The sequence below is a fragment of the Cetorhinus maximus genome, chromosome 7 (assembly GCF_964194155.1).
Source record: "Cetorhinus maximus chromosome 7, sCetMax3.hap1.1, whole genome shotgun sequence".
Classification (NCBI taxonomy): Eukaryota; Metazoa; Chordata; class Chondrichthyes; order Lamniformes; family Cetorhinidae; genus Cetorhinus; species Cetorhinus maximus.
This window is the reverse complement of record NC_135885.1, coordinates 145,269,857-145,414,035: the sequence shown is the minus strand read 5'-3', so window position 1 is coordinate 145,414,035 and position 144,179 is coordinate 145,269,857. Positions and strand designations below refer to the sequence as shown.

Here is a 144,179-nt window from a genome sequence, read left to right as displayed (position 1 = left end):
GTTACTGGGATTCTTCCTTCATTTTCAAAATACAAAAAAAAATGTTATGATCAATAAGATAAGTTTCCCTCTGGGATTCGGCCTGCTCAGCAAATAACATCAGCTGTGGTCATAACAATATGAAGGCATTAGAGAGAGTGTAGAAAAGATTCATGAGAATGGTTCCAGGGATGAGGAACTTCAGTTATGAAGATAGATTGGGGAAATTGGGACTGTTCAGGACCGTTTTCCTTGGAGAAGTGAAGTGAAGGTCAAGAGATTTGCCATGAAAATATAATTTTCATAATATTATTGTAATTTAATGTAAAGATAGTTTAATGGTGGGGTTTGGATTAGTTTCTGTGTATAGGTGTGTGTGTGGGTTTTAATTGAACTGCAAACAGCTAGTCTGAGTGTTTTGGTGTATCAGAAGGGAAACTGGGTTTGAAATGCTAAATACATAAACATGGCTGAAGTTTTAGAATGGGAGGTGTGAAGAACATTTACATTTTTAGAGAAACCAGAGTTGTGGATTTCAAATAGATGGTAAGGTGTTACACCTAGCCAACAGAGGCCAAGCCAAATAGTGTGTTTATTTTTCCCAAAGCTTACTGATAATGAGTACCATGAAAGATTCATATTATGGGAAAAGTAAAGTTGCAAAGACAGATTGAAACAATGGGATTTACATTAAAAAGTGAGAAATATGTATAAAGGATTGAGGTTATGTGTGAGAAAGAAGGCATTTTAAGATCTAACAAGTGTGAAAAGCCTCCAGCCTCTATGTACCAAGCTGCTGTCTCCAGGAACCGAAGCTAAGAGAATTCATTTTAAATATCTCTGTCCAGGGGATTGTGTGCTTTGCCTGGGTCTGTTGAAATCTATTTTGTTTTACTGTTGCCTTAACAGAGGTGTAACTGGGAGCTAGATTAATAAGGGGATTTAGGAGTTACCATAGTAATAATTTGTAGACCTAAATTTGTGCTTAAAATCATTTATTTTATTAATAATGTTCAATTTAATTTTGTAAAAAACCTCTGAAGACTCGGTGTACTTATTACTATTGAATTCAAGGCACACATCTCGAATTAAACTACAAATTGCAAAAACAGTTGTGGCAGCTGTTTCAAGTTTCCCTCTGGGATTTGAGCAGCTCAGCATTTACCATCCACTGTGCCATAATAGATTTGATAGTGGTGTTCAAAATCGTGAGGAGTCTGGCCAGAGTAGATAGGGAGAAACTGTTCCCATTAGTGGAAGGATCCAGAGGGCACTGATTTAAGGTAATTGGCAAAAGAAGCAATGGGGATGTGAGGAGAAACTTTTTCACACAGCTAAGAGTGAGGTGAAGGCAGGGTCAATTGAGGCATTCAGAATAAATTGAATTATTATCTGCAAAGGAAGAACATGCTGGGCTACAGAGAGAAAGTCCTAATGCCCACCAATTTGAAACCACCATGAACCCGCCACAATTTGCTCCCAGAATCTCATTAGCTAAGCGGAACAACTTGGAAACCAGGGCATAGATTTTCAAGTCTCAAAAAAAGTCAGGAACAGGCCTGGGTTTGACAAAAAAAAATTGCTGGTCCACCATTTTCAATTTCCCATTGGAGAAGTAGCCCACACAAACTTTCCATAGGCAAGAAGAGGTTCAGGTCGTGACCCTGTATGCACATCCTCTGACATCAGGGGTTGCCACTGACAGCCCTAGGGAAACTTTGTTTTCTCTATTCTCCAGTATTTATCAGGTCGGGCAGGTTTTGGGAGACTTCCAAAAACCCGCCTTGAGCGGGTGAACCTTGGGAGGAAGCCTGCTGAGGTGCTGGAAACATTCAGAAGGGTTAAGTGTTAAATAGTTTGAAATGTCACTATTATATGCTACATTATAAGTTAGATGTGTTTTTACTGCAGTGATCATAGGGCTCTGTCTCACATTGACCAGTATTATGTAACCCTGAGATGCAACAGAGTACTCTGGGCTATGTCTTCAAAAGAGAAATAATTCATGAGCTTCAATCTCACATGCAAGCAGTGAAGATTGGCTTCTGGACATATGGTCGAGATGATGGGTAAGCAAAAAGGAGTTCACTACCTGGATCTGTAGAACATCCTGAAAACAGTCTCAGCTGAGAGACTAATGCAACATTAAGACACCACACCCTGCTACTTTTATTTATTTTTTCATGGACGTAGGTGTGGCTGGCAAGGCCAGAATTTGTTGTCCATCCCTAATTGAATATCTTGGAAAATTCCTTGTCCATGGTCATATTGTGCAGAATATCATTATAATTCTGCTCAGCTAAATATGGGAAGACTGCAAAAAGGCTTCATAGAATCTCTAGTTTTGCCTTCTCTGTTGAGTTTGTCAGTCAGTGAACTAAACCTCCCAAGCTCCCTATCTTTGATAGTTGATAGTATGTTTTTACCTTTGGGGTTAGGCAGTAGTTGATCAGAGCATAAACTGTAGACTGGGCTGAGAGTCTAAATAAACTTGGAGTTGGCTGGTATAATTTGTTGAGGACCTTAATGTATGTTCTTGCTTTATTTGTTTGTTATCTGTATGCTTTTTGTTCCACTAGCTAAGGACACTATGGTTGAACAGTATCATAGGTTCAATTTTCTCAGCATTGTTAATTATTCAAATACTTACACTTCCTAATTTAAAAAAAATTAATTGGTCAACAAGATATGGCAAAAAACCACTGGGAAAAATACACAATGACCCTGTGGGTTTCTGGTGACTGTTCTCCCCTATTTTCCACTTTGCAATTTAGTTCCTTTTAACGTACCTGGAGGATAACTTATTTCAGTTTGTTGTCTTTATAGCCTAACTGTAGGTAGATGTAAACATTTTGAGTGATGGAGTGAGTCATTTACAAGTTAGCAACTGGCAGATGAAAAAAGTTAGAAGATAAAAAACTAACTAGAGGACGAGAATACTGGAAGAGAAAAACAATCCTACCATTATGGGTGCATTATCCTGGATAACAGTCAAAGGATTTATAAGTGAAGTGTCTCCAAACTGAAGTGGTGTACTTGTGTCTTGAGCACGTGCATCGGTGCAAATTGTTTTGGACGCATTTGGTTGATCTCCTTTATCATTATAGTCATTGCATGTGTTTCTCCCCACAATTCTAGACACAAGAACATTAAAGACATTCATAAGAAAGTTCTGCTTATCCAAGCTCATCTTTCTATTTCACTAACTTTGTTCCCTTAGCATCTAACTGTATTTTGAATGACCCTGATGTTTTTGTCTCAATCGCCATGTCTTGGAGTTAATCAGTTACAGTAATTCCTCGCTTAATGTTGTAGTTGCGTTCCTGAAAAGTGCAATTTTAAATGAAACAATATTAAGCGAATCAGATTTTCCCATTACAACAAATGTAAAAGCTATAGTTAGGCTCTTTGCACCTTTATGATCAGAAAATAAAACAAACATTAAAACATTATACCATGCAAACTGAAATACTATACATTCCTAAATTTCTATATTCATAGTTGAATTAACTCAAAATAAAATGTTTAAAAATAGAGAAGAAATATACCAATTCTTTCTACTAACCACCTGCTTGCCATCTCTCCTGCTCACTGCTCCCGACCCTCCGGCATGCCACTTCCCTCTCCTGCTCCCTCTCACTTGCCACTTCCCTCACTGTGAATGAAGGCGGCGAGAGGAAGGAAATGAGCAAGAGAGTGAGAAGGGTTTCAGTGGGTGGATCACGGAGGGAAGCAGTGAGTGGGAGAGGTAACGAGTGGGAGTTTTTGGGAGAGGCAGCAAGTAGGGGGGTGACCAGCACGCAAGAGGTGGCGAGGGAGAGGTGGAAAGTGGGAGGGTTGGGGTGCAGGAGTGGCAAGAAGAAGGGGAGGTGGGCGGGAGGGGCAGTGAGCAGGAGGGGCAGCTCCAAAATGGTGCCATTCGGGTCATGCTATGTTGGCCCCAGCACGAAACTAAGCTAAAAATAGAAATCCCAATTCTAAGTGCGCATACCAGACCCATTATATACATGATGTTAAGGCAGAAAGAGTTAAAACAGGGCAACTTAAAATGGGGACTTACTGTACATTATTCACTATTCAACATTTTACTTTTGTTTAAACAAATAAAACTCAGTGGCATTTTAACATCGTTCTTTCCTTTATATGATTCAACTGTAACAGAGATATTTCATTCAGTATCTTAGCTGTCCAAATTTAAATAGTTAGATGTCTGTCTGTAGTCTGATGGGACTAATAGCCTTCTAGTAATTCACTGTAAAAACGCTTCAGTTCATTACAGTTGAACAGCTAGTTACAAGTGGCTAAACCTGAACAGAAAGCCTCACAGTTCTTGAGACAAGCTCTGTAAAATGAAGGCTAAATAAGCACACAATGAATAAAAATTATAGTATGAATTTTGGCTTTACAAAAATTCTTATCTTCAATAATATTACCATCATCTCCCTACCACAGAGTCCAATGTACCAATTAAAACTAAAAACATTAAAGACACATGTAATTAACCTGGAGTTTGTGAAATGTCAGAATTAAACTGATGACAGCTATAAACCTGGTGATTATCTGGGTAATCGGTTTATAATGCAGACATTTCCTTACCCTCCGGAATGGGCATCATTGGAAAATTGCATATTATCCATTTCCTCCCTTTTCAATCCCAGGTTTGTTTCATAATTCTGCTGTACCATGCTAAGCAGCTCCGAAATACTCAAATGCTAGAAACACAAGAGAAAAAAATGGTGAAAATGGAAATGAAACAAAAGAAACGATAATTACTTAGAATTTTCAATATTCTTTGATCATGAAGCATTCTCCAGACTGGAGTGGTGGGGAGCTGAACATTCAACTGTTGTGAAGAAATCATGCATTTGGTGGCATTCTTTTAGGTATCGATTCTTGTGGGCAACTGGTAATGTTGGTCATGTAGACTCAGGCGTTTACAGCACAGAAGGAGGCCATTCTGCCCATTGTGTCCATGCCAGTCAACAAAGATCCAACTACACTAATCCCATTTTCCTGCACTTGGCCCATAGCCCTGGAGGCTATGGCAACGCAAGTGAATATCTAAATACTTCTTAAATGTTTGACTCAACCATCCTTTCAGGCAGTGAGTTCCAGACTATCACCACCCTCTGGGTGAAAACGTTTCTCCTCAATTCCCCTCTTAGCCTTCTACCTCTTACCTTTCTTGACCAGTCTGCCATGAGGGACCTTATCAAAAGCCTCGCTAACGTCCACATTGACCACATCAAGTGCATTATCCTCATCAACACTCCTGGTTACCTCCTCAAAAAATTCAATCAAATTTGTCAAACACAACCTTCCCTTAATTGCCCGATTAATCCGTGTCTCTCCAATTACAGAAATATTCTGTCCCTCAGAATTCTTTCTAATAACTTCCCCACCACCGAGGTTAGACTGACTGGCCTGGAATTTCCTGGTCTATCCCTTTCTCTTTTTTTTAAAATAATGGGACAACGTTAGCAGTCCTCCAGTCCTCTGGCACCTCACCTGTGGCCAGAGAGGATTTTAAAATTACTGCCAGGGCTCCTGATATCTCTTCCCTTGCCTCCCTCAACAGCCTGGGATACATTTCATCAGGGCCTGTGAATTTATCCACTTTTAAGGCCACTAAACCCACTAGAATATCCTCTCTCTCGATTAATTTCCTCTAATATTTCAGAGTCCTCCACCCTGATGTCTTTACCTGCATTGTCCTTTTCCATTGTGAAGACCGACGCAAAGTATTCATTGAGGACATCTTCTGGGTCCACACACAGATTATCTCTATGGTCCCAAATTGGTCCTACTCTTTCCCTAGTTATTCTCCTGCTCTTTATATACTTAAAAAAAACCTTTTGGGTTTTCCTTTATTCTACCCACCAATGCTTTCTCATGCACTCTCTTAGCTTTCCTAATTTTCTTATTAATATCCCCCCCTATGCTTTTTACACTCCTCTAGGGACTCTGCTGTATTGAGCTCTCAGTATCTGTCATAAGCTTCTCCTTTTTTCTTAATCCTAACCTTTATGTCCCTTGACATCCAGGGTTCTCCAGACTTGGTCCCCCACTTTGTCTTTACGGGAACATATTTGCTCTGTACTCTCGCTATTTCCTCCTTGAATGCCTCCCACTGCTCTGACACAGTTTTATCTGCAAGTAGCTGCTCCCACTCCACTTGGGCCAAATCGTATCTCATCTTAGTAAAATTAGCCTTTCCCCAGTTTAGAACTTTTATTCCCGGTCCAACCTTATCCTTTTCCATAACTATACTAAATCTAACTGAGTTATGATCACTATCTCCAAAACACTCCCCTACTGATACGCCATCCAGCTGCTTGGGCTCATTTCCGAATATTAGGTCCAGAACAGCCCCCTCCCTTGTTGGGCTTTCAACGTGCTTGCTAAAAAAGTTTCTCCTGGGTGCAACTTAAGAATTTTGCTCCCTCGCTACCTTGCACACTAAAACTATCCCAGTTAATATTTGGGTAGTTAAAATCCCCTACTATTACTGCCTTGCAATGAGCCACAGTCCACCACTAGCTAAAGTGTACACACCAAAACATAAAACTCAACAAAGAGGAGTCCTCTGCAAAGCCTGCTAGAACGATCACATAGGAGATCAACATCTGGGGAATGCTTCCTGCTCCAAGTATGAAGTTCCTACAATATTCTCCACACCTGGTGCACCTTAGCCTAGTCCCATCTGGTGCAGAAGGTTAACAAGGAACAAAGAAAAGTACAGCACAGGAACAGGCCCTTCGGCCCTCCAAGCCTGCGCCGATCATATTGCCCGTCAACTAAAACATTTTGCACTTCTGGGGTCCGTATCCCTCTATTCCCATCCTATTCATGTATTTGTCTAGCTGCCTTTTAAACACCACTATTGTACCTGCTTCCACCACCTCCTCTGGCAGCGAATTCCAGACACTCACTACCCTCTGTGTAAAAAACTTGCCCCGCACCTCCTCTTTAGTTTTCTCCTCTCACCTTAAATCTATGTCCCCTAGTAATTGACTCTTCCTACCTGGGAAAAAGCTTCTGACTATCTAAGGAGCGGTTGGGGGTAGATTAAGAGACCCCAGCCAGAACTGATCTACAAGAGCATGGGCACCCATACTGCAAACCTGAGTAGCAATGTTCAGTAGGTAAACAGCGTGTGGATTGCTCCACACTCCAAGTTTAAACACACTGTTCTTGCTAAAATAAGGATGCCCATGAAGTAGCTGAGGATCAAATGGAATAACTTTTCAGTGAATCACGGAGATTTCGGTGATTAGAACTAGCCATGTTGCTGGTTTCCGGTTGAAAACAACACATCCTTGACTTTGGCACCATATACAACAATCGGTTGGTGTGTCTGGGTGAATTAATGTTAACAAGTTCAACATAAAAACAGACCTTATGAACATTCACAAAGTGTAAACAGTATTTTTGCTCAGGTTTACTGAAAGATGGATAAAAAGAAAGCATTACGTTTTCTTAGCCTAAACAATCAACAAGTAGCTAAGTCAGAAAGCTCTCATGTCATTCTTGGAATCAAATTCAGTCGAGCTGCAGCAGATCAGTGATCAATACCTTGAATAACAACTAATGTCTAAACCCTGAAATACTATACGTTGTAATTCAGGACTCAATCTGATTTTGCAAAAGTTAATGTGCCTTATTTTTATGCCTCTTAACCTAAAGCTCCTGCTGTGAAAGATTGCACCATTGGTGGCTCCAGTTTCAGTTTTCAGGATTAGTGAGATCAAAGCAACTAATATTTAGATTTCATTAACCCTGAAGGTTGAACCTGCACACTCTGCGAGGAATGGCTCACATCCTGATCCCTCAAATCCACTGCATCATCTACAAGGCTCAAATCAGGAGCGAGATGGAACACTTACCCCTCACCAGGGTGAGACACAATAACAAACCAATAAGCTTGACCGTACCCAGGTAAAAGCAGTTTGGTTGATCTACGCCCCTGTTACAGTCACTGACAAATGTACTAACTATGGGCTGCAGCATGGCAACTCGACATGATTACTTCACTAGCACCTCCCTTCCTGTGACATCTATCAACATCATCAAAAAGGAGTGATGCAGTTTAGGAATGTGGATCATCATCATCCTTTTACATCAATTAAGAGTTGGGCATTAAATGCCACCTTACTAGCGGCACTTAAATCGTGAGAAGACATTTAAGAGAGAATAGGCAACTCTTGTGGTGTCCATTGTCCACCCTATCCGAGATCCTTTCGTATGAAAAGAAACATGGTTTGGGAGCCGGTTTTACACATTTTTCATTTTCAAATCATGAAAGTGTTTACCAGAAAGAGTAGGTTTTGTTACCGGAAGCAATTTTGTTTTAAAGAATCTCATAACATGTACCCTGCTGGGGTTTGAAGAACTGTACTGGACTACTATTGAGTCACCAAATTTCACATAAGCACAAGAAAAGCATGTTTGGCCAGTTAAGGTTGCCTGGATTCTAGAGATTACAGGTGCATACTAAAGAACAGAATTCAGGTTGAGAATTCTGCCTGAGTGCTTCACATGCCAATTCAGCTTCATTGCTGGCAGTTGCGTTTTGTAGCAACCTTTCAGATTGATAGAAAATATTGAGGGGAAACTAAACGAGAGTTGAATGTCTTGAAGAAGCAGGGCGATCTGGCTTGCATGCTAAAGACATTTGTATTGTTATACAAGACTGATAGTCTTGTTAAGTCCAGTCTCTATTCCCATTTTTAAAAAAATACTCGGTGGTCAAGAAATTGGATCACAGTGTGCCCATTCAGTGGGCATAAAACGAGCACCTAAAGTCCAATATGATGGGCAATGAACGTGTGAAAGCTCATTCTGCACCACCAGTGCTGTGTGCTGTGCTGGTTAAATGTTCCACCATAGGCATTCAGGGCTTGTAACTGAAACAGGCGTTAGTCATTTGTGTATGCAAAGGACCAGTCAGAAACTCCCTTTACAAGATTCAATTATGACTGACCACAGCATATGCCATGAATGCTGTGGTCTGTTTCTTCAGGCGCTTAGTAGCCAAACAAGCAGAGGGTTGCTGAAGGCTGCCATGAGAAATGCAAGTTGCAACTTTTAAAAGCTAGATTTATCGTGAAGTCGAGCAGAAGCATGGTCCTCCCGTCCCACATTAAATCAGAGTGCAGTTGCCAGACATTGCTTTTCCTCCTTCCGATTGCTACCTCTGCCCAGGGCTTCGGCTGGCATCTTAGTCGGTTGATCTAGCTGCCACCCCTCCACCCCTGCCCTATGGCCGGCGAACCGGGTTCTCGCCCATTGGGAATATAAAAATGATGGCCTGTGCACCGATTTGTCTTAGTCCTACCACTGGCTTCAATCAGCACATGCAGGGTGCACTGCACTGGGATCGTGCATTCAGATTAGATTCAGCCAGAATCTAATTTCTGGGCCAGTTCTCTTTCAATGGTTGTGCCAGGTGATCCATGAGCATGCAGGGTTTTTTGTGATCAAGGAGTATACAAAAGGCACTTTAGTACCTAACATTTAGTGAAAGACACTGGAAACCAACATCCATGTACTGGCCCTTCTGCATTTACAAAGTCACCATTGGCAGCTAGTGGCACTAGCCAGAAAGTGTAATAATACACGTAACCTTTCATCTATACAATTAAAAGGAGTGGAGCAACCTACTTAGCCTTCTCACTTTAAAATGATAGTTTTCCCATTACTGCTAATATTTTATTACAATTATTACTATGTAGATTTGGAAGCTTCATTTTTCACAATTCACACTAATTTTGAAAAGGGGCAAGCAATATTTACAGTCATTTGGTAGTACAGAGCTTGAATATTGCTGAAAAAAGCATGCTGTTGAAGCTTTTTGTCTTGCACTCATCAGGACAATTTGCAAGAATACCAAGTGTTTTTTTTATTCATTCATGGGATGTGGGCGTCACTGCCTATGCCAGCATTTATTGCCCATCCCTGCATTGCTCTTGTTCAGAGGGCATTTAAGGGTCAACCACATTGCTGTGGGTCTGGAGTCACATGTAGGCCAGACCAGGTAAGGACAACAGATTCCCTTCCCTAAAGGACATTAGTGAACCGGATGAGTGATAAAAGGAACAACAATTTATACTTCATGGTCCGTGAGAGATCTTCAGAATTATGAAAGGATTCATTAGACGTGGAGATGTTTACACTTCTGGAGGGAGACCAGAACTAGGGGACATAAATATAAGACCGTCATTAAATTCAATGAGTAAAGAAGCTCCTCCTGAATAGCCTAGAGAGTGGCAAGAACGTGGAACACACTACCACCCGGAGTGAATAGCATAGATGCATTTAAGGAGAAATTAGATAAACACGAGGGAGAAAGGAACAGAAAGATATGCTGATAGCACGAGATGAAGTAGGGAGGGAGGAGGCTCGTGTGGAGCATAAACACGGTCACAAAGTAGTTGTGACAACTGGCCTCTATCTGTGCTAAAAAAATTCAATGCAATTACATTTTCGCCATCCACCTCTGAAGGGTATTTGTTCAATGCGATTGAAAAGTACTCTATTTGCCACATAGAAATAATTTTTACAGTTAGCAAAATGTCTCACAGCAGCAGGAAAATGCCCAATTGGAGTTGTCAAGCTCCCCCATCCCCACCCCATTAACCTGGCTAAATCATCCAGTCAGGGCTGCACACAGCTAAATTAAAGCTTATACATTATTTCCAAAACTTCTCCAAGATTTGGTTGTCATTACCCACTTTCCTCTTACCTCACTTTAACCTAGCACTCACCAGTTCCAGCTGCCGTGCTATTTCCTAATAACAGCCACAGTTAATGGCAGAAATCTTCTCCCATCCACCCATCCATTACAGCATGGCTTCCAGCTTCTCCATTCTTTCCCCCCCACCATCCCATGGGGATCCTATCCCTTCTTACTCCCTGTTGTTCTAAGGGATTGAACAACAGCTCACGCTTACTTTGGCTACAAATGCAGCCCAAAGAGCTGACTCTCCACCCAAAAACAGCCCACTACCCGAAGGGGTCAGAGAGGAATTTGAGCAATTTATCCCTCATTGACCCCAAGTTTATTTTCTTGCCTCCTTCAGACTGCGGGAGAAAGTGGAGCAGGGGAGTCTTCGGATGCTCTAGCCAACATGGCGTGGAGCAGAAACAGAAATTGCTGGAAAAACTCAGCAGGTCTAACAGCATCTGTGGAGAGAAAAACAAGAATTAACATTTCAAGTCCGTATGACCCTTCTTCAGTTAGATGCTGTTAGACCTGCTGGGTTTTTCCAGCATTTTCTGTTTTTGTTTAAGATTTCCAGCATCCGCAGGATTATCATGGTGTGGGGCAGGCTTGAGGGACCAACTGGTCTTTTCCTGCCTATCAATTTCATGCATGATATTATACTTGTTGATCTCCAGTTACCTCTCGATTCGAGGATGTTGCCTACTCAGGGTCACAAGTTTCTGCCATGGGTCTTCATGTGACTGAACAGGTTGATTCTCGACCCACAGATCTTTGGGCACATGGGACAGGATGTCCACGAGCTAGTCAGATCCAGAGTGTAGGATTTGAATCCTTTTCTTTCCTTCTCTGCCGCTGCCTCATCATTAAGACGTTGTTACTCAAAGCGTGATGTAGCCTGACGGACAAGTTGTCATAATTTTGAAAGATTGGTAGCAAGCTCCTCCCAGTCACTTAGTGTCAATGCTGCCACATTTCAATAACAGCTTCAGAATGTCTTTGAAGCATTTACTTTGTCTTCACCAGGGACGTTGGCCATTTGAGTTGAGAAAATATGACCTGGACGGGGAAATGCTTTTCAGCCATCTGGACACTGTGTCCAGTCCATTGAAGTTGATTTTGCAGGAGTTTTGCTTGGATGCTTGTAGAGCTGGCTTCAAAAAGCACACTAACATTTGTTCAAAGGCTCTCATATTGAATCCGGAGGATGTGGCGGAGGCGCTGCTGATTGCATCAGCAATATGTAGGAGCACTAGAAAAATTCAGAGTCCAGATCTCAATGCAATATCAGAGTGTGGTGATGACTGCTCTGTGCACCAGTATTTTTATTGACTTGTGGAGGTCTTTGTTGTCAAACACTCACTGCTGTAATTTGTAGAAATCTGAGCTAGGGTAGCTGATCCAGTTTTGGATCTCCTCGTCGATAGTGGCCTTTTCAGAGAGGTGGCTGCCAAAGCATGGGAAGTGTTCAACATACTCCAGAGTCTCTCCTTCAACATAAATAGGAGGTGGAATATTTAGCTGACCAGGTATGGGCCAAAGTATGAGTTTTGTTTTGGCAAAATTCAAGGACAGACCAAGTCTCTTGTATGCAGAACTGAAGAGATTAAGAGTGGCTTGCAAATCTGGTGTAGAGCGGGCAACAGCATTGCAGTCATCCGCAAACTGTAGATCAGGTCAGTTTAGTTTTGGCACGGAGGTGACTGAGGTTAAAGAGTTAACAATCTAGGTGGTATTTAAGATTTACAGCAGAGGGCACGATCTTTGTGAGGTAAATAGCCACTGTTAGGTAGAGTGTAAATAATATAGGGGCTATCACTCAGCCTGACTTGACCCCCGTCTGAATTTTGAAGACATCAATTTATTACAGTCATGTCATATGTCTGAACAACTTATTAGGAAGATGGACACATTTACTTTTTAAAGGAAGCATAAAATATGGACAACTTAGCTTGACAAATGGACTCCAGGGGATCAGGTGGCTTATTTTGTGGTTTCGATACAGACAAGAATGAACTCATAATATATAAAAGCAAAATACTGTGGATCCTGGAAATATGAAATAAAAACTGAAAATGCTGGAAAAACCCTGCAGGTCTGACAGCATCTGTGGAGAGAGAAACAGAGTTGACGTTTCGAGTCCATATGACCCTTCTTCAGTGCTTAACTCATGTCTGAACGTACCTCTGGAAACTCATTAAAATGTAAATGTCCTTGTGGAGGACCATCAATTGAAGACATATCAAGGTGCAAGTTCATTTGTGGAATTTACAGAAACACAAATACAATGGTTGCCCCAGACTTGGTGTATGCAAACTTGAAACCTAACGAAGAGGGGTCTAAAGAAACCATTTTATCACAGGCAGGTGCAAATTGTGGCATTCATTGCTCATTCTCTGGCAATTAATTCTGCCATCAAGCCATTGTCTGGACAATGGACAACATTGCTTCTGTTGTCACATGAAAACTGGCTTGAGATAGCAAATATCTTATCTTTTCTAAGAATAGCCCAGAGAGAGCTGGTCTGGGATATGAAGACCAGAGGGAAACCACCTTGTTGACCACAAGACAGGACCTTGCCTGAAAAATCCACCATAGCCCCAATTCTCTGCCTAATTCATTTTACCTGCAAGATTATATTTCTTCACTATAGATCAGGTTTGGCTAGAACTTTAACTGAAAAGCTATAAACCTGCTATTGATTGGCATACCATTGAGAGTTCATTACCAGAAACCTCCAAACTTCATTAATTCATTAAGGACGACCTTCTTGAAGCATAGCAATATTGACTTTTGGGAAGTAACCTAAGTGCATGTTGCATCATTAGAAATCATGTGTGTGTGTCGGTGTGTGTGTGTATTTTTCCAGTGTTGTGAGAAATAAACATTAATCCTTTGACTTAAAAGCTTACCAGAAAACCTATTATGTGCCTATTCTTAAAAGTCACTCAACATTTCTTCTTTAAAAGTCAAGAGAGGAGAAAAAGAGAGAAATTATCCCACATCTCTCCTCTGTTCATAACATGTTTCAAATCTCCTACTCAAGACAGTTGCAGTCGTATCACCATGAAGCGGTTGCAGGATTGTGAAGAAGTTTCTTGGACATCCAAATCTTTAGAGCACAATCCATAGAGCCTCACGATTTACTGAGTCAATGGCTTTGATCAGGTCGATGAACGCAGTGAAGAGTTCCTGATACTTGTTCTTGGACATTTTTCTTGGATTTGTTTAGCAACAAAGAACATGTAAAAGGTTCCTCTGGAAGGTCTAAAGCCACAGTATGTCTCTATGAAGATTTCCTGAGCCCACCGGCTTTGAAGACCTCAGCTGGAATACCATTGAGGCCATAGGTTTTGTTGTTTCTCATCCATTTGATTGCTTGTTGCAGCTCTCCCATCGATGGTGGTTCATCCATTAGATTCTGCAGGGTATTGGGCTATAGCATTTTAAAAAATGAGGGAGGAAAAAAAGAAAAAACAGGGAATTACAGACCGATTAGCCTAACATCAGTGGCAGGAAAAATGCTAGAGTCTATTATAAAGATGTGATAACAGGACAGTTAGAAAATATCAATGAGATTAGACAAAGTCAACATGGATTTATGAAAGGGAAATCAAGTTTAACAAGCCTACTGGAGTTTTTGAGGACCTAACCAGCAGAATAGATAATGGAGAACCAGTAGATGTGCTGTATTTGGAGCTTCAGAAAGCTTTTGATAAAGTTCTACATAAGAAGTTAGTGTGCAAAATTAAAGCACATGGGATTGGGTTAATATATTGGCATGGATTGAGAATTGAAGTTAGCAGACAGGAATAAATGGGTCTTTTTTGGAATGGTAGGTGGTGACTAGTGGGGTACCACAGGGATCAGTGCTTGGACCCCAGCTATTCACAATATATATATCAATGATTTGGATGAGGGAACCAAATGTAATATTTTCAAGTTTGCTGACAACACAAAACTAGGTGGGAATGTGAGTGGTGAGGAGGATGCTTAGAGACTTCAAGACGATTTCGACAAGTTGAATGAGTGGACAAATACATGGCAGATGCAGTATAATGTGGATAAGTGTGAAGTTGTCCGCTTTGGTAAGAAAAACAATATGGCAGAGTATTATTTAAATGATGATAGATTGGGAAATGTTGATGTACAAAGGGACCTGGGTGTCCTTGTACACCAGTCACTGAAAGCAAGCATGCAGGTGCAACAAGAAGTTAAGAAGGCAAATGGTATGCTGGCCTTCATTGCGAGGGAACTTGAGAACAAGAGCTGCAGTCTTATTGCAGCCATACAGGGGCTTGGTGAGACCACACCTGGAGTATTGTGTGCAGTTTTGGTCTCCTTACCTAAGAAAGGATTTACTTGCCATAGAGGGAATGCAGCAGAGGTTCACCAGACTGATTCCTGGGAATGGCAGGGTCGTCGTATGAGGAGAGATTGATCTGACTAGGCCTGTATTCACTGGAGTTTAGAAGAATGAGAGGGGATCTCATTGAAACTTATAAAATTCTGACAGGGATGGACAGACTGGATGCAGGGATGATGTTTCCTCTAGCTGGGGGGGGGGGGGGGGGGGGGTCTAGAACAAGGGGTCACAATCTTAGGATACATTTAGGACTGAGATGAGGAGAAACTTCTTCACTCAGAGGGTGGTGAACCTGCGGAATTCTCTACCATAGAGGGTTGTTGAGGCCAAGTCACTGAATATATTTAAGGAGGAAATAGATAGATTTCTAGACTGTAAAGGCCTCAAGGAGTATGGGGTGAGAGCAGGAGTATGGCATTGAGATAGAGGATCAGCTATGATTATATTGAAAAACGGAGCAGGCTCGAAGGACCAAATGACCTACTCCTGCTTCTATTTTTTCTGTTTCTAGCATCTGCTGCCATTGTGGATTCATGGTTCAGGAGTCGTTAAAAATGTTCTTTCCAGGATTTACGATTGGCATTGTCATCCTTAAGAAAATAAACCCCATCCATTGAGCAAAGGGGGATTTATCTATTTGACCGTGGGTCTTTAGATGGCCCTGGTGACTTCAAAAAAGCTTTGCATGTCATGATGGTCAGCATATTGTTGGTTCTCTAGGGCTCGCTCCTCCCATCACATGTTCTTTATCTTTTGGATTTATCTTCAGGTGTCAGCCTTGAGTTGTTGGAATGCTGCCTTCCTGACTTCCGAATATACGAAATAGGAGCAGTAGGGGCCGAATGGCCTACTCCGCCATTCAATAAGATCATGGCTGATCCGTTTGTTTTGAATTCCACATTCCCATCTATCCCCCGAATACCTTTGAATCCCTTGCCTAACAAGAATCTATCCAGCTTTGCCTTAAAAATATTCAATGATCCCACCCCACCACCTTCGGAGGCAGATAATTCCAAAGTCACACAACCCTCAGAAAAAATGTCTCATCTCTGTCCTAAAAGGGCAACCCCTAATTTTAAAACAGTGCCCCCTAGCTATGGACTCACCCACCAGAGGAAACATCCTTTCCACATCCACCTTATCAATACCATTCAGGATCTCATATACTTCAATCAAATCACCCTTCACTCTTCTGAACTCCAGTGGAAACAAGCCCAGTCTGTTTAAGCCTTCCTCATAAAAGAGACCGCTCATTCCAGGTATCAATCTAGTAAACCTCCTCTGAACCGCCTCCAAAGCATTTACATACTTCCTTAAATAAGGAGACCAAAACTGCACACAATATTCGAGATATGGTCTCACCAATGGCCTACATAACTGAAGCATAACATCCTTACTTTTATGTTCAATCCCTCTCGTAATAAAGGATAGCATTCCATTAGCCTTCTTAATTACTTGCTGTACCTGTATACTAACTTTTTGTGACTCATGCACTAGAACACCTAGGTCCCTCTGCATCTTGGAATTCTGCAATTGTTCTCCGTTTAAGTAATACTCTACTTTTTATTCTTCCTGCCAAAGTGAACAACTTCACATTTTCCTACATTACATTCTGTCTGCCAGATCTTTGCCCACTCACTCAACCCATCTATATCCATCTGCAACCTCCTTGTGTCCTCTTCACAACACACTTGTATAGAGTCAAAGAGGTCTACAGCACAGAAAAAGGCCCTTCGGCCCATCGAGTCTGCACCAGTCAAACAAGTACCTAACTATTCTAATCCCATTTTCCAGCACTTGGCCCATAGCCTTGTATGCCATGGCATCGCAAGTGCACATCCAAATACTTCTTAAATGTTATGAGGGTTTCTGCCTCTACCACCCTTTCAGGCACTGAGCTCCAGATTCCCACCACCCTCTAGGTGAAAAAATTCTTCCTCACATCCCCTCTAAACCTCCTGCCCCTTACCTTAAATCTATGTCCCCTGGTTAATGATCCCTCCACCAAGGGGAAAAGTTCCTTCCTGTCTACCCTATCTATACCCCCATAATTTTATACACCTCAATCATGTCCCCCCTCAATCTCCTCTGCTCCAGGGAAAATAACCCAAATGTATCCAATCTCTCCTCATAACTAAAACTCTCCAGCCCAGGCAACATCCTGGTAAATTTCCTCTGCACTCTGTGCAATCACATCCTTCCTATAATGCGGATTCCAGAACTGCATGCAATACTCCTAGCTGTGGCCTAACCAGCGTTTTATACAGTTCCAGCATAACCTCCCTCTTCTTATATACTATACCTCGGCTAATAAAGGCAAGTATCCCTTATGCCTTCTTAACCACCTTATCTACCTGTCCTGCTACCTTAAGGGACCGGTGGACATGCACATCAAGGTCCCTCTGATCCTCGGTACTTCCCAGGGTCTTACCATTCATCGTGCATTCCCGTGCCTTGTTTGTCCTGCCCAAGTGCATCACCTCACACTTATCTGGATTAAATTCCATTTGCCACTGATCAGCCCATCTGACCAGCTCGTCTATATCCTCATGCAATCTAAGGCTATCCTGCTCACTATTTACCACTCCACCAATTTTCGTGTCATTCGCAAACTTACTGATCAACCCTCCTACATTCAAGTCTAAATCGTTTATATGCACCACAAACAGCAAGAGACCCAACACCAATCCCTGTGAAACCCCACTGGACACAGGCATCCAGTCACAAAAACACCCCTCAATCATCACCCTCTGCTTCCTGCCACTCAGCCAATTCTGGATCCAATTTGCCAAATTGCCTTGGATCCCATGGGCTCTTACCTTTGATATCAGTCGCCCATGCAGGACATAATCAAAAGCCTTGCTGAAGTCCAAGTAGACTACGTCAAATGCATTGCCCTCATCTACACACCTGGTCACCTCTTCGACATATTCAATCAAATTGGTCAGACATGACTACTCCTTAACAAAACCATTCTGACTGCCCTTGATTAATCCCTGCCTCTCCAAGTGTAGATTAATTCTGTCCCTCAGAATTGCTTCCAATAGTTTCCCCACCACTGAGGTTAGACTGACTGGCCTGTTGTTCCCTGGTTTATCCCTTCCTCCCCTTTTGAATAACAGTACCACATTAACTGTCTTCCAGTCCTCTGGCACCTCTCCTGTGGCCAGAGAGGTATTGAAAATTATTGCCAGAACCCCTGCTATCTTCTCCCTTGCCTCACTCAACAGCTTGGGATACATTTCACCCGGGCCTGGAGATTTATCTACTTTTAAGCCTGCCAGACCAGTTAGAACCTCCTTCTTTTCTATGCTAATTTCTTTAATTATATCACAGTCCTTCTGCCTGATTTCTACCCACATCATCTCTCTCACTTGTGAACACCGACACAAAGTATTCACTTAGAACCCTACCTACGTCTTTTGGCTCCACACACAAATTACCACTATGGTCCTTAATGGGCCTTACTCTTTCCCTAGTTATCCTCTTACTCTTAATGTATTTGGAAAATAACTTTGGATTTCCCTTTATTTTACCTGCCAATGTTTTCTCATGCCCCCTTTTTGCTCTCCTAATTCCTTTTTTCAATTCTCCCCTACACATTCTATACTCCTCTAGGGCTTCCGCTGTTTTGAGTCCTCGGTATCTGCCATATGCCTCCCTTTTTCTCTTTATTCAATCCTGTATATCCCTCCACATCCAGGGTTCCCTGGATTTGTTGGTCCCACCCTTTGTCTTTACTGGAATATGTTGGCCCTGTATTCTCCCTATTTCCTTCTTGAATAAGTCCATCTGCTCTGACGCAGATTTACCTAAAAGTAGCTGCTCCCAGTCCACTCTGGCCAAATCATATCTGATCTTGTTAAAATCGGCCTTCCCCCAATTTAGAACTCTGATTTCTGGCCCATCCTTGTCCTTTTCCATAACAACCTTGAATCTAACGGAGTTATGATCACGATGTGCAAAATGCTCCCCCACTGATACCTCTAGCACTTGCCCAGCTTCATTCCCTAAAATTAAGTCCAGGACCGCCCCCTCTCTTGTAGGGCCTTCTACATACTGGCTTAAAAAGCTCTCCTGGATGCATTTTAAGAATTCCGCTTCCTCTAAACCTATCACACTATGACTAACCCAGTTAATGTTGGGGAAGTTGAAATCCCCCACTATTACTACTCCATTATTTTTACACTTCTCTGAAATTTGCCTACATATCTGCTCTTCTATTTCTCTGTGACTGTTTGGGGGCCTTTAGTACACTCCCAGCAATGTGATTGCTCCTTTTTTGTTTTTCAGTTCTACCCATATGGCTTCATTTGAGGAGCCTTCTAATATGTCATCCCTCCTTACTGCTGTAATTGATTCCTTGATCAATATTGCAATACCCCCTCCTCTTTTACCCCCTTCCTTGTCTTGACTGAAGGTCCTATATCCTTGAATATTGAGCTGCCAATCCTGCCCCTCTCTCAAACATGTCTCTGTGACAGCAATGACATCATACTTCCATGTGTTAATTTGTCCCCTCAACTCATCTGCCTTATTCGTCAGACTCCTTGCATTAAAATAAATACCATCCAACCTTGCCAAACTCCCTTGTGCCTTAACTGGCCCATAATTTCTATGCCTTCCAGACTCACTTGCTCTCTCTTCTAATTTTGGCTGTGCATCTCCCCCTGCTGAACCTCCTCTCAGGATCCCATCCCCCTGCCAAGTTAGCTTTCCTACCTTTGTGTCATCTGCAAATTTACCTACCATGCCTTCAATCCCCTCAACCTGCAACCTTCTACCAAACGGAGGTAGTTCATTCTTGTTCTAGGAGGTCACATATTTAAGCATTTTTTTTCAATCGAACCAGTCCTGGTGATGACGATGCTCGAACTCAATGGTCTGGGCACAGGAGTCTAGTACAGTTGACTTTATCTGATCTTGCTGTTCTGGAATTGAGTAAATTGTGTGAAGATTTTCCAGATTGATCCCGGGCTGCACTTAGAATTCCTCTCTTTTGTCGGGCTGCTTTAGGGCTGAAACATTGATCTTCTTCCTCTTAGGTTTTTGGGTCTTCCAAAGTCTTGGTGCTAGGTGGATGTCCATCACTGATTGATCAAGTCTGTGATCTATCCTGCAGGCACCAGTCCCCCATATGGATCAAGTGATAAACACATCAGTTAGATCTTTGATCCAAGAGATGCCAATGCTTTGATCTAGGTTGTCTCCATGTGGTTTTGTATTTGTCCTTCTGGCAGAAGAGAGCATTTATTATAATGAGGCCATGTTGAGCAGGCACACTGTCAGAAGGAAGAAGCTATTTGCATTGTCTATTCCCACCCGTTTGGAACAAACAGGGGATATACCTTCTACCAGAAAGGAAAGGCTGACGGCTGCCCTCATGTTCAAGGGATTAGTTTTGTCATGTGGAACAGGATGTACTGCCAGAATTCCCCAATTGTAAAAATGAAAGACTCATGACACTTTACCTACAGCTCAGCTGTAACCAATGTGGTACCATCATCAGTGCTTATGCCCTGACCCTTGACTCCAATGAAGATGTTTTGGAAAAGTTCTTTTCTGACCTTGAAGTCCTTACTGCCATCCCAAAAGAAAATACCATCCTCTGGGGAATTTTATTGTCAGGGTCGGTTGATGTCCGGAGTAGAGCCTTTGGGAAAAACTCGTTGATATCCTTCTAACATTAACATAAGCACCATAACAAAAGTACACTTGCAACTATGCAACATAAAAATTCAAAAACAGAAAATATTTTACAAGTTTGCAGCAACAAATGCATAATTTTTAATAAGCACATATAAAACCAAATCCCATGCATCGGTTGGCATAGGAAAGGATTCATATCTTAGGATCAGCATCTAAAATCATTGTTGTCTAGGTGCAAGCACAGTAGAAGCAAGGAATGTCATTTGCCATAAATTTCCAAATATAATATACATTTTCCCCTAAAATTGATCTAGAAGTTAGAGTACGTATTATACATGATAACAAATCAAAGTGGGTTTTTTTTGCAGCCAGTAAGTGGGTCGGATGGGGAATTCAGTCGATCCTGTTTGGGCTTGACTATCTTTCCCTAGCAAAGGTTGTATTATTTTATTAGGCTCATAGATGAACTCAGGGTAGATCTCAGTTTGCCTGCCTGGCACTATATAAGGGCAAAAGATTGGAAACTCTCACAGGGAAGCAGGTAGATTACAAAATTGCTGCCTGAAAGAGGTTTAAACAGTGCATCCTTTAGCATTTCTTTCAAGATTGGCTTTGTGACGGTTCTCCTCTGAGGCAATGCATCTGAGGATTGTAAGGCTTTACTTCACCAAAGGACTCAAATGGCATAATAAGGAGTGCAGGATGTCATCCAACATCCAAAACTTTTTATGGGATGACAGATACTCAGGGTCCAGATATGTTATATGTTATATCATATAAAACATGTGAGAGAGCAGGTAGTGCAGGAATCCTCAAAGTGAGGCGCTCATGAACAGACCTCCAAGCCTGTTACAGCTGGCGTCCATCACTTACAACTGGTCTGTCATGCCCCTGGAAATAATGACACTTTGACCAGAGTATTGCAAAAGTTTAGTTGCATATTATACACAGTGGTAAGAAAAAGTTGACTTTTAATTCACAAAAGTCAAGGCACATATTACTTTTGGAGACATATGATATTTGGAAAATTATGGTATTCAAACACACTCTCTGCCAAGCAGACTAGTGACTGAGAAAAACCTCAGTTTGAGTCAGATTGGTAGAGTCCTTAGATAGTAAAATCACAACAAAATAACCACAATAAAAATACACACACGATATATTTGCATTACACATTACAGAATGGCTTTTGATCTACCTACATACAAATCTATATATTAGTATTCAGATTGATTTTCAATTAAACAAAAGGAACCATTTATTTTCATCTACCTGCCAACAACTGCTCCCTTAGTGACCTCACTGCCACCTATAAAACATGAATATAAGATCTAAGTTAATTAATAAAAGGTATTCCCACAATCCAAGCTGCAAACAACTACAAAAGTAAGACATTCTAATTAATTGTCCCACCCCCACTTAAACTAGCTTATATTTCATCTCTCTTCTATTTTTACTTAGTTCTGTTGAAGGGTCATTCGGGCTTGAAACGTTAACTGTGCTCCTCTCCACAGATGCTGCCAGACCTGCTGAGTTTTTCCAGGTATTTTTGTTTTTGTTTAAGACATTCGAATTACTTGGCTGAGCATGCGAATATCACCTTCACCACTCAGCTATTTTGATGAATCTTACCTGAGGTTGATAATTGTTGAGACCAGTTATGACACAAACGTTTCAAACAGTCACCGGTAAGGATATTTAGACAAAGTGACCAGCACTCAGATTATTCAGTTCGTCCATTAGCTGCCTAGCTATCAGATTGATTACTGAAATCATTCTATTGACCCCTGACAGCTGAGCCCACCCACTAAGATCAGAGTCCCAGGTTTCTCATACCTTAAAGCAGACAGACCACTGTGGTTCAAGGTGGGGCAGCTCACCACCACAATCTCAAGGGCAATTAGGGATGGGTAATAAATACTGACCTTGCCAGCGACATCCAGATTCCATTTGAAGTGAGTTTTTTGTAGTCTAGCACAAGGCAAAGTACTTCACCACTTCAACATTGCAGAAGAAAAAAAATAAGTGGTTAATATGAGTCATCTTTCAAGCCAAAACAAAGAAAGATTTTGAACAAACTTAAAGCAGAAGCCAGTTTCATTTTTGCAAAGCCCTTCCTGCCTAATCTGGAAACATTACCTGTATTGTTCCACGCCCATGCTTGTGTGACACGCTGACATTTGTACACAAGCAGCAGACTCTGTAGAACCTGCTTAATATGGAAGCTACTCCAAATGCTGAAGGTTGAAGTGGGAGGTTTTAAAGGGTCAAAGTTCACATCAATGCTGCTGTTTCCTGTACAGGTTGATGATTTTAGGTGGATCAGGGTTCCTGGGTGTGACATAGATGATTCTTACTTTCAGCACAACCAGTAGAATGAAGAAATGTGGCTTTGCCAGTTCAAGAGAATGCATTTCTATTTAACTATTTGGTGTTGCTATACTTTAAATATTATTCAAACAATGGTATTCATTTTAATCAGTTCTCCATTTTAAATTGAAAACCCTTTCTCTAGCTTTTATAGTAACTAAATTTTTTAAACTGGCATTTAAATGCTGAAACATTTTAAGTAACAAAAGAACTTCTGTGAGGACTATAACTTTATGAGCTAGATGACTCATGATCAAGCAGATATTTATGTGCTACCTGTACAAAACACATTCAAGTGTGTTATTTTAGTACATTTATAAAATATCAGTTAGAAACATCAAGAAAATTCTAAAAGTGAGATTTTCAGTCACAAATCTGGCACTTCTAGTCACTAATTTTCTTTATTCAGTGTGTCACTGAATAATAACCCAGAGGCCTGGGCTAATGCACTGGGGACACAGGTTCAAATCCCATCATGGCAGCTGGTGGAATTTAAATTAATTAGTAAATCTGGGATATAAAGCTAATCTCAGTAACGGTGACAATTAAACTATCATTGATTGTCATAAAAACCCAACTGGTTCACTAATGTCCTTCAGGGAAGGAAATCTGCCAACTTTATCTGGTCTGGCCTACACGTGACTCCAGATCTATAGCAATGTGGGTGACTCTTAACTCCCCTCTGAAATGGCTTAGCAAGTCATGCAATTAGGGATGGGCAACAAATGCTGGCATTGCCAGCAATACCCACATCCCATGAAAGAATGAAGAATAAAGACTGGCTGGGAATGGTAAATACAGGAAGAACAGATTCTGACAGTGAGGATAATCAGATGCAAGCTGGGAGCTCTCTTTCATTGAGCTCCATAAACATAGCTTAATGTTGAACTGCATTCTTCAGCGCAAAATAAAACTGACATTCAGACTTTTTTTCATTGCCAAATTTCTGCATACCATCTTCTCCTAAAAGTGTTGACCTTTTCCCTGGAAATGGTGTTTCATGGGCACTCCAGTTCTAATCTCAAGTGATCACAATTCTGGTTTGAACCTTGATTATAATTGTTGACAAGCAATTTAACAATGGCGGTTGTCAGGGCCAAGTCCAATCTTATCCTCACCTGAGACACAAGCACACAATTATCAGAACAGCAAACAGGAGCAGGAAACTTAGTTGTTCCTTCCCTTTCCAAATACCAGAGATATTAAGATCAATTGTAACACTCCTCCCACTGAAATCAGGTAATTCAACATTGATTGGGTGTCAAAGCTGAGAACCTCCTGGTCTGTATGACTTTGGAGCACATTGGATATATTGGCTAACCAATCATGGGAGTGTCCTCTCTGTTAGTTTTTGCCAATTCCTCCCCCCAACTTACTTACTGAGTCTTCCAGGCAAACTGTCATTCTTCTAGCAATCTGGCTGGTTATAGATTCTTTGTGTGTAAGTTTAGAAGGTCAGGTTATTTGAATGTCGTCACCAAAAAGCTGGCATACTGATTCAGGAGCTAACAACAAGGGATTCAGTAGCTATAGAGAGAACAGACAGATCAATATTTAAGGCTGAGCTGTTCTTCAGAATTGAAAAATGAAAGTATATGGAAACACCTCCTTAAACCTATGTTCAGTTGGTGTATTTGGATATTGCAAAAGTTTCATGAGCCATAATTACTGGGATAACTTTAATCATGTACCTTTGTGGGTCAAATATCAGTGAGATGGTGGGTGGCCTTAAAATAAAGGTTTAGGAATTGATTGATGGCCTGTATAATGAGCTGGAAATTTATTCACGTAGATAGTGATGTTGTGTGAAGTGACGTATAGGGCCATACGGATATCATCTTTAATCCCCTGAACCAATGGGAATCCCGTACATTCCTCATGTGATTTCATCGGTTGTTTACTATAACTAAGTTATCAATGGTTGTGACCTTCACACATACTGGCAGTGTTGTGCCTGTGGAGGAGTTTCTACTCCAAAGGTCTTTTCCAGTCCTTTATTTCAAGTTTCATTCCAATATATAAACACCACCGCTTATTTCATGCCTCGTCCAGGAGTGTGTTTGGCCACATTCGAAAGATACTTGGATAAGCTTGCTCTCTTGTAGCAAGCGATGTAAAGTAAATCTAGAGATAGAATAACATTTAACTGCTGTATTAAAAGCTGGTGAAATCCAGTATTAACTATTTGTAAATAGAAACAACAGTTTCTCATTTTCTTTCCTACAAAAATATCTATGTTGTAGGATCTTTTCAAGGCTGGGTATTTCAGTATTGTTAGGTTCTAACAGTTGTGTGCTTGTACTTCTTACAGCTTCTACAGCATGATTCAAGTGATTTGCCTTGTAAATTTGGCATTATGCTACAGTAATACCAACTTTTTTTTCCAGGTAAATTGTTACCTTTTCAGTTGCAGTACAGATCTCAGTGGCATTGGGTATTAAACTTGCTGTTTTCTCTTTTGTCATGGAGGTGATCACCTTCAAAGAAATTGTAATCTGCAAAATGATTATTTAACAATGAATAAATGTACACATCGAATAACGGAGCCATTTTATTTTAATAATGATTATGAAATAGTAACTTTACGCAACACAAATATAGAATGACAACCACTCGTTAACATGTTTCAAAGCTCATGGGAAACGTAGAAAAGTTATACCATGATAAACAGTGAATTAAGATAATTCATGTGCATCAGTTTACTCTAACAGCGGCAGGTCACTTAGCTGATTGTTAATGAGTTAAAACTCTGCTTGATCACAGCACCAAACGTGCATCCAACTCATCCCTGTTGAAATAATCTTTTGCAATGAGGGTGTGTCAAAGTGTCCACCATGCTTTTTATAAGGGACACTTTAAAATATCTGTCACACTACCACCCAATTAGCTCAAAAATTATATTAATTTAACAGTTAATGACTGTATCCTAAGTGATGCAGATTGCCTCAGCATCATGAGGTCTTCCGAGGAGGGTGAAGGAATCCTCAGATTCAGCCCCTGTGACTTCCATCAGTCAGTTACTCCAAGATAGATGAGACAAACACTGATGGTTGTCCATTTTCTTGCTCCCAGTCCCAGTAAAGAGGCTTGAATGAGTGAGATGAATGACAGAAAGAAAAGTTTGCATTTATATAGTGTCTTTCATGACCGCTGGAGGTGTCAAAACACTTTATAGCCAGTGAAGTACTTTTGAAGTGTAGTCACTGTTGTAGTGTAGGAAGTGTGGCAGTCAATTTATGCACAAGATCCCACAAATAGCAATGTGATAATGACCAGATAATCTGCTTTAGTGATTTCGGTTGAGGGATAAATATTAGCCAAGGACATGGTAGAGAACTCCCCTGCTGTTCTTCAAAATAGTGCCAAGCAATCTTTTACATCCACCTGAGAGGGCAAATGGAGCCTTGGTTTGACACCTCATCCCAAAAACAGCAGCTCTAACAGTACAACATGAACACAGTGCTGTACTGGAATGGAGTCTCAGCCTGGTTTATGTGGTTATATTACCCACAGCCTCATGACTCAGTAGTGAAACTGCTACCACTGAGACACAACTGACACTGCCAATAATAACTGCTCATTGTTGGCTGAAACATCTTAACTGATAGTGGGTTGTGGGGGTTCATAAAATAATCAGAGACATCACTGTAAAATTTTTTCTGCTGAAGTGCAGTAGTATGGCCTTACGCAATAGACTGGCAGGTGCCTCCCACTCCTGGCAACACGGCGCTCTCCTTCCAGCTATGACCTGCAGGGTGGTAGATCCCTAAGGGAAGTTCCCATTGGAGAGAAACAACAGTCTGCAACACTCGGTCGGGGACAACTCTTTGCGCTGGAAGACCAACAAGTTTCGGGCAGACCAAAGAGCGTCTTTCACCGAGTTGATGATCCTCCAGCTGCAGTGGATGTTTGTCTCGGTGTGTGTCCCTGGGAACAGCCCATAAAGCACAGAGTCCTGTGTCACAGAACTGCTCGGGATAAACCTCGACAGAAACCCCTGCATCTCTCTCCAGACCTTGCTTGCAAAGGCACAATCCATGAGGAGGTGAACAACGGTCTCGTCCCCACCTCAGCCACCTTGAGTGCAACGTGCCGAGGGGGTGAGACTCCTGGCGTGTTGGAAGGATCTGACGGGGAGGGCCTTTCTCACCATCAGCCAAGCTACGTCTTGGTGCTTGTTGGAAAGTTCTAGCGATGAGGCATTCTGCAAATTGACTTTGACAGTCTGCTTGGGGAACCATCCCACAGGATCCACCCTTTCCTTTTCCCTCAGGGCCTCTAAGATGTTACGTGCCTGATGGACTTGTGGTCAAAGGTGTTTCTCTGCATAAATTTTTCCATGAGGGACAGGTGGTACGGCACGGTCCAACTACTTGGAGCGTTCCGCGGCAGCGTGGCCAGACCAATCCTTCGCAACACCGGGGACAAGTAGAACCTCAGCATGTAGTGACACTTGGTGTTTGCGTACCGAGGGTCTATGCACAGCTTGATGCAGCCGCACACAAAGCTGGCCATCAGTATGAGGGCAATGTTGGGCACGTTTTTTCCCCCTTTATCTAGAGTCTTGTACATCGCGTCCCTGCGGACATGATCCATTTTCGACCTCCAAATAAAGCGAAAGATGGCTCGGGTGATCGCCATCGCGCAGGAGTCTGGAATGGGCCAGACCTGTGCCACGTACAGCAACAGTGAGAGTGCCTCACACCTGATGACCAGGTTCTTACCCACAATGGAAAGGGACCGTCGCTCCCACATGCCCAGTTTTCTTTTCACCATAGACACTCGCTCCTTCCAGTTTCTAACACATGCCCCGGTCCCTCCGAACCATATCCCGAGCACCTTCAGGCTGTTAGCCCTGACGGTGAAGGGGACAAAGGATCGGTCAGCCCAGTTCCCAAAGAACATGGCCTCGCTCTTCCCACGATTTACCTTGGCTCCCGAGGCCAGTTCGAACTGGTCGCAGATGTGGATCAGTCTGCGCACCGACAGCGGATCCGAGCAGAAGATGGTGACATCGTCCATGTACAGGGAGGCTTTGACCTGAGTGTCTCCACTGCCTAGGATTGTCACTCCTCTTATGCCCGGATCGTTCCTGATGGACTCAGCAAAAGGTTCTATGCAACGCACAAAAAGGACAGGGGAGAGAGGGCATCCCTGCCTGACTCCAGATTTAATAGGAAAGGTATCTGATTCCCACCCATTGATTGAGACTGTGCTACTGATGTTAGTGTAGAGCAGTTGGATCCATTTGCGAATTCCCTCCCCAAACCCTATTTTGGAGAGCACATCCACCATGTAGGTGTGCGATATTCTGTCAAAGGCCTTCTCCTGATCCAGGCTGATGAGGCAGGTGTCCACACCCCTGTCCTGCACATAGGCAATCGTATCCCTGAGCAGCACGAGGCTGTCAGAGATCTTCCTGCCCGGCACAGAGCAGGTCTGGTCAGGGTGGATCACCAATTCCAGAGCGGACTTGACCCGATTGGCGATGACCTTGGACAGAATCTTATAGTCCATATTCAACAGTGAAATGGGTCGTCAATTTCTAATTTCCTCCCTTTCCCCCTTGTGCTTGTAGATGAGGGTGATGATGCCTTTCCTCATGGATTCTGACATGCTGCCGGCCAGAAGCATACTCTCGTACACTTCTAGCAGGTCTGGGCACATCCAGTCCCACAGAGCCAACTACAACTCCGCCGGCAAGCCATCGCTTCTGGGAGTTTTACTCTTCTCGAAGGACTCAAGGGCCTTAGTCAATTCGTCAGGAGTTAGCGGTTTGTCCAGGCTCTCCCGTGTACTGTTGTCTAAGACCTCCGTGATAGAGGACAGGAAGGACTGGGAGGCCGTGCTGTCTGTGGGCTTCACGTCATACACTCCAGCATAAAAGGATTTGCTGATCCTCAAAATGTCAGACTGCGATGACTTTACTGAGCCGTCTTCTTCCTTCAGGCTGCTGATCACAGAGCTCTCTCTGTGTACCTTTTGGAAGAAGAAACGTGAGCACATCTCATCCTGCTCCATGGAGCGGACTCTGGACTGGAAGATGATCTTGGAGGCCTCCGAGGCAAACAGCGAGGCTTGCTGGCTCTTCACCTCTTGGAGTTCCTCCTTGACATTGACCACCATCGACTGCAGCCGGAGCAGATGCTGCATATTTTTTTTGGAGTCGGGACATTTCCCTCTGTTCCTTTCTAGCTTTCTGGGTGCCTTTGAGGATGAAAAACCTCTTGATGTTTCCCTTGACCGCTTCCCACCAGTGTGTCAGGGACTCAAAGAGGGGTTTCACGGCTCGCCAACCTTTGTAATCCCTCTTGAGCTCCTCAATGTTCTCTGGGGTCAGCAGTTGCACGTTTAGCTTCCATGCACCCCCTGCCCACCCTCTGGTCTTCCTCTAAGTAACAGTCAGCCAGTAGGAGGCAGTGGTCAGAGAAGAACACCAGCTTGACGTCAGTGGATCTGACTGCGAACGCACGGGACACAAACAGGAAGTCCATCCTGGAACAGATGGACCCGTCTGGACATGACCAGGTGTATCTACGCTGCGCTCCGTTTGCAGGGTTGCTGAAGACATCGTGCAGCTTGGCATCCTTAACTGTTTCCATCAGGGATCTGGACGTAGCGTCCAATCTGCTGTCGGCCTTGCCGGATCGTCCAGCCGCATCGATGATGCAGTTGAAGTCACCGCCCAGGATGACCGACCTGGGGGTCGCCAGCAGCAGTGGGAGCTGCTGAAAAACCTCCAGCCGCTCGGCCTTTTGTGACGGGCCATACACGTTAATTAACCAGAGTGGAGCATTCTTGTACATTACGTCTGCTACGAGGAGGCGCCCGCCCACCACCTCCTTAACCTCGGAGACGGTGAAGTTGCCTCCCCACAGCAGAATACCCAGGCCGGAGGAACGAGAGTCGTTTCCTCCCGACCAGATCGATGGCCCATGGGACCACCATTGTGACCATTGCCTGTAGGAGCTGAGGTGCGGTATCGCACACTCCTGCAGAAACAATAGGTCAGCTTTGACCTTGGCAAGGTAGTCCAAGGTTGCAACACAACGCGTAGTAGATTTAATGCTACGCACATTTATGGATACAATCTTTACACCCATTTTAAAGCATTTAGTCTCTTACCAAACCTGTTGTCTCTGAGAGTCCCAAATGTTTGGTCTGCTCCTGCATATCCATAGTATTCACAAATTGCCTCACTTTGGATGGGCTGAGGAAACTGTCCTGAACCTCCCCATTGGCAAAATTCCGCTCAGGTGGCATCTGGGGGTTCGTGCAGAGAACGGGATTTGAAATGTCCTCTGTTGGAGAAGTCTCTCCAATCCTCTCCCCTTCTGGGGCGTTGCTGCTCCCGGCTTCCTGGAGCTGGGGTGCGCAGAGCGCTTCACTGCTCCCAGATTCCTGGGGCTGGGGTGCGCTGGCCTCTTCGGGTTGTGGGCAAAATTGGGGTGCGCTGGTCTCCTCATTGTCTCTAATGTTCTGGAGCTCGGGTGTCTCGTCCTCCAACTCCCTAGAGCTTTGCCACTTCCTCTGTAGATGCCGCCCTTTCCCTTCTTCGTCCGAAGAGCAGCTGCCCTTGTCATCCATTTCGGATGGGAGACACCTCTTGCCACTTGTCTGGGAAGTGGCTTGGTCCCTTCTTAGCCCCTTCTTCCTTTTGGCTCTCTTCACCAGCTGCCACTCCCCCTGCTGATTTTCCGCTGCTTCCTCCTCCTCCATTGATTTGCTCTCCTGAGGAGTGGGAGATTCAGCGGGCAGTGCTGTTGATTGGCTGCCTGCTGCCTCAATCTTTTCCTCCACCTTGTTTCTCTCTGTGTCCTCCTTTGTCCCATTGTTCTCATTGGGGGCCTTGGTGGTTGGAGTGTTGCAAGTGTCCTTGGTAGTAGTGACACGAAGCATTTCCTCTGTTTCCTCCTCGTTGGCTTTGGCTGCCTGTGCATAAGTGAGGCAGCATTTGGGGCAGTTCCTGTAGAGATGGCCTGCCTCGCCACACAGGTTGTAGCACTTAGTCTGTTTGCAGTCCTTTATCTGGTGCCCTTCCTGTTTGCAGTTTTTGCAGAGGGCGGCACTGCAGTTGGACACCACATGACCAGACTTGCCGCATGAGCGACAAAGTTTGGGCTGCCCAGCGTAGACAAGGTAGCCACGGCTTCCCCCGATAGCAAAGCTGGAAGGAGGGTGGAAGATGGCTCCCTTACCATCGGTCTTGAGCGTGACCTTAACCTGGCGTTTGCATGTCCAAATCCCGAAGGCGTCTTTAACCTCGGTGCAACTCCCAACCTTGTCGACGTACCTGGCGAGGAAAGTGAACACGTCGGTGACAGGGACGTAGGGGTTGTAGAGATGCACAGTCACTACACGGTCCCGTTGCAACAGCAGAGCAAAGAACGGCTCCACCGTCAGGATCTTCATCTCCGGCTGGTCTCTCTTCTCCTCGAACACCTTCAGGAACTTGACGCAAGTTCCCACACGCTTGAAAGTCACGTCAAAACATCCAGCGCTGGGGAAGTCTTGCAGGGAGTAGATCTCCTCCGCTTCAAATCCACACGCCTTTAACAGGATCCGCTTGATGAAGAAGGCCCGAGCCATGGGTGCTCCTCCATCGCTGTCTTTCACCGTCACCCAGACGGTGTTACGTACCCCATGGTATGGGGCTCGACTGGTTATAGCCATCGCTTCACGACTACAGTTGATCTTAGTCAAAAGGCCGAGAACCTTATTGAAACATACAAGATTCCTAGGGGGCTTGACAGGATAGATGCTGAGAGGTTGTTTCCCCTTGTGGGAGAGTCTAGGACCAGAGGGCATAATCTCAGAGTAAGGGGGTGCCCATTTAAAACAGAGATGAGGAAGAATTTCTTCTGTCAGAGGGTAGTCAATCTGTGGAATTCTTTCCCGCAGAGGGTTGTAGAGGCTGGGTCGTTAAGTATATTCAAAGCTGAGATAGACAGATTTTTAATCAGTAAGGGAATCAGGGGTTATGGAGAAAATGCAGGAAAGTGGAGTTGAGGGTTATCAGATCAGCCATGATCTCATTGAATGGCGGAGCAGACTCAATGGGCCGAATGGCCCACTTCTGCTCCTACGTCTTGTGGTCTTTAAATATACTCCAAATCAGGTACTCAGCATATCCTCTCTATGCAAAATAGCTCACAGATGTTTTCCATCCTAAGATGTTACAATGAAAACAAAGCCAGTTCTCAGTGAGATATACACGATATTGAAGTGATACGTTCTTCTACAATGCACATGCATGCATGATCTATGTCAACAGAAAATAGATTCAAGTAAAGAAAGTTGGACCAGATAGTCAAGTATTGGGAGCTGTCTTTTAACAACTCTTGCAGTTATATTAAGACATTCAAATATGCTGTATGTTATGTAAACATTCTATACAGTTTAATCTTTTCCTGGAAGTAACAGCATAATTACTAAATAATTTAAAATGTCAGTAACGGAGTATCATTTTTTTTTAAACAGATTTTAAATGTTTCATTTATTGCCCTCCCTCAGCTGATGAATCAGTGCTCCTCCATGTTCAACAGCACTTGGAGGAAGCACTGAGAGTGGCAAGGGCACAGAATGTACTCTGGGTGGGGGACTTCAATGTCCATCACCAAGGGTAGCTCGGTAGCACCACTACTGACCGAGCTGGCTGAGTCCTAAAGGACATAGCTGCTAGACTGGGTCTGCAGCAGGTGGTGAGGGAACCAACAAGAGGGAAAAACATACTTGACCTCATCCTCACCAACTTGCCTGCCACGGATGCATCTGTCCATGACAGTATCAGTAGGACTGACCACCACACAATCATTGTGGAGGCGAAGTTCTGCCTTCACATTGAAGATACCTTCCATTGTGCTGTGTGGCACTATCACCGTGCTAAATGGGATAGATTTTTAAAAAAATCTAGCAACTCAAGACTGGACATCCATGAGGCGCTGTGGGCCATCAGCAACGGCAGAATTGTGCTCGAACACAATCTGTAACCTCATGGCCCGGCATATCCCCCACTCTACCATTACCATCAAGCCAGGGGATCTACCTTGGTTCAATGAAGAGTGCAGGAGGCCATGCCAGGAGCAGCACCAGGCATACCTAAAAATGAGGTGTCAACCTGGTGAAGCTATAACACAGGACTACTTGCGTGCCAAACAGCATAAGCAGCAAGTGATAGGCAGAGCTAAATGATCCCACAACCAACGGAGCAGATCTAAGCCCTGCAGTCCTGCCACATCCAGTCATGAATGGTGGTGGACAATTAAACAACTCATTGGAGGAGGAGGCTCCACAAATATCCCCATTCACAATGATGGGGGAGCCCAGCATATCAGTGCAAAAGATAAGGCTGAAGCATTTGCTACAATCTTCAGCCAGAAGTGCTGAGTGGATAATCCATCTTGGCCTCCTCCAGAGGTCCCCAGCATCACAGATGCCAGTCTTCAGCCAATTCAATTCACCTTATACGATATCAAGAAACTGCTGAAGGCACTGGATACTGCAAAGACTATGGGCCCTGACAATATTCCGGCAATAGTACTGAAGACTTGTGCTCCAGGACATGCCGTGCCCCTAGCCAAGCTGTTCCAGTACACCTACATAACCGGCATTTACCCGGTTATCTGGAAAATTGCCAAGGTATGTCCTGTACACAAAAAGCAGGACAAATCCAACCCAGCCAATTACCGCCTCATCAGTCTACTCTCAATCTTCAATAAAGTAACAGAAGGGTCATCAACAGTGCTACCAAGCTGCACTTGCTTAGCAATAACCTGCTCCCTGAGGCCCTGTTTGGGTTCTGCCAAGGCCACTCAGCTCCTAAACCTCATTACAACCTTGGTTCAAACATGGACAAAAGAGCTGAACTCCCGAGGTGAGGTGACAGTGACTGCCCTTGACATCAAGGCAGCATTTGTCCGATTGTGGCTTGAAGGAGCCCGAGCAAAACTGGTCAATGGGAATCAGGGGGAAAACTCTCCGCTGGTTGGAGTTATACCTAGCACAAAGGAAGATGGTTGTGGTTGTTGGAGGTCAGTCATCTCAGCTCCAGGACATCACTGCAGGAGTTCCTCAGGGTAGTGTCCTCGACCAAAACAACCTCAGCTGCTTCATCAATGACCTTCCTTCCATCATAAGGTTAGAAGTGAGGATCTTCACTGATGATTGCACAATGTTCAGCACCATTCGCGACTCCTCAGATACTGAAGTAGTCAATGTCCAAATGCAACAAGACCTGGACAATATCCAGGCTTGGGCTGACAAGTGGTAAGTAACATGCGCACCACATAAGTGCCAGGCAATGGCCATCTCCAACAAGAGAGAATCTAACCATCACCCCTTGAAATTTTATGGCATTACCATCACTGAAACCCCACTATCAACATCCTGGGGGTCACCATTGACCAGAATCTGAACTGGACTATCCATTTAAATACTGGACAGGTCAGAGGCTAGGAATCCAGCGACAAGTAACCCACCTCCTGACTCCCCAAAGCCTGTCCACCAACTACAAGGCATAAGTCAGGAGTGTGATGGAATACTCCCCACTTGCCTGGATGAAGGCAGCTTCCACAGTACTCAAGAAACCTAACACCGTCCAGGACAAAGCAGCCCAGTTGATTGGCACCACATCCACAAATATTCACTCCCTCTATCACTGGCGCACAGTAGCAGCAGTGTGTACCATCTAGAAGATGCACTGCAGGAATTCACCAAGGCTCCTTAGATAGCACCTTCCAAACCCACAACCACTACCATCTAGAAGGACGAGGGCAGCAGATAGATGGGAACATCACCACCTGGAAGCTCCCCTCCAAGTCACTCACCATCCTGACCTGGAAATATATCGCCGTTCCTTCACTGTCGCTGGGTCAAAATCCTGAAATTCCCTTCCTAACAGCACTGTGGGTGTACTACACCACATGGACTGCAGCGCTTCAGGAGGCAGCTCACCACCACCTTCTCAAGGGGCAATTAGGGATGGGCAATAAATGCTGGCCCAGCCAGCGAAGCCCACATCCTGTTAATGAATTTTTAAAAATTATTAATTTCATATATTTTGGAAACCATACACCCAAGATCATCATCTGAAAGCCTGCACAGATCTTAATTATCTACTTTTTTGAAGTTGAGATTTGCCTCATCTCGGCTGTCAAACTTCATTCCGAGGAACATATTCAAACAGTTTGCAAAAATGCCAGTGTTAGCTCCTTAACAATTGATTTTGTGATAAGACATGACTATTGATTGTTTGTATCTTCAACTACTCAGCAAAAGCAAAAGAGGTCTTGTTTTGTCTCATAGGGTGATGCAGCTTTTTTTCAATACCCACATTGACAACATGAAGCCTGAAAATCCCTGTAGATGCTGGCTGAATCATTTCTGGACAGCACTTAATTCCTCTTTCCTGCTAAAAAGGGAGATGGCTTTATTAATCCAAAAGACTCTCCCTTTTGAGGTTAGAATGATGTCAGCAGTTAATGAGAACCCTCCAGGCTCAATTTTATTAATTTGCACTCTTGCCATTGAGCTTTGCATGCTCGCCACATCAGTCTGGAGAGTGGCCCTACAGGACTTTTCACTCATAAATTTTAAGTGGCACAATTTGCACCTGGGTTGGCGAATATGTCCAAATTGCAACCTCTTCTTTAGGTTACATTGTCTTAATCTCCCTCTGTTTTGAATAAGTTAAAAATTCTGAGTTGCTTTCTTTTCATTTTGAAGAAAGGCTTCTTGCTTACCTACAATTAATATCTCTGATTCTGGGAGTTCCTTGAACTGTTTTTTGAATTCATCATTCTTTTCCTTGTCTGTGGGGCTGGAAATCTGTAACTATATGCCATACAAAAATAAATCAGTAAACTTGTATGGCTTATTGCATTATATTCAATAGACATTTTATAGTAACAAATTCTAAAGCTACTTGGGTTACAGCCAGTAGTTCACACTACAAGTAACGAATGAAGGAAATTCCCTTTTACATTTTCAATTTATTAGGAGGAGACTCCAATCAAAGCGGGAACTTGTTTGATTAGTCAGTCATGGAATGGACATTTTAGACCTTTTAGGAGTGTGGTACCTTGTTGATACTAGTATTTTGTTGCATTGTTTTGAAAAAAATAAGTTCTCAAAACTTTTTGTGGAAATTTATGATTTTAATATACATTTATGTGTGAAATGTTGTAATACTGAAATGGTGTAATTTGATCTAAGATAGTTTACAGGTAGAAGGAATGTATTGTCAGGTGCGCTCAGCTAAAGTGTAAGGAACACAATTTTAAGATTATAGACAAATGGCAGCTCATGTAATTCACTGGTGTGCATGGAAGTCTGTTATGAGTTGTTCACTTCTGGGTATGAATATGGAAACCCTATTGTGTTCTGTCATTTTGGCAGTTCAGCTCATTTCATCTTGATTGCCTGACCTAGATGTCCTGGACCATGAGTATGACTTCAGTCCTTATAACCTGTTACAGGCAGTTTTAAGTTCTAGCTGTATATGATACTCCCATCAGCTTATGTGGACTTTGGACCTAACAAAGTTATACTTTAACATATTAGGTGTTGAGATACTTTGAAAATACACATTCAGGGAAACAGCAACAAGTACGGAAATAAAATTTTCACCCAGTGACAGATTCATATTTTGCTTATCTAGCATTCAAAGTTGTTAAAGATATACCCAGCAGCAGCAATTTTGGGTGTGTATGAGAACCTGATAGAAGGTGTGTGTAACAATAGGCCTCATTCAAACGATTCCTTCCATAAGTTTTAGGTTCAGGCTCATATAACTTTGAGCTCCAGGCATGGATAAGATCTCTGATTGGGTGCTTAATATAATGGGTGAACTGCAGGGATGGGGACAGGGTGCTAAGGAGCGTGGAGCAAGAAATGAGGTGATACTGTAGGAATTAAAAAATTTACAGTACCATCTTAAAGTGGGAACATATTTTAAAGGACCAACCCCTTAACAATTCCGGGTAGAATTTGCTAAACAAATGTCAGCTTCCAGAGGAGCTGAACATGTTTATGCATGCTTCATTGGAAATTTTCATTGAAACGTGCACCAGAGAGAGGTGGCACACTTCAGCACTCTAGGCACTTGGCATAATAGCAAACATTGCAGACTGCATATGGGCCAGAAGGGGCAATGTCTGTGATTTCAGAGTCACACAACAAGTAAATCTGGATTAAAATCCATAAGAGATTTGCAAAAGATGGGAGGGCAGGTATTGTGTTGTGGCGGCAGGAGCAGATGGACGCCAGTGTGATCCACATCTGCAGTAAGTTTCTGTGGCTCGAGGAGCTTTGGCTCAGAGTCAATGAGCTGGAGACCGAGTTACAGACGCTGCGATGCATCAGGGAGGGGGAAGTTATCTGGACACTTTATTCCAGAAGGCAGTCACAACCTTTTGGATAGGGTTGTCTGATTTGGTCTAGGGACTGTAGGTTGTGACTGCGAGTGAGGCAGGTAAGGGAATCAAGAAGGTAGAAATGGAGGAGTCTTAGCCTTTGCAATTGTCCAACAGGTTTAAGGTTCAAGCAAGGTGGGTGAACAATCTGAACATGACACTGTGATACACAAAGCCATTCAAATGAGGGGAGTAAATAGGACTGTAGTATTAGCAGGAGATAGTGTAGTGAGGAGGATAGACACAGTTCTTAGCAGACGACAGTGAGAGTCCAGAAGGCTGTGTTGCCTGCCTGGTGTCAGGGTTCGAGACATCTGCACAGGGTTGGAGAGGATCTTGCAGTGGGAGGGGAAAATCCTCTTGTCATGGTCCATGTGGGTACCAATGACATAGATAGGACTAGGAAAGATGCTCCACACAGCGAGTATGATCAGCTAGGGGCTAAATTAAAAAGCAGAAAGTCAAAGGTACCTGAGCCACAAGCAAATTTTATTCATTCACAGAATGTGAGCATCGCAGGCAAGGCCAGCCCTAATTGCCCTTGAAACTAAGTGGCTTGCTAGGCCATTTCAGGGCAGTTAAGAGTCAACTATGTTGATGTGAGTCTGGAGTCACATGTAGGCCAGGTTAAGATGACAGATTTCCTTCCCTAAAGGGCATTAGTGAACCAGATGGGTTTTTAACAAGAATCAATAATAGTTGTCACGATCACCATGACTGAGAGTAGCTTTATATTTCAGATTTAGTAATCATGTTCAAATTTCACCATTTGGTGGGATTTGAACCCTTGACCCCAGACCATTAGCCTGAGCCTCTCAATTACTAGTCCAATAACATAATCACTATGCCACCATCCATCTTGGCATAGGGTAAATAAGATTAGAGAGATGAGTGCATGGCTCAAAGCCTGGTGTGGTAGAAATGAGTTTCCAAACATGCGGCACTGGCACCAGTATTGGGGATAGTGGGAGCTGTACCATTGGGACGGTCTTCACTTGAACCGTGTTAGGACCAGTGTTTTGGCAAATTGCATAATGAGGGCAGTAGAGATGGATTTAAACTAAATAGTGGAGGAAGGGATCATGAGAGGAGATGTGGTAAATCAAAGGAAAACAATTAAATTATAGAGCAGAGTAGCGATTTGGGCAATGAGAGTGTGACAGGAAGGGACAGAGTATACAATCTTACAAATGCAGCAGCAGAAAAGGCCAGAGATCGATAAAGCCAGAGATTGCAAAACTGATAAAAAGACAGAGTTAAAGGCTCTGTATCTGAATGTGTGCAGCATTCGTAACAAAATAGATGTTATGAACAGATAGAAATAATTATGTATGACCTGATAGCCATTTCAGAGAGATGGTTGCAAGATTACCAAGGCTGAGACCTAAATGTTGAAGAGTATTTGACCTTTCAAAAGACAGGAAGCTAGGAAAAGGTGATGGAATAGCTCAAATAATTAAGGATGTCATTTGTACAGTAATGACCTTGTACCTTAGCTCCAAAGAGCAAGAAGTAGAATCAGTTTGGGTAGAGGTAAGAAATAGGAAAGGTAAGAGGTAATTTGTGGGAGTAGTTTATAGGCCCCCCTAACAGTAGTTACACTGTAGGACAGAGTATACAGGAAGAAATAAATGGGGCATGTAAGAAAGATAGTGCAATAATCATGGGTGCCTTTAATCCACATGTGGATTGGACAAATCAGATTGACAAAGGTAGCCTGGAAAATTAGTTCATAGAGTTTATCTGGGACAATTTCTTACAGCAGTAGATTCTAGAGCCAACCAGGGAGCAGACCATTCTAGACCTGACAATGAGACAGGATTAATCAATAACCTCATGGTAAAGAAGCCACTAGGCAACAGCAATCATAACTTGATAGAATTTCAGGTTCAGTCTTAAGGGGTGAAGTGTGGGTCGAAGACTAGTGCTTTAAACTTAACCGGAGGTAACTATAAGGGGCTGAAGGCACAACTGGCTAAAATGAACTGGGAAACTAGGTTAAAAGGTAGGACAGTAGAGATGCAGTGGCAAACTTTTAAGGAGATATTTAATAACTTTCAGCAAAAAATTATCCCAGTGAGAAAGTAAGGTTTTTTGAGAAAGATGCATTATCTGTGGCTAAATAAGGAAGTTAAGGATTGTATCAAATTGAAAGAAATAGAGTACAAATCTTCAAAGATTAGTGGTAGGTCAGAAGGTTGGGCAGATTTTAAGAACCAACAAAGAATGACTGAAAAAATAAAGAGGGAGAAAGTGGAGTATGAGAGAAAGCTAGTGAGTAATTTAAAAACAGATAATAAGAGTTGCTACAAGTATTTAAATAGGGAAAGAGTAACTTAAGCTAGTGTTAGTCCTCTAGAGAGTAAGTTTGGGGAATTGATGAGGGGAAAAAAGAAATAGCATAGGCATTGAACAGGTATTTTGTGTCTGTCTTCATTGTAGAAGACTTAGAAAACTTCCCAAAGATACTTGAAAATCAAGAAGTGAAAAGGAGGGAGGAGCTTAAAATCATTACCATCACCAGGGAAAAGGTGCTGGGAAAACAATCAGACCTAACGGCTGACAAGACTCCAGGACTAGATGGCTTACATCCTAGGGTCTTAAAAGAATTGGCTACAGAGATTAGATTCTAGAAGGGTCCCAGCAGATTTGAAAATAACAAATGTAACATCTTCCTTCAAGAAAGAAGGGAGAAAAAAAGCAGGAAACTATAAGCCAGTTAGCCTAACATCTGCCATTGAGAAATTGCTAGAATCCATTATTAAGGCGGTTATAGCAGGATACCTAGAAAATCATCCTGTGATCAGGCAGAGTGAACAGAGTTTTGTTAAAGGGAAATCATGTTTTACTAATTTATTAGAGCTTTTTGAGGAAGTAACAAGCAAGGGGAACCTGTTGATGTGGCATACTTGGCTTTCCAAAAGGCATTTGATGAACTGCCACATCAAAGGTTATTGCGTAAGATAAGAGCACATGGTCTAGGGGGTAACATATTAGTACGATAGAGGATTGGTTAGCTAACAGGGAGCAGAGAGTAGGGATAAATGGGTCTTTTTCAGGCTGGCAAGATGTGACGAGTGGAGTGCCACAGGGATCAGTGCTGGGGCCTCAACTATTTATAAGTTATATCAATGGCTTGGATGTAGGGACCAAATGTATGGTAGCTAAATTTGCTGATGACACCAAACTAGGTAGGAAAGTAAGTTGTCAAGAGGAGGTAAAGAATCTGCAAAGAGATATAGACAGGTTAAGTGAGTGGGCAAAAATTTGGCAGATGGAGTATAATGTGGGAAAGTGTGAACTTGTCCACTTTGGCAGGAAAAACAGAAAAACAATATATGATTTAATAAAGAGATTGCAGAACTTGGAGGTACAGAGAGATCTGGGTGTCATCGGTCATGAATCACAAGAAGTTAGAATGCAGTTATAGCGAGTGATTAGGAAGGCAAATGGAATATTGTTGAATTTCAAGAGGAATGGAATATAAAAGTAGGGAAGTTTTACTACAGCTGTACAGGGCCTTCGTAAGACCACATCTAGAGTACTGTGTATAGTTTTGGTCTCCTTATTTGAAAAAGGATATAATTGTGTTAGAAGCAGTTGAGGGAAAGTTCACTCAATTCATTCCTGGGATGAAGGGCTTACCTTATGAAGAAAGGCTGAACAAGTTGGGCCTATACCCCTTGGAATTTAGGAAATGAGAGGTGATCTTATTGAAACATATAAGATCCTGAGGGAACTGATAGGATGGATACCGGGAGGGTGTTTCCCACTTGTGGAGGGAGATTAGAGCTAGGGGACACAGTTTAAGAATAAGCAGTCTCCTTTTTAAGATTAGAGGGTCGTTAGTCTGTGGAATTCTCTTCCTCAGAGAGCAGCGGAGGCTGCGTCTTCGAATTTATTCAAGGCTGAGCTAGATAAATTTTTGATAGACAAGGGAGTCAAGGGTTATGGGGGGCAGACAAGAGAGTGGAGTTGAGGCTACAACCACATCAGCCATGAGCTTATTGAATGGCGGGGTAGGCTTGAAGGGCCAAATGGCCGACTCCTGCTACTAAGTCCTATGTTCCTATAACCTTAGTGACTCAGTTCAGAAAGGATAGCTCACCATGGCATTGTCTTAATTAGTTGTCCAAAGCATATCCAGCATCATGTTTCCTTCTCCCATTATCTTGCAGTAGTTTCAAGGATAGCCATGCTGCAAGGTGCACTTTCGACCAGTAATCTACACCTAAAATAAAAACAGAAAATGCTGGAAATATTCAGAAGGTCTGGCAGCATCTGTGCAGACAGAAACAGGGTTACATTTCAGGTCATTCAGGTGTTAACTCTGTTTCTCTCTCCACAGATGCTGCCAGATATGCTGAGTATTTCCAGCAGTTTCTGTTTTAATCTCAGATTTCCAGCATCTGCAGGACTGATATTTTGTTTTACTATTTCTGTTTATTTCACTGCCATTTCTCTTCCAGGACTGCCCACCTTGAAGAAGTTCTACTCTCCTTTCTGACTGGATTCCTGTTTACCTCCTCAACTTGTTTACCTTCATAGTTTTCTATTTTCTTTCTAGTGTTTGAAATAAATTGGTCACAGACCTGAAACATTAAATCCTTTCTCTCCACAGAGAGAATTTATTTATTGTATATATGATTTATTATAAATGAGAGAACTAATTTATTGTAATCTATATTTCAATTGTTTTTTTATCACAACATTGTCATCTACATTTCCCTTTGGTTTCCTAGCAACAATGAAACACAAGATGACTGTCATGTGCATCCAACAGAAATAAAAGCAATTACCTTGAAAAACTCTCCCTTGCCAATGGACAATTAAATAAATTATTGAAATAAGACTCCCAGAAATAAGGTATGTAAACAGACTCTTGAGGCAGAAAAATCACCTTGGACAGAAGAGAGCTTCTCGAGGTTGACCAATGCTGGCTCCGGCCTAACATCTTGGTTAGCTCAAGAAGACTTTGGACAGAGGCAAGCTTTTCAAAATGATCTACGCTGGCTTCAGCTTAACACTCTAGCTAGCTCAAGAAGGCTGACTACAGAAGAGACTGCCACTTCCAGCTCCAGATATCAGCTTCATCTGTCCATTTGTCTGATCCGGGAGTGGTAAACTGTTCTCACCTGTTATGGGTCGTATGTCTTTTCTGCCTAATTAGCTCATATATCACATCTAAACTGTTGCTTCTTCATAAACTGCTTTAAAATCATCCATGACTTCAACACCTTTTTTGGGTAATCTGTGACTCCCAGACCAAAATCTTCCAACCACATAAGCCTTCTTCATACTTCATCTCACCCTATCAATATATCCGTCTATTCTTTTCTCCCTCAAGTACCTATCTAGCTTCCCCGAAATACCCTCTGACCTTCCCCTCTCTGATGCTGAACATTCTGTATTCAGCAAAGGACTCAGTTTCATATCCTTACACCCTGACAGCAATGAATTTCAGGTTTGTCATGTTGCTGAGCTCTTCTGCTGCCTTCATCTCCGTGCTCACTTCTTTGGGCAGGAGTCCTCCCCCTGTTCAACGGATCCTTTCATCTGCCTCCAGTATTCTCCCCACACCTGGACCTCGCTCTGGCCTCTTACCTGCTCTTGATCTTTTCATTGAGAACTGTTGGTGTGTCATCGGCCATCTCAATTTCTCTGCTCCTTTTACCCACTCTAACCTGTCTCCTGCTGAACTTGCTGCACTCCGTTCTCTTAGGTCCAACTCTGACTTTGCCGACAAGGGTGGTGCTGTTGTTGTCTGGCGTACTGACCTCTACCTCGCAGAGGCTGAGCGCCAACTCTCAGACACTTCTTCTTACCTTCCTACCAGATTCTTCTGATGTCCGATGTCACATCAACCGTTTCCAGTTCCCTGGCCCTAACCGCCTCCTCTTCACCATGGACATCCAATCCTTCTACACCCCCATCCTCCACCAGAATGGTCTGAGGGCTCTCCGTTTCGTCCTTGAACAGAGGCTCGAACAATCCCCATCCACCACCACTCTCCTCCACCTGGCTGAACTTGTTCTCTCACTGAACAATTTCTCCTTAAACTTGTCTCACTTCCTCCAAATAAAAGGTGCGGCTATGGATACCCGCATGGGTCCTGGTTATGCCTGTCTCTTTGTGGGGCATGTGGAACATTCTTGTCCCGGTCCTATTCAGGCCCCCTCCCACAACTCCTTTTTCGGTACATCAACGACTGTTTCGGTGCTGCTTCATGCTTTGGTCTGGACCTGGAAAAATTGATCAATTTTGCTTCCAATTTCCACCACTCTATTACCTTCATGTGGTCCATCTCCGACACTTCCCTTCCTTGACCTCTCCTATCTCCGTTTCTGGTGATAGACTATCCACCAATATTCATTACAAGCCCAACGACCCAGAATTTTCTGTTTGTATTTCCAGTTTCCAGCATCCGCAGTATTTTGCTTTCATCCCCTGAATGCATCTATGTTATTCACCTCAACCAAACCATATGGTAGTATGAGGTACATTTTCACCAATCTCTGGGTAATTTATCCTGAATTCCTTTGTGCATTTATTAGTGACTATCTTATTTTTGTGACCTCTGGTTTCAGACCACCCCATAAATGGAAACATCTTTTCTACATCTACCTGGTCAAACCCTTTCATAATCTTGATGAGGTCATCCTCAGCCTTCCCTTTTCTAGGGGAAAGAACCCAACCTGTTCAATCCTTCCTGATAATCATAACCTTTCACTTTTGGTGTCATCCTAAACTCACTCAAAAACTCCAGTCCGTGCACCAGTCATGTGCACTAGCCTAACATATTTTGTCTAAATTGTTTTGATCCCAGCTGATGTTATTATTGGACAAGCGAAGCCCCAGAGTGGAACCCAGCTTGATAGATCCTAACTTTTATTTTTTGTTTAGATATGTGGAGAGTGTCTACTGAACAGAGTCACAGTGGCTGATAAACTTTTAACATTTATTAAACCAGAACTATATTACAATAGTCCTTCACCCACAACTATATTTTTACAGATATATACAGATTTGTAAGGATAACACAAGTTAGAAAAACTATCTTATACTCTAATGTTCACAGTTAAGTACACAGTTCATGTAAACCAATAGGTGACCTGTGGTCAGACACACCACACTCTGAAACCAAGTGACAGATGCCACCTCAAACAGATGCTATGGATCTCTCCTCAACTCCCCCAGATGCTTGTCACACCGAGAGCCAACTGGTCTCACTGAACTCCGTCTTTCACACGAGGGTTTCCAATCTCTACTCTTGAAGAACTTGCGCTGGAATCTTCTCCCAAACAACACTTTCTATCAGATGTTTTTTCCACATTCAGGATTTCAAACTCTCCTTCCAATGTTCCTCTACCCTGGATCGCCACGCGCATTCAAGCTTCCTTCCACACACTCTCTCACACTGACTCAGCCATGCCAATAGAACACCACTGCTTCACATGCCCATAGTAAAGAGTTACAGACCTTCAGCTGCCCCCTTGGATCCTCCAGTTTCTTGCTTTAAATCCATTTCCTGCTGCTTTCTTCTCTTTAAGCCTGAAACTTGGAGCCTTTCTCTCCACTCCTTACTTTCACTTCCACAGAACAGGACCTTTTCCAGATTCCTGTCCTTGTCCTTTGACTGGACTGTCCCCTTGGGACCTTTCCTGTTCCACTCCCCTGCATTTGGGGACTTTCTTCTTTGGTTTCTGGACCCTGCTTCTGCAGTTTCCTCTCCTGTCCAGCCTCTCTTGGCAGCTGGCTTCAACTTCCGCTTGGGACTTGCTATCTGTCCCCCTGCTGCCCAGCCTCTCTGGAATCCTGGCTTCAGCTGAACTGAAACTGCTGTAAGTTTTCTGTTTTTGTATGTGTGTGGGGCCTCCCTCTCTGGACCCCTGTTGCTAGGCAACAGCAGTTTTTTTAAAGTCTTGTTTAACTTCCTTAAACCACTAACCCCCACCCTATTGATAACACAGCTCCCCACTACAAGAATCATAAAACTCATTAGAAATGCCACAATACAAACAGCTTTAGACCCTCTGTCTCCATTCAAAAATGAAGCTAGATCCCAGGTTTCACCTTTTAACCCGCAAATAGAAAAAAATATAAGTTGACCTTAAACTTAAAGATATACCTTATTCCTAACACACCCAAATGCACATATAACTTACTTAAACTATCTTTATTTCCTAACAGAATCTTGGTTCGGACATTGCAAATTAAATGAAGAATTAAAATTGCTCGAGTGTCCCTTAGCATTTACTGCCTGAAAGACGAAAGAATACGAAGGTTCAGCATTATCGCAGTATGAGTCCGGCCTGGCCAGTCCCTTATGGCACCTCTCCTGTTTTCCACATGTGTCAAAAGTCAATTATATCAAAAGTTAATTCATATATGCATTCTACAACACATCACTCTTATTACACATGTATTTGCCAGCTACATTCAAGATCATGACAAATATTCCATGCGTTATTTTTTCAATATCAGTCCCATACTTGCTTGAATCAAGACACCATTCAAACTGAAAATACTCAACTTTTAACAGGTGCTTAGTTTTCATTTCTGCTTATCAGTGCGAGCATTTGCCTCAAAACATTTGGGGGAACGTCTTGCACTGGAGTTACATCTATTTCAGCAGAATATATAAAAAAAAACTGCTGCTGTTGCTACTTAGAGGGGCAAATGGAGATGGTAAGGCAGCCTGAGTTGCAAGGAAGAGAGCCGGGTCAAAGAATCCACCACCTTTCCGATCCCCCTTTTTTCCAATAATTTATATAGATTTTTCTTTTCCCACCTATTTCCATTATTTTAAAATGTATTTCCATCCATTGTTTTATCTCTACCTTTTAGCCTATTTCGATCCCTTCCCCCCACCCCACCCCCTCTAGGGATATCTGTACCTTGCTCATCACATTCGTTAGATAATATCACCAGCTTCAACACCTCTTTGTCCTTTTGTCTATGACATCTTTTGGTTATCTCCACCTATCACTGGCCCTCTATCCAGCTCTACCTGTCCCACCCTCCCCCCTCCTTAAACCAGCTTATATTTCACCTCTTTTCTATTTTTCCTTAGTTCTGTTGAAGAGTCATACGGACTCGAAACGTTAACTGTGTTCCTCTCCGCAGATGCTGTCAGACCTGCTGAGTTTTTCCAGCTATTTTTGTTTTTGTAAAGAATCCAGCAGGATGGCTTCCAGGCTCCAAGCCTCAATACCCAAGAGAAACAGAGCAGGAGTGAGAGTTTTGTTTGAGGTCAAGGATCAAAGATCTGCCAAGGCCATGGTAGGCACTTTGTGCAGGGAGGTGCCAATGACAGTGGGCGCCTCTTCCTTGAAACCCAGGATTCCTTTAAAGTGCAGTAAGACATGTAATTACCTCATTAAAGCAGTCACAATAAGCTCCCTACTCCGTGAGTCATCCTTGTTGTCTCTACACATGTGTGGGTACCCCTTTGTTCAATCTTGTCACAACACCAGAGGGGCTCGAGTTGAAAGTGAGAGGCTGGTATTGCGGAGCACAGGCGAAACCTCTGGAATTTGAGCGCATCAACATCATTGGGCCTCATTCAAATATGTTTAGAGCTGCTCCATGGGATGGGCAGATAAGCACAGTTGTAAATTGGAGTACTTTAACTCTGATCCAGAAGGTTGGTAGAAATGACTTCTGCCCTAAATTTTCGGGGGCAGTAAAATGAGTTGCCAGGGGCCCAAATCAAAGAAATTCACGTCTCAATCCAAACTCCATCAAAAATTCTCAGCCTCACGTGTTAGTCTAGTCGAGGATATGGTTTTGGGCGCTGGCAAGAACACCAAAAATAAATCTTTCTATACTCCAATCATTTCTCTTTCTTTCATCCTCTTTCCTTTGTGTGTGTGTGTCTATTTCCCCTCTTCTCCTTGTGTTTATCATCTCCCTTTCCCTTCTGCTTTTCCTTCTCCAATCCCTGCGCGCTTTCCCCACACCCCCAGCTATTTCTCCATGTGTCGGCTCTTCCTTTCAGGCCATGTGGTCCTCCTGCCTTTCTCTTCTGCTCCAGGTTGCCAACTCTGTTTGGGCTGGGCATTCCAAGGCTTTTGGGCTCCTCTTAGGTTGACGACCTTCCCTCCTTTTTTATTTTGCTTCTTGCTGAGCATGGACCTGCGTTGGCCAGTTGTCTTGCCTCTCGCCGCTGCAGGGCCATTGTGGCAGGGGGGTGGGGAGGATGAGATGGAAAGGCCCGCTGTCTACCTCCACCACCGCCTCCTCATCCTGCATTGTGCCTCTAGGGCCAGGTGTTGGTGTTGTTGTTGTTGTTGCGGGTGCAGCTGTGGGTGTCACGTGGCTCCGCGCCCGGCCGTTATTAGCACGAGGCCTGCCGCTCGGTTTGAATTCGCAGGCCGCGCAGGCGCACTTCCCCTTTGCCGGGCATCGCGCTGGAAGCTGATTGGCCCGGGGTTTGCTAATCGGCTCCAATTCAATGCAGGAGTGCAGCGAGCTTTTACCTCAGCCTCCATACTAGCCCCTTCAGGTGAGGTGGCACGAATGGTCTCGGTTACCTGGAGCAATGAGATTCCTCGCCCCCCCGCCGCCAAAAAGGGCTCAAAACCCAAGGAGAGGTATGTATGGTAATGTGAAAAGTCAAGGAATTTTTAAAAATGTATATTTGATGGTTATTTCTTTTCTATCACAAGTCTGTAATTCCAGTAAACAATTTTATGCCCAATTTTTTGTTAAAGAAAATCATGTGTTTTTCTACAGCGCTCCCTCAGTACAGCCCCTCCAACAGTACAGCACTCCCTCAGCACTGACCCTCTGACAGTGCAGCACTCCCTCAGTACTGACCCTCTGACAGTGCAGCACTCCCTCAGTACTGACCCTCTGACAGTGCAGCACTCCCTCAGTACTGACCCTCTGACGGTGCAGCACTTCCTCAGTACTGACCCTCTGACAGTGCAGCACTCCCTCAGTACTGACCCTCTGACAGTGCAGCACTCCCTCAGTACTGACCCTCTGACAGTGCAGCACTCCCTCAGTACTGACCCTCTGACAGTGCAGCACTCCCTCAGTACTGACCCTTTGGCAGTGCAGCACTCCCTCAGTACTGACCCTCTGACAGTGCGGCACTCCCTCAGTACTGACCCTCTGACAGTGCGGCACTCCCTCAGTACTGACCCTCTGACAGTGCGGCACTCCCTCAGTACTGACCCTCTGACAGTGCAGCGCTCCCTCAGTACTGACCCTCTGGCAGTGCAGCACTCCCTCAGTACTGACCCTCCGACAGTGCAGCGCTCCCTCAGTACTGACCCTCCGACAGTGCAGCACTCCCTCAGTACTGACCCTCTGACAGTGCAGCACTCCTACATTACTGACCCTCCGACAGTGCAGCACTCCCTCAGTACTGACCCTCTGACAGTGCAGCACTCCTACATTACTGACCCTCCGACAATGCAGCACTCCCTCAGTACTGACCCTCCGACAGGACAGCAATCCCTCAGTACTGACCCCCGACAGGACAGCACTCCCTCAGTATTGACCCTCTGACGGTGCAGCACTTGCTCAATACTGACCCTCCAACAGTGCAGGGCTCCCTCAGTATTGACCCTCCGACAGTGCAGCACTCCCTCAGTACTGACCCTCCGACAGTGCAGCACTCCCTCAGTACTGACCCTCTGGCAGTGCAGCACTCCCTCAGTACTGACCCTCTGACAGTGCAGCGCTCCCTCAGTACTGACCCTCCGACAGTGCAGCACTCCCTCAGTACTGACCCTCTGACAGTGCAGCACTCCTACATTACTGACCCTCCGACAGTGCAGCACTCCCTCAGTACTGACCCTCTGACAGTGCAGCACTCCTACATTACTGACCCTCCGACAATGCAGCACTCCCTCAGTACTGACCCTCCGACATCACAGCACTCCCTCAGTACTGGCCCTCCGACAGTGCAGCTCTCCTACATTACTGACCCTCTGACAGTGCAGCACTCCCTCAGTACTGACCCTCTGACAGTGCAGCACTCCCTCAGTACTGACCCTCCGACAGTGCAGCACTCCCTCAGTACTGACCCTCCGACAGGACAGCAATCCCTCAGTACTGACCCCCGACAGGACAGCACTCCCTCAGTATTGACCCTCTGACGGTGCAGCACTTGCTCAATACTGACCCTCCAACAGTGCAGGGCTCCCTCAGTATTGACCCTCCGACAGTGCAGCACTCCCTCAGTACTGACCCTCCGACAGTGCAGCACTCCCTCAGTACTGACCCTCCGACAGTGCAGCACTCCCTCAGTACTGACCCTCCGACATCACAGCACTCCCTCAGTACTGACCCTCCAACAGTGCAGCACTCCCTCAGTACTGACCCTCCGACAGTGCAGGCTCTCCCTTAGTACTGGCCCTCCTACAGTGCGGCACCCCCTCATAACTGACCCACCAACAGTGCAGCATTCCTTCAGTACAGGCCTTCTGACAATGCTGTTCTCCCTCAGTACAGGCCTCCCACATTGCAGCATGCCCTCAGTGCTGACCTCTGACAGTGCAGCACTCCCTCAGCACTAACCCTCTAACAGTGTAGCATACCCTCATCGCCTGACCCCCCAACAGTGTGACACTCCCTTAGTATTGACCGTCTAACAGTGTGACGCTCCCTCAGTACTGACCCTCCGACAGGACAGCAATCCCTCAGTACTGACCCCCGACAGGACAGCACTCCCTCAGTATTGACCCTCTGACGGTGCAGCACTTGCTCAATACTGACCCTCCAACAGTGCAGGGCTCCCTCAGTATTGACCCTCGTACAGTGCCGCGCTCCCTCAATGCTGAACTTGCAACAGTGCAGCAATCCCTTAGTAGTGACCCCCCGACATTGCAGTGTTCCCTCAGTACTAACCCTCTGACAGTGCAGTGCTCCCTCAGTACTGACCCTCCGATAGTGCCACGCTCCCTCAGTATTGACCTTGCAACAATGCAGCAATCCCTCAGTAGTGACCCTCCAACAGTGCAGTTCTCCCTCACTACTTCACTGAAGTGCTCAACTCCTGGAGTAGAGTTTGAAACTACAGCTGTCTAATCAAGGGAAGAGGGACTGATGACGTTTATCCTGCAGTGTTTATCCTTCCTAACAAAGCTGCATTTATAGTACTGTAAGACCTTGGAAAAATATTTTCTTGGAAAGGCCTACTCCTGTCTTGTAAAATCTGAGGCTAAATTTGAAATATTGGCAGGAATTTGAATTTTGGAATTGGGCTTTCATGTCTATTTTTTATTTTCTATCCATGGCTTGTTTCTGATTGATTATTCTTTAAGTCAGTTACAATAACCACTTCTCTTCACCTTAGCTCCAGAGTGCCAATGAAACTCCTACCCTGAAATCAATGATTGGAAAATCAGGCATTGTGGGCCTGTTAATTCTCTTCAAGTGTCATTCCTTACTTGATCGCTCCTTTAGTGTACGCTGTTGTTTATGCAATAGCTGGAATATTTTAATCAATGTTAAAAATTGTAGGGATGAACTTAGTTTCCTATTCTAAATTGTATTCTTATTGTTTAAAACTTTCAACATAATTAATTTCAGTAAATTATGTTTACAATCTTTGGCTAGATTTTCACTTTGTAATCCCTTTCAGCACCTGAATAATATTTCTAGATCTGCTTTAACATTTCGATGTGAGCTGTTTCAAAGTGCAAGTGTCATGAATATACTGCGACTAATACTGTCCAGCCTGTGCCTGCATTTCTTCTGCAGTGAAAGCTTTGAAAACATGAAATCCTTTGACCCTACAGTCTTCATTCAAGCAATTTTGCAGCTTGTGTTCATAATTGGTGAGTAAGGACTAAACTTTCATTTTGATGCTAAAGTCAATATAATTGATGACAGTTTTTTTTTATTATTCTTTACCGGTATATGGGCATTACTTTCAAGGACAAAATTTATTGCCCAACTTGAAATTGCTCTTGACAAACTGATGTTTGTCTTCAAATTCCATAGGCAGTAGGCAGTTTAAAAAACCTTCTTTTTGATTAAAATGGTGGTTATGTGATTACTGAACTGCTTAAAATTCCTGGGCAATGGGATTAGCCCTGTTGTCTTTTCTCCTAGCTTCACTAAGGTTACTGATTTATACGATAACTTGGATTGATCTTCAAAAGTTTATTTACCGGGTAGTTTTTGAATTCTACAGCATTTCACCCAGGTACAAATTGATAAATTAATATTATTATTTGGATACGATATTAGATCAGATGAGAATCATAGAATAGTATAGCACAGAAAGTTGTTTGTAGCTGAAAATCTTGCAAAGTATGAAACTTACTCACATTAAGATTTCTTTCCCCCCTCCCCAGATAAGTGTATTTTGCTATGATTGTGAGCCACTTGGTGATATAAGATGCCGCCAAAAGCAATTGTCTTTTTTATTTTGTTTGCAAATTGTTGCATCACCCTGATCACAATTGTACTGATTTGTTTTTATTATTACTCAGTTTAAGTTTATAGACTTGTAAGAATTTGTTATAATCATTCAATGCAGTGAGCCTGCTTCAGTACTTTCAGAGGAAACCAGTTAATCCCAATTTTTTCCATTTTCCTGCAATTTTTCTCCTTCAAATTTTTATCCCATTCCCTTTTGAAGGCTAACATTGAATCTGTGTTCACCATCCTATCTGGCAGTATATTCCAAATTCTAACCACTTGTTGTGTAAAAGGTTTTCCTCGTGACCCTCTCGATCTTATGCTAATCACCTTAAATCTGTGCCCCCTGATATCGACCCTTCAGCCATTGGGAACAGTTTACCTTTACTTACTCTACCTGAACCCTTCATGATTTTAAACACCTCCATCAAACTTCCTCTTAGCCTTCTCTGATCTAACAACTCCAGCATCTCTAGTCATTTCATGCATCCTTAATCTCTCATCACTGGAAACATTCTGGTAAATTTCTTCTGTACCATCTCCAAAACCTTCACACGGTTTCAAAGGGCGGTGCCCAGAATATAAAGGGCTACTCTGTGATCCATTGCTGTCAGCAGTCAGCTGCAATCATGGGTAGCACACAGTGCACTCCCTGTGAGCGCTGCTCCCAATAGGAGTGTTGGATTGTGGAGTTCACCCCTGTTTTACATTCACTCCATGCACCTTGTGTCCTCCATACAACATTTAGATGTGAATGTGTTTTTGTGTGTACCGGAGTGGATATTTTCAATTTCACATTTCTTTTTTTGTCTATTCCCTTCTATCCAATAACTCCATTAGTCTGCTCCCCACTAATTTCTGCTCAGCCATATCCTCGCTCTCTCTCACACACACTCTCTTCTGACAGATAAAGTTACACTGACAAGGCCAATTATTTAACGAGGTCCAATGACCTGTAATTACAAACCTTCTGTCTAATATTAGAATCCAGGAATGAGGTATCATTTTACTTTCAATATAGACTCTTGTAAATGACATTGAGCAGAGGGTCATACATGCACAATAATTCTGGTACCTTCTACTATCTGAGCACTTGTCTAATCCATTTTACAAAGGATAGTAATTACCCCCAGTGTTTGTATAGTTACAGCAATAGCAGTAAATGCTTAGTCACCCGTATTTGGCACTATGATTCACATTCAGAAATAATAAAATCACTCACATTTAGTCCTGTTTCATACTTAAGAGGGGAAATTTTCTGACATTGTGATCCCAATAGGCAGTTTTGTGCATTGGTTGTACATATTATAAATTTGAGTGCACACACTAAATTATTTTTCAACCAATTAAATTAATGGACAGGAGTGGGGAGGGTAGAAGGTAAATTGGTTGCGTGTAAGGAGGTCCCTGCCCACTTGACAACTGCCCATGCAGGAAAAAAAGCAAGATACAGTATAGTGCATGGATGTTATTGACAGCAGACCAAGAGAAGGAGATATTACAGAGGTTGAGCATATTAATTCAGCAGGGATGTGGTTGTGGTAGATGTGTGAGGAGGTGCTGGAAAGGGAATGGCGAGTGGAAAGGTGAAAGAGGCTGCAGCATGATGGTAACAAGAGGGTGGGGGAACACATGAGTGATTAGAGGAGGGATTGGAAAAGCAACCACAGAGGACTAGTTTTCCCTACAACCTCCACCCTACATGCTGCCTGCAGCTGTGGTACCACCTTTCTTCACTACACCAAACCATACTACTCACCACCTCCTGAGTTTAAGGAAAACAGAAATGTTGCAAGAATGAGAAGCAGAAGGTGACAGAGAGAGAAGTAGAGTAGGAAAGTGAAGAGCATGGAAAATACCATTTTAAAATTCCCACATTACTAGCAACCCTGGCTGGGGTGTCACCAAGTGGCACTATGACAGGAGTTTCAGTATTAAATACTAAATCAAGAAGGCCTACACCTAATCAATAACAAAAATACCTGGAAAAACTCAGTAGGTCTGGCAGCATCTGCGGAGAGGAACACAGTTAACGTTTCGAGTCCGTATGACTCTTCAACAGAACTAAGTAAAAATAGAAAGGTGAAATATAAGCTGGTTTTGGGGGGTGGGGAGTAGAGCTGGATAGAGGGCCAGTTATAGGTGGAGATTGCCAAAATATGTCATAGCCAAAAGGACAAAGAGGTGTTGAATGTGGTGATATTATCTAAGGAATGTGCTAATTAAGGGTAGATAGCAGGACAAGCAAGGTACAGATAGCCCTAGTGGGGGTGGGGTGGGGTGAAGGGAAGGGATCGAAATAGGCTAAAAGGTAGAGATGAAACAATGGATGGAAATACATTTAAAAATAATGGAAATAGGTGGGAAAAGAAAAATCTATATAAATTATTGGGAAAAAAAAGGTGTGATCGGAAAAGGGGTGGGGATGGAGGAGAGAGTTCATGATCTAAAATTGTTGAACTCAATATTCAGTCCGGAAGGCTGTGAAGTGCCTAGTCAGAAGATGAGGTGCTGTTCCTCCAGTTTGTGTTGAGCTTCACTGGAACAATGCAGCAGGCCAAGGACGGACATGTGGGTATGAGAGCAGGGTGGAGTGTTGAAATGGCAAGCGACAGGGAGGTCTGGGTCATGCTTACGGACAGACCGAAGGTGTTCTGCAAAGCGGTCACCCAGTCTGCGTTTGGTCTCTCCAATGTAGAGGAAATCGCATTGGGAGCAACGAATGCCGTAGACTAAATTGAGGGAAGTGCAAGTGAAATGCTGCTTCACTTGAAAGGAGTGTTTGGGCCCTTGGACGGTGAGGAGAGGGGAAGTAAAGGGGCAGGTGTTGCACTTTCTGCGGTTGCATGAGAAGGTGCCGTGGGAGGGGGTTGAGGTATAGGGGGTGATGGAGGAGTGGACCAGGGTGTCCCAGAGGGAACGATCCCTGCGGAATACCGCCAGGGTGGGGTGAAGGGAAGATGTGTTTGGTGGTGGCATCATGCTGGAGTTGTCGGAAATGGCGGAGGATGATCCTTTGAATGCAGAGGCTGGTGGGGTGATAAGTGAGGACAAAGGGGACCCTATCATGGTTCTGGGAGGGAGAGGAAGGTGTGAGGGCGGATGCACGGGAGATGGGCCGGACACGGTTGAGGGCCCTGTCAACCACCGTGGGTGGGAAACCTCGGTTAAGGAAGAAGGAAGACATGTCAGAGGAACTGTTTTTGAAAGTGGCATCATCAGAACAGATGCGACGGAGGCAAAGGAACTGAGAGAATGGGATGGAGTCCTTACAGGAAGCGGGATGTGAGGAGCTGTAGTCGAGGTAGCTGTGAGAGTCGGTAGGCTTGTAATGAATATTGGTGGACAGTCTATCACCAGAAATTGAGACAGAGAGGTCAAGGAAGGGAAGGGAAGTGTCAGAGATGGACCATGTGAAAATGATGGAGGGGTGGAAATTGGAAGCAAAATTAATAAATTTTTCCAGGTCCAGACGAGAGCATGAAGCAGCACCGAAGCAATCATCGGTGTACCGGAGAAAGCGTTGTGGGAGGTGGCCGGAGTAGGACTGGAACAAGGAATGTTCCACATACCCCAAAAAGAGACAGGCATAACTGGGGCCCATGCGGGTACCCATAGCCACACCTTTTATTTGGAGGAAGTGAGAGGAGTTTGTCCTTCAAGGTGTATTTTCCTCACAAATAAGTCAAAATGGTTTCTCGAAAATGTTTAATCTTCCATTTTTCCTCAGTAACTGAAATTTCTGATGTTCAAAACTAGCATTTAAACAAAACAGTAAGTTACATTTCACAATAGTATGACTACATTTATACACTGAATTGGCTTTTGTGTCATTTAATTCCTTATTATAGTTTTTACTTCAAAGCTTAAATGTCTCTCAAAAGTTCCGAGCTTGACTTAATCATTTTGCCCAGAGTTGTCATTTTACTTGCTGGATGCATTTTTGAAAAAAAAAAACATTCATGGGATGTGACCATCACTGACAAGACCAGCATTTATTTCCCAACCTAAATTGACCTTGAGAAAGTGGCAAGCAAACCACCTTGCTGAATACAACTGAGTTCCTTGCTAGGCCATTTCAGAGGAGAGTTAAGAGTCAACCTTATCACCTTTGCTCTGAAGTCTCATACAAGGTCAGCAATTTCCTTTCCTAAAAAATATCAGTGAACCAGATTTTAGTTAATTAATCGAATTTAAATTCACCAGCTACTATGCTAGGATTTGATCTTTTATCGCTGGATCATTAATCCATGCCCACTGGATTAGTTGTCCAGCAAAATAACCACTATGCTCCTGTACCCCATAATTATATAGCCTGAATATATACAGTGCACCCAAGAAATTATCTCAATCCCCATCATCTCACATTGAAAGGATCACACCAGGATCACAAAGGTGGAATTTAGGGGTGCAACCTACTTATAGCTGCACAATGTTTTGTCCATTAAAGATGAGACGCTGAAAATTTTAATCCCAAGAATGTGCATGCATGCATCTTATAAAATTAAGGATTTCCCAGTATGTGTAAAAGATGGGAATATCTACACAAAAAAAAACTTTGAAATGCTATTTTCTACTTGTTCATTTACTACCAATCAAAATGAATCTACCAATATCTTCAGCACACAGCGTGAACGGGGCCTATGCATGGAAAGCCTGACGATGACAGAGAACAGAACCTGCACTTTCTGAAATTTTATAGCTACTGAAATCTAATAATTTTGCACCAATGCAGTTTTACATTAAGCATTAAATACTGGGAGAGATAAAGGACCATAATTTATACACTGCAAACTAACAAATGGGTTTCATTTTATTGATCTCAATTACTTGTGTCAAAAGGAATCTTTACATTTACCAGTCGACAGTCAGGCTAATGTAGACTCACTTAGTGCTGTAGGAAAGCACGACTGCCCGGTTTCTATGTATGCATGTTAAGGTGGGGAATTTCGTCTGCCAGCCGCACATATTGGAAACTTAATGGGTCACATTTTGCTGAACATATAACTTTGTGTGAACAATGCTCATGTTATAGTGTGAAAATCAGACAGCCACTCGTGATCAGAAAGAGATTCACTGTGAGGTGCAAATTGCTACAAGTTGCTAGACGGTTTGGGTGCTCTGCTGTACATTAGCCTGACTGTCGACTGTCTGCTGTTCGTTTAGTGAAAATGGCAGCTCGCCCTCAACCTCCCAGTGAATTTCAAGAAGTTGCTGAAGTTACCATTAAATACCAATTAAACTCGCTGCATAATTGTTAAGTCTAATAATTAGCAACATAAGTACCTTTAGCTACATGATAATTGTAATGAGTCTCTTGCCCAGAAAGTAATAATTCAAAGTTTGGAGTCTAAGTCCATCAGGTTGTGAATTTTTGGAGAATTTAAAATGTCAAGTATAAAATTTTATTTTTTACTTTTCCTTCCTGTCTCTTTATTCCCTCTCTCCTAATCCAATCTTTTTTTCCCTCTCTTCATTTCCCTCTCTGGACCTGATTTGACTCTAATTCACCCAATTTCTTTCTCCATTGTTGCTCCATTTCTTTCTCAATCTTTAAATCTCTTTGGTTAAGGAAATAAACAGTTGTTTCCATTGTTCACTGATGTCCCCCAAACACTGTTGCACCATTATTACCCCAATTTCCAACACTTTGTGGGCAAAACCTTTTTTTGAGTTGAAGGCTGCAGTAGCGAGTATAACTAAAGGGACATGCTGCAAGATGCCCCACTCAAGTAAATTATAGGCGAATGGAAAATTGTGTGCAACTCTTCTGTGATTTTTCCAGTATGAGCAGTTGCAGTTAGCAGGTAAAACTGCATGATTGGAAAATCAGCCATTCAATATCCTTAGAATCCCTTCCTTTACCTTGAGTTGGGTCCAGTAACATCTCTTAATATTGCAATAGTGTCAAATAAGGGGTAATTTTGTTAATTTGTATTCCCAAAACAGGGAGTGCACATTGACAGTTCAATCATAGGTTGCCCCTGATTTATCATTCTCAGTTGCTGTGCTGCAAACCAAAAATTACTTAACCACCAATCTAGTTGTGAAGTGCGCAAATTTGTGTCAACCTGAAGGAATACATGCCCTGATTTTTATTTTTGGACGAGAATCTGCATCTAACAATAAGCGGAAAGATAGCACAAAGAAATACTCAGTAAGGAGCAGAGGGTAAAAAAGGTGTGATATGGCAGCACACCCTCCAGCGCCCCCCGCCCCCCCGACCCCCCAGTGAATTTCAAGGTCACATGCTCATTGAATTTAGAGAGATATCTGAGAAAAGAGCCAAGGTGAGAGAAGAGTAAGACTAAATAAATATCGGCTGTCATGCATATGGAAGCTACCATGTAAAGAGGAAACTCTTCATTTCAATCACAATAAAGTTTGAGATGTTAAACTTGTATAGTACATGGTGCTTACAGCACTGAAACAGGCCATTCAGCCCAACAGATCCATTCTCTTTCCACCCCTCTTCATCTGAGTTTATCAGCATATCCTTCTATTCCTTTCTCCCTCATCTGTTTATCTAACTTCCCCTTAAATGCTTCTATTCACCTTAACTACTCCCTATGATAGCAAGTTCTCACCCTTCTCTGGGTAAAGAAGTTTCTCCTGAAATCCCTATTAGATTTATTAGTAACTATCTTGTATTTATGGCCCTTATTCTGGTCTCCTCCACAAGTAGAAACGTCTTCTCCCTGTTTACCCAATGTACTGTGCTACCTAATGAATATCAAGATGGAGATTTCCTCTATGCACCATGTAGAAAAATCATGCGTGCATTCCTTTAAAATGGGTTTTCTCATTTCACAACACAGAGGAAATCTTGCCTGCCTTTTGTGAGTTACAGTCCATAAACATTCTAATTATTTCTTTATTATTATATCAACAGCTGCATTCATCAAAGCTGATCATGTGGCTAAAAGTAGAACCACCTCTGTCTTCGCTCATCTGGAAACCTGTCATAATGAAACTTTGGCTAATGGAAGAAAAAATATGACTACAAACACAAGCCTGGCTTTGGAAACAGTTGCAACAGCCACCCTTCTGCCTACTGGGAATGAATTATTAGCTACTGAAAGCAGTATGGAGTCAAATGCAACCAAAACTGCTGAAAGTACTATCACAGAAGAGGTACTTGCCCAACCACAACAGCCATCTGTGGATCAGGGTATTTACAAACTGAGAGTTGAGGAGGGGATGTCAATTATTTTGCCATGCTGGTATACCAATGGTGCTTATATAGACAAAGTCTCTGTATCGTGGTACAGGGAGCAACTCTTTGAGAAGTTACCTGTTGTAAGAGACAACACAACTGCCTCTGATAACTATTCTGGTCGAGCGTTTCTAAATGGACATATATCAAATGGAGACGCTTCCATGACGATTCTAAATGTAACCAAGAGTGATGATGGCGTTTATTTCTGCATAATAATGCTTGCTAACGGGACAGCTCTAACTGGTGATGGTACACACCTCATGGTGAAATCAAAAACAGGTAACTTTACATTGGCCCAGATCTTTCAGTTCCCGGATGGTCAGAGACCAACGTACCCCAGAAGATGTGCTATGGGACCCCATCGAAGTCTCAATGCAAGAACTCCATGGAAACTGCCCACAATGTTTCAACTTCCGATGGGCAATTCCCCTGTGTCTGGAATCCTCCAAAAATGTCTCCAACCCTGAGTCAGAGTCAGAGACTTTGGAGGGTTCCGACTCAGTTATCTGGATTGTTACCTAGGAAATATTAGACAGGAAAAAACCATGACTAACTCCTAAATAATTATATAACTGACGCCCCCCATTTCCTTTTCCCCGACCCTCTGACCTCCCTGACCTTTTGACCCCCAATGCTCCAACTTTTCACTGACCCTCAGACTCCCCTGTCCTTCTGACTTCCCTTCCCGACTTTCCAACGCTTCCCGACCCCACCTTGACCCTCACACAACCTCACTCGACCCTCTGACCCCCCTCAACTCTCCAATTCCCCCCCGATACCCCCGACCCGCCATTCCGACCTTCCAACTCCGCCCTGACCTTCCGACTCCCTCCAATTCTCCAACTCCCCCCCGACTCCCATCCCCAACCCGACTTTATAACCCTGTCACCCCACCATCCTTCCACCTACCACTCTGCCACAATATGCTTTCTGCCACCTTGCCACCTGCCACCCTACCTATGCTGCCAACCCACCCACCCTGCCACCCTACCTATGCTGCCAACCTACCCACCCTGCCACCAACCCACTTACCTTACTCACTCATTCACTAACACACTGAAAAGCTATTTAAATGTCACAAAACTTTTCAGTGTGTTAGTGAATGAAGACTTAATAAAATATGGCAGCCAGTGCTGGAAACAGAGGGCATGGCTTGACTTCCCCTGACGATCCTACCCTATGAGGAAGGACTCTGAGGACAGGTATGCTCCACATTTCTGAAGAGGCCTCTTTCGGAAGTCCAACCCAGAAATGTGGAGCTCCATCTTAGTATAAAAAAAGGGAGTGGAATGGCAATTCGATGGTGATTGCCGCTTCTCAGAAGATTGGCCCATTGTATTCCTTCAAAGCTAAACAACTCTGAAGGTTTCTTTTGAGGGCAACAAATTACTTCATCAATTAATAATGTGCTTTTATGTAATTAAATCCCTTTATGGCTTCCCGTAACTCTGCAACCTCTTCCAGTGTCATGGACTGTGACCCTTATTTTACTCACTTATAATGTAGGAATTTGTTTTAAAAAAAGTAATTACTCCTAACTTCAAGTTGAAAGTTTATGATGCAAGTCTTACATTATGGTTTTAGTATTTTGAACATTTTATATTGAAATTATTAATTCTTAGTGTGCAACTATTGCTGAGTAACATTGATATTCAACAGATTGTGTTGATAGCAGAGATGGAACCTGCAAAAAGTATTATAAATATCCAATCCAGATAAAGAGATAAGAACTCCACATTTTACATTGTAAGAGTTGGCTTCAAGGTAAATTTGGTCAATTATGGAGACTTTCATTAGCCATAAAGATTTAGACAGCAATTTACATTTATTTAGTGTCAATAGAGGGGCAGAGAGGTTAAAGATGGAATTACAGATCATAGAGCCTATGCCAAGGTGGGTCAAAGGGGATATGAGATGTACAAAATGGTGAGGTAAGTTAATATACTTAATGAGTAACATGCTATTTTTCTGATTAAGATGTGTATTTTTCATCCTCTTGTAGAGTTTTTTGGTTCTAAAGGAACCTTAGGAAGCACCATTGGGATTGTTGCAACAATTGCTGTTGTCTTTGTTGGACTTATTACAGTTCTTGTGCCACGCTTGAGAAGAAATATGCCATGTCAAAAATTAGACACAGGTGAGATAAATTTGCACTGTACCAATTCATTTAACGTCCAGTGAAACTGGCATCTAACATTTCAACTTAAAGACTGGCATGCAAGTAGAGGAGCCAATCTTAACTCCATTGTGGCATGTCAATTGAGAAATTGGATAATGTCAACCATACAAGATTTTTTTTTGCAAATAGAATTGTTTAGAGAGCACAGAGAGAAAAAAGAAAGGTACTAAACAGCACAACATGGTACTCGGGTCTGGAGAAAGCTTGTCAGGGGTTAACTAAAGAAAACAGCTCAACAGTCCTCTCTGGGGTTTTGTAGATTTTGAAACAAATGCTTCTCAGCTAGAGTATTGCAGACGATTCTGGGCACTCCACTGCAGGAAAGATGTAAAAGGCCTCTAAAATCAGAGGACAGAGCATGTCTACACAATGTTCCCAGGACTGAGGAAATTCAGTTTAGAGGAAAGGTTGAAAAAGTTAGGAATGTTCTCCTTGGAACAGAGAAGGCTAAGAGGTGACCAAATTGAGATTTTCAAGATGAAGAGAGGTTCTGATAGAGCAGATCGAGAAAATCTATTCTCTCTGGCCAGTGGGTCAATGACCCGAGGTCATAAATCCAGAATCAGTGGCAAAAGATCTAGAGGGGAGACGAGGAGAAATGTTTTCACTCAGAAAGTTGTCAGGATCTGGAACATTCAACCTGAAAAGATGTTGGAAGCTGATTCCATTATAATTAAAAGGGAGTTGGATAGGTATTTGAGGGTTACAGGCAAAAAGCAGAAGATGTGGGACTAAGCACAACTGCTCTTTCAAAGAGCCAGCACAGACAGGACAGTATTCTGTTCTGTAAATTTCTATGGTTTCTATGAAAGAGGTATATGATCTTGTTCATTAGATCAACACAGAACATTCTCTGTTGTTTTAAAATATATAAATTCCCTTTCTTTTAAATTCAGCCAAAACATGGTGATTGACTGAACAATACCATTGATATAATCTTCAAAATCTAAATCATGTCACATGGATGTTGATGAGGTTCCCAAATATATGTTGTCTGGTTTTGGAAATTCAATTCTTCATTGATATTAGATACGTTCTATTCCTAACTGATTTGATTAAATTGATTGCTAATCAAAGGCCAGAAGCTGGGTTTCCACAGCGGAGGTGACAACTGCCCCAGTTCTGGAGCCTTCAGAATACATTGGCCGGGGTATTCCTTGGAGCTTGTCCTTTTCCACTGCCATAGCTTCACCAGAGGTGCAGCTGGCACCTGGTTTACACATACAAAAAAGCTCTAAGAAAATTCCCAGCCCATAGCTTCCATTTCGAAAATAATAAATTGCCTATTGTTTTAGGGTTAAAGATAAAACCAAAAAATATCCATAATTATATAATAATAAAAGCAAAATAGTCTGGATGGTGCAAATCTGAAATAGAAACAGAAAGTGCTGGAAATACTCAGCCAAGTCTGGCAGTATCTGTGGTGAGAGAAACAGAGTTAATGTTTTGAGTCCAAGTTATGACTTTTCTTTGGAAGTATTCAAATTTGCCACAATATGAATGGATCTGGGTTTTTCTCAGGTTGGAGGTTTGCAGGTTTAGGCGTGAAAAATATCCATCTCCGTGATAGGAAGGTGAGGAGTGAAATGCATATTTAGAGCAGAGGCTCACTGTACTGAGGATTGAGGGCTAGCTAAATCAGAGAAGAAACTTTGGGGGTGCAAGTTTAACCTGATGCACCAGATGAGGGGGCTAAAACCAACATTGCATTCAAACCTGTCAGTTTTTCAACTGACTATGAAATTTCTCCCATTGGGCGAGATGTAAATTCAGCTTTCCTCCTGATCCAGTGGGTTTCCCATCCAGCGAACTGGGTTAAAAGTGCCCCCTGGTGTTCAAAAATAAAATTTTCAGCACTGTATGATAGGAGCAAGCGACAGGTACTGAGAAGGATGGCTTCAATCTTAATGTTCAGCTGAAAGAAGTTGTGACTTATTCGTGTCAATGTTGGACAGATACTCAGATTGAAAAGGACACCTGCTATGGCATCTCAGCACAAAACCATTACCAGAAATTACAGGATGCTTAACTCCTGGGTTAATCACATCAATACTGATCATTTAACTGCCTCAATCTGTTGGACCTGGTAGCTCAAATATAACTGATAATGTATTTAAACAGAAGTATACAAATAGAAAATAGACAGGTTTGTGTATAGGCCAATTGGAATATAGATGATGTAGTAACAGTCTTATTAGAGTTCCTCTTATAGTGACTATACTAGCTATGCCTAGTATGTTTGTGTTCCCCTACAGCATTCTTCTCTGCTAGTGACCAATGCTCATGATTTTTTTGTCTTTTCCTACAGCTCAAGTTGCTCCAGCTTAGTTCAGAAATTGACAACGTTGATCCACTGTCTGAGTTAGTTGATAAGATGGATGTTCTTACATTCAGCTTTCCTCCTCCTCTGTTCTCCCCTTCACCCTAAATGTGAGATTTCTTCAGTCATGTGATGCTAACAATGGCCATTCCAAATGAAACATATTCTACTTTGCAGCTGTCTTTGACTTAAGATATTGGACTCACAAGTGTTTGGATCTTAGGTGATCCATGCTCATTATTGGGCTTCCATGTTATCTCAATCTTTTACCCAGTAGCTTTCTCAAGAAACATAAAAACTCTAACGTTGCCAGTGCTACTATTACTGAGCCCTAATATCCATTTGAAGTTAGTTTTAATTCTCAAGTCCTCCTAAAGAACCAAATATTTCATTCTGAAAAGCCTGGTAAAATGAAGACTCCTACTATGTCAGTAAGGTGGATATGTTTAAACATATTAAACAATATGTTTAGCAATGTCGGAGCTGTGAGCTCAAGTGAGAAAACCTAACCAGGTACGAAATAAACAGCATAAAATCACAGAGTAACTTTTCATTGAAAAAAAAATCCACAGATGTGATTACCGTCTAAATTAATAAAGTTGACACTGATGGTAACAGATTCAAGGTGATTATGCTGGGGGTGGAGGTACTGCTAGAAGAATAGCCACACACTTTCTCATTAGTCACTGTGGCACAAGGTCAACATGAAATTGGCTATAGCTTTAAACACTGGGGCAAGCAATACTGAGAGGGAGAAAGATAGAAGAATTCAGTAGATAGGTTTTGAATACTACAGATGTTTTGTAGTATCTGGTCAGTGTCTAATGAGGCTACATTGGTCAGTGTGGAACTAGGAGTAGGGGTTATATGTTGTAAGCAGTTAACCCTGCAAAAAGCATGGTAACAAGTGATGCTTTTAACTTTCATTACAAATTTTCCATCTTTTCTCAAAAAATATCCCACCTCAGCTTGCGTGGGGAGAGATAATTTTAAAATTCATTCACAGGATGCGAGTGTCACTGCAAAGTCTGCATTTATTTCCCATCTCCAATGCTTTTGAAAGGTTGTAGTGAGTCATCTTCTTGACAAGTGGCTTGTTGAGCTATTTCAGATGGCAGATGAAAGTCAACCATATTGCTGTGGATCTGGAGTCACATATAGGCAGATAGGGCAAGGACAGCAGATTCCCTCCCTCAAGGACTTTACTGAACCAGATGGGTTTTTACAACAATCTAGTTGTTACAAGGTCACTAATACTAGCTTTTTATTCCAGATTTATTTAAACCAAATTTAAAGTTTCCCAGCTGCCTTGCTGGGATTTGAACTTGTCAATGGATCATTAGACCAGGCCCCTGGATTGCTAGTCCCATAACGTAACACTGCTACTTTAACCAAAGAACCACCAAATTAGACAGTGAATAATATTTTCCTGGTTTACCAGCAATAGAACAATTCCAAGACAGACAACAGAAGCCTGGCACCAGAATGAGGCCCTATATATTGCTCTGGATAGGGAGATACCATGTATTTGTATGGGGGCTGGGGCATGACAAGAGTTCCAAATACCATTCACACACCTGCCTACCATGAGATGCTTTGCTTTCATATCTTTCCATATTAAATGTCTTTGCAAAATACATATAGTTTCACCTTACAATTATTGAATTTGAGATCTCATACACCATTGGCAAATATCAGTTCTCTTGAGTTGGAGTAGTCCTGACAGCTTTCTACCTAGGAGTCAATGTTTAGCACTAGGTTGAGAGCTCCTAGACCTAGTAAATCACCTGGTGAATTGTAAAGACTAAGTGCCAGTGATTTCCTGTCAGAAGAAATTGATCTCTATTTTATAGCTGAAGGGTGAATAATAAAGAATATGTGAATAAATACTATTAATCTGACCTTTTTTGAATCCTGTTCACCAAATAATTTTGTAAGAATGAAGAAGAAACTGCATGTGCTAATACTGGAAGGCTCCATAAGGAAGGAAGCTCATTATTTTGCATGGGAGAAGCCATACATCTTTACCATGACTTGTGTTGGGCCAGTGAGAAAACAGACAGAATAATCCTAAGTGTTGGAATCCTGTGAAAGTTTCATTTTCAGCCTGACCTTCAAGGCATCTATTTAAAAATTGGTAGCTGCCACTCAAAACACACAAGACATTAAGTGGTTTAATTGCTGTAGATATCCCCTTGATCGTAACACTCCATCTCAACATGTCTTGACAGACTTACTGCAAACGCATGCAAGACTTCTCATGCTTACCCTTCACCTGAATGTGAATATTCATACACCACGTGCTCACGATTGATTCTGTCTAAATGATAGGGCATTCGAAGGCTCGGCCCCTGAGATGAGGGTCCATAGACTGAAGACAGGCACTTATCCAGCTTTCATGGAGGAGCAGGATGCTCTCTCCTCCACTTCCAGGTCCTAAAGCTTGCTGAGATTCTGTTTCACCCAGTGAGAACTGTTCTGACTTGCAAACAAGTACATGTGTCTGTGTTGGTTTCTGGGACACCCAAAACACCGCAATGGAGTTGAAGGCGTTACAAAGCTAAAGTACCTGGCTGCTCCTCAGATATATTCTCCTCCTCCAAACCGCCCTTGCAGATGAGAACACAAAAAAATTCTTAAGCTGTGTAAACAGTCATCTGAGGAAATAATGGCTCAGTTAATCCCTTTTTACATATTTCAATATTTGACATGAAGCTGAAACTACCTGTGTTTCTCTCTTTCTCTGCCTTCACCAATCTGCTCTTGGCATTACGCCTATTTCCCCATCTCTCACATCTCCTGTGGATTATCCAACAAACTGCAAAGCTTCATTTGCATTCAAATTTTGGAATTTGTCTGTTCTTCCTCCAGTTGCATTATCTTTTGTTGTACATAACCGTATACATTGCAAGAGATGAATGATGAAGGAAGTGAGTGTACCAATTACACTCCTCCTCAGGCAGGTGATTATAATGCACTTGTGGGATTTCCTGCTCCCACTCCCTAGACTTCCATCCTCTCTAGACCGGCTTCAGTCAGTAGAATATTGATGCATCAGAAAGCCCTTACAACTGCTGGCTTCTCTCTTACTGCCCAATGCTGTTCCTTCCTCTTTGTAACCTTTCACATGCTGTGCTGTGGTTCCAGAATAGACAAAATGCTTGTGGCCCTTTAATTAGTTGAAGGCATTTAAAACACAGGAACTCAACTTACCTCTATCCCAGCAATTACCAGTTTTACTACTGTAAACCAGCCTCACATAGTTGAGAGGCACTGCAGAAAACCTCAGTTACATGCAAAGGCAGAAAGTTTCACCCCCGCTAGGAACCAACTAATTGGGACAAGCCCCAGCCCTTAGTATCAATTCCTTAAAGGAATTGTGATCAATCTAGATCTTTGAATAGCCTTTACCTTGAAAGATCAGATTCCCAAATTACTGGAATCAGACACCTTCAACAACAATTTAAAAATTAACTTAACCTTTGAGATGATTCAGATGTATGATAAATAGTAGAGACCCTAGGGTCAATTTGTCAGGCACTTGAAACGTAACTATGGGGCACCATTGTAACTTTATTAGTTTTTATTATTTTTTGCAATTTTACACAATGACCAAACAAATATGAAAATGTAACCATCCTGTGCACAAAGATCATTTACTGAACAGTGAAATTTACCATCAAAACTGGAAAAATACAACTTGAATTATTGCCTTACATTAATCACAATGTACAATTGCATCACTGCTTTAATTCCCAATATATTCCAATACCCTTTACAGCAAGATAATTATTAATTACACCCACATTTCATTGCTATTTGCTGCATTACAAGGCTTTTAACATGAATTTGATCAGAGGGAATGCCCATTTTCACACAACTGGAAGCAGAATTACATGCATTTACTGCTTATGAAAATGATGTTATTTGAAGAAACTGCCTATTATGTTCCAGATGTATAGAATGTCTTTCATTTGCTGCAGACCATCATCCCTGGAGATGCTCATCCTTTCTTGCTAAAGCCATAACATTCTAGGCACTGGTAAGCAGAGACCAAACGGATTTGCACTGCCTTGCTTCCTTTGATTTTTTTTCTCCAAAATTCATTTGAAAGTATTCATATAATCTTCAAAAAGGTGCCGTTGCATTGACATCCTTTAAAATTTATTTTGGGAAGGAATGCTGTTTGAAAGTACCAAATTCAAAATTATTTACAAAATGGACTTGAACATTTCCTTTGCTTTTCCTAGGACAACATGGATTACGAACATAAGTGGTTTTAAGTTAAATCAATGAATTACTGCATCTTACTGATAAACCAATCAGAGCCAGACTCCTCCGCCAAGCTTAAACAAAATTGACGGATTATTTCCTAATTTCCACAGGTATTGCACAATTTAATATCTTAAAAGTTGGTTCAAAGGGAACTCTCTTGCTTTGATCTACCTTGCAAGCTCAAAATGGTCATAACTGGACTGAATGCAAAGGAATCTAAGAAATCTCAAATATTGAAAATTTAAATAGATTTACACCAACCCAAATTATTTTTTTTGATAATTTATCCAACTGGCACAAGACTTAATGCATTGTAATGGCCTTAATATTTTTAGAAGACTCCATAATAAATAATTGCAAATTGCGATAGTGAACTTTCTAATAAGCTTCATGTTGGAAGACGAGATTTCAAAAAGGTTAAACTATATATTCTAACATGCAGTAAAATGTTAGCACTATATTTATTAAGCAACAGTGAATGTTTTCCCAAACTAAAACTAAGCTGCACTTCCCTTACTCCGGGGAGCTATGCTGTAGCTTGATGTTCATACATCGTGTATTTCCCACCCATTACTGGTTTACATTTACAAATATCACCCATCTCCTCCAGTATATTCCCATCACCCCACAACTAAATTATGGGCAGCATAATGAAGAGTGACAAAAGTCAAACATAAGGCGGATGGAATATGAAATAATTTATAAAGCCGAAGCGATCCATTATTAGGCAAGCGCAACAGTTGCATCCCTATGAGAACCGAAAAATTTGTAATTACAATATTTTAACCGCACCTAATAAAATGCAATAAGATTTTAACATTCTACACATCTCTGATAATGGCTATTCAGTGAACTCACCTTCCTTCCATTAGACAAACTAGCAGTGCAAACTAGATAATCTAAACTCCTGCACCAGTATCTCCAAAATGAAATATCCTATTATAGGACTGGAGATCCTTAACAATACTAACTGACAGACTAGGTCATTGATACAACTAGCTTATTCCACAGTGCAGTGTTTCAGGCACAAACCAGTCACACCCCACAAACCAGAACTGTCTTGGGGGGAAAAAGAAAATATGTTATCCACACCTAGGAACATTCTGGGCTAAGGGTCAGGGCCGCACTCTTGGGAGGTAGAACTCAAATACTGGCAGGTACAATGTACCATGTAAAGCTTCTAATTGTTTCAAAATCCCTCCCTCGAGCCCATCATTCTATTTTATAAAACATACATGAACACTTTCCTGATTTACATCACTCTAGCATCATTACATTCTTTCTTACCATGACAATTTTCCCTCAACTTCATTGACTCCGTACATGTTGGAGTGCTGACATTTTACTGCATGTTAGAATATATAGTTTAACCTTTTTGAAATCTCGTCTTCCAACATGAACCTGTAACCTGTACACAACCTTCCACCTCTATTATTTTTTCAGCAGGAAAGCAATAAAATTGGATCTTGAGCATACTTCTGATCAACTGACTCCATACATTACCATCTGAACCTGGTGCAGTACTCAGTACAGTTGGCTTTCTGAGTCCCTCTCTACGCACACACAACTTGCCCTGAAATCAGTTTCATTACCCAATAAAGCAAGTTTATTACAAACTGTTGTGTACTGACCCTTTCAAATCACAGGTTGGCTTTCCCCTATGATGACAGCCTTTCCTTTCCTCTGTGATGACAGTCAAGTATTTGGCTTGTCAGCTTCATAAGGATGAAGATGTTTGCTTTCTATTGCAAAGACTCCAAAAGATCCAGGTTAAGAAAATTTTCAGTTTAATTTAGAAAGCAGTTGGTAATAATTTCAAATACAAGTCAAAGTAGAGATTCTAAATGAGGCTAGTACTGAGAAAGCCAAATCAAGAGCTTGGTGCACAATTCCGCTGTAGATCAAGGTTAAGGATGCAAAGCTTATATAACCTAAGCTCTAGAACCTAGCCTTTAGTTATTTTGTTTAATTTGTAGGACAAGAGGTCTCTGGCTCTGTTGCAAGGTTTGAAATTGGTGTTGCATGGACTGGTTCAGTTCCCTTCTACACTAATGAAAATCTAATGGAAGTTAACTAAATTCTGTCAAGCTAAATTTTGCATGCATGTCAACAGTGTCCATCAGCATCAGTTACTGGTGATGCTGTTAGGATTGGAGCTGGTAATCCTGCTTGCTATTACTGCATTCCCCATGGTAGCTGTGCTCTGGCAAAGAGTCATGAGAGTTTCTTTACACATCAAGAACCGTGTTGTGGTATTTCATGCCAAAATAGGATTACTTCTGAATGTTTTGGATTCAGTTGATGAGAATCCAAAGGTAAGGCTAGAGCTTTATGATTGCAATAGTGCAGATACCTATTTTTAATATATATACAGACGCTTATGTATACATGGACACCTCACAATGCATATTTGCCATTGACTTACATTTAAAAAATAAAGTGAGGCGGTCACACTTGTTTCTGCAATGGTTTAAAAGTGAACTTGACTTGTTCGTTACAGGAAACAAAGGGTGTACAATACCAGTTATGGCAGAGACACAATACTGACATTTGTTTTCACTATTGGTAAGCAAATCCCACCCTTCTACAAGGACATTCAGAATAAACTAACCCTATCAAACTCCATCTGAGTTGTGAACCAATGACTCTACATTGAATACATCAAAACTATTAAGATGTTAAATGTAGAAAAGGAATGCAAGGAAACAAAAAACAAGAAACAACACAGCTATAAATACTGGGCAAACCGGATTTTGTTTAAAGTATTCTCAGAAACAACTGGTTTTAGTCTTCTAGACTACGGAATGCAGTTTGCATGTCTTCAAAAAGTTGCATGTAGTCTGCTTTGATTTTTGCCTCTCCTTCCTTCACTGGGTCCTGGAAAGAAAGAATACTCATATCAATCTGTGCCATTCAGGCTGAAAGACATCTTTTCATTTTAAGTGGCAAAGCACTGCAACAAGTGAGGTCGAGTTTAATATCATATTCACTGTACATTCAGCTGTGACCAGCTTTGGGACACTCCAAGATCATGAACGGAGCTAGAAAACTCCGAATTCTTTGTTTAAATAATTTTTAAGTATCATGAAAAGATTAATGTCTATAATGTTATTGGAAATTATTTTTAAATTGGACGTGTAGTAGGGTCTGTGTCTGTGTGGGGCTTAATTGGATTAAAGCCAGCTAGTCTGGATGCTTTGATATATAGTAGTTTGAGATGTTAATTAGATAAATGTAAGGATAGACGATAAAGAGTATATTTGCATTTGTTGAATAAACCATTCAAAAGAATGGGTAAAATCTTGCACCTAGCTAGGAGACACCAAGCAATGTGTTTATATTACTAATAAAATGGGTGGAATGAAAGGATTATTGTTAGGAGAGATAAAATTTAAAAAAACCTAGTAATACAATGGAAAATTTACATTCAAAGGGAAAGCTAGGTATAAACCGAAAGGGGTTTGTGAGAGAGAGTCAGAGGCATTTAACATCTAACCAGCCTGTAAGCCTACAACTGTCTGCAAAGGAACCAAATTGCAAGGAAACCTCATTTTGAAATCGTAAGGTCAAATGTGCTTCGCCTGGTGTCTGTTTAAAGTCGATGGGTTATTGTTGACTCGGTGAAGATTTACTTCGGAGTGATTAATTTGGGGATTTGTTTAAAAGTTATTATGGCAGTACTTTGTAGACATGTGTATGTGTTTAATTTTCTGCTAAATTAATAAATGTTTAATTTAGTTTTATATAAAAAACCTCTTGAGGCTTGATAGTTTTATTTCTGAATTCAGAGCTGCATCTCAAACGTACCAATTGAAAAAAAATAAAAGCAAAGAACTGTGGATGCTGTAAATCCAAAACAAAAACAGAAACAGAAATACCTGTCGATTTCTGTTCCGACGCCTCAATAAGAAACTTTTTCTCTTTCTCTCAAGTGCTAAGGAACGCAAGCTCCAACAACTCATCGACACCAACACCCATCCAGAACCCTCCACCCCTGCCTGTCCATCTGTCCCCACCGTCTTCCAATCCCAGCCCCGGCCGTGTATTCACTATACCCCCTGACCTTCCCCTCTCCGATGCTGAACGTTCAGTGCTCAGCAAAGGACTTAGTTTCATACCCTTACGCCCTCATCTCAATGAATTTCGGGCTCAGCACGATGCTGAACTCTTCTTCCGCCGTCTTTGTCTCCATGCTCACTTCTTTGGGCAGGGGTCCTCTCCCCGTTCAACGGATCCTTTTCCCCACCTCCAATATTCTCCCTCCACCTGGACCCCTCCCTCGATTCTTACCCTCTCTTGATCTTTTCATTGAGAACTGTCGGCGTGACATTAGTCGTCTCAATTTCTCTGCTCCTCTCACCCATTCTAACCTGTCTCTCTCTGAACTTACTGCACTCCGTTCTCTCAGGTCCAACACTGACATTGTAATCAAACCCGCTGAGAAGGGTGGTGCTGTTGTTGTCTGGCGCACTGACCTCTACCTCGCAGAGGCTGAGCGTCAACTCGCAGACACTTCCTCCTACCTCTCCCTGGACCATGACCCCACCACTGAACATCAAGCCATTGTTTCCAGGACTGTCACTGACCTCATCTTCTTTGGAGATCTTCCTTCCACAGCTTCTAACCTGATAGTCGCCCAACCTCGGACGGCCCGCTTCTACCTCCTAACTAAAATCCACAAACAGGACTGTCCCGGTAGACCGATCGTGTCAGCCTGTTCCTGCCCCACGGAACTCATTTCTCGCTATCTTGACTCCCTTCTCTCTCCCCTTGTCCAGTCCCTTCCCACCTACATCCGTGATTCCTCTGACACCTTACGTCACATCAACAATTTCCAGTTCCCTGGCCCCAACCGCCTCCTCTTCACCATGGACGTCCAATCCCTCTACACCTCCATCCCCCACGGGGATGGTCTGAGGGCTCTCTGCTTCTTCCTTGAACAGAGGCCCGAACAATCCCCATCCACCACTACTCTCCTCCGTCTGGCTGAACTTGTTCTCACACTGAACAATTTCTCCTTTAACTCCTCTCACTTCCTCCAAATAAAAGGTGTGGCTATGGGTACCCGCATGGGCCCCAGCTATGCCTGTCTCTTTATGGGGTGTGTGGAACATTCCTTGTTCCAGTCCTACTCCGGCCCCCTCCCACAACTCATTCTCCAGTACATCGATGATTACTTCGGTGCTGCTTCATGCTCTCGTCGGGACCTGGAAAAATTTATTAATTTTGCTTCCAATCTCCACCCCTCCATCATTTTCACATGGTCCAACTCTGACACTTCCCTTTCCTTCCTTGACCTCTCTGTCTCAATTTCTGGTGATAGACTGTCCACCAATATCCATTACAAGCCTACCGACTCCCACAGCTACCTCAACTACAGCTCCTCACACCCCGCTTCCTGTAAGGTCTCCATCCCATTCTCTCAGTTCCTTCGCCTCCGTTGCATCTGTTCTGATGATGCCACTTTCAAAAACAGTTCCTCTGACATGTCCTCCTTCTTCCTTAACCGAGGTTTTTCACCCACGGTGGTTGACAGGGCCCTCAACCGTGTCCGGCCCATCTCCCGCGCATCCGCCCTCACGCCTTCTCCTCCCTCCCAGAAACATGATAGGGTCCCCCTTGTCCTCACTTATCACCCCACCAGCCTCTGCATTCAAAGGATCATCCTTCGCCATTTCCGCCAACTCCAGCATGATGCCACCACCAAACACATCTTCCCTTCACCCCCCCGGCGGCATTCCGTAGGGATCATTCCCTCCGTGACACCCTGGTCCACTCCTCCATCACCCCCTACTCCTCAACCCCCTCCCACAGCACCTTCTCATGCAACCGCAGAAGATGCAACGTCCCTTCACTTCCTCTCTCCTCACTGTCCAAGGGCCCAAACACTCCTTTCAAGTGAAGCAGCATTTCACTTGCACTTCCCTCAACTTAATCTACTGCATCCGTTGCTCCCAATGCGGTTTCCTCTACATCGGAGAGACCAAACGCAGACTGGGTGACCGCTTTGCAGAACACCTTCAGTCTGTCTGCAAGCATTACCCCGACCTCCCTGTCGCTTGCCATTTCAACACTCCACCCTGCTCTCATGCCCACATGTCTGTCCTTGGCTTGCTGCATTGTTCCAGTGAAGCTCAACGCAAACTGGAGGAACAGCACCTCATTTTACGACTAGGCACTTTACAGCTTTTCGGACTGAATATTGAGTTCAACAATTGTAGATCATGAACTCTCTCCTCCATCCCCACCACCTTTCCATTTCTTCCCCCTCTTTGTTTTTTCCAATAATTTATATAGATTTTTCTTTTCCCACTTATTTCCATTATTTTAAAATGTATTTCCACCCATTGTTTATCTCTATGTTTTAGCCTTTTAATATTCCTTCCCTCCACCCCCACTAGGTCTATCTGTACCTTGTTTGTCCTGCTTTCTACTCTTAATTAGCACATTCCTTTATATAATATCACCACCTTCAACACCACTTTGTCCTTTTGTCTGTGACATCTTTTGATTATCTCCACCTATTACTGGCTTCTTGTCCTAACAAAACCACCCCCCCCCCCTCCTTAAACCAGCTTATATTTCACCCCTTTCCTATTTTTACTTAGTTCTGTGGAAGGGTCATGAGGACTCGGAACGCCAACTGTGCTCTTCTCCGCCGATGCTGCCAGACCTGCTGAGTTTTTCCAGGTATTTCTGTTTCTGTTTTTATACCAATTGAAAATATAGGTTATGACAATTGTTCAAGTTTCCCTCTGGGATATAAACAACTCAGCCTTTACCAACTGCTGTGTCATAACATAAGAGTTGGCAAGCATTAAATGAACAGCCCAAAATCCCTTGTTAACAGTACACTTCAGCGTTACATTATATGGCCATGTTCTGATCCGATCTACTTCTCCTTTGATTATTGCAAGTCTGCTATACTCAGCTGCTCCTCAGAAACATTGCCACAGACAGCTTGTTAAACAGAACTGAAACCATGAAGTGCAGCTCTTTTTGTATTTGCATTAAGATGCTATTGCTCAAAATGAAATTTCACAACCTCTGCCATACTTCCCATACTTCAGACAACACATCAGCATACTGAATGGGCAGCCTGGTGCATGCAAAAGCAGCTGCAGCTCATATCAGTTAGAATCTCATGAGAAACCACAGTTTTGTTAGTGAAAACAGTAGACTCACACTATAACTCCAATTAACAGCAAGTGTGTGGACCCAGGTTTTCCTATTGTTTGACATTATCAAAGTCTTCCCCTTGAGTGAAATCATTGGAATGCACAACCAGTCCACTTAGGACCAATTTATTGGCCACTCTTTGGCTGAGATTTATTCCACTTTAAATGTAATGAAATGTAGTCACCAAGAGGTTAACGCTAGTGGTGATTCTCTGACCCGTGCTCCTTGCTGGGAATGCAGAATTGGCTCTATACCTCCACATGGGAGTTTGGGGGGAGGCGTTGATGCTAAAATGGATTCTAATTTTTATGGTACATCGAGGCGATACAAAGATTGAATTATGGATGGTTCCAGGGTCATTGAAAAACCACATCCACTGAAGAATCAAACTATTACTAAGAATCAAGTACCACTGTTGATTAAACATCTCCAGAGCACAAGGTTCGACTCCAGCCCATACTGATGGAAGAAAAAGATCCCCTGCATCTCTAGGATGCAGCAACTTGTAAAAAAAGTTAGGCCGTCTCAGACCAATTTTGAATGGGAACAGGCCCAAATAGAAACCTGTTTCACAAGGAGGCTGCTAGACAGCTGGTGTGGAAAACGTAAAAATGGCAGTGGTACTTAAAGATACAATGAGTCATGGGGGAGGGGGTGACCAGAGCAAGGAATGAGGCATAATGTTAGTCAAACTATAGAGAGCTTTACTCCAGGCTTGGTCATGCTATGCATAACTTGTGTGGTTGCTGCTGATATGAAAGCCAGAAATGGGAAAGTGTCTCATTTTCCTCATCATAAGAAAAAAATTCCCCAACTGCCCAAGAAATATCATCAGGTATCATAACTCCTTCGAATTGGTTCCAAAGGTCGGAAATGGCCAAAACGCAAAATTAATTAACGCTTCCTCCTTGAATTTTTGAGGCAAAATAAAAAATGACAGGGTTAAATTTCTCAGCAGGAACCACTTGGCACAGGGAAGTGTTTTCACCGTGTGCTTTATGTTGGATTAGACCAACTAGCAACAGCCACGGTTCATAATCAAAACAGAAAAACAGGATAGTTGCGACGTAGTGAGATGACAGCACTTTTCCCTCTCCTCCATCTCCTTCCCTGTACTCAAGCAGTTCAATGGTCAGCAGGCAATTAATTGGGACAGAAGCACCCAGGACATTTTGGTAGAAATCATGCTTATTCTAAACAGTTACCTTGAATTTCATGGAACTCAGTTTGTACAGAATCTCGCCCATGTTTTCACGGATAATCGACCACGTGATCTTGTTGTCACTTTGTGCAGTCGACTCAACAGCATGACGAGCCATATCGTAAAAGCCAATCATATTTGACAGCATACCGACAGTTTTGTAGAATGGGCAGAAGCTGAGGGTGGAGGGAGAAATCAGAACAGCTTCGTCAAGAATGCAGTGGGCAATACAATATTGACGGCAACTTCAAAATTATTGTTCTGTATTAGGCTTTGAAAATTCTGTCAACTGAACCTCAGCCAAATCCACAGGTAGCCCTGTGGAGAGCAGGAACTCCCAACTTCTCTCCACCACAAGTTACCGCCTCTGATATTCTTCCAGCATATCTACCATTCTCATCTCAAGACATTCAAGGACAAGGAAATCACGCACTTCTTTATTGTCCAAAAGCCAGGCTTCAACCTGCAACCTTTCATGCTCCTCCACCACTCGAAATCTTTTCTCATACTCAACAATTCCCCGAACACAGCACTCAAAACCACGTCACAAAATCCACAACCAAGTTCCTCAGGCCCCTCTTATCCAAGCTCCTGTCCACCCAACCTTCATCCCTGAGCCCCTTGCTCACTGTTGTAAACCTGGCCCTTACTGCCTTTAAAAACTAATCATACCCCTAAAACTCATCCTCAACCATTTCACTTTCCATACTAATTCTCCTGGATACCAATCTGAAAAAGAAAAGCGAGAACTGGGCAGAGTCTATGCACTCACTCCAAACTGTCTCTCTCTTTTAATGTGCGGGTGCACCTGGCAACTTCAGGTTCGATGAATTGCTAACCTTCCAGTCCTCTCAAGTCAGTGCCCAGAACATCTGCCTCTGCCAATAACGCAGACTAACCGGTGACCTGAACATGCCAAACTACCAACATCCATTCTTCGTCAAGGCTTCTCAAAATGTAATACACCTCCACATACATCATTGTAAGGAGGACTCAGTGCTGTCATACTGTCAAATGACTACTGTCATTTTTCAAGACCCTTGTGAGGCTAGAGTTAGATAAATCACATGACTTTTCTGACTATACATTAAACCACCCTCTAGGTGCCTTCATCAGCTCTATAAGAATCAGGAAACACAATGTGGGGGAAAATACTGCCACAAACCCACATCTCATCAACACCAATTCCTTAATGTCAAACTTACAGCACAGAAACAGGCCATTCACCCGACCAGTCTAGGGTGGTGTTTTTGCTCCACACAAACCTCCTCCCATCCTTCATCTCACCCTAGCAACATATTTTATTATTTCTTTCTCTCTCGTGTGTTTATCCAGCTTCCCCTTGAATGTATCTACTATTCACCTCAACCACTCCCTGTGGTCGATAGCTCCACATTCTCACCACTCTCCGAGTAAAGGATTACATAGGATTTTAGAGGATATGCAAAGGAATTTCTTCTAAATTCTCTATTTGCCATCTTGGAAATCATCTGACTGGTGGTCTCTGATTTTGCTTTTTCCCCCACAAGTGGAAGCACAATGTTTCTACCCTATCAAAACCTTTCATCACTGTGCAGAAACTACTATATGCTGCAAGCAATTAACTATGAACAGAGTACATGTGGTTATTGGGAGAGGAAAAACATAGGAGAACATTCACCGGTCATAGGGAGTGTATCCATTCTGCTGCAGGAAATCATCCTTTATCAACTTTGCCACCTCCAAAGTTATTTTGTCCGTCTCCGCCAAGGATGCCTGTACAAAAATTCAGACACTTGAAATGAGCGACCAAACCCTGAGGAAAATTTGCCGCCACCACTTTCAGTAGCAGTCCCAGATTTCATTTTCAATTATAACATATCTTGTAGAGTGAAGACAGGAAAATTACACAAAAAAACCCTCAGAACCCGTGTACAATGAAGGCTACATTCGATGCTGCTGCACTGCGGAGGACGCGTTTCCTGCCCATTTGCAGTGCCTGTATTTATAATCTCACATGCAGCATTCAGACAGATGAGACGTTAGTATATTTTTTATATAGTGGTGGTCGAGAGCCAACTATTGTCCAAGATACCAGAGAACTCTTTGGGCTTTTCTGAATCACGCATGGGATCGTGTACGTCTGAGATCGCAGACAGGGCCTCGGTTTAACTCCCTCAGTACAGCATCAAACTGTCAGCCTAGATTGTACGTTCTCAAGCCCTGGAGTGAGATAGAGGTGAGAGGCTACCCAACAGGCCCTGTGGGATATTAAGTGTTGGACAAACTGACACTGTTATCTCTAAGAAAGCTGCAAACTTGAAAACTAACTTCAAGACCTTGAGGCAAACAGTGGGAGCTGCAAACAAAGAATGATAAGTCAATTTACTCAACCGCAACTTGCATTTATATAGCGCCTTTAACATGGTAAAACATCCCAAGGAGCTTCACAAAAGTGTTAAATAAAGTTTGACATTGAGCCACATAAGAAGGTAGTAGGGCAGATGAACAAAAGTTTGGTAGGTTTTAAGGAGCACTTTAAAGTAGGAGAGAGAGCAAGATATTTAGGGAAGGAGTTCAAGAGCTTAGGACCTAGGTAGCTAATGCAATCAGCTACGTGGACAAGTTTGTCCACCCACATCAACAGGAACCTGCGTTTAAGAAAGGTTGTTTAACACAAAATGAGATGGCTGTGCCTTTGGTGTCTGGATTTTGCCTGTTCCAATGTGGTCAGCTACAAGTGGAATGGATTTGAGCAACTGATGCTTCCCACTAACAACAGACTCACAAAACCATGTCCGAGAAACATACTCACTTTTCCAACGAGTTGGACGATTTCTGCTAGGTCCTCCTCTTCCTGCAGGATCTCTTTTGCTTTGGTCCTCAGTGGCACAAATTCCGTGAAGTGCTTGTCATAGTATTCATCCAGAGCGCGGGTGTACTTACTGTAGCTGATCAGCCAGTTGACTGAAGGGAAGTGTTTGCGTTGTGCCAACTTCTTATCCAATCCCCAAAATACCTTGGTGAGAGAGGAAAAAAAATGCCAGATTCCAACATGTCTCAATGCCTGTCCGGGAAAAAAAATTGCTGACACTTCTTCCCTCAAAGCTTCAAATTCTTATCTCTCACGTTCTCATTCTTGCTCATCTTCAACTTTCGCCAGCAATGCGGTCACCCCGCCCTCCCCGAGCTCTTCATTCCTCTGGACTGTGGGTATGTGTGTGCGCAGGGGCGGAGAAAGGGCTGAAAAAAAGCGGTGTCCAAAAGGGGGAAGTGGGGAGGTGGGAAGCCAAGGGAGAGGGAGGGAGGGAGGTGGGGTGCAGGGAGGAAGGTGGGGTGCAGGGAGGGAGAGCAGAGTGGATGGGAGGAGGCAGTGTGCAGGAAAGAGGGTGAGAGAGAGTGAGAATGTGAGAAATAAGAGGGTGAATAAAAGTAGGAGAGAGAAAACAGCCAGTGCTTTTTTCCCTCTTCCCTGTTGCTTCTCATCGCCATCTGGTGGCGAACATAAGACTGATGGTGAATATCTACCAACAGGGAAGAATGCTGTTGCTCACTGCTATGGCCAATCTCACTTCCAATTTCCCAGCTTCAGCACTTTACTTAAGTTTGAAGTCCACAACGGAACAATGGCATGAGAACAAGAGGCCAGGTACTAGCCTGGAGATACTTCCTATTTATAAAAGTGTTATTGAGAGAGGAGTCAAGGGAACAGGGCCTCACTGGTTTGTCAATGACAACATTGAGAAATACACTAACCGGCTGAAGTGACTTTAAATGATTTACACCACCCATGCACACGGTAGAGGCTGATCCTGGTGTGAGCTGGCAGTTGCAGCTCTCAATTTTCTGCCTGGCCAATGGAGACATGTGATCGTTTTGAAAAGATTTCCGCCCTCATATTCTTTGGGTTGTGCGCTGCTCCAGTAGCCCAATTTATTTTGGCCATATGTGAATTTGAACCATATTTGAATTTCTCTTTCGCAGATGTAAAAATGGACCAAAGTGAACTGGATAACCAAGGATTTTTCAAATATCGCTTCTACAAGTGGCTACGACTAGATTAACCCCCCCCACTCCCCCATACCTCTCAGTATCACTCTGTGGTAAAATTACACTGAAACAATTGTAAAGAAATTAATGTTTAAGTTTGGTATGCTTGTTTGGCAGGCTATGGTTAATGGAGTGCTGCAAGGATCAGTGGCTGGGGCTGGAGCTATTTACAATCTATGTTAACTTAGATACATTACTCTCTGTCCCTTTGGCGAAGTTTGCTGACAATACAAAGCTGAGTGGAAATGCAAATTGTGAGGAAGGACACAGAGGCTGCAAAGGGATATAGACAGGTAAAGTGAGTGGGAAACAAAAGACAGATGGAGTATAATGTGGGGAAGTGTGCAGTTACTCTCTTTGGACACAAGACTAGAAAAGCAGAACATTTTTTGAAAGGCGTAAAACTTATAAATATTGATGTTCATAGAGACTCGGGTGTGCTCATACAAGGAACTCAGAAGTTAAGATTCAGGTGCAGCAAGCAATTAGGAAGGCAAATGGCATGTTGGTCTTTATTGCAAGGGGATTGGAGAACAGAAATAAAGAAGTCTTGTTACAATTGCACAGGGCTTCGGTAAGACCACAAAGAATACTGCGTGCAGTTTTGTTCTCCATATTCAGGGAAGGATATATTTGCACTGGAGGCGGTATAGCAAAGTTCAATGGATTGGTCCCTGGGATGAGGGGGTTGTCCTATGATGAGAGGCTAAGAAATTGGGTTTGTATTCTCCGAGGTTTAGGAGAATGAGAGGTGTTGTCGTTGAAGCTTACAAGACTCTGAAGAGACTTGGCAGGATAGACACAGAGATTGTTTCCACTGGCTGGGGAGCCTAAAGCACAGGGGCAGTGTCTCAGGGTAACGGGACGATCATTTAGGACTGAGATGAGGAGAAATGGCTTCACTCAATGGGGTTGTGAATCTTTGGAATTCCCTACCCCAGAGGGTTGTGGATGCTCCATCGTTGAATATATTTAAAAATAGGATAAACAGATTTCTCAGGGAATCAAGGGATGTGGGGAGAGAGATGGAAAATGGAGGTGAAGCCCGAGATCAGTCATGATTGCAATGAATAGTGGAACAGGTTTGCTGGGCTGAATGGTCTACTCCTGCTCCTATTTGTGTTCCTAAACAATACCAGCCAAATTGCAGACACTGCACAACCTAGTGAATATGGAGCGCTCTCCAAGCACTGCTCTAGGGATAATGACAATTATATTTTTTTTGAGAGGATGGGCTTCAGAAGTCGCATTATTTTTACAGAACAAGACAGGCAAATGCACAATTGTCAGTGCTTGGATAATACACCTATTCCCTCACCACACTAACAGACATAATAAAAATATGAATGATTGCAAGAATTATTAAACTTCCAACTAGCTCCAATCCTTGGTATAAGTGTGTACATTGGGTCACATTTAATTACAATGAGTGTGATTGAATATTTGGTTTAGTGGATAAAAATAAGTCAATCATACTCCAATTTGTTGACTGTTGCCAACAGGAAAGGTACAGCTGAAAAGCCTGGAGAAGCTTTAAATTTGTTTCAGTTTACCTGTACAATACCAAGAGTAGCTGACGTCACAGGATCGGAGAAATCACCACCAGGGGGAGAAACACTGTGATCAAAGACAAAATTAGTTAAGGGGGTTGAAGCAAGCTTCTATAACCGTTAGCAGTCAGCTGATCTAGATGCAGCTTCAATTAGGTATTGAAGGAATCATTTGCAATAAAAAAAAATCAAAGAGAAGACTGAGAATGCACTAGGGCGAAAGAAGAGAAAGAGGGAGAGGGTGATAGAATGAGTCAATGAAACAAAGAAAAAAGCGAGAAAGAAAGATGTACACAAATCCACAATTATTTAGCGTTTTGAAATAATACAAAGAAAGTGTTTTAGCATGAGACTGTGTTAAAACATTAGTTTTAGGGCCTTCTCAGATTTTGAGAACAGTTTGCAAACAGCAAGGTTTAGAAGATTTGGAGCAGTGTGATAAAATAAAATCTCTTGCTCTCTCATAATCACATATTTTAACGTGACACAAGCTATCGTATGGACAGAGTGTCTAATAGCTTGCCAGAGATTTGAAAGAGTGCCACATGCAACAGTCCTCATTTCTCTCTAATGGGATTTTAAAGGGTCCTGTGGGAACTGTACACAGCTGCCTGATGGATGGCTCGCACCCTGCAGCACCAGAATGTGGGACATGCCTCAAGTGTGAGTAACCACTAAATTGTTACCAAGCAACATGTCAGACTCCTGGCTGCCTGTTCCACTCCTAGCTCGCTGAGGGAGAGTTTCTTATTGTCATGTACATGTATTTAACAGCCATCAACCTCAATAGCATATCCAGGCCTTGATTAAAGCAACTTAGATATGAAAAGCCCAATAACACTCTCTGTTTTGTTTTGATGTTTTTCATGTGGATATGGAAGTGCAGATTTCTAAGATGCAAGATTATACATGACATGAAGTTTTCAATGGAGAGGTGGGTACAGCAGGCCATAAGGCTAATTTTCTGTGATTTAAGCTTTTAGCTCGATGAAATTCCAAATGATTAAAGATAATCAATGTGCATGTGTACTCTACTGATTTCATTTCATATCAATGCAGATAATGACTAAATGATGAGCATGAAGAGGTGCACCTCACATTTTCATCCAATTAAAAAGTAAACCATCAAGAAGCTTTCCATTGGGACAAATTCCCTTAAACGCAGGGCTGATGCTTCCAGTTCCTGATTAAACACTTACGCTCCAACAATGCTGACACTACCCTCTCGCTCAGGGTTTCCCAGACACTTGACCCGACCTGCACGCTCATAAAATGAGGCCAAACGGGCTCCCAGGTAAGCAGGATAACCACTGTCTAGAAAAACAGATAAAGTTGGTTTCAATCACATTCTCAACGGGTCACTAAGTACTTGGACATTATTAGTCTCCTGAAAATACAGATACAAGTCAAATTAATTCCAAATGTTGTGTAAAGTGGAATCGTGGCTACGAGTTTTGGATCTGCCTTAAGATAACCCTCTTGGATAAGAGGTGGCGGTCATTTCAGTGAGCAGCCCAAACATCCTATCTTCAGGAGTGCCCTCGCTGCTCAATATCGAAGGGTAGGATAGTGGAACTCAATGTGCAGCAATTGCAAAGGGTACTGTGTCTTTTACACTCGATTTCTTCAATCTTTATGGTAGGCGTTTTATTGCAGGAACACAGTTGCTCTAATGATTTTAAACCAAGTCTCATCTGAGCTTAATGTCTGCCTTCAGTAAGATAGGGCATTTTTTTGTTACATACTCTCTACCACAAGATGCCGATACAAGGCCGTGAGAGTCAACCACCATAAAAGTAAGATCTTCAGGCACAGCTGGAGCAACTGAAGCCAATAAACCCAGGAAAATACCTGTAGCATGACCTGAATTTTCCACAATCACCAACCTTCATTTCTAAAATGCAGAGTAATATTCTAATTTAATTTGGTAGCGACACTGTTGACAAAAAACCTACCAGCAGGCATTTCTGCCAGACGCCCGGAGATTTCTCTTAGCGCCTCAGCCCATCGGGATGTGGAATCTGCCATCATACTGACGTGGTAACCCATATCCCGGAAGTATTCAGAAAGGGTGATGCCTTAAAAAGGGTGCCAAACAGGAAGAAACAATTTAAAGTTGTGCCATTTTCTGGTATAAACAAACATCTAGAAGCCTGCGTCATTTCATTCAGTTGTGATACTAGAGGCGCAAGATAAGCAGACCACCAGCTACGCATTCGGCAGCATTTGGTCAAGTGTGGTGATAGAAAGGTAAGAATTGGGTGCATCACCAGCCCACTGCTTCAGATGGTGTCACCAAAGGGCAGATGAGGATGAATCTTTGGGATACTCCCAAGGTGACAGTGCAAGGTTGGAAAAATAAGTCTTTGGCTGTGATTAGAGTGGCTAATGAATGGAGACAAGGGAAGACAGTCCCAAGAAACTGGGTAACAAAGCACAGGTAATCATGTGATGAATTATGGGAGGCTGCAGAGGGGTCGAGGGGGAACAATGAACAGCCAGCTCAGAGGAAGTTGTTTGTGGCTTTGGTCAGGGGTGATTCAGGGACGTGAGGGGATAGAAACCAGATTGAAGGGGTTCAAATATGGGACTGTGGGAGAAATGGGCACAGATCTAGGAAACGACAGCACATCAACAACATGGGAGAGGGGAGCAAAGTTGGCGATGGTCCAGTACATAACATCAACAAAGGAGTTGAGGGAGAGTCGCTAAAGGAAGGGGTGATCACAGCAGCTTGAAAAGATAGGGGACAGAATGCCTAAAGAGTGGAAACCATTTAAAATAAAATGTCAGGAAGGGTGGTTGGGAAATCAGAAATTAACATGTTTGTCTTTAAAAACAACCAAGTTTACGCAACGAGTTATCCATTGGAAAACCAGCGGATCTCTCTCCATGTCTCCTTATCACCCTGCAAAGTAAATGCCGGATTATCTTCAGGCAAAGTCCATTTACAACCCCCATGATACAGGCCCAATTAATATTTCCCTCCGCAAAAAAGCCAATAGAACCATTTCACAATTCTGTGCAGCAGTGAAAAAATTAACATGTAAAACAAATGAGATATTGTACCAGTGTATATGGAGGCTTCCCTGGCAGCGACTGGCATGTTTGAGGTATTAGCCACCAAAGATGTTCTCTTCATAATGCTTTCTACTTTCCCATCAACCTCCATCGTTAGCTACAAAGGACAAGAGAAATAGGGCATGTTAGAATCCAGAATGATCCAAAGAATAAATCTGGAGAGAGGAGGCCATTCAGCATAATTATTCAGCATCGATAGACTTTAGGCAATGCAGACATGAACCTGTAGTATTGTTTCTTATTTAAACAGCGCATCAGTAAAACCTGTACACTTACTAATTCAGCCCTTGCTGTCTTTACCCAACAGGGAAGGGTGAAATAACGTGAGCTGAACAGAACACAATAATCAGATGTTACAACACTGATGAGAAATTACAAACGCTAAGGGACCGGACAGAAGACAGCATTGTCCAAAGTAGTCACTTCATGTCACAGCGAGAGAAGGATTTAAAACCAACTCATCTACACCTTTTCACCTCTGGGCAAAGCCACTGGGAAAAGGAGTTAGGGCCGAGGCATTCTTGAGGGGACGGTCCATCTCAGTAGATTGAATGAGAGTTCCTGGTAAATCAGTTTCTCTCAGTAGACCAAACCCTGCATTTCAGCTGGTCCAACACTTACTTAACTAGCCGAGAAATCTATGCTGAATTTTCAGAATTAAGAACTTTTTTTCACGAGGTGTGGGTGTCACTAGCTAGGCCAGCTTTTATTGCCCACTGTGTCTCCTGCCAATGCAAGATAGCCACCAATATCCATCTGCACATGCGGAGAAAACCAATGACGTCACTCTGCTGTGCCCAGCCCAGCCTGCCAGTACCCCTCTGCAATGCAATGATGCCACCACACACATACGCAATACCGTTAGTACATCCTTGCGCAGTCCTCCTCAGAGACAGTGAAACTATTATTCTATAAAAACTGCACATACATTTTGAAACTGGATAAAGTTCATACGCAGGAAAAGTAACACATTTAATGAAACAGGTTACATTCTGGGGCTTTTCTCCAAATAGTCTATATTTAATCCACTTCTGTCTCACTGGCGGTTAAAAATGTGACGCCGTGATTTCAAATAATTAGTTGAATACATATTCACCTTGTTAAGTTTAGGTATTTTCTCAGTCTCGTGGATTTGGAACTGTTGTGTTAACTTTATGGAGCCAACAGGGACGCCTCAAGGACAGATAAAAACACTGCTGCCTAAAATGGAGCTGTGATGATTTGAGCAGTGCCATCTTTGGTCCTGGCCTCTGCCGATTCTGTTGCTCACAATGATAGCACGGAGTAACACACTCAAAATACGCCTGCAGGGTGTTAGCAGCAAATGCAGCATTTACTGCCCCCAATTGCCCTTGAGAAGGTGGTGGTGAGCTGCCTTCTTGAACTGCTGCAGTCCCTGTGGTGTAGGCACACCCACAGTGCTGTTGGTGGGTGGGTGGAGGGGGGGGGGGTGGGGGGGAGAGTTCCAGGAATTTTGACCCAGCGACAGAGAAGGAACAGCGATATATTTCCAAGAAAGGAGTGTGTGTGGCTTGGAGGGGAAGGTGCAGGTATTCTCGAGTCTGCAGCCCTTGTCCTTCTAGGTGGTAGGGGTCGTGGGTTTCGACGGTGTTGTCGAAGGAATCGTGGTGATTTGCTGCAGTCCATCTTGTAGATGGTACACACTCCTGCCACTGTGTGCTGGTAGTGCAGGGAGTGAATGCTGAAGGTGGTGGAAGAGGTGCCAGTTAAGCAGGCTGCTTTGTCCTGGATGGTGTTGAGCTTCTTGAGAATGTTGTTGGAGCTGCACTCATCCAGGCAAGTGCAGAATATTCCATCACACTCCTGGCTTGAGCCTCGTAAATGGTGGACAGGCTTTGGGGAGTCAGGAAGTGAGTTACTCACCACAGGATTCCCAGCCTCTGACCTGCTCTTGTAGCCACAGTATTTATATGGCTGGTCCAGTTCAACTTCTGGTCAACGGTAACCCCCAGGATGTTGATGGGAGTGGGTTTACCATTACTCTGCAACATTTTCTTAAAAAAATATTTGCAAACATAGCTTTCACTTTTGAAGTGTTTTCTTTTTGAAGATAACTTTAATCTAACCTCTGGGAAATCTCTCAGAACTTCAGACATCTCATTGCCACGCTCCCCACATCCAACGTAGATGATCACATCACTGTTGGAGTACTTTGAGAGTGATTGAGAAATGACGGTCTTTCCACACCCAAAGGCGCCTGGGATAGCTGTGGTTCCACCCTGCACACACCTTAAACACAAGAACAAGACAAATAAAACAATGAATCCGCTATAAGTCAACATAGACAGAAACAAAGGATTCTTTCCCACCAAATGCTCATTAATCCCCAGTTTAAGCACATTATTCAGGATTTATAGAAATGAATGGAACAGTGTAACACATTGCTTAGCGCCCATTAATTCTGCCAAGAAGCTCTCGCCACAATTGGCTCCAGTGGTTATAATGCATTGAAGAGGAGAAGCCTTCAAAACAGAAGGGATTACCCTATAACATAGCTTGTAATAACATGCATGTGTCCCACATAACCAAACCTATTCCCATATGGGGTCCTCATTTCAACTTCATGAAAGGCCTGAAGGAACAGCGCTGATGAGTGAAGGCTAATCTTGAAGAGAAGGAAGCAAAAGCAGGTGAGGAGGGGTGCGGCAAGAGGTAAAAGATATGACTATGGATGGCTTAAGTACACACATCAGTTGAATTACCTGCATCAATTCTGTGTATTATCAGGGTTCACAGCATTTCCTGCCAGAGGTATAACCCTGGGTCAAAGAGTTAGGAAATCTCATACTTCAAAATTCAACCTTTTGTACCTGGCCCAAACACAATGTCTTTGCCTCTCTCTCTCGTGGAATTCCAGCCTCTGAGGCCCTGGAGCTATCTTGGCATCGAATCATAGAATAGTACGGCACAAAAAGCGGCCTTCAGCCAATCCTGACTGTGCTGGTTACCTGCAAGAACAACTTAGCAAGTTCAGCTGAGGTCAGACTGGTGTTTTATAAAGGTTCAGCATAACTTCCTTTGCTTCCTTTATTTAGAAAGCCCAGGATCCCATATGCCTTTTTAAGCACTTTCTCGACCTGCCCTGCTACCTTCAATCATTTGTGCGCATTTCCTTCAAGAGACAAAATAGCCCCTGAAATCAGCCTCAGATGGTGCTTGGCAGGAACTCAAGGGAACACTGTATTTTATGCCATCTGTCTGGTGCGTGGTGTGAAAAGAGGCTGCAGACGAGAATTCCAAACATCTGGGTTTGGACATTCCAACATATCAAACCAAAGTGCATTTAATTGAAGATAAACTCACGGGAAAAGTGCATCCAACACACGCTGTCCTGTCAGCAGAGGGTGATTGGCTGGGAGCTTCTCAGTGACTGGCCTCACCTGACGAACAGGCCATACCTGAACCATGGTGAACTTCTCTTTGATGCCTTCAAATTCAAGTTCCAGAACCACATCCTTTAAAAAAGAAAGAGGAGGAGGAAAATAACCAACAGTTACAATCTATTATTGCCACCAGCAAAAATGGCTGCTGTTTGAATAACTTTGTTGCTATCTAAATAAACTGAGATTTTAAATCTAATTCATTTCCCAAGACACCCATTCACCATATTAAACATTCACTCCCTCCACCACCGACGCACAGTAGCAGCAGTGTGTACCATCCACAAGATGCACTGTAGGAATTCACCAAAGTTCCTCAGACAGCACCTTCCAAACCTGCAACTGTTACTACCTGGAAGGACAAGGGCAGCGGGTAGATGGGAGCACCACCACCTGGAAGCTCCCCTCCAAGTCACACGCCATCTGACTTGGAAATATGTCGGCCGTTCCTTCACTGTCGCTGGGTCAAAATCCTGAAACACCCTCCCTAACAGCACTGTGGGCGTATCTACACCACATGGACTGCAGCGGTTCAAGAAGACAGCTCACCAACATGATATTAAGGGCACTTAGGGATGGACAATAGATGCTGGCTCTGCCAGTGACGACCATGCCCCATGAACAAATTTTTTAAAAAGGCAATCTGGTTAATTTAATGAATATTTTTTGGACTTTGGCATGGTTGAGATACTGGTAAAACCTCCTCCAGTCCTACATCATCCCTTCCCTAGCTCAATCTCTCCATTCCGTTGATTCTGGCCTCTTGTGCACCTTCTCCCCCACATTTCTACTCTACCAGTGGTGAGCAGGCCTTCAGTCACCCAGGCCCCATGCTCTAGAATTTTCTATTCAAGTTTATCTACCCCTCCATCTCTCTCAACTCCTTCAAGATACCCCTTAGAATTCACCTTTTGGTCCCTTTCCTAGTATTTCACACTTTTTGCTTTCAACTTTGCATAACACCTTGGGGGATAATTTTCTAAGTTAGATGCAAATAATCATTTTAATTCATTCTTGCTGCAAGTGCCACTGGCAAGGACAGCTTTAGTGCCCATCCCTAATTGCCCTCGAGACAACGGAGTGCTTTGCTGGCCATTTCAGCATTCTTCCACAAAAACACAAGTGAGGTCTGTACATCATCCAGTCTTGTGAAACATATTTGCAACTGATAAATCCATGAACACATTTGGTTCAGATTTAAGAAATAAATGCAATCTTCAAGTACTTACAGAGACATCATAGTTCCCTGGTGGGGCGACATATGTGACAGTTCCCCTGCTTCTTGGAGGAAGCATGATCTTGTGCTTAATAAGAGAATTCTCAAACACAAAGCCGTATATATCTCCACCAGTGATGTGACTACCAACCTGAAAATAAACAATTTACAGCTCAAAGTATGACCATACTATTTTTGAAATAATGAACTTATAAATTCCAGTTCCCACTTTACTTATCACTACCAGTGTCATAAATGTTGTCATGGTATAGTCATTAACTTTAGACAGAACACAGTTGAGCCAGAATGACTTAGAAGCCAACAGTTCACGTAGCAGGTACAGATGAACAGAATTATTTGACTAACAAAAAGATGGTTTCTCAATTCTTGCCAACTCTATCTTCTTGAGGCTCCTGCACCAATTGCTATGTTGATTCCATCTGTTGGGACTGCTTATTATAGCTGCTCCTTTCCTATTCTCAGTGCCTCAGCAAGAGGTTCAGCACTACTTCAACCTCACCCGCACTTTCAAACTAGTTCACTCTCACTGGGTGGGTGGGTGGGTGGGTGGGTAGGGAGAGAGAGAGAGAGAGAGAGAGAGAGAGAGAGATGGGTGGGGGGAGGAGGAGGGCAAGGCTAGTTTAAGACTGGCATAAATGCATTCATTCCCCGACCCCAAGCAGCATTTCATATCTCTATCTGCGTATGATCGCTGAGAGGCAGATAGGCAGCGAGCAGGCAATTTAAAAAAAAATAAGCCATTGATGAAAGCTGTAAGCTGTACTTCAGTTTTAGGGCGATTATGCCATGTATGGCCACCCAGTATCACTGATTTATGGAGGTTGAATCAACCAAATTCTGTTTTAACTGAACACAGAAGGAAACTGAGGTCTAGCTCACTAGAGTCAGTCAACAACGACAGATAGACCCCACCCCAGCAGGCAGGGCAGGCTGGCGGCGCCCCGCCCCAACAGGCAGGGCAGGACGGCGGCACCCCACCCCAGCAGGCGGGGCAGGCCGGCGGCGCCCCGCCCCAACAGGCAGGGCAGGACGGCGGCGCCCCGCCCCAGCAGGCAGGGCAGGACGGCGGCGCCCCGCCCCAACAGGCAGGGCAGGACGGCGGCGCCCCGCCCCAGCAGGCAGGGCAGGACGGCGGCACCCCGCCCCAGCAGGCAGGGCAGGACGGCGGCGCCCCGCCCCAGCAGGCAGGGCAGGACGGCGGCACCCCGCCCCAGCAGGACGGCGGCACCCCGCCCCAGCAGGACGGCGGCACCCCGCCCCAGCAGGACGGCGGCACCCCGCCCCAGCAGGCAGGGCAGGACGGCGGCGCCCCGCCCCAGCAGGCAGGGCAGGACGGCGGCGCCCCGCCCCAGCAGGCAGGGCAGGACGGCGGCGCCCCGCCCCAGCAGGCAGGGCAGGCCGGCGGCGCCCCGCCCCAGCAGGGCGGCGGCACCCCACCCCAGCAGGGCGGCGGCACCCCACCCCAGCAGGGCGGCGGCACCCCACCCCAGCAGGGCAGCGGCACCCCACCCCAGCAGGGCAGCGGCACCCCACCCCAGCAGGGCAGCGGCACCCCACCCCAGCAGGGCAGCGGCACCCCACCCCAGCAGGGCAGCGGCACCCCACCCCAGCAGGGCAGCGGCACCCCACCCCAGCAGGGCAGCGGCACCCCACCCCAGCAGGGCAGCGGCACCCCACCCCAGCAGGGCAGCGGCACCCCACCCCAGCAGGGCAGCGGCACCCCACCCCAGCAGGGCAGCGGCACCCCACCCCAGCAGGGCAGCGGCACCCCACCTCAGCACGCGGCGCAGGCCGGCGGCACCCTAGGAGAGCAGTGGACACGCCTCCCCCAGCAGCGGTGGCTCGCAGATTTCCTCCCCCCACGCTGTCCCCTCACCCTTCCCCCCCAAACCAGCAGCATGGGCCTGTGGTACCCCACTGCAAACATTAAATTTGCAGTTTTGCTACCAGCTCTTGGAAGTGTGGCTCTGTGCCTATCTCTCTATCTAAAAGTAATGGGAATTACAGTTTCTAACCATCAACAGAACACTAGCATTAACTGGAGGCTATTTGTTTTGAAAACAGATTTAAATTTTACCTCAAACAACTTCTAAAATTCTCTCTCTAGATTTACTTCCAATAATCAAATAGACTGTTTCATCCTGACTTTAACAAAATCTATCATTTGGCTTTCTTAAAAGCTACCATGGTATCCTGGGGACATTGGACAAACAGCACATGCTCAGGCAGTGGGACAAAAACAAAATACTACAAACGCTGGCAATCTAAAATAAAAACAAAGTGCTGGAAATACTCAGTTCTGACAGCAGGGTGGAAAGTCACAGGCCTGAAGCGTTAACTATTTCACTTTCCACTAATGTTGCCAGGCCGTGGGAACCACCTTCAGCTTACAGCCCATCTGAGAAAATCCAGTTAAATTCATTTAGTGAAAGCCCTTACCCGCATATTCTTGGAAGGAGTAAATTCCCACTTCAATTCTCTGCTCAGAGCATTCACGTTGACACCACGGGGGATGTAAATACTCTGCGTCAGATCATTGATGTCCTTGAGAGGTCGCTGGATCCCATCAAAAATGGCTCCCATGATGCCGGGTCCCAGCTCCACAGAGAGGGGTTTTCCTGTACGAAGCACTGGATCCCCGACAGATACACCAGCTATTGGGTGGGAACTTAGGAAAACACTGCTTACAACATTCCTGATAAGATGATTAAACATAATCAAGTTCCGGGAACCTTCAAGGGTAGGGTAAGCCTGCTAAATAAGTGCCTGCAGCACATCACTCATTCTTCAAGCTCACATACAAAGAACACAGACTTGAAAAAAGTTATTGAGCGTCAACTTTTGCCTATGGAATTACTTCACAGATTATGTGGCTGCCTTCAGCAGGAGAGTGCTTTTTCCTTCTTGGAAATCACTGGGCTACAGTAGGGGGAGGGAGATGGAGGAAGTGTCTGGACATGAAGCTTCAGCCATGAGTGCAGGGACAGGACTGATGATGGTATGTGACATTATTCTAGAGTGTTACAGGACAAACATGCAGATCCTTTCCTCAGGTGATTAGTCAGGCTGAGTTTAAGGTGATGTACATGGTCTGTGCAGGAACAATGATGAAGGCCAGTTGGTCTTTTGTCAACCACTATTTATGTCCTCATCACTGAAATGTCCTCTCCTTCAATTACATCATTTACTGCAAGATGTATTCTGTCTCATTAGACACCTGCTCAGAATGGGCAATAAAAATACAGCTTTTGCCAAAAGCACCTCATCCCAACAAAAATTGTTCCAAGGATCTCGCTCAAGTTTATACAGTTAGTCAATTCGGAAAGGATACAGGTTTCTTCATAGACTTGGATTGTAGCCATATCTCCCTCCAAACGGATAATCTCACCAACCAGCTCAGAATGACCTACGCGAACCAGTTCATACATTGCTGCTCCAGCCATATTGGAGGCAATGACAACTGGAAGGCACATAGATTAGAGAAACAACAAGCAAGTTAATGCGTCGTTGGAAGCAAGTAAACTTAACAAAACTTTGTACTGTAAGAAAAATTACCCATTTAAATCTGAACGATTAAGGTTTCTGATTGCCAGTTAACTGTAGATAGGGAACAGAATAAGACCATAAGACGTAGGAGCAGAAGTAGGCCATTCGGCCCATCGAGTCTTCTCCACCATTCAATGAGATCATGGCTGATCTGATAATCCTCAACTCCACTTTCCTGCCTTTGCCCCATAAACCTTGATTCCCTTACTGATTAAAAATCTGTCTATCTCAGCCTTGAATATACTTAACGACCCAGCCTCTACAACCCGCTGTGGTAAAGAATTCCACAGATTAACTACCCTCAGAAGAAATTCCTCCTCATCTCTGTCTTAAATGGGTGATCCCTTACTCTGAGATTATGCCCTCTGGTCCTAGACTCTCCCACAAGGTAAAACAATCTCAGCATCTACCCTGTCAAGCCCCCTAAGAATCTTATATGGCTGCCTCTGATTCTTCTAAACTCCAATGAGTACAGGCCCAACCTACTCAACCTCTCCTCATAAGCAAATCCCTCCATACTCTGGATCAACCTAGTGAACCTTCTCTGGACTGCCCTCAATGCCAGTATATCATTCCTTAGATAAGGGGGCCGAAACTGTTCAGTTATTCAGGTGTGGTCTAACTAGTGCCTTGTGTAGTTTTGGCAAGACTTCCCTATTTCTATACTCCATTCTCTTAAAGGCCAACATTCCATTTGTCTTCCCTATTACCTGATGAGCTTGTAAGTAGTCTTTCTCCATTTAAATAATATTCAGCTCCTCTATTCTTCTTGCCAAAGTGCATAACCTCACATTTTCCCACATTATATTCCATCTGCCAAGTTTTTGCCCACTCATTAGCCTGTCTGTATCCCTCTGTAGACTCCTTGTGCCATCCTCACCGCTTGCCTTCCCACCTATTTTTGTGCAACCCACAAACTTGGTAATAATACATTCACTTCCCTCATCCAATTCATTAATATATATTGTAAATAATTGCGGCCCAGCACTGATCCCTGTGGCACTCCACTAACTACAGGTTGCCATCCTGAAAACGCTCCCCCCTTATCCCAACTCTCTATTAGTTGGCCAATCTTCTATCCATGCCAATATACTACCCCCAACACCATTGGCTCTTATCTTAAGTAGCCTTATGTGCAGTATCTTATCCAATGCCTTTTGGAAATCCAAATATATTACATCTACTGGCTCCCTTTATCTATCCTGCTTGTTACCACCTCAAAGGATTCTCATAAATTCTAATCACATCAGGCATGATTTCCCCTTCATGAAGCCATGCTGATTCTGTTTGATTATGTTATGTATTTCTAAATGCTCTGCTGTTACATCCTTTATAATAAACTGACATTTTCCCAATGACAGATGTTAAGCTAACTGGCCCGTAGTTACCTGTTTTTTTGTCTCCCTCCCTTTTTGAATAAGGGCAGTTTTCCAATCCTCTGGGACTTTTCTAGAATCTAAGGATTCTTGGAAGATTACTACCAGTGCATCCACTATCTCTGTAGCTACTTCCTTTAATATCCTAAGATGCAACCCATCAGGTCCAAGGGACTTATCGGCCTTTAGTCCCATTAGTTTTCCTTTTTCTCTAGAGATAGTTATTGTATTTACTTCCTCCCCCCGCTTTTGCCCCTTGATTTAGTATCTTTTGCAACAGATTTGCAAGGTTATAAAGAAACTTTTAAAAGAAAATGGATTTTAAAAACTCGATCCCCACCCTTGAAGGAAGGTGAGGAATCTGGTGAGTATAGAGGCATTGCAACACGTACCTCAGTCAGACACTGCATATTAATCCCCTGGAAATGCACATGCCTCCTCGCAATGAGATTGTATGATTTCAATGCAACAACAACATTCACTCGGATGACTCAATACTTGTGGCAGACATAAAGAAGCATGTATTTTACACAGTAACCATTTTATACATTCCCCTACACCAACCCCTGGCTGTTTAGCGACTCATGAATGAATGAAATGCTCACCGGGACCAGAGACGCCATGGACATATCCAATCATAGTCTCATGGTCCTCATCGCCAATCTTGGGAAGTTTAGAGAAATCCATCTTGATCAACCTGAAAAGATTTCATTGTAGATCAGATATAAATAGAAAAATCAGAGACAACTAAAAGCCTTGTAAATTTCAGGCTCAAAATCAAGACCCTTAAAAGGCTACACAAATAGATCTGTGCACTTTTCTTTTCCGAGCTAGTTAACTTTAAAATATGTATTGTGCACTGGCACATGGTTACAAGCAGTGTAGTTAAAATAGTGAAATATTAATCTTAAGGTCACAAATCCATGCTTGGATCCATGTCACATCACTTCAAAGAACAGAATCTAATGTGCCCAATATAAAAACACATGAGTCCAATAGAAAGTCCACTCCAAGTTCACCGAGTTACTTAGTAATAACGTTTATTAAGTATTTGGTTGCTGAATATTTATAAACAAAATCAAACACACTAAGGTTTTCAGCATGTTCATTTAATTGCAAAATACATGAAGTTTCCTTAAACCCAAGTTTGTTTGAACACGAGGATTCATAGTACTTTTAATGGTACATTAATTAATTAGACTAATTGAAGTATGCTCATTCTGGAAACAAGCCAACATCTGATAAAAGGAAGACCAAGTTTGATTAAAATTTTGAAGTAGTTAACTTTGTGACTGGATAAATGCTCACAGACATAACATTGGCAAGTCTCTTGCGCAGGTCAACGATGCAGTTAATTGGAAATGCTTTCACTATGGTTTGTGCAATGCTATCAAGATTTTGCAGAGTGAAAATTTTTTTCAAGGAGATTTATTTGCTACACCAAAAATTGCCAGCTTCAAATCTTCATCGCACCAAACAGCAAGACATTTAACAGCACTGTAGCGGAGAAATAAAAGCCACATATACAGTTCCTGTAACATAGAATTGTTGAGGATTTAACTAGGGAGAGCGATCAGGACACCAAAAAAGAATTAAGAGGGATCAAACTCATGGCACTGCTGAACAGATCATATGATGTGCTTTAAGAAGAGACATCGCATAGTGATTAGTTTTGTCATTGGATAGAATGCTGGAGTATAGAGAGAGAGAGGGTTTGAAAGATGGCAGAGTGGGAGACAAGCTGCAATGCAGGGTCAGAGGAACGGATGTGCTTTCTCAACATGCAGCACGGGCTAGACATGGCTAGGAAAGACTGCACAGGTGAGACTGCAGACATGTTTGAAAATAAGGGCGGAGCTCTGTAGTTCATCTGCTGACTTGCACATTGGCAATAAAACAGATTTTGTAAACTTAACTTAATAAATTAATGCTTCAATAATGGCACCAACTTGCCATCTGAATTGTTTTGGTTACAATACAATCATGCCTCAGTATCTTAACACTGACATGGCATTTCTCCCCTAATTCATCTACAATATCTTTTTCAGTCATGAGAATGGGTGACTCATTTCTACAAGATCTGTGAATTCAGTCAAACTAATCAAAGAGGGGCCTTCACCTCATTCTTTGCCAGAGATTAAACTACATGAAATATTCACAATTCAAAACCAAATTGACCCTATTTTTAGCCCTGCGTTTATTGAATGCAGAATTTTAAGCACAACAAAATCACAGCGCAAGAGGTCATTTGATCAATTGTGCTGGCTCTTGCCTGGAGCAATGCAAATGTAACGTCACCACTCTGCTCTCTTTCTCATAGCCCTGTATCTTTCTCTGGTTCAAATATTCATCCAAACATTCTCAGGAAATCATGTAGTGGTCTCTGTCCCAACTTGTTCCTGTGACAAAACATTTCACACTCCAACAACCCTCTGTTTGAAAAATAAATTCTCCTCACCTCTCTCTCCACTGAGGATCTTAAATTGATGACCTCTCATGACTAACCACCCAGGGAAGATTGTCTTACTCTACTCACTATCAAAATCTTTCCAAATTTTAAATCCCCTATTTTCTGATCCAGTAGAAATAAGCCTAACAGGAACAGAGTTATGGCTATCAACCTTCCAGTCACAAAAACACCCATCAACCTTTATCCTTTGCTTCCTGCTACTGAGCCAATTTTGGATCCAACTTGTCACTTTCCCTTGGGTTGCATAAGCTTTAATTTTCTGGTCAGTGGTATCTGCACTCACTCCATGTTATGAATGGGTTCTGTGGTGACATCCCCTTTGCTGATCACTGGTCATTGAGACCCAACAGGCAGTTCCTGTGTCCCGTTACAAGAGTGCAAATCAGCACGTCACTTTGCCTTCATCCATTCGTCATGGCAGGCCCAGTAGCACCCCCATCAATATGCCCACTGAAAATTGGAACAATGTTGGGGTGCAGTGGCGTATGGCTCAACATGCACATTAGTCAATGTTTGGGCATGTGAGTAGAGCCTTGCTTTGCCCAGCCAGAGTAATGTAGAGCTGTTCTAACAAGCCCAGCACGTCACTCTCAAACTGATAGCTTCAATCAATGAGTTACGATGGGACTGAAACCTAAATCTTTCTCATTTTTTCTTGAAATTGCAAAAGACATCAACAGATGTAGAGAATAAATTTAGACAATGCAATTAAAAGGCAAGACATAATATTTTGATATTAGCTTAAGTTAAAAGTGAAAAAGATGGCGAATGCTGGAACAAGCCCAAAGGCCTAAACAACCTACTCCTATCCCTATGTTAATAAAAACTTTGCCAATCCTTTTATAAAACCAAATGTTACACAGAGTACGTACTGTATAAATTGTAAAGCAAAAGGGTGGCCCGGTGTTGCAATGGTTATTGCTGCTGCCTCACAGCTCCAGGGACCCGGGTTTGAACCTGACCTTGGGTGTCTGTCTGTGTGGAACTTGCACGTCCTCCCCGTGTCTGTGCAGGTTTCTGCTGGGTGCTCTGGTTTCCTCTTACCGTCCAAAGATTAGGTGGATTGGCTACGGCAAATTGTCCTCTAGTGTGCGTGTGTGTGTGTTTGTGCGCGCGCCCGCACCCTGTGATGGTCCTGAGTGTACCCCGCCTAATGCCCATTCCCTGTTGGGATAGGCTCCGGCTCCCCATGACCCTGAATTGGATGAAGCAGTTCTGGAAAAGCGAGTGAGTGTAAAGCAAAAGTTGCAGCCTATTTTTATCAACTCTGTTTTGAAGTATCAAATATTTAAGGGACTGATAGCAATTACTGCAATTGAGCTGACCTAGATACAATAGCCTGGGGTTTCTTCCGCACGTATCACTAAATACAAACACTGGGACACAAATTACATGGCTTATAAAACAGGGAATTGTGGGTCTAACTGAGTTGGTGTGTAATTACAATACGCCCGAGTCTCCTCGATTGTTTGCATCTGCTTATCAAAGCCTTCGTCTGAACCATTCTAGAACTAAGTTGGCCATCACTTCCAAGAAACTCAAATGTGAGCATCCTCCAACTGGCCTTGTATGATAGTCTCCCAACACTGTGACCAAGTTTTCAGACACAGTAATTTTTCTAGTCCTTTAATTGCAATTCTTTGTGAGATCTGCTGTGTTATCTGTTTCTTTTATTGCATTTTTTTTAGCAAACCTTAAGTCACATTAAAAATAGAAATGCTGCCTTGATTACAGGTTGATATACATGCCTGATGTACATGAATGCTGGTTAAATGAGTTGAAATGAACTTTCAGGACTCAAAGAGGAAACATACTAATGTGGAATCGGCATTTCCTTGGACCCCATTTTTCCAGCTGGTAATGCCAATGTAAATCTCTTATCAGTCTAGGGAAATTCTAATGAGTTTGAGATGATGTTTGAGCACTTTCCCACATTGGCAAAATGGACACAATTTGCGATGTAATTTTCAGGTTGCACCCACAGAGAAAGCTCCAGGACAATTTGTTTAACAGCACAATGATAAAGCTTCCCAGATAGATCAGCTGATTGTGGTGGGAAGCAACCATGCCTCGAAGACTCGGAAGGTGCCATGGTCGATTCCTGATCCACGATGTTAGTTCACCTAAGGTGGAACTACTGTAGGTGCGCAACATCACCAGTTAAAGGTGAATCAAAAACAGCACAGGCTCTTATTTCTGATTGCTATCCAGTGATCCCACTAGATGTGCACGTATGGATCCTAGGTGATGACAGGAATGATTCAGCTGTAACACCAGTCAAATAGAATATCATTGTTCACTCTAAGTTCACATGTCAAAAACAGCCACATTGATGACCCACTGGAGGTCATCCAAAACCAACGACTACCAGGCTCCAGAAAGGAAAGTTTATAAAAGCAATGCAATAATGTGTTTCTGAAATTTAGGAACACATGTATTTCCCACCGCAAAATTCCTTAAATTGATGCTGGGTCAACTTGAACTGTTTTTACAATGGGGTAGCATGCTGAGTCACTTCAGAGGACATCGCGTCTGCCACTTAGCATGGGATTGGGTTTGTACAACAATCCAAGAAGTCATTTTTCTTTTGTGGTACTTAGCCAACAAATTAATTGAATTTAAATTTGCAACACTGCTATAGTTGGATTTGCATTCACATCTTGGCTGCCATTCCAGTACACTCACTAGTATATCGTTCTACCTGTTAATAACTTTAGGAGATGAGTAAGGAAAAATATTACCAGAAAAGGAAGAAAAATGTCCCACAACACTCCCACAAATTTGCAACTACATCTGGATCACAGCATCTTACTGAATAGGCATATCCTATAGCCTAATGACATGAGCAGGAGGTGGAAATCTCACAAGGTGATAAATAAATTGTAATACCATCCTGCTACTGGGTAGTAAAGAACATTCTCACCCATTATTCTGTTGTGGTATTTAACAAGTATGCTATGGCTGGCCATCTAAGAACACAAGATAGCCAGTGCACAGCTATTGAATCACAAGTGAGTGCAAACACAATAACCTCAACTTAAATCCAATACAAAATATTACTTTGTAGGTTAAATGCCTTTGTTTTGCTCTAAGATTTAGCACCCCACATTATTGAATGCACATTTATAACATGCACTGAAGCTGTTCACATGTAACAGAACAAGTCCAGAGTTAGGGGCAATATACCAGCAAATATGACATTAGCTAAAAGTCACAGTTGACATGAAGTTCCAGTGCAATTGCAAGCACTCAATATTTCAATGTCTGTGACCTCAGAACAGCAATTTAATTCAATACATATTAACTCAACAGGTTACATACCTGACCCATGTCATACTAAACAAGAGAGCACCAAGCATTCTATTCACAAACTACATCCCAGCGAGCACAACATTTCTATAGTTAACCAATGGACAGCTTTTGCACCCAAGACACTTGCAACATTACTCATTTACCATCTTATTGGAGGACCACTGTACAGGCAGCTACAGGCCCTGTGTGCATTTCTAGGTTTTCATTTCAAGTCCCAAACCTGGAATGGAGCTTAAACATTGAGATTTCAGTTTCATACTCACATGTGAAGTCTTGAGATTCAATTAACACCAGTGTGTTTAATTTCTGGGAGATTCTTGAAATTGATTAACGGCTTAAAAAGCCCAACTCCCTCCCCCACAGAAAATAACTTCTTGAACTGAACTCAAGACTCGCACTGATCAGCAGAATACATAAATCACTCATTACTAAGCGGGGTAAAGTGTCCATGATTAATTAACATTATTTCAAATGAGTCCAAACTAGGGCATTTTGCATTAAGAGAAAACAGAATGTGCAGGGGATCATCTAATTATTTACATACCTAAAGTTTAGTGGAAAATGTACTGTTGTACAAGACAGCCAAAGATGGATGTGTATTATACATAGGATATTAGCAATGACAGCTAATGTACACACCATTTAATCCTACTAGTTTTAGTAATTTCACACAATTTTTCATTGCACATTGACTGCAGGTGGACTTTTGGAATGGTTTTGTGCAAAAATACTGGGGTTTTCATTTTAAAATTAAACTATATTAGTTGGTCTCTAAATGAAAGATGAATATTTCAGACTTTTTTGTTTGCTTTGGATGATTCAAATCATGGTTAAGTACTAGGATTACTAGGATTCCTATTTTGCTACTATGAGTGCCCATTTCAGCCTGAAACTCCCCCTGCTTGAAAGTCCTCTCCAGTAAGGAGTTGCACAGTGCATTTTCATGAATTGCAGAACGACAGTTTCACTTCCCACTACTGGTGTAAGGCACTGCTCGACTCCTCCATCTCGTCCTCCCCACTCTCCTTGGATGATTGATATAGTTACGCAATGGTAGAGCAGATCTTCAGCCAATTCGCCTACTAACTATACTGGTATGCTAATATCTGTCACCCTGGGCAGGAGATGGAAATGGATCAAATTGTTTTTTGGGGGGCAGGGGTGGGGGGGAAAGAGGGCACAAGAAGAAAGGGCTGGGGAGGTGTGAATGGGTGAGGAAAATAGAGTAAGGTGCGAGACAAAAAGGTTTTAAGGGGATGAGGTAAAGGAAGACGCAATCTGGCCAGTGGGGCGTAAACAGAGTTTATAATCCGGCAATGAGTTATGCAAGGAGGCAAGCTGCAGACATAGAGAAGGGGGGGTGGGAATAGGAGGGATGGAGAGGAGGATGCAATCCAACCTGAGAGTTCAAGGGGGAGGTGGGTGGTGAGCAGGGGTTGGGGGCGGGAGAATGAAGGGTGATCTGGCCGAGCTGTGACACTCTCACCGACTTGACAGGGAACATAGGACGCTTCGGTACCTTGCAATCTTACTGTTGACAGCTGACAAGCCCAGTGGCTGGTCCCCGGGGCTGTTCGGTGGGTGGGAGAGGGGGATGGGGGAGGGGGATGGGGGAGGGGTGTTGGGGGAGGGGGGATGGGGATGGGGGATGGGGGAGGGGGATGGGGGAGGGGGATGGGGATGGGGGAGGGGGATGGGGGAGGGGGATGGGGATGGGGGAGGTTGTTGGGGGAGAGAGGGATGGGGGGGAGGGAGGGGGTGTTGGGGGAGAGGGGGATGGGGGGTGTTGGGGGAGAGGGGGATGGGGGGTGTTGGGGGAGAGGGAGATGGGGAGGGAGGGGGATGGGGAGGGAGGGGGATGGGGAGGGAGGGGGATGGGGAGGGAGGGGGATGGGGAGGGAGGGGGATGGGGAGGGAGGGGGATGGGGAGGGAGGGGGATGGGGAGGGAGGGGGATGGGGAGGGAGGGGGATGGGGAGGGAGGGGGAGGGAAAGGGATGGGGGGTGTGTTGGTGGAGAGAAGGATGGGGGAGAGAGGGGGATGGGGAGGGTGGGGGTGTTGGGGGAGAGAGGGATGGGGGGGGAGAGAGGGATGGGGGGGGAGGGAGGGGGTGTTGAGGGAAGAGATGGGGAGGGAGGGGGATGTGGGGTGGTGGTGTTGGGGGGGAGAGGGACGGGAGGGGAGAGGGACGGGGGGGAGAGGGACGGGGGGGGAGAGGGACGGGGGGGAGAGGGACGGGGTGGGGGGGAGAGGGACGGGGTGGGGGGGAGAGGGACGGGGTGGGGGGGAGAGGGACGGGGTGGGGGGAGAGGGACGGGGTGGGGGGGAAGGGACGGGGGGGGAGAGGGACGGGGGGGGAGAGGGACGGGGGGGGAGAGGGACGGGGGGGGGAGAGGGACGGGGGGGGGAGAGGGACGGGGGGGGGAGAGGGACGGGGGGGGGAGAGGGACGGGGGAGGGAGAGGGATGGGGGGGGAGGGGAGAGGGATGGGGGGGGAGGGGAGAGGGATGGAGTGGGTGTTGGGGGAAGAGAGGGATGGCGGGGGGGGGGTGTTGGGGGAGAGAGGGGGATGTGGGGGGGTGGTGTTGGGGGGGGAGAGGGACGGGGGGTGGAGAGGGACGGGTTGGGGAGAAAGGGATGGGGGGGGAGAGGGATGGGGTGGGTGTTGGGGGAAGAGAGGGATGGCGGGGGGGGGGGGTGGGGGGGTGGTGTTGGGGGAGAGAGGGGGATGTGGAGGGGGCGGTGAAATCAGCTACACCGCCCAGGGCTGTACAACTAGCGGGAACCCGGGGCTGGGCCGGACTGCGGACTAACTACAGCCAGGCTGGCCGACTCCACCCGGATAGAGCATTGACAAGGGGTCTCCCCTCTCTCTCTCTCTCTGTGTCTAAGTAGGGGTTTGCAAGAGGGCCTGAAGCCTGCGCCTCACTGACTCCCCAGCCGCCGCTTTACCTGCTCCGGCCGCCGCTCAGCTCCGCGTCCCCAGCTCCTGCTGATCACTGACAGTCAGCTGACCCTGGCGCATGCGTACACCGCGGGCTAAGGGGGGGGCGGGGCAGCTGAGAATAAACATTACACACACATTTAATTTTAATATTCTTACTCCCGGCTCGGGTTCAAATTCAAAAGAGTGAGAAGAAATCACAAAATAAACACCGCCTTTTTTTATTCGGGCGGGGGGTGGGGGGGGGGGGGGGAGCTGGGGGGAGGGGCGCAGTGACGTCACGGTCAAGCCACCAAAGCGTCATCCATTCCCAATTCCAAATAATATTTTTAAAACATAAAAATTAATTAAAAATTTGATGTCGCCTTTTTAAAATTGTCTGGGAAATTGATTATATTTATATTTCCCTTGATGAATTGCAATTTTTAAAAATTAGCCCTCGGATCACGTGATCACGGGACCTTTTTTAAAGGGGGGGGCAAAAAAACTTTTTAAAAACAACGAAATCACATAAAAATGATCTCGGAGGGAGTTTATTGGGAATTTTGGAAGTTTCGCTGACGCGAAGACGGATAAAAATAAACCGTTGAGCAGGTGGAGGGTCAAAAGGTCATAGCCTTTTCCCCGTTGGTTTCAGTAGTGTGTGTGGAAGGAAGTTTTGAAAATGTTTTGTAAAGTAATAAACAAGAAAAGTATAAACCGAAGATGTTTGGTGCGAGTGATTATTTCTGAGGAATTGTTGGGGGTTCGGATGGAGTCGGGCTTCAGACGGGAGACTTCGAGTGGATAAAAGCACCGGAGAAGCGTCACTCGGACTCGACGTTCACTGTCCCAGAAGCGGCCAGACCTGCTCAGCATTTTCTGTTTTTATTTCAGGCTTCGAGTGGACTCGGCTCTGCCCGGATGGACTCGTGGGCAGCCTTCGGCTCCACTCGGGTACAGTCGGGCCGGAGCCGGAGGGACTCGGCCGGGCTCGGGGCCGGAGCCGGAGGAACTTGGGCCAGGGCCGGAGGGACTCGGGGCCGGAGTCGGAGGGTCTCGGCTGGGCTCGGGGCCGGAGTCGGAGAGACTCGGCCGGGCTCGGGCCGGAGTCGGGGAGGCTCGGCCGGGCTCGGGCCGGAGTCGGGGAGGCTCGGCCGGGCTCGGGCCGGAGTCGGAGGGGCTCGGCCGGGCTCGGGCCGGAGTCGGAGGGGCTCGGGCGGGCTCGGGCCGGAGTCGGAGGGACTCGGTGCCGGAGTCGGAGGGGCTCGGCCGGGCTCGGGCCGGGGCCGGAGGGACTCGGGCCGGAGTCGGAGGATCTCGGCCGGATTCGGGCTGGAGTCGGAGGGTCTCGGCCGGACTCGGGCTGGAGTCGGAGGGACTCGGCCGGGCTCGGGCCGGGGCCGGAGGGACTCGGGCCGGAGTCGGAGGATCTCGGCCGGGCTCGGGCTGGAGTCGGAGGATCTCGGCCGGACTCGGGCTGGAGTCGGAGGGACTCGGCCGGGCTCGGGCCGGAGTCGGAGGGACTCGGCCAGAGTCGGAGGGACTCGGGCCGGGGGCCGAGCGCCGGCCCCCTGGAGGCGGAGGAGGAAGGGGGGGGAGGGGGTGGGGTCAGGGGTCGGAGGTGAGAGTGGGTGGCGCGGAGTGGAGCGTGCGCGGCGAGTGGCATGTGTTAGAGGCTGAAGAGTTTGGGCGATTTTACCTCCATCCTCCTCGTCCCCGCCGCTCGGTCACCAGCTGAAGACGGACAAGCGCCCGCCCATCATGAAGGGGTGAGTAGAGCCAGCGAGCGGGCGGGTGAGAGGGGGGAGAGGGGAGGAGAGGCCCGGCCTGCTGGGGCTTTATCCCCCCCTCCTCCTCCTCCTCCTCTCTCTCTCTTTCCCCCCTTCAGCGGCCTCGGGGAAGCGGCGGGAGTTGCTCCGTCAGAGTTTTTTTTATAGTTTTAAGTTGTTGCTGGAGTTGGGGCCTGACTCCCGCGGCCTCCCCGTGTCTCAGTCCCGGTGTCGGGGGGAACCCTTCTCCTCCTGCTCTTGACTCCGGGAGCTGCACTCACAACCCGGATCACAGCCTTAAACCCGGAGCAGAGACTCGCCCCCCCGCTTCCCCCCCAAAGACATTCCCTTCCCAAGCCTCCTTCCATTACAAGCACTTCACCGAATCCACCCCGATCCCTCCAGTCGTTGGCTCCATCAGCTCAGTTTATGATTTATGATCTATTATTTATATATTTACGCATTGACAGGCTTGAAGTTTGGTTGCAGTGTTTCAGCTGGTGCTTTCCGTGTTTCCATCACGCTTTTTTTCCTGCAAGAATTTATTATTTTTTTTAAACCTTTTAAATTATTTGTAAAATTTCCAACCTCTGCCTGTTTGAGGCCTGTGGGCAACCCAGTCAAATGTTGTAAACGTTTTGTTATTTATCTTTTTTATCATTTGGCACGTTTCATGTGTGAAGCTGGAGGACACATATTCACACTAGAACAGAAGCTTGAAATGCCCTAAATCACCTAACCCACTTGGAAGGATGAGGATTGAAGTTTGCAAAGAAACCTGTTCAAATCAAAGAGAAATCAAGTTCTTACTGATGTTTTTGGCAAGTTTAAAAATACTGTCAAAAGTGCTTTAACTATTTTGTCAGGCTAGTGTCCTTTATTTATATCGCTGCTTTTAACATCCTTTTGTGCGACATAAGTTATACAAGGACAGAGGTACAATTTGAAACAAACCTTTCATTGGCTGTAAACCGCTTTGGGATGTCTTGAGGTGGTATAAGATGTTTTATAAAAGTTTTTTTTTCTTTTTAATGATTTTCCTGAACTAGGAGAACATGTTTTTTGTATTAAAGAATATACAAAGTTTGCCCAACAATATTTCTGGACTCACTCTCTAAATTGCTTTTTTGCAGAGTAAAAACGGAAGGGAAGGAACAGAATTAGTAAAATTATATATTATGGTAATCTATGGTGCCGCACAGGAGGCTGCTCAGTAAGATAAGAGCCCATTGTGTTAGAGGCAAGGTACTAGCATGGATAGAAGATTGGCTGTCTGGCAGGAGGCAGAGTGGGGATAAGGGGGTCCTTCTCAGGATGGCGGCCAGTGACTAGTGGAGTTCCGCAGAGGTTAGTGTTGGGACCACAACTTTTCACTTTATACATTAATGATCTAGATGAAGGAACTGAGGGCATCCTGGCTAAGTTTGCAGATGATACAAAGATAGGTGGAGGGACAGGTAGTATTGAGGAGGCGGGGAGGCTGCAGAAGGATTTGGACAGGTTAGGAGAATGGGCAAAGAAGTGGCAGATGGAATACAATGTGGGGAAGTGTGAGGTCATGCACTTTGGTAGGAAGAATAGAGGCATAGACTATTTTCTAAATGGGGAGAGAATTCAGAAGTCTGGAGTGCAAAGGGACTTGGGAGTCCTAGTCCAGGATTCTCTTAAGGTTAACTTGCAGGTTGAGTCGGTAGTTAGGAAGGCAAATGCAATGTTGGCATTTATTTCAAGAGGACTAGAATATAAAAGCAGGGATGTGCTGCTGAGGCTTTATAAGGCTCTGGTCAGACCACATTTAGAATAATGTGAGCAATTCTGGGCCCCGTAACTCAGGAAGGATGTGCTGGCCCTGGAGAGGGTCCAGAAGAGGTTCACGAGAACGATCCCAGGAATGAAAGGCTTAACATAGGAGGAACGTTTTGAGGACTCTGGGTCTATACTCGATGGAGTTTAGAAAACTGAGGGGGGATCTGATTGAAACTTATAGAATACTGAAAGGCCTGGATAGAGTGGACGTGGGGAAGATGTTTCCATTAGTAGGAGAGACTAGGACCCGAGGGCACAGCCTCAGAGTAAAGGGAAGACCTTTTAGAACAGATGAGGAGAAACTTCTTTAGCCAGAGAGTGGTGAATCTATGGAATTCATTGCCACAGAAGGCTGTGGAGGCCAGGTCATTGAGTGTATTTAAGATCGAGATAGATAGGTTCTTTATTGGTAAGGGGATCAAAGGTTACGGGGAGAAGGCGGGAGAATGGGGTTGAAAAACTAATCAGCCATGATTGAATGGCGGAGCAGACTCGATGGGCCGAATGGCCTAATTTCTGCTCCTATGTCTTATGGTCTTATTATGGTATATATCTATGGATATATAATATTTAATATTTTGTCATTGTGTTTATTTAATTTTTATGTATTCGAATAAGCTGTAGTGACAGCACAGTTAATTAAGGCCTGTGCGTAACTGGGCCATACAGAATAGAAGGGTTTGGTTCTCGGCCTGTATTGAATTTATTGATATTTACTGAAGAGCTGCAGTGGATGCAGCACCACTGGGTCAGGAAGGGGGAAAATCAGCCAGGATTCCTCATGTTTGTTGCTGTCCAGTAATTCCTGCTGGAAAGTGAGACAGTAATGTTCCTTACAGTGGAGTAACTTGTAATGCTTACTCACACGTGGAGGGTGATTGTTTAGACAAGCTACAAGGGACTCAGCACCGGTGAAACTACTCAGCAGGAAGCAATGTTTTCAGGGGAGATACAACAAAGTATAGGAAATTGTAATCCCACCAATCATTTTGTGTTTGTCCTAAGGCACAATCTGCACTGGAGTTTTGTGTTTTCCGACAAATGCGAATGATTAAATAAATTCTGAGTGACTAATTAAAATAAATGCAAACTACATTGTGATTTGAAAAATTCTCATTCTTGTGTTCAAATCCCTCCATGGCTTTGCCCCCTCCCCCATACCACCTTTGTAACCTCCTTCAGACCCACAACCCTCTGAGATATCTACATACCTCTTAGCCTCTTGAGCACGCTCCCCTCCCATCATCATAGGTGTTCTCTGCCCTAAGCTTTGGAATTCCACCCCCCCCTTTGCCTCTATCTCTCTTTCTCCTCCTTTAAGATGTTCCTTGAAATTTACCTCTGACTAAAAGTTTAGTCACTGGCCCTAATATATTTAGTTTGATTCAGTGTCAAATTTTGTCTGATTACAGTCCTGTGAAACACCTTGCAATATTTTCCTACATGAAAGATGCTATCTAAACTCAAGTTCTTCCAAGTTGTTAACAGCGATTTGCTTCTTGTAAATGAGCGATATGTGTACTATTACTGCAAAAGGCACAATGAATCCCTGAGAGACAGTAGTATGTAAATCCCTGACCACTGTTTTCAAAATCCTCCTGAAGTGAGCATGTGGTGGAAAATGGCAAATGGAAGGCAGGATAGGCTGAGAATTGAAGCAGTTTATTGGAAATGATCAGTTCAGGGTCAGGCAATACAGGGTGCGTTGTGTTGCCTGGACAACTTAGTAGAAGCATTTGGCGAATGAAGTGCTTGATCTAGAGACAGTGTTGCAAATGGGCGATTATATTTATAGGACACCTGAGAAATAAAGTGAATTGAGCCAGGTGCAAAGCTATTCGGCTTGATGTGTGTAATGAGTAAGAAACAGGAAGGGTTTGAGGTTGAAAGTTCAATTTAAGAATTCATCATTTGTCTTATTTAAGGTTAGTGGTGTGAGCAAGAAAAGGAGGCCAGGACTGATTTAGGCAGCTATTGTGCTCAAGTGGTTAGGATGATGTAGAAAAAGTTACTTCATGACTCGGTCACCAAGGAACACAAGAACTAGGCATTCTGGGCATGGTTCTTGTATGTGTCAGAGGCACTATTCAGGAAGTAGAAATGGTAGAACTGTCAGGCCATATCACATTGCTCTAACCTGGGAAACAGCACAGAATGTAATCAAACCTCGTATACAACTTTTATAGATTTCAGATGTATGGAACATGAGCTACTCAAAGATAAATCTGTTGCAGATTAATTGGTAGCCTGTTAAAAACACTTTTTGGTACATTCCCACAAATGGTCCCAGAGCAGCCAAGGCATTGTAAATTAATTTACTCAAAGTGTGGCTGGAATGTAAATACAACATAGTCACTAATAAATCCAAGAGAGAGTTCAGGAGAAAATTTTACCCAGAGAGTGGTGAGAATGTGGAATTCGCTACCACAGGGAGAGGTTGAAGTGAATAATATAGATAGGTTTAAGGGGAAACTGGATAAATACGAGCGAGAAGGGAATAGTGGGTTATACTGTTAGTTGGATGAGGAAGAATGGGAGGAGGCTCGAGTGGTGCGATAAATGCTGGCATGGACTGCTTGGGCTGAATGGCCTTTTGCTACGCTGTTATTTCTATGTAAATGTCCAGGAAATAGTCAGCAAGTTGGGCAGCATCAATGGAGAAACAGAAGTCAAATTAAGTGACTTTTCAGGTTTAAGAGCCTTCCTCCTGAGATGTTTGACTGACTGGCTTCTCTTTCTCTCGGGATGCTGTTTGACCTGTTAAGCATTTCCAGCTGTTTCTGCTTTTTGTAAAGTTGAATCAACGTGGTGATTAAACTTCCAGGCTAGAGAGAGCCCTAATCCCATTTGGTAAACTTCATACACACTAACAGTGCAAGTAGAACTGCCACACTTCGAATATTTGGATTAACCTCTGTTTATAAACTGCTCTGGAGATTGGGCAAATTGTACTGGAGTTACATTCCACGTGGAATCGAGCCACAGTATGAGGCACTTCAGGGGTCTCCATTATTTAGTTGCAGATGTGAGGAATTTATTTTAATACATTCATTCTCGGGATGAGAACATTGCTGGCAAGGCCGACGTTTATTGCCTATCCTTCATTGCCCTAGATGCAACTGAGTCTTTTGCTCAGCCACTTCAAAGGATAGTTGAGTCAACTACACCGGTGTGAGACTGGAGTCATGTAGGCCCAGACCTGGTAAAGACGGCAGGTTTGCCTCCCTAAAGGATATCAGTGAACCAGTTGGATTCTCTTACAGCAGTTTGACAGCTTTATGGCCTCTTTTACTGGTCCCAGCTTTTTATTTCGCAAATGAAATTCATCAGATTGGTTCAGTGCTCACTACAGTGCATTGTGGAGCGAGGGAGATATTTCAGCTCACTGATAAATACCCAAATAAGATTGTTTGTGTATGTGCGTTAATTCGGTCTGAGAATCATTCATACTGCAGTTCTGGTGCCAGCATTCTGTTTAGTTTTTTTTAAATCACAAACTATGTCCCAATTGTCACAGCAGGCGCTCTCTCATTTTCGTGCAAGTTGCCCAGACGGACTGCAGCTTTATATTGACATCTAGGTACAGTGTGATATACTGATTTGTCATGAGCTCATTCTTGTACTAGGAAAGCCTAAGCTGACTGTTGCCAAGGTAGGCATAGCTGAATCATGGAATTAATTATACAGTTGGGAAATTTAAAATAAAAAGGACTGTACATTGAACTTTCATCCCAATGCATGCAACTGCTCTTTAAAGTTAAATTTTAAGTTAGATATTATGTACAACGCAGAAAAAGGCCATTCATCTCATGCTGGTGTTTATGCTCCACAAGAGCCTCCTGCCACCCTACTTCAACTCACCCTATAAGCATATCCTTCTATTTCTTTCTTGATTCCCCTTAAATGCATCTATACCATTTGCTTCAACTACTCCATATGGTGGTGAGTTCCACATTCTCAGCGCACTCTGGGTAAAGAAGTTTCTCCTGAATGAATTCCTGATTGGATTTATGGGTGACTATCTTAGATTGATGGCCCCTAGTTTTGTACTCCCCACAAATGAAAACATCATCTCTGTGTCTACCCTAACAAAACCCTTTGTAATTTTAAAGGCCACCAGCTTTCTCTTCTAGAAAAGAGTACCAGCCTGGTGCTGATAGTTATAATGTCTCAGCTCTGGTACTGTCCTTGTAAATCTTTTTTGCACTTTCTCCAGTGACTATATCTATTTTGTAATATGGAGACTAGGAAAGTTTTGTTGTATTATGAGGCAGTCTTCAATATTAACAATACTGCCAACCCCGCTGCCACAAATTGGTGTCATGATACAGAGCCACACAGACCAAGAAAGAGAGAATTTTGCAAGTGTATATATTCCATTTTTGCACCAATACTTTTCGTGAAGCTGTGGCTGTTGACTTCCCTGCCAAATGTTTGAGGTTGAGTTCTATGTTGGGTCTAACCAACTCATTTTTCCCACATATGTTGTCAGGATAGGAGAATTTTAACTCAGGCAAGACTGGATAGGCTGGGGTTGTGTTCCTTGGAACAGAGGAGGCTGAAGGGAGATTTAATTGCAGTGTATAAAATTGAGAGGCTGAGATAGAGTGGATAGGAAGGACCTATTTCCCTTGCGTCAATAACCGGGGGCAGAGATTTAAAATAATTGTTAGAAGAATTAGAGGGGAGTTGAAAAATGCTTTCACCTAGAGGATGATTGTGGTCTGGAACTCTCTGCCTGAAAGGATGATGGAGGCAGAAACCCTCTTCGTACTTAAAAACAAAAGTACTGGGATATGCACGGAGGTGCCATAACCTCCAGAATCAAGAGCCGGAAAGTGAGATTAGGATGGGTAGCTGTTTTTCAGCCAGCACAGACCTGATGAGCCAAATGGTCTCCTGTAAATTGCTATGAATTTATGTGGTGTCAAGTAATGTGATGACATTAACCGTCTGGAAATTATGATGCTCCATTTTTGTTTAGAATGCTGCCATGTTACATTGAATGGAAACATGGCACTTAACCGTATGGAAAGTAATGTAACATGTTGAAACTGTAGATGTGGTTTAAACTTGTGCAGGGGGTGGTCTTTTTGGTAATGTTCTGTATGTTAAAAAAGGCAGTATTTGATTCTGTGCTTCAAGGCAACTTTTAATCTTGCAATTGGGTTGACCAAATATTCAAAATTGTTGGAATATATCAATGAATGGGGTGTGTCAGTGGCGGTGACTCTACTTTCATGAAGGAGAGTGCAAGAGATCCCTCCTTTTACAAAAGCTGTGGAGAGCTTTGGTCAAATACTACTTCCGGCTTTTGCACTTCCCTGGGCCACACATGATTGGTGACAATGGGCCTGTTGGTTGCAAGGAGTTCCAAGACCTTTGGACCAAATAACCACCTTCTGTGCTGTATAATTCAAACAACGGAGCTTACCTTGCACCTCCAACAGTGCATACTCCCTTGGCTCTGGAGGTTGAACCCACAACCTTCTGATTCAGGCAAGATTGCTACTCATTGAGCTATGGTTGATAACTGTTTTAGTTGGGGGAAAATGTCCTCTTTCTTCTGTTGCAGTGATGCTTGGGGCTGATGTCAGGAAGCATCTTTCCATAGAAAGGGTCATGGGAATCTGGAATTCTCTTCCCTTCCACCCCCACACAGAAGAAAAACTTGGGCTGTGGGGGTGGTGATGTCAAGTAAAAGGTTCAGAACTGAGAAAGTTAGATTTGGTCGGGTTAGGGTGTTGCGGAATATGGACCAAAGGCAGGTAAATGGAGTTGTTATGGATCAGCAATGATCTAATTGGATGGCAGAGCAGGCTTGAACGATGTGCATAGCCGCCTCCTGTTCCTAATGTTCCTATTCACTACTGATATAATCACAATGTTCTAGCTGACTAGCATTGTTTGGTTACAACCAAGTGATTGTTTTAAAAAAAAGACTGTGCCTTTTAATACAGGAACATAAATATTTCTATATATCAGTACTGGAGAGCAGGACAATTAGAGCATTCCTTTAACTGAACATTGCCTAATTTTCTGCTACAAATTTGGATATATGGATCTTGTTCAGTGCAGTCTCACTTGGCTGTGCAATTGTCATCTGTAAACCCCTTTATCTAAGGTTACAACACTAAAATTCTTAAATGTTAAAATGCATACAGAAGATTTCTAGCATTAATCATATCTTCTGCATCATCCACTGCAAATTTTAAAAACCTGCAGGAGGATGCAACTTAATTTTTTTGGCTGTCTTTACAAGTCACTGCTGCGGTAATGGCAACCTAAAGGAAGCAACTGCTTTTGTACGTTTCACATCCTTGGGATGTTCCATATTACTTTGCAGCCAATGATTTAGTTTTTGAAGCATGGGCAATGTTATGTCATCTAACTTCATTTGTTCTGTAAATGCTGCAAGGAAACTTTAACTACTTGCCTCTGAAGAGCAATGTGCCATCTCACTGCATGATTTTTCTGTCCCCTACCCAACTTCAACAGCCTTCCAAGATTTTGAGAATTGCTATGGTAGGTTCTGATGTTCTGACGATCAGTACTTCCAATTAGATGACTAATGAAATTTAAATATTGTTGTGTGTTCTTTTATAATACATAGAATATGTAATATTAAAGTGTTCAGTGTGTTCAGCATAGAAACAGGCAGTTCAGTGGACTGTGCAGTTGTTTATACTCCACTTGAGCTTCCTCCCAGCCTACATTTCCACCATTCTCTGGGCTAAGAAGTTTCTCCAGAATTCCCTATTGGAGTTAACATTGTCCTATACTTATGGCTCCTTGACCTGGTCTCCTTCATGAGTGGAAGCATTTTCTCAATGTCTGCCATATCGAGCCCTGTCATAAGTTTAAAGATCTTTACCAGCTCTCCCCTCAGTATTCTCTTTTCTAGAGAAAAAAACTGCTGCCTGTTCAGCCTTTCCTGATAGCTATATCCTCTCCATTCTGGTATCATCCTTGTAAAGGATGAATGGGTTTCCTTATTAATGTTCTTCTGCTGCCAAAGCAGTCATTACCTAAAGGGCGCATGACAATTAAATCTCAGGTACAGTATTTCAAAGCGGCAATTAATGATTCACCTCATTGCTGTAGATGATAAGACATTGCTGTCAGAATCTGTTTTAATGTTTGGCTCGTGTGTAGGTCCGTAGATTAAAACTGCCCAAAATTCAGGAGAAGTTAATGCATTCTGCATGGTGTTGGAATTCAAAAGGGGGCAAGCTTCCAATTTTGAGAGTTTGAAGATAGCTATATCCGTTGCACTCTCCAGGCACATGAAGCTGGAGTGTTCTGGGCTTTGGGAGACTCTGCAAACCCTTTTATGACTCTGCAGTGTTATGCAGTGTTCAAGCATTCTGTTGGCACAAAGTCGTGTTGCCAGTGAGAGAGAAGGGAACAGCATCTGGTGTGCTACATCACCTATGGCCCAATTGCCTTGGATATCAGCCGTGGCTCAGTGGGTAGCACTCACCTCCGACTCTGAAGGTTGTGGGTTCAAGTCCCATGTCAGTGACATTAGCTCATAATTCAGGTTTACACTTCAGTGCCTGTATTGAAGGAGTGCTACACTGTAAAAGATGCTGTCTTTCAGGTGAGACTTTAAACCAAGGCTCTGTTTTCCGTCGCAGGTAGACATAAAAAGCCCCATTGGCCACTCTGTCAAAGGGCAGCACTGTTCTGCTCGATGGCCTGGCTGGTATGTTCTCAATCAACATCATTCAAACAGATAAAAACAGAAATTGCTGCAATATTCAGATCAGATGACATCTGTGGAGAGAAAAGCACAGTTAATGTTTTAGGCCTGTGACCTTTCATCAGTTTTTAATGAACTCTGGTTAATTCTGTGTCACTAAAACAGATGATCCAGTTGTTATCACCCTGCTGTTTGTGAGAGCTAGCTGTGTGGAAATTGGCTGCTCTGTTTCCTATAATACAGAGGTGACTGCACTTCAACAGTTCTTTGAGTTTTGGGACATCTTGAGGTCACGATAGCCACAAATCTGTCTTGCTTTTGTATGGACTGCCTGAGAGATTGTGGGGCCCAAAGATTCCAGCCTGGCTGCTTGGGAATGTGTTTTGTGGGATTTCAAGAGATCACCAAATGGATGATCAAGCCATGCCCAATTCAAAGTCTGCCTATCAAGGTTCTCTTGGACCCATATCCTTGGAAGGCCACGGTTTCTTCATAATTGCAGTTTATCAGTGTGTTCCACTGAGATGGTGGCAGGTTGATTCTGACTCCAATCAATGTGACACAGGGAACTAAAGACCCAATCTGGTGACAAACACTTTAGCTGTTGAGACTGAACAGTCGGATGCCTTCCAAATCAACAGCACTAAGGCCAAGCCCCATTGCATACTGTGCCAACGACACACGGATATCAGACTGTGTTGTAACTGATAATTATAATTTTAACATTGTTCAGTAAAGGGGTGCATTGCATAAGTTGGGGCTAAGATAGAACGCAGCAGGTTCTTGTGCACCTGGTTGATGTATGCCTGACCTGGTCAAAAGGGAAAGGACATTTCAAAGCACCTTACAGACAATGGAAGCACTGCTGTAATGTAGACAGAATGACGACCAGATTTTTAAAGTGATGTTGGTTGCGGAACACGGATAGCCTTCTGCTCTTCTTTGAAGTACCGTACAGCCGTGTGATCTTTTATATCAACGTGGGTGCAGTCAGGGCCTCAGTTTAAAGTGTCATCTAAAAGATGGCATCTCTAAAAGTGCAGCACTTCCTCATTATTACCAGCCTAGATACTGTGCTCAAGACTCTGGAGTGAGACTTGGAATTCTTGACCTCCTGACTTAGAGGGGAGAGTGCTATCCACTGAGCCACAACTAATATCTTGCCTTGACGAGCATTTCAATTTCTGTTCGTTCTGCTCCTACCTAATTTTTCCAGTATTTTTATTTAGAGTTAACTCTAATGTGTTGATATCAGTTTTTGGCACATCATCATTAAGTAATAGCCGTTCTGTTGCCACATGTAGTTTTGCATCCCTTGCTACTCATTGGATCTGAGGTATGCTTTAGAATAAACCACTTGAGCATTAACAGTAACTTGTAACAGACCTCTCCTTAAAGGGTGATGACCTCACCTTTGGTGTGTAGAGAACAGTTTTTTCTGTGGGTCTATAATGCTCTTTTTTCAGATTGCTTGGGATTTTTATGCTGCGGTAGTGGGTTTGTCTGTGCCTGCTGACCCTTGCACTCCTGTAACATGTGCCATGAGTTTTGGGAAACCTACCTGCCAGAGATGGCTTCTTATTGTACCAAACTCCTGCAGAGACATTTCCCCCTTTAGGTGCTAGATTCCATTGTGTGTGGAAGTTAAACCATTGAGGATGAGCAAGTGGGAACCAATCAATTTGAAGTCCTTTCTTGAATTGATTTCAAGGTGCTTAGTTTTTCATTGCTTCAAGTTTGAGCGCAGTCAGATGGGGAAGACGGAAAACCTATTCCTGTCGGCAACGATGAGTAAAGAAATTGAAATCCCATAGCACAAAACTATTTTAACACTAACACCTGTTCAGACAGTCTAAGCAGTGTCCTTTAACAGCTGTCACTGCAAGCATAGCAAATCATTCTAACATATAACAGCTAATTTTATTTGCAAAATGCCTGAGTAGACTCATCAGCCTGAAGTTTAGGACTGTTAGATGTGTTTATTCTGTCCAGTGTTGACCAATTTAAGTTCAGAATAAGAAATGTTCATAAATGTAGATACAAAACTTGGAGAAAATGGGAAAAATACAGAGAAATGTCAGAAGCGGATTTTTCACATTCTGAGTAAACCAACATATAAAAATAGGATTTTAAAGATTTGTTAATAAAATGTGGACTGACATCAACTAGGCTGATTTCTGGGATGAAGAGGTTTGTCGTCTGAGGAAAAGTTGAGCGGGTTGGGCCTTTACTCATTGGGAGTTCAGAAGAACGAGAGGTGAACTTACTGAAACATACAAGATTCTGTGGGGACTTGAGAGGGTGGATACTGAGAGGATGTTTTCCTCATGAGGGAATCTAGAACTAGGAGGAACAGTTTAAAAATAAGGGTTCTCCCATTTAAGACAGGGATGAGAATTTTTTTCTCTGAGGATCATTAGTCTTTGGAATTCTCTTCTCCAGACAGAGGTGGAGGCTGGGTCATTGAATGTATCCAAGGCCAAGTTGCACAGATTTTTGATCTACAAGGGAGTCGAGGGTTATGGGGAGCAGACAGGAAGGTGGAGTTAAGGCCACAATCAGCCATGATCTTATTTAATGACTGAGCTGGCTCAAAGAGCAGAAAGTCCTTTTTTACATTTATTTGTTCACGGGATGTGAGCATTGTTGAATTTGTGCTCGGCATTGAAGTGTGTCGAGATGTAAACTCGATGTACTCGGGACTTGAGCAGTTTTTGCAAGAAGATGAAGACAAACATCATGTCTTTGAAGAGGCAATGGAAGGTATTTTCTCTTTGAGGGAACGTTAAAACCACTGCGTTGACCAATAAGTTGGAGCAAACTAGAGTCTTGAACTTGTGACAGAAGCTATAGCAAACAGTCTTCCAACTAAAACAGGATTATTTCTCCAAATCAAATTAGTGGAGAATAGTTCATAATATAAATTATGTGCATAAAATTGGTCCCAGTCACTTAGAAGAGTGTGGTCTCCAGGCGTGATTGACGGGACAACTGCCCAGTTGTCTCCACTCTGGTGAAGATTGTGTTGTCACTATGCACTGCCATTTCTCTCTCTTGAATGAAGTGGGTAGCTTTTCTTCCTACACAGAGCTAGCTGATTTGTATTCCCTCCTGTTATTCCTTGTATAGCTATCTATCAGAAGGAAATGACTATCCCATAATAATAATGAAGAATAAGGACCTTTTTGAATTAAGCCTCCTCCATTATCCTTACTCTCCTGTAATCCTTATGAACATCAGTAGGAACAGGAGTAGACCGTACGGCTCCTCAAGCCTCCGCCGCCATTCAACATGATCACGGCTGTCCTCCTGCCTTAACTTCACTTTCCTCCCTGCTGCCTGTATCCCTTGATTCCCTGGGTGACCAAATATTTGTCTGTCCCAGCCTTAAATATATTCAATGATGGAGTATCCACAACCCTCTGGGGTGGAGAATTCCAAAGACTGTCAACCTTTTGAGTGAAGAAAATTTCTTCCCCTCTCAGTCCTAAATGATTGGCTCCTTGTCCTGAGGTTGTGCCTGTGTGTTCCAGATTCCCCAGCTAGTGGAAACAATCTCCGTGTCTACCCTGTTAAGCCCCTTCAGAGTCTTGTATGTATTAATGAGTTCACCTCTCAGTCTTGTAAACTCCAGGGAATATAGACCCAATTTACTCAGTCTCTTACCATAGGAAAACCTTCTCATCCCAGGGACCAATCTAATGAACCTTCACTTATACCACTTCCAATGTTAGTATATCATACGAACTAGGAGCAGGAGTAGGCCATTCTGCCCCTCGAGCCTGCCCCGCCATTTAATAAGATCATGGCTGATCTGATAGTAACCTGAAATCTGCATCCCACCTACCCCCAATAGCCTGTCATCCCCTTGCTTACCAAGAATCTATTCACCTCTGCCTTAAAAAATATTCAAAGACTCTGTTCTGCTTCCATCATCTTTTCAGGAAGACAGTTTCAAAGACCCCGCGAGTGAAAAAAATTTCACCTCATCTGTTTTAAATGGGCGACACCTTATTTTTAAACGGTGACCGCTAGCTAGTTCTAGATTCTCCCACATCCTCTCCACATCCACCCTGTCAAGACCCCTCAGGATCTTGTATGTTTCAATCAAGTTGCCCCTTACTCTTCTAAACTCCAGTGAATACAAGCGTGGTCTGTCCAGCATTTCCTCATTAGACAACCCACTCGTTCCAGGTATTAGTCTGGTAAACCTTCTCTGAACTGCTTCCAGCGCATTTATATCCTTCCTTAAATAAGGGGACCAATATTGTACACAGTACTCCAAATGTAGTCTCACTAGTGCCCTGTACAACTGAAGCAAAACCTCCCTACTTTTGTATTCAATTCCCTTCTAATTAAAATCTTCCCTCAAGTATGGAGACCAAAACAGCGCACAGTATTCCAGGTGTGAGCTCACCAAAACCCTGTACAATTGTAGCAAGACTTCCTTATTCTTGTACTTCAATCTCCTTGCAATAAAGACCAACATATGCAATTTGCCTTCCTAATTGCTTGCTGTATCTATCTGCATGCTAATCTTCTCTGTTTCTTGTATGAGTACAGCCAAGACGCTCTGAACATCAACATTTAGAAGTTTCGCGTCTTTTAAGAAATATTATTTTCTATTCTTAGTAGCCTTGAAGAGGCCATTCAGCCCAGTGTGTCAGTGCTGGTGCTAGGTCTTTAACTGAAGCTAATTAATCTAATACTGTTTTATTGTACTTACTGATCATTTTTAAATCCTCTTAGATTCCTTTTAAGCGTCCCTTTCTTTAAGCTTTCCTCCATTACCACTATATTCCTGGTTTCATTCCGATGAAGTTACACTACCCTATCCATGGCCCTGAGATCCTTCCTACATATAATGGAGTGCCCAGGATTCCATGCAGTGCTCCCAGCTGTGGCCTAGCCAATTACTTGTGCTTATCCAGCTGTAATTCCTTGAAGTCAGTGCCCCATGTATGAAACCCATTGTGTTTTGATATACTTGGCACTATGTTAACCCCCTCACTTTTAAATCGGATGGTTATGGATTCCAGTCCCTCAACAGAGACTTGAGTTCAAAATCCAGGCTGAGGCTTCAGTGCTATACTGTGGGAGTGCTGCACTGTCAGAGGTGCCATCTTTCAGATGAACTGAGGCTGCAACTGCCCTCTCATTGCCACTATTAAAAGAAGAGCAGGGAGTTTTCCTGATGCCATGGCGAGTGTTTATCCCTCAATCAACATCACTAAAACAAATTATCTGGTTATTATCACATCTATTTGTGGGAGTTTGCTGTGTGTAAATTGGCTGTAAAGAACTTGGGGATATCCTGAGCTTACGAAGGGTGCTATAGAAATAAAAACTTTCCATTCTTTTAATTAAAATAGGATTTTAAAATGGTTTGAAAGGATAATTCAAATGAAGCAACCATGAACTGAAGGAAGTGGACAATATTTAAAATAACCGGCTGTGGGTTTTCATATCAATAAATGTAGTATAACCAACTAGGGGTATGCACTTTCAATGAAACCTTTGGAGAGGGTAAAATGGGATTTAAGAGAATGGTTCCAGGGATGGATTGACTAGAGAGCTGGAGTTGTCCTCCTTAAAGTGGAGAAGGCGAATCATGAAGAGTTTAGCTAGAGTGAATAAAGAGAAACATTTTCCAAACCTGAAGGATCGGTAACCAGAGGGCACAGATTGATGAAAGAACCGGAGCTGCCGTGAAGAAAGACTTGTTATGTGATGACTGGTTGGGATTTGGAATGCACTGCCTGATGGGGTGATGGATACAAATTCAATCGTAGCTTTCAGGAGGAAATTAGATAAATACCTGAAGAAGAAAGAACTGCAGGATTTGGGGAAAGAACAGGGGAGTGGGGTTAACTAGATTGATCTTCTAAAGAACTGGCAGAACAAAGTGGGCTGACTGGCCTTCTCCTATGCTGTACTATTCAATGTTTCTAACAGTGCGTTTTGGCATGGGTTTGGTTTCTACATTCAAGCATTGGTACTGAAATTTGTTAATCACTGGTTAGACCACAGCTGGATTATTGTGGGTATTTCTGGGCATCAGACCAGGGTAAAGGTAAAGGCCTTGGAGTGGGTACACAGGGGATTTACCACAATGTTCCCAGGGATGAGGGATTGCTTTGTTATGAAGAGAGATTGGAAAAATGGGAGTGTTCTGGTTGAAACCGGGAAGGCTGAAAGATGAACTGATAGAAGTTGTTAAGATGGTTCTGATGAGTAGATAGAAAAAAAAAATCCCCTTTGGTGAGTGGATGTCATTGGTCTAAAATCATTGGCAAAAGATCTAGAGTGAAAAGAAATGGTGTCACTCCGAGTTGTCGGGATCTGGAATGCTCTACCTGCAAAGGTGGTGGAAGCTTATTCCATAAATAATTTCTAAAGGAAATTGACAGGTACTTGGGATGAGGAATTTACAGGGTTATGGACAAAAAGCAGAGACTGCCCTTTCAAAGAGTCAGCACAAACATGACGGGCTGAACGTTCGTCTCTTGTGCAGTAATTTTCTATGGTTCAGATTGAAGTATTTCTCCAGGCACAGTTTATGTGAAACGTCTTTGTTTTGTTCCAGGAGCCGGATTGAGCTTGGAGATGTTACTCCGCATAACATCAAACAGCTGAAACGGTTAAACCAAGTCATCTTCCCTGTCAGTTACAACGACAAATTCTACAAGGATGTGCTGGAGGTTGGAGAACTTGCAAAATTAGGTAAAAATTTGTGTTTTTGCTTGCACTCATGCACGTAGTATTTACTGTTAAATTCTTTTTAAGATAAATTGTCAATGTTTTGCTTGGGTTGAAACCTGTGCTGGTACCATATTCTAATGGTTAGCCAAATCAGCATGGAAATCAAATTTTATGTTTTTTTGACATTCGTTCTTGGGATGTGGGCTTCGCTGGCTGGGCCAGCATTTATTGCCCATCCCCGATTGCCCTTGAGAAGGTGGTGGTGGTGGTGAGCTGCCGCTTTGAACCGCTCCAATCCGTGTGGTGTAGGAACACCCACAGTGCTGTATCTTCTTGATGGAGGTGTATTTTCATCATTGTCATTGGCTCAAAATCCGGAACTCCTTTCCGAACAGTATTGTAGGTGTATTTAATGTCTCAGACTGCAGTGGTCCAAGAGGCAGCTTATCACCACCTCCTTGAGGGCAGTTAGCCTTGCCGAGAAGCAAAGAATGCCCTTAAACAACAGCAGGGCCATCGGAAAGTTGCATAATATGCAGAAAACCTCCCATCAAAACGATGGGTTACAGTGAGCAGAAACAGCTCATCATTTGCTCACAAAAATATACAATATGTGAAATCTTTTCCTCGCATTCTGTTAAAATCCGGTCACAAATTGCAGCTCATCAGGACCAATGATGAGCAGTCACTTCTTAAAGGTGATGCAAAGCAGAGGGATTCATAGAAGGGGTTTCGTGTCTCCAAAACCACTGGAAAATTCTTCTCCTGCTTGGGATCTGAGTCTAGCTCCACAAATTTGTGTCAAATCCTTTCATTTTCTTTCAAGCCCAATAATAAAAATAAAATAATTGTGCTACTGCCATGCATTCAGTTGAACTTTGGACGGGTGTGTGTTCTGGACATCTTTGGAATCTAACCCACTTGCATGTTGGGATCATGCAGCATACTGACCTACCCAAGTTGCTCTCATAATGAATATTGAAATTTTAGCTTTTGAATGCCATATCACGTGGCATTTCTGTTGCATGTATGCCAGAGATGGAATCCAGATTGCATTGTGCAGATCCACTCAGGGCTTTGTGCTTCTCTGGGTACTTAACTCATGCTTTCAGAAAGCCAAGTTCTCTACTTGTATTCTGTAGGTAAATTATTGCTTGTTTGTTACAAAGAATAGCAAGTGCAAACCATGGAATGCGGCTACAGCTGCAAGCTAAAAGAGGAACACCTTCCTCTTTGGCACACTGGAGGGATGGGAGAAGGCTTGTAGAATCAGAGCAAAGCAGCACAGAAGGAGGCTATTCGGCCCTATGCTAGCTGTTTGGTAGAGCTATTTAATTAATCACATTACATTGCTCTTCCCAAAAATGCCCAGTAATTTATCTTCCCTTTAAATATTTATCCAAATCCCTTTTGAAAGTTACTATTGAATCTGCTTCCGTCACCCTTTCAGGCAGCACCTTCCAGATCACAGCAATTTGCTTTTTAAAAAAAAGTTGCCTCATGTTGCAGACCTTAAACAGCAGCATTGACCAATTGGGCCGAATGGCCTATCCCTGTGCTGCAAATTCTATGTAACTAAAGGCATGAATGAGAGCTGTAACCAGAGTGTGAGCACACTTAGAATCCCAGGTATTAGAGGTTCATGTTTAGAAAGGTCTTGTGAGTGGCCCTCTGTCTTCTGTTGGAAGCGCAGTACCAGATTCCCTCCCTCTCAGCGATGGAGATTGTCAGTATCTGAGTTTGTGCTGTAGTAGGAAGAAAGGCAAATAATGAAAATGATCCATTATATGCCTCAGGAATTCTGAACCAAAGGTATCACTCTTACATGAGTTAGATCTTGGGAACCTGAAAGGCAAATTGAATTTAGTGCAAGTGAGATGCTGCAATCAGATTATGCAAAACAGATGTCGTTGATCAGAGTTGTAGTTCTTTATGTTTTCACTTAAAAGATGGAGTAATAAATGCATCAAAAAGTAATATACATGAAGCTCACTTCCAAGGTGTTGTAGTCATTTGTAGACCTAAAGTTAACATTTAAGTAACCGGACACTGGTATGCATTAAAACTCTGGTGTCTCAGCCCAGGGTAAGTTGGTGTATTTGACGTGCGTGGGTGCATCTCTGCATGTGTGTGTGTGTGTCCACACCTTGTTAGTAGTCACTGATCTAAACCTGTGTGATGAGATTGCACTACCACACATAGCATCAGAGCATGTTTGCTGTGTTTTGGAGTGAATTTGGTGATGATGCCCTTGCTGTTGAGAATCTAGAATTACATTTGAACTTAGCTGTTCAGTGCAAATCTTACATCAATGATAAAAGAAAAATACTCTGGATGCTGGAAATCTGAAATAAAAGCAGATGAAAAAAAACAGAAAATGCTGGAAAACCTCAGCAGGTCTGGCAGGATTCATGCAGAGAGAAACAGAGTTAACGATTTGAGTCCGTATGACTCTTCTTCAGAGTGTTCAGCTCTAAAGAAGAGTCACACAGACTTGAAACGTTAACTTTGTTTCTCTCTCCACGGATGCTGCTGGACCTGCTGAGTTTTTACAGCATTTTCTGTTTTTATATCTTACATCAATGAATAATTTTTATGTCAAAAAAACTTGAAAACACAATCTCCTAAGTAGCCTGTGTGATTTTTAATGTTCACCTCACAGGTGACTAGGGCTTTTTTTTTTAGATAAAGCATAAACTAAAGGCATCTCTGATTGTGCAGCACTTTCTCAGTTCTCTATTGGTATCAGTTATGAACACAAGTTCTGAGATGCCAAAACCCCTCCCCTCAATGAAACTGTCAAGACATTGACCCAATCTCTTTAGGAATGGGGTCATGGTTGTCCTCTCTGGTACTGACTCACTCTGGATATGAACCCGCAGCAGTTTACTCTAGCTTAAAGAGAGAGAATTCCATGCAGATAGAGTAGGAAGACAGGTAATGTTGACATTTTGTATATCTAGCTACTCTGAACTAATCTGGTTTGAAATTACCAAATCCTTATCCGGGCTTGTTTAAGTAGCAAGGGTGCCCTACATGCAAGCATGGCTACAGAATGTCACTGTTTCTATGCTGCTGTTCCAATAGGAACTTGTGCAATTTTTATAGAAAATTTAAATGGTATGTGCAAGAATGAGTCCCATGACTATGCAACAGAAATCTGTAGCAGAGACTGAAAAGGACAGCTTTTACTGATCGAATCCAAAGGCAACCCTATCCCCACTGCATACTGAAATGTTAACAGAAGGGGCCATTCAAACCTGCAGGAGCACGCATGCATTACTGATCACAGACCATCTGTGGTGCAGCAGCTTCTCTTGGCATTTAACAACACTGGTTGGTATGAAATTTGAGCAGTTCTGTTTGATTCCCAAGTATTATGTAAATTAAGATTTTATTGGTATGATGTTAAAGGGGAAAGAAAGGCTGGAAGTTAAACATTGTCCGAATTTATAATATTTCCTCCGTTTTATCGCTTGTATAATCATACGGTACAGCAGGAAGCCTTTCGGTCCATTGTGCCCATGCTGGCTCTCCAAAAGAGCTATCCCAAAGTGAGATTTCTGTTTTTCCTTTGAGTATTTTTCCAGTTCCCTTTTGGAAGTTACTATTGAATCTGCTTTCACCACCATCCCAGGCGGTGCATTCCAGATCATAACAATTCATTGGTGTTTGAAAAATATCATCTTGCTTAACCTCTTGCATCCTCTGGTTACTTGCCTCCTGCCAGTGGAAATGGTTTCTCCCTATCTCTACTCAATCAAAACCTCCTCATAACCTTCACAAGACTAAAGATAAAATGTTGGCACCTCACTTCCTCCCTTAGCTACATTACTGCCTCATCAGCATCTGGGTCACTTTTTTTTTTAAAAAGAGCTGCAGATTTTGGACTAACCTTGGAGTTAGTTTACAACTGGCTTCTTCCTAAAAGGCTGAGTATGCAACAAAAGTTGCCTGGAAGAAGGCTTTGCAGGGTTCTAAGGATTATGACTGGAGCAACCAATTGGAAGTGATTGGGATTCCCAGTGGCATTTAACACAACCTGCATCATTGGAGCAGCTGAAGGGAGAGTTGAGAGGCAAAAATAGGGTCAAATTACACTGTAAAATTTAGGACATTTTTTTAAAAAGGTGATCAATTATAAAAGATATGGTTAGTGCTTTACACAAAGTTTAATCTCTTTAATAAAGAAAAACGTATGTTCTGAAAATTGTGTAGTACTGAGGAAATAATGCCGTTTATTGTATAATAATTTTGCTTGGCTTCTGTTTTGGTTGGAAATCTATATATAATAGTTTGGTGCTGAATGGTGATATTTAAGAATTGTTTCATCTGATTTACTTTCAGCTTATTTCAACGACATTGCAGTAGGTGCAGTGTGCTGTAGAGTGGATCATTCGCAAAACCAAAAGCGATTGTACATCATGACCCTTGGATGCCTGGCACCATACCGCAGGCTAGGAATAGGTAAGCTGAATGGGAAGATTACAAAATCAAGTTTCCTCTGCTGCCTTTGTAACTCTTGAAGTTTCTTACCTAATAAGACTAGGTTGCTTCAACTATGCATTCCTTTCAGCATAGGAGCTTAAAGGCTGATCTAATTAAGGGATTTAAGATGATTCAAGAAGTTAATAGGTTAGATAAGAAACATTCGGGTGGAACATTTGAACAGCAGTTGGATACCATGTTGATTGGTAATTGAGTGATGAACTTCAGTGTGCTGAAGAGCCTGTTCTCATCTTTGACTTTTACTTTTCTTGTCTGGTTTTATTTATCCAGTACATTCCTAGAACATTATTATGAGCAATGCAACATCAAGTGTTTGTTCTGACCATCAAATATCACAGTTGCTGGTTAGCTTCATTAGCTCAAGCCTGCTGGACACGAATGAAGCAGAAACGCTTTACGAGTGTATCACTGATGTCTTCTCTCCTATGTGAAGTTATGTTGATACTCGCAGTGCCGTACTTTGATTAGAACTCCAATGAGTGCCTCATTTTCCCTATCCAATATAAAACTATATAAGATGTTTTTGTTTCATATGTTGTCTCTGGATTATTTTTTATATTTTACACCAGATGTTGGTGAGTATAGAGTTGGTTGCTCTTGCTGCCTAATGCCCCTCCTTAAACCCAGATGCCCAAAGCCATACTTTAACCACATGGACTGCAGTGATTCAAGAAGGCAGCTCACCACCACCTTCTCAAGGCAATTAGGGATGGGAAATAAATGCTGGCCTAGCCATTGACGTCCACATCCCATGAATGAATTTTTAAAAAGGCTATACTGGGGACACTCGAGATGGGGATGGCTGGATGCCAAGTGTGTTAGATAAACTTTATTGCTGAGCAAATAGGGAACCTGGCCTGCTTTTGTAGAGTCTTCTGCAGAGATATGTGGCTGTGTATTGCAGGTCTCACTGAAAACATTTTGGGCTAAATTTTCCTCTTGGAGGAAATATTGTCTTTGGAAAACAAACTGCAGAAATGATAAAGTTTTTGAAGCTCTGGTGAAACAAAGCAATTCTGGGTAATAGTGCTTGAAGAAATTAGCTCTGTGTATGAATTAAATCCATTTGGGGTCAAAGAGACAGTTTAAATTTGGTCAAATGACCACGTTACCTACCACCACCACCTAGTGGACATACAGACATATGACTTCTCAGTGTCAGATTTTTGAATAAGGGAAAAAAGTTATTTGGGAAAGTCTTTCCCTATTTCACCTCATGATGTGCCACTCTTCGTGGTCTATCCTTGCCAATAGGATTGGTCCCTTTCCACTCTCAGGCTTACCCAGGATCTTTAACCAGCAAGATCTGACCTGTATTGGGAACCTAGGATTTGCTGTCTGTTGGGGAAACTGGCTCATAACAAATAAGACATGAATTCCTATAGCACCTTTACCAATCTCAGGTCATCTCAAAGTGCTTCACAGCCAATGAAGTACTTTTGAAGCATAGTCACTGTTGTACAGGAAGCACAACAGCTAATTTACACATAGCAAGATCCCACAAGCAGAAATGTGACAATAGCTGAAACATTTGTTTTAGCGATGTTGCTTGAGGAATATTGGCCAAGATACCGGGGGATATATCCTGTGCTGCTTTTTGAATTAGTGCCATGGGATCTTTTTTGTCCATCTGGGAGGGCAGATGGAGCCTCAGTTTAGCGGCACATCTGAAAGATGACACCTCCAGTATTGCAGCACTCCCTCGGCACTGCACTGGAGCGTCAGACTGGATTATGTGCTTGAGTCTGTGCAACCATAAAATAGTACAGTTCAGAAAGAGGCCATTTGACCCATTGAGTCTACACGACTTTTTTGAAGAGCAGTTCAAATAGTCCCACTCGCTAACTCCTTCCCCATATCCTTGCAGTTTTTCTTCTCTTTAAAGCATTTATCCAATTCCCTTTTGAAAGTTACTACTGAACCTGTTTATATCACCCTATCAGGCAGTGCATTTCAAATCATAACCACTTGATTGTAAGGTAGCTTTTCTTCATGTTACTCCTGTTTTTTTGCCAATCACCTTAAGTCTGTGGCCTTGACTCTTCAGCCATTGGAAACAGTTTCCATTTATTTACTCTATTTTAAACATTGCTATTAAATCTCCTCTTAACCTTCTCTGCTCCAAGGAGAACAGCTCCAGCTTCTCCACGGAAGTATAATTGCCCACCCCTGGAACCAATCTAGCAAATCTCTTCAAATCTTTTACATCTTTCCTAAAGTGTAGTGCACAGAGTTGGACTTAATACTGCAGCTGGGGCCAAACTAGTGTTCAAAAGGTTTGACATAACTTCCTGCATTTGAACTCTCCGCCTCTACAAAGCCAAAAGTCCCTTTTGTTTTACTGACTGCTTTGTCAACCTGCCCTGCCACCTTCAAAGATTTCAAGTCTTCAACTCCCAACCTTCTGACCCAGGTGAGGATACTCTTTCGAGTTATCGACAGTCACAGATTGCAACTCTTTTCGAGTACAATCACAGTTCTTGGTTTCCGGGAGTGGGACATGAACCCACAACCCTCTGATTCAAAGGCGAGGGTGCTATGAGCTGAGCCACAGCTGACACCTCCACCCAGGTGAGGATGCTGCACCTAATTTTGATTAGATAACTGTGAGAATGTGTTCAGAATTTGAGATTTTGATGTGAGAAATTCAGAAAATCTATTTGCACTGGTTGGTGAGTAGAGGGCATCAATTTAGGCGGGGAGATGTTAAGGTGAAATCTAAGAAGGTTGTTAAGATGTATGTCATGCCCGGTAAAGGCATTTTCATAACTTTGAGCATGGACTGTATTCAACTCTAGAATGTTTTGGAACTGCCTTTTCTTTTAAAAATTAACATTGAAAGACTACTAAATTGGCTGCTGAGGTTCAGGTGACTTTTGCAATTTCTGCACAGACTCAGAAGTATCTGAAGTCTCCAGAAAGTCCTTAATTGAAAGACCATGGGTGGAGTCCCCCCTTCAATGGACATACCAATTCGAAGCCATTTGTGGAATTCACACTTCCTATGGTTTTTGGACTTACCCGAAATTCAAAATCTATGGACTCCGGGACTCTCTATCTCAGAGCTCAACACTAAACAAAGAGAGCTGTAGAGAAACCAGTGAAATCATGTTAGGTGTGAATGGCCACCACCCACCCTCCATTGTGTAGCAATGGCTTCAAACTTCAAGTATTGATCACGACTGTCTTCAGATAACCAATCTTTCTTACCCCAAGCACTGGGGAGAAATCAGTCAGTCTGCAAACAGTGAAGGCAGCAACATCTATACCTTAAAGCTGGAGACTACAACGTGTTAAGGTCTCCAAGCCTGTTCCATTTTAAGGCCACCAGTACAGAAAACCAACCTAGTAATAAGACTACAAGCAACTAGCTTCGCCACCTGCTGAAAAATCTACCTCTTTGAGGGAATCCTGCAATGACTTTAATATACAACTTTAGTTATTGAGTTTTCCTAGCTATGTTTCAGGAGTGGAAAAGAACCTCTTCATTTGGCCTGTACTGAGACAAGCCAATCACATGACTTACGAACTATTCCTCTGTTTGTAACTTGTAAAATTGCACTATCCTCTTCCTCGTGTGTGTGTGTGTGGGTGAGTGAGTGACGTAGCGTTAAGTTTTATAAGGTGAATGCATGAATAAGTAACCCTCTTTATTTAAACCCAAGAAAGCGTGCTGCTGGTTATTCAAATTGACCATACACTCCAGTTAGAAACACACACATCTTCCATTTCAAAAGACAGATTGATTACGGAAGGGAAGGGAACAGGAGTTTCTATTCTCTTTCATCCGTGTTTTTAATTCATGGCATGCCACAAAACAGTGGTGGAAACAAAATCCACGATGGCCTTTAAATATCGGAAAAAGAAAAACTTAAATGCACAAGGAGAAGAGCATTTCCATTAGAGCTGGAAATGAAATGGAGGAGCCAAGTATGCCATGATGGAGTGGTCACTCAGAGCTGTAAGAAGCAACTGTCTTTGAATAGAATCCGCAGTACAGAAACAGGCTATTTGGCCCAACTAGTCTGTGCCATTGTTTATGCTTCATGTGAGCCTCCTTCCACCCCTCTTCATCTCATCCTATTAGTATATCCTTCCATTCCTTTCTCCCTCGTACATTTATCCAGCTTCCCCTTAAATAGATCTACGCAATTCATCTCATCTAATCCCTGAGGTGGTGAGTTCCACATTCTTGTATATTTGAGATCAAAATGTAAAGGTTGTCCATTCCAATGTGCAGTTTAGTAATGAAATGTAAGCGTTAACAGTTTGCTATTACTGCCCATTCATGGTTAATGAGCATGAAATCTGGCCCAAAGTTAAACCTCTTTAACAGCTGAATGCAGGGAATGTGCCAAATGTTTGTTGCTGGAATGGAATTGTGATTAAAACTTTCAGAATGGACACTGAACATAACAAAGTTTTTCTTTTTACAGAAGACTGGATAAGTAAGCAGGCAAAAGATGCCACAGATATAGTGGATGCACAGTTTGCATAGATTGGTATTCAAAATATCTTGATTCATTTTTAAAAAATCACTAAAACAATCTTTTTGCTCAATATTTTTTGCTCTATACCACTGTACACAGCGGTGACTTTGACAGTTAAGAAACTGAAAATGGTGGAAATATTTAGGAGGTCTTGCAGAGTTTCTGAAGTGGGAAAGTTAACAATCAAGCCGATGACCTTTCAACAGAACAGCGTTATTCTGCTTAAAGGCATCTAATTCCATAAGCCATTCAGTCTTGTCCAATAATTGGCAGTGGAGCATGTTGAATGGACTGCAACACCAACTGATAACTGTAAATTCATCAGGTTTCTTCACTAAACAGCCTTTTAGGCCTGTTTCTATTTTGAATTTGGGACATATCTGTTCAAAGTGCCGATGAAGAGTTCGCACCACTCAACATATAGTATCCAACTATTACAAAAAAAAAACAGTAGTTGTCATATTAGATGTTTGACATTGCAGTAACCCCTGGATGGAATTCATATTTTTTCTTGCTGCTCTGACAATTTGCCTGCACTCAAGCCCCAGAGAGCTTGGGTTAAGAGTTAACCTATTAAAGGCTAACAAAGCAGGGTACTTTAATGTCAGTTCTGTTATCAGCCCCCTACATTTAAAAAAAATCTGGGCATTGTAATTTAACTGCTGGAGCCCTTTTAATCCAGTGGATCTCCACTTTAAATTGTGATGTTGTCATGGGACAAAATGCCATTGATGACTCTTTGTTCCTAGATGTTGTAGGGCCATGGCTACTAGAACCACCTTTAGGTAACTGGAACCTCACAAGAAAAGCATTCTAATGACTTCGAAACTAAGGAAACTGGGAAGGTTCCCATCATTTGTGCTTTAATGTCCAACCCCAAATGTATAATTTTAATGAAGTAAGTTGATGTAAAAGTCCAGTTTGAAGGCCAGGACTGAAACTTGAAGTAGTCAAAGTTGATGTTTTGTGACATTTGTATAACAACTTAAAGGTATGACATTAGTTGCAAAATTCAGAGAGCTTTTATGGCCATGATCTGTTTCCTGGAGTACACCCTGACATGGAATCTTCCGGTGTCGTAGTTGTTCATCATCATGCCCTCCACTGGATTATGTGCAAGTAACATGTTGGGTTGCTGCCTACTTGTGATGCACAGATAGTTTTTTTTTTCAGAGAATGTGTGCGCTGACTCCCGGCATTGAATGATTTATTCTTTTTCATTATTTAGGAACTAAAATGCTGAATCATGTGTTAAACATCTGTGAAAAGGATGGAACTTTTGACAATATTTATCTGTGAGTATGCACTGTTTTCTTCAAACCAGTTCCTTCCCAGCAGATAATTTTGTTCAATATGGATTTGGAGATGGTTGTTGCATAAGATTGTACAGGGACGTTGCTTGTTTAGCAAACACAATTTCTGTACACTCAGAATATATATGCCTGCAGCCTTCGCCTGCACAGTCTGAAAGCAAGCTTAATATCAACAATCAGCATTCAGATACCCCTTGTATCCATCAAAGTTTGTGAGGTGACTCTTACCTTATTTACTGGATGGGTCCTGGCTAATGCCTCATTAGCGAAAAGGAGACTGATGTCTGATCGGAAGTCCACTCTGGATCTACAACCCGTCATTTCAAGACCTGTCCACCCCTTCTTGTGGTGAGCCCTGTTAACCTCTATCTCTCAGTGGAGAGACAGATGTTGGAAAAGCGAAACAAAGTCCATTGTGGCATGAGGGTGACACCTCATAAGTATTCAGCAGATGTGGCACAATGGCAGTGTAGTGTGGACTGTGGCAAAGGGTGAAAGCAGAGAAATGCCCTGTACCGGCCATCCACTGCAGCTGCAAAGCTACCCAGGCATCTTGGATCCTCCTTGCCCCTGGGATCATGCAAAAGCAGCTGAGAGAGTGGGGCAGCAGCACGCACTCTTTCCCCACTACAATCCAATTGCTGAGCATAAGTTTAGCTGTTTAACTGTCATCCATACTATTTCCTTCTGGGGTTTGAGTAAAGTTGTTCTGACACACAACAGTGTGCCTTTCTTGAATGTGATGAGTTCAGAAGAATCTTTATGCACCAACTTGATTTTAAAATTTAGAACTTGCCACAGAAAGTGTTGGCTTTGAAGACAACCGGTTGTGGTTAAGATGCAGCTAGTGTGGGTGTGCTATCATTGTTGCTTTGAGATAAAAGCAAAATACTGCGGCTGCTGGAATCTGAAATAAAAACAAAATGCCGGAAAATCTCAGCAGGTCTGGCAGCGTTTGTGGAGAGTGAGAGAGAGAAACAGAGTTAGTGTTTCGAGTCCATATGATTCTTCTTCAAAGCTGAAGAGTTGTTGCTTTGAGCTATGACTGAGGTGTCCATGAGTCCTCTTAAACGGTCCAAGTGTGCAGCGAGCATAAATAACTCGCACCCAGTCTAAAACCTCATATCAAGCGACCAAAGCAGCAGCAAGTGGGCTATTGATCAGGAAGTGTCAGGTATGGTGTTCTGGACAGCTGATGGAGTTGTCAGTGACGTAAACCCAGACTGTTCTTGCTGTAAATCTGGCCCCTTTGCTTCCAGTGATACTGCAGCAGGAAGGTGTAATTTAATTGTACTCTTGACTAAGTGTGGATGTCGAACTCTCCTGGCTTTAAACTGCTCTGAGAGAACTTGCGATGATGAAAGCTGTTGAGCTCTCCAAATTCTTTATTTGTTTCCCAATCCAAATTGGACATCAGCAAGTGGCGTTCAGCCACTGTGTGCCAGAATAGCAGGGCATTCACACGTCACGAGTTTAACATTGGTGCAAAATCAAAACCACTTTGCGCAAATGTTGAACTCAGCATGTAAATTGAATCCAAAGCAAAGCACAATTCCCTTCCCCAGGGGGTCCTTGCTTCATTTCCTTTTGGTATCTGGTCAAGTGCTGGCTCCAGATTCAATCCACAATTACAAACAGAACAAAAGCTTTTCACCCCAATGCTGCAGCTGTACTGTACTGTAAATGTGTCTTGATGCAATTCTGAATTTCTAAAGGTGCTGTATACATTAACACTGTTTACCTTTGCAGGCACGTTCAAATCAGCAATGAATCAGCTATTGAATTCTACAGAAAATTTGGCTTTGGAATAATAGAAACTAAAAAGAACTACTACAAGAGGATAGAGCCAGCTGATGCACATGTTTTGCAGAAAACCCTCAAATACATTTCTCCTTGCCAGAGTGTGGAAAATCAGAAGTGAAATTGTGGCTGAGCTTGCACGTTTGTTGCCAAAAAAAAGTCTGTACAGACGGTTGGGGGGCGAGCGTCGAGAGGAACCTGTTCTCTACAACGCGCTGTGGCAATATTCTTACCACGTTAACCTGAAACCACTCAAAATTATTCTCGCATAAAGCATTCTGTATCTTCACCAGTTAGAATTAATGTATCTGAGACAAGCAACCCATCTGCCAGAACTGTAATCAAAGCATGGGGTTTGGGCATGTTTTTATTACTTTACCAGGTTCTAAATGGGATTATTTTTGTTTTGTTTTCCAATTCAAACGTGCAAAGAAGTGATCTGATTTTGTATTTTAAAAAAATTCAGACCTATTCGTGCATAGTTCATTTTTTCCATAAAAGTTGAATTAGTACTTTAAAGAACTAATTGTCCTACAAACTTATTTGTGCCTATTGGAGTTATATCTCCCACTTTTCATTTCATGGAATAAATATTTCAATTTTAACGGTGATCCTGGATAGTCTAGTGTGCTCACTGATTCATTTTGTCACCAGGAACCATGTCCTGTCCTTTGTTCTGCTGGAACTGTCTGTACGCACACACTTGTTTCATTCCTGTGTTTGCTCTTATTTAATGTGTAGAGCAGTTTTGGGTTGTCTTGTTTCACAACCTAAGCCTGTGCTACACAAGAATTGAATAGAATCTCAATGTTGTGGCTCGAACACACAGAGTCAAGCAGTTGGGGGTTGAGGTTACAAAATGGAATAATGGATAAATTATTAAAAATTAGATTTAATTTTTTTATTCTTGCATGGGATGTGGGCATCGCTGGCCAGGCCAACATTTGTTGCCCATCCCTAATTGCCTTTGAGAAAGCGGTGGGAATCTGCTGCCTTGAGCTGCTGCAGCCCATGTGGTGTAAGTACACCCACAGTGCTGTTGGGAAGTTCCAGGTTCTGGCTACAGCGAAGGAATGGCGATATAGTTCTAAGTCAGGATGTTGTGCGGCTTGGAGGGAAACTTGCAGTTGGTGGTATTCTCATGCATCTGCTGCCCTTGTCATTCTCTGTGGTAGAGATAGAAAGTTTGGAAGGTGCTGTCAAAGGAGCCTTGGTGAGTTGCTATAGTGCATCTTGTATGCAGTACACACTGCAGTCAGTGTGCATAGGTGGTGGAGGAAGTAAATGTTTAGGTTAGTGGATGGGGTGCTGATCAAGCAGGCTACTTTGTCCTAGATGGACTGGACAAGTATTGAGCTTCTTGAGTGTTGTTGGAGCTGCTCTCACCCATCACATTCCTGACTTGTGCCTTGTAGGTTGTGCACAGGCTTTGGAGAATTGGGAGGTGAGTTACTCGCTGCAGAATTCCCAGCCTTTGACCTGCTCTTTTAGCCACAGCATTTACATAGCTGGTCCAGTTCAGTTTATGGTCAATGATAACCCTCCAGGATGTTGACAGTGGAGGATTTAGCGATGGTAATGCCAATGGATATCAACAGGTGGTGGTTAGATTCTCTCTTGTTGGAGATAGACATTGCCTGGCACTTGTGTGGCTTGAATGTGACTTGCCACTTGTCAGTCCAAGCCTGAATGTTGTCCAGGTCTTGCTGCAAATGTGCACGGAATGGTATCGTGAATGGTACTGAACATTGTGCAATCATTAGCGAAAACCCCACTTCTAATCTTATGATGGAGGGAAGCAACTGAAGACTCCAAGAACTAGAGGTCACTGGTTAAAAATAAGGGGTTGCCCATTTAAAACACAGATGAGGCGAAATTTTTTCTGAGGGTTGAAAGTCTTTGGAACTCTCTTCTGAAAAGGTGGTGAAAGCAGAGTCTTTGAATATTTTTAAGGCAGAAGTGGATAGATTCTTGGTAAGAAAGGGGGTGATAAGTTATCGGGGGTAGGTGGGATACAGATTTCAGGTTACTATCAGATCAGCCATGATCTTATTAAATGGTGGAGCAGGCTCGAGGGGTTGAATGGCCTAGTCCTCCTTATTCGTATGGTTGGACCTAGGACACTACTCTGAGGAACTCCTGAAGAGATAATTGGCCTCCAACAAATAAAACCATCTTCCTTTGTGCTAGGTATGACTCCAACCGGTGGAGAGTTTGCCTCCTGATTTCCATTGACTTTTGTCAGAGCTCCTTGGTGCCGCACTTTCAAAAGCTGCCTTTATAGCATCAAGGATGGTAGTCACCCTCACCTCACCTCTGGAGTTCAGCTCTTTTGTCCATGTTTGGAACAATGCTGTAATGAGGTCAGGAGCCGAGTGGCTCTAGCAGAACCCAAACTGAGCATCAGTGAGCTGGTTGTTGCTGTGCAAGTGCTGTTTCATAGCACTGTCAATGACACCTTCCATCAATGATGATTGAGAGAAGTCTTGGCTCACTTTTTTGCGGACAGGACATACCTGGGCAATTTTTCACATTGCTGGGTAGATGCCAGTGTTGTAGCCGTACTGGAATCCTTGGTTGTGGGATCTCTTAGCTCTGTCTATCGCTTGCTGCTTCTGCTGTTTGGCATGTAGGTGGTCCTGTGTTATAGCTTCACCAGGTTGACACCTCATTTTCAGGTATGCCTGGTGCTGCTCCTGGCATGCCCTCCTGCACTTTCCATTGAACCAGGGTTGATCTCTTGGCTTGGCTGTCTAATAGAATGAGGTTACAGATTGTGGTTGAATACAATTCTGCTGCTGATGGTCCACAGCATCCCCATGGATGTCCAATTTTGAGCTGCTAGATCTGTTCTGAATCTATCCCATTTAGCATGATGGTAGTGCCAAACAACATGATAGAAAGTATGCTCAATGTGAAGATGCATCTGCAACAGGTAGATTAGTGAGGACCAGGTCTAGTAGGTTCCCCCCTTGGTTCCCTCACCACCTGCCGCAGACCCAGTCTAGCAGCTATGTCCTTTAGGATGTGGCCAGCTCAGTCATTAGTGGTGCTACTGAGCCGCTCTTGGTGATGGGCATTGAAGTCCCCCACCCAGAGTGCATTCTATGCACTTGCCACCCTAGGTGCTTCCTCCAAGTAGTGTTCAACAAGGAGGAATGCTGAGGGGATGCAGTAGGTGGTAATCAGCAGGAGTTGCCCATGTTTGGCCTGATGCCATGAGACTTCATGGGGTCTGGAGTTAATGTTGAGGACTCCCAGCGCAACTCCCTCCTGACTGTATACCACTGTGCCGCCACCTCTACTGGAATGTGATGGTGGTGCCTGGGACATTGGCTATAAAGTATTATTCTGCAAGTGTAACCAGACTAGTCTGTGAGACAACTCTCCCAAATTTGTTCGGAGGATTTTGCAGGGTTGACAGGAGCTGAGTGTGCCATTGTCATTTCTGGTGCCTAAGTCCTGTTTTTATTCCTTTTTGACTTTTCTGTAGTGGTTTAGTACACACAGTCCTCTGAAATTGGGTCTGGAGACACATGTAGGCCAGACAAGGTAAGATGGCAGATTGCTTCCCTAAAGGCATAGGTGAATGAGATAGGGTTTTACGACAATTGATAGTTAGCACAAGACTGAATTTCAATTCCAAGTTCTAATTAATTGAATTGAAACTCTACCAGCTGCCATGGTGGGATTTAAACCCACGTCCCCAGAGTGTGAGCTTGCGCCTCTGGTTTACTAGTCCAGTGACATTACCACTGGCCACCATCTCCTGCTAGGGAAATTGCTAGTGTGAATTGGGGAATAGTCAAAGAAACAGGAACTGAGATATTCAAGGTAACTAGCTTAAAAAAAAATTCTGACCTTGTGCCATCATTAAGGCCACCTATTTCCACCTTAGTAACATCACCTGATTCCACCCCTGCCTTGGCTCATCTGCTGCTGAAACCTCATCCATGCCTTTGTTAACTCTGGGTTTGACTACTTCAACGCACTCCTGGCTGGTCTCGTACATTCTACCCGTTGTAAACTTGAGGTCAACCAAAACTCAGCTGCCCTTGACCAACACTCAAGTCCTGAACACACGTTATTCCTGCGCTCGCTGACCTCATTGGCTCCTGGTTTAGCAACACTGATTTTAACTTTTTTTTCCCAAATGCCTCTGAGTTCCACAAGCTTCTGAGTTATCTGCGCTCCTCTAATTCTGGCCTCTTAAGGAGCCCTGGTTTTAATTACTTCACCTTTGGAAGCTGTGCCTTCAGCTGCCAGGGGTCCTAACCTCAAATTCACTCCCTAAACCCCTCTGCATCTCTTTCATCCTGTAAGGTGCTCCCTAAAACCTACCTCTTTGGTTAAGCTTTTGATCATCAATCCTAATATCTTATGTTGCTCGATATCAAAATACTTGGTGTTTAGTGTCATTGTGTTGAATAATGTTCCTGTGAAGTTCCTGGAACCGCTTGTTTCACTCAAGGTGCAATATAAATGACAGTTGTTGTTAGCCACATGGTGAATGGAGAAATTGGGTTTTTAAAATAAATTCAATACACCATTAAGGATCCAATGACAATAGTAAGAATGAATTATCTGGTTCATCAAAAAACTTGAAGCAATGATGAATACAAATAAGAACTAAGGTTTAACTCTCACAATAAAGGGACGCGTTTGATGTGTAATGGTGAGTGTTAAGGCTCACAGAGTCAAGGGATTCCGATGGTTTATTAAAAGAATCATTACTTTCTGTTTCTACTCATTGGTTTAACATAAAGGTAGGGTTGCAGCTTTTTATTTTGCTTTATGTTATACGTGCTGGACATTGATCTGTTAGCTGAAATTTGCCTTTAGTTAATAACGTCTGCCTATTGGCTTGGTGGGCGCTGGGATATGTGGAAATGAGAGCCACTGTTTTTGAGGCATAACTGACAATATACTGGACAATGTGGCAATTGTTGCATGCACCGTACAGCAATGCAGTCGGAATCGGCAAAATCTATTGGGCCTAACAAGCTTGTAATCTTCTCTCAGTCCTTAGCTTCTCACCATAGCCTTCATCCCTTTTCTCTCCAGAAATGCTTCAAGTTGCCCCTTGAACCCATTTATAGCACTGCCTGTTTCCATTGGGTTTGTAACTTTAAATCTCAATTTTAAAAGTTCTAAGTTCAAGGGCATAATTTCAAAATTTGCAGATGGCACAAATCTTGGAAATATTTTTCCAATACGTTCCAAATATTTCAATCATTTTCTGTTTTTATCCCAGTGACATTGTCTCATGAAACAGAAACGTTGTTAATTCAGGAAAAACCAGCAAATCCTCACCCACTCCCTGGAGCTTCAAGGTGGACACATCACAACCTAAACTAACCATTAACTCCCTCATGACACCACAAACTAGAATGACCCCCTGTAACTTGGCAATGTAATCTCAGGAATTTACCATGTTCCCTTCTAAAAGACTGTCATGATCCCACACTCGTCATGTTTGTCACAGAGAGTGATGACTATCTGGTATCTCCAGGTACAGCCTCCAGTCTTAACGTCCATTCTTTCAGGTTTTAATTGACTTTTAATAAAGTTAATTTTAAAAATTAAAGCATTTATTTACTTTTCCTTTTTTGTCTCTCTCAATCCAATCTCTCTTTTCTGTGTCTGGTTTTAATTCATCCACTTAGTGCTTCCTTTTCTTGTACTGTTCATTTCCCAGTCATTTAACTTGATTGCTTAAGAAGATACCATGTTTGTTGCCCTCATTACTTGGGTTCCAGATGCCCTGTTCCCCCTTTGCTGTGATGTTATTAGCTTGCACTATCGACAACTTGCCGTGCAAAGAATTAATAAACATAAACGAGCAAGGATGAGTGTAACTAACAGCAAATGCTGTTAATGACTACAGCAAAATTATGGTTCAATGTTTCAGCGAGTGAGTGGTCAATCTGTGGAACCGACTGTAGGGAGATGAAAAGAGCAGTTAGTATTGACTCAAGTACAAATTAAATCGATTTTTTTCATCCAGCAATTCCAATGTACCTATTTTGATTAGACAATATTACCATGGAGGAATACTGGAGTTTAAAAAAAATGTTAAAAGTTAAGTGTGAATCGCTTATTGGAATGAGCCACTAAAGCTGGTCTAAGGATGTTAGAAGGTTCATAACCTTTTTGTTTAATCAACAGCTCAATAATGTGTATGACATTTATGACCGTAAACATCAAATTCTTCTCACAGTTAGGATTTTGTGGCCTGCAAATGAAGAATTGGAAGATTGTATATTTTAAAAAGGCAAAAACAAACACTCAGGTCAGACAGGTAGAGAAAAGTGGGGTCCAGTTAACATTATAGGTACAGACTTTAATTGGAACTGAACAGACTGTTAAAGAGGACAGACCCAAGGTTTGAGGTCAATCCTCTTCTCTAAGTTTAAAATATTGCCGTTAAGCCCAGAATAAGTCAGTTTGATTCTCCTCCTCGGTCTCAACATTGTGGTCCTGGAGGTTTTGACAGGCTCTTTTTAGGACCGTTGCCCAATTGGTAGATTAATCCTAAAGTGGATCATCAAGATCTGTTGCATCAACAAACATATTTGGAGATCAGCAGGAACAGGGATTAAACTTTATTAATGACTTCATGACAAGTGGCAACTGAAGGAAACCCCCTGGAATAGAATATTTTGAAGTTAAATGGGTGCACGTGCAATGGTTTTCCATCTGGTTATGCATTCTCTATTTGACTCTTAAAAAGCAATAACTGAGAACCTTAACATTTTCCATCTTCGACAGTTACTCATAAACCCATGAACGCTACCACCTAGAAGGACAAGGGCAGCAGACGCATGAGAACACCACCACCTGCAAGTTCCCCTCCAAGCCACTCACCATCCTGACTTGGAACCACTGTATTGCTGTTCCTTCACTGTTGCTGGGTCAAAATCGTGGAACTCCCTCCCTAACAGCATTGAGAGTGTACCTACACCACATGGACTGCAGCTGTTCAAGAAGGCAGCTCACCACCACCTTCTCAAGGGCAATTAGGAACGGGCAATAAATGCTTGCCTTGCCAGTGATGTTCACATCCCATGTATGAATATACAAAAAAAGTTGTTCCTGTTGAGATTAATTTAGTGTTTGAGTATCGATGTGTTCTTGACCTTGGAATATACAGAAGAAGAAAAGAAATAGGTGCAGGAGTAGACCATATGGCCCGAAATTCAATATGATTTTGGGCTTCAACTCCACTTTTCCGCCTGTTCCCCATATCCCTTGATTCCCTGAGAGACCAAATATCTGTCTATCTCAGCCTTAAATATATATTCAATAATGGAGCATCCACAACCTCTGGGGAACCGAATTTCAAAGAGTCACAACCATTTAAGTGAAGAAATCTCTCCTCACCTCAATCCTAAATGAGTGTTCCCTTATCCTGAGACTGCCCCATGTTCTAGATTCCCCAGCCAGGGGGAAAAAACACCTCTCAGTGCCTACCCTGTCAAGCCTCTTCAGAATCTTGTATGTATTAACGAGATTACCTCTCATCTTTCTAAACTCCAGAGAATATAGGTTCAGTTTACTCAGCCTCTCATCATACCACAACCCTCTCCTCCTAGGGACCAATCTAGTGAACCTTTGCTGTACCACCTCCAATGCAAGTATATCCTTAAATATGGAGACCAAAATTGCACACACTGTTCCAGGTGTGGACTCACCAAGGCCCAGTACAATTGTAGCAAGACATCTTTATCCTTATACTCCAATCCCCTTGCAATAAAGGCCAACATACTATTTGCCTTCCTAATTGCTTGCTTTACCTGCATGCTAACATCCTGCGTTCCTTGTACGACTACACCCAAGTATATTTGAACATCAACATTTACAAGTTTCACTCAATTAAAAAAATATTCTGTTTTTCTAATGAGCAAAGTAAATAACCCCTCACTTCCCCACATTATACTCACTCTGCCATCATAATGCGCACTCACTTAATCTGTCTATATCTCTTTGCGGCCTCTTTGTGTCCCCCTCACAGCTTGCATTCCCCTATGCTTTGTATAATCAGAAAACTTAGATACATTACTCCTTCACCTAAATTGTTAATACAAATTGTAAATAGCTGAGGTCCCAGCACCGATCCTTGCAGCACTCCACTGTTCACTGCCTGCCAACTTGAGAATTCCCCATTCATGTCTACTCCCTGTTTCCTTTTAGTTAGCCAATCCTCTATCCATGCTAAATATTATCCCCAGCTCCTGGAGTCCTTATCTTGTGTATTAACCTTTTGTGTGGCACCTTATCAAATGCATTTTGGAAATCCAGGTATACTACATCTACTAGTTCCCCTTTACCTTATGAGTTACATCCTCAAAAAACGAATAAATTTGTTAAACACAACTTCCTTTTCGTAAGACCATCTTGACTTGTCTGATCGTATTATGATTTTCTAAATGCATTGTTAATAGGAGATTCCAGCAATGGTGATGAGCTTCAGTGTTTACCCAAATTATCTTGAGTTATAGCACCACCAACTCTTGTTATGCAATACCTCCCCCATCGTCTAGCTTATCACAGCCTTCCCTTTTGCTTTTTTTCCCAACCTCCCCCTTTGCTCAAAACTATTAAATTTTTAACTTTTCCAGTTTTGATGAAACTGTTTTCCTCTCTCTCCACAGATGCTGTCTAATCACATAAGGTCAAAAGAAATAGGAGCAGGAGTAGGCCATTCGGCCCCTCACACCTGCTCTGCCATTCAATAAAATCATGGCTGATCTGACTGGGGCCTTTAGTCCACTTTCCTGCCTGTCTTCCCATAACCCTTGACTCCCTAATAGATCAAAAATTGCTGCTGAATATTTCTAATTTTACTTATTTAGACTTAGTGTCTCTAGTCCCATGTGGGGACGATGAGCAGCAAGACTGACCCCAGTCCATTGCAATCACTTTCGCTCCAGCCCAGGTGGTGTCCTGCTCTTGAAGGTCCTCCTTAAATGTACTTTGCCAGGTCAGTCCCGTATTCTTCTTCCAGCTGGTGGTGTCCATGCTACTGCCACTCTGCAGTCACTGCCTGCCAACTTGAGAATTCCCCATTTATGCCTGCTCCCTGTTTCCTTTTAGTTAGCCGATCCTCTATCCATGCTAATATATTATCCCCAGCTCCTGAAGCTCTTATCTTGTGTATTAATCTTTTGTGTGGCACCTTATCAAATGCATTTTGGAAATCCAGGTACACTACATCCGTCCGGGAGACGAAACACTTGTCCTGCCAGTCTCAGCCGTCTCTCCGTCACGATGTCTCACAGGCGCCTCTGACCAGCCCTGTGTAGTACTTCTTCATTGACGATGCTGTTGAATAACGCCAGCACTTTAGAATCATAGAATGGAATCATAAAACGTTTATGGCACAGGGAGAGGCCTCTTGGCCCATCATGTCTGCGCAACCCAAAAACCAGCCACCCAACCTAACCCCACTTTCCAGCATTTGCAGGTTACGGAATTGAGCTGCATATCCAGACACCTTTTAAATGAAGAGTCATACAGACTCGAAACGTTAACTCTGCTTTTCTCTCCACAGATGCTGCCAGACCTGCTGAGTTTTTCCAGCATTTCTGACTTTATTTAATCTTTTAAATGAGTTAAGGGTTTCTGCTTCTACCACCCTTTAAGGCAGAGATTGCCAGATAAACACAACCTTTGGATGAAAAATGTTTTTCCTCATCTTCCCTCTAATCTTTCCACCAATCACTTTAAATCTATGTCCCCTGGTCACTGACCTGTCTGCTAAAGTAAATAGGCCCCTTCCCATCCACTTTATCCAGGCCCTCATAATTTTTACATCTCAATCCAATCTCCCCTCAGCCGCCTCCATTCCAAGGAGAACAACTTAATTTGTTTTAATTTCACATTTCAAGCATCCGCAGTATTTCGATTTTGGATTAACCGAATGTGCTGTGCTCCTGGAGCGGGACTCGAACCCGCCACGCTCTGACTCGGGCGGGAGGGGCGGGGGGGGCACGCAGCCGAGCTGTCAATCACCCGCCACAGGGACGGGCACGGTCAAGGCAGACCCCGCCCCCGACCCCGGCGCGTGTCGGCGCGCATGCCCCGCCCCCCACGCCGGCGTACGCCGGCGCGTTGAGCCCCCGCCTCCCGGTTGGTCAGGGACCGGCTGTCAATCTAGTGGCGTCACACACGGTCGGCCCCGCCCCCTTCGGCGCTTCCGGCTCCGAGCGGCGGCGCCCATTGGCCCGTTGACGTTACGGCCGGTGCGCCGATAGGCTGATCGCCATGACAACGGTGGGCAGCAGGTTAGGGTGCGCTGGGAGCTGAGGTTCTGGGGGGGGTTGGGTCAGGGGAGGAAAGGCCTGAACCCCCCCGAGACTGAGAGAAAGTTCCAGCAGTTTGGGAGCGAGTGTCTGAGAGGAGGGGAGTAGGGGTTTAACCCCACTCCCCCCCCACCCCAAGCCTAACCCCCAGGCCCTGAGGCCTGAAGCTGCCTTTGTGGAGGGAGGGAGGGAGGGAGAGGTCCTGCTATTCAACCCCCCCACACCCAGCAGATGGTTTACTGGAGGCTGAGAGCCCAGGATCCTGGCCCAACAAGCCCTACACTCTAAACCCCCACTTTACACCAACACCCACCTCCCCACCCCTGCCCAAAGGATGTGAGTGAGGGACGTGGGACGTGGGGCGGTGGGCAATGTGGGCACCGACTGCCAGGACTGTGCGGGAGGCCGCAGCAGTGGATTCCTTCCTGACCGGACCCTGAGGTAAGGTTGGGCCTTTGGCGAGGGTTCGGTTTGGGGTTTGTGCGGTTGTGGAGTTGAGATGCCCTCCCCCACCCCCCCACAACCCCCTGTGCCGGCACCGCTGCCGTCGCTCCTGTTTCTCGGTTACGCGCCTGGAATGTTAACCGGGTTTTGGAC

General features: G+C 43.4%; 3 protein-coding genes across 7 annotated transcripts in view; 1 reads left to right on the top strand and 2 right to left on the bottom strand.

The window, feature by feature from the left end:
* The window catches only part of gramd1c (GRAM domain containing 1c), a 53,928-nt gene extending 29,704 nt beyond the window's left edge, over positions 1-24,224 (bottom strand). The window contains exons 1-4 of one of the 4 annotated variants that reach the window (XM_078546066.1): positions 24,206-24,224; positions 22,643-22,714; positions 4,576-4,691; positions 2,942-3,113 (exon numbers count right to left, since the gene is read on the bottom strand). In XM_078546066.1, the coding sequence (XP_078402192.1) occupies positions 2,942-3,113; positions 4,576-4,664 (261 nt within the window). In that variant the 5' untranslated portion in view covers positions 4,665-4,691; positions 22,643-22,714; positions 24,206-24,224. Of the gene's footprint in view, positions 1-2,941; positions 3,114-4,575; positions 4,692-22,349; positions 22,470-22,642; positions 22,715-22,856; positions 22,972-24,205 lie in introns of those variants that run through there. The other 3 variants (XM_078546065.1, XM_078546068.1, XM_078546067.1) reach the window with 3 other exon arrangements.
* A 43,019-nt stretch (positions 24,225-67,243) lies between these two features.
* atp6v1ab (ATPase H+ transporting V1 subunit Ab) lies at positions 67,244-103,283 on the bottom strand. Its single transcript, XM_078546061.1, has 15 exons — positions 103,211-103,283; positions 95,082-95,173; positions 92,886-93,014; positions 91,994-92,208; positions 89,547-89,684; positions 88,241-88,392; positions 87,004-87,166; positions 84,905-85,013; positions 83,791-83,913; positions 83,035-83,149; positions 81,839-81,902; positions 79,051-79,254; positions 77,917-78,011; positions 76,261-76,432; positions 67,244-70,753 (listed from the first exon to the last, which is right to left on the bottom strand). The coding sequence occupies exons 2-15, from the start codon at positions 95,161-95,163 to the stop codon at positions 70,661-70,663; spliced, it is 1,854 nt and encodes a 617-aa protein (XP_078402187.1). The 5' UTR covers positions 95,164-95,173; positions 103,211-103,283; the 3' UTR covers positions 67,244-70,660.
* Positions 103,284-104,757: 1,474 nt separating this feature from the next.
* On the top strand, positions 104,758-133,889 carry naa50 (N-alpha-acetyltransferase 50, NatE catalytic subunit). Of its 2 annotated transcripts, none has more exons than XM_078546052.1 (5): positions 104,758-104,953; positions 121,051-121,187; positions 125,514-125,633; positions 131,394-131,460; positions 133,228-133,889. In XM_078546052.1, the coding sequence occupies exons 1-5, from the start codon at positions 104,946-104,948 to the stop codon at positions 133,397-133,399; spliced, it is 504 nt and encodes a 167-aa protein (XP_078402178.1). In that variant the 5' UTR covers positions 104,758-104,945; the 3' UTR covers positions 133,400-133,889. The 2 variants fall into 2 exon arrangements, with proteins under 2 accessions (XP_078402178.1, XP_078402179.1); XM_078546053.1 differs by having other exon boundaries at positions 104,784-104,953; positions 121,054-121,187.
* The last annotated feature ends 10,290 nt before the right edge of the window (positions 133,890-144,179 follow it).

What these genes read in the sequence shown, in the direction of transcription:
- naa50 (XM_078546052.1), top strand. An exon ending in TGGAGAACTTGCAAAATTAG is followed by an intron (nt 121,188 to 125,513) that starts GTAAAAATTTGT and finishes ATTTACTTTCAG; the next exon opens with CTTATTTCAACGACATTGCA. An exon ending in ACTTTTGACAATATTTATCT is followed by an intron (nt 131,461 to 133,227) that starts GTGAGTATGCAC and finishes TTACCTTTGCAG; the next exon opens with GCACGTTCAAATCAGCAATG.
- atp6v1ab (XM_078546061.1), bottom strand. Translation starts at nt 95,163, where the DNA reads ATGGATTTCTCTAAACTTCCCAAGATTGGCGATGAGGACCATGAGACT. An exon ending in TTCTGAGAGATTTCCCAGAG is followed by an intron (nt 85,014 to 87,003) that starts GTTAGATTAAAG and finishes TGTCCTTTGTAG; the next exon opens with CTAACGATGGAGGTTGATGG. An exon ending in TCTGGCAGAAATGCCTGCTG is followed by an intron (nt 83,150 to 83,790) that starts GTAGGTTTTTTG and finishes CTGTTTTTCTAG; the next exon opens with ACAGTGGTTATCCTGCTTAC.